General features: G+C 50.2%; 40 protein-coding genes across 40 annotated transcripts; 18 read left to right on the top strand and 22 right to left on the bottom strand.

Moving 5' to 3' along the window:
* Positions 1-9009: 9009 nt before the first annotated feature.
* On the top strand, positions 9010-9330 carry TGAM01_v201559 (hypothetical protein; the record flags this gene model as incomplete). The annotated part of the gene is made up of 1 exon (XM_024548791.1): positions 9010-9330. A coding segment is annotated over one exon (321 nt), but the record flags the coding sequence as incomplete, so codon positions are not given.
* Positions 9331-10312: 982 nt separating this feature from the next.
* Positions 10313-13160, bottom strand: TGAM01_v201558 (beta-glucosidase; the record flags this gene model as incomplete). The annotated part of the gene is made up of 8 exons (XM_018806352.1): positions 10313-11666; positions 11717-11883; positions 11978-12107; positions 12170-12273; positions 12338-12560; positions 12627-12790; positions 12871-12953; positions 13034-13160. 8 exons carry the CDS (start codon positions 13158-13160, stop codon positions 10313-10315), a joined length of 2352 nt encoding a protein of 783 aa, XP_018660383.1.
* A 2272-nt stretch (positions 13161-15432) lies between these two features.
* On the bottom strand, positions 15433-17084 carry TGAM01_v201557 (guanine nucleotide-binding protein alpha-2 subunit; the record flags this gene model as incomplete). The annotated part of the gene is made up of 5 exons (XM_018806353.1): positions 15433-15777; positions 15839-16097; positions 16240-16397; positions 16582-16766; positions 16967-17084. The coding sequence occupies 5 exons, from the start codon at positions 17082-17084 to the stop codon at positions 15433-15435; spliced, it is 1065 nt and encodes a 354-aa protein (XP_018660384.1).
* Positions 17085-18687: 1603 nt separating this feature from the next.
* On the top strand, positions 18688-19102 carry TGAM01_v201556 (hypothetical protein; the record flags this gene model as incomplete). Its single annotated transcript, XM_024548790.1, has 3 exons — positions 18688-18764; positions 18854-18928; positions 18985-19102. Coding segments are annotated over 3 exons (270 nt in total), but the record flags the coding sequence as incomplete, so codon positions are not given.
* A 6319-nt stretch (positions 19103-25421) lies between these two features.
* On the bottom strand, positions 25422-26431 carry TGAM01_v201555 (hypothetical protein; the record flags this gene model as incomplete). The annotated part of the gene is made up of 2 exons (XM_018806354.2): positions 25422-26063; positions 26129-26431. 2 exons carry the CDS (start codon positions 26429-26431, stop codon positions 25422-25424), a joined length of 945 nt encoding a protein of 314 aa, XP_018660385.2.
* Positions 26432-27904: 1473 nt separating this feature from the next.
* Positions 27905-29521, top strand: TGAM01_v201554 (hypothetical protein; the record flags this gene model as incomplete). Its single annotated transcript, XM_018806355.1, has 2 exons — positions 27905-28703; positions 28980-29521. The coding sequence occupies 2 exons, from the start codon at positions 27905-27907 to the stop codon at positions 29519-29521; spliced, it is 1341 nt and encodes a 446-aa protein (XP_018660386.1).
* A 1573-nt stretch (positions 29522-31094) lies between these two features.
* Positions 31095-33031, top strand: TGAM01_v201553 (spermidine-3; the record flags this gene model as incomplete). Its single annotated transcript, XM_018806356.2, has 3 exons — positions 31095-31422; positions 31829-32410; positions 32754-33031. The coding sequence occupies 3 exons, from the start codon at positions 31095-31097 to the stop codon at positions 33029-33031; spliced, it is 1188 nt and encodes a 395-aa protein (XP_018660387.2).
* A 384-nt stretch (positions 33032-33415) lies between these two features.
* On the bottom strand, positions 33416-34432 carry TGAM01_v201552 (carbon-nitrogen hydrolase; the record flags this gene model as incomplete). Its single annotated transcript, XM_018806357.2, has 1 exon — positions 33416-34432. One exon carries the CDS (start codon positions 34430-34432, stop codon positions 33416-33418), a length of 1017 nt encoding a protein of 338 aa, XP_018660388.2.
* A 1069-nt stretch (positions 34433-35501) lies between these two features.
* Positions 35502-36286, top strand: TGAM01_v201551 (hypothetical protein; the record flags this gene model as incomplete). The annotated part of the gene is made up of 3 exons (XM_018806358.1): positions 35502-35550; positions 35679-36043; positions 36104-36286. The coding sequence occupies 3 exons, from the start codon at positions 35502-35504 to the stop codon at positions 36284-36286; spliced, it is 597 nt and encodes a 198-aa protein (XP_018660389.1).
* A 682-nt stretch (positions 36287-36968) lies between these two features.
* Positions 36969-37898, top strand: TGAM01_v201550 (hypothetical protein; the record flags this gene model as incomplete). Its single annotated transcript, XM_018806359.1, has 1 exon — positions 36969-37898. One exon carries the CDS (start codon positions 36969-36971, stop codon positions 37896-37898), a length of 930 nt encoding a protein of 309 aa, XP_018660390.1.
* Positions 37899-38322: 424 nt separating this feature from the next.
* TGAM01_v201549 (hypothetical protein) lies at positions 38323-39519 on the bottom strand (the record flags this gene model as incomplete). The annotated part of the gene is made up of 1 exon (XM_018806360.1): positions 38323-39519. One exon carries the CDS (start codon positions 39517-39519, stop codon positions 38323-38325), a length of 1197 nt encoding a protein of 398 aa, XP_018660391.1.
* Positions 39520-40159: 640 nt separating this feature from the next.
* TGAM01_v201548 (20S proteasome subunit alpha 1) lies at positions 40160-41223 on the top strand (the record flags this gene model as incomplete). The annotated part of the gene is made up of 5 exons (XM_024548789.1): positions 40160-40166; positions 40239-40298; positions 40376-40503; positions 40560-40772; positions 40837-41223. 5 exons carry the CDS (start codon positions 40160-40162, stop codon positions 41221-41223), a joined length of 795 nt encoding a protein of 264 aa, XP_024406400.1.
* A 1437-nt stretch (positions 41224-42660) lies between these two features.
* Positions 42661-44427, top strand: TGAM01_v201547 (Benomyl resistant; the record flags this gene model as incomplete). The annotated part of the gene is made up of 5 exons (XM_018806362.1): positions 42661-42672; positions 42858-42881; positions 42966-42991; positions 43071-43167; positions 43252-44427. 5 exons carry the CDS (start codon positions 42661-42663, stop codon positions 44425-44427), a joined length of 1335 nt encoding a protein of 444 aa, XP_018660393.1.
* A 5159-nt stretch (positions 44428-49586) lies between these two features.
* TGAM01_v201546 (hypothetical protein) lies at positions 49587-50453 on the top strand (the record flags this gene model as incomplete). Its single annotated transcript, XM_018806363.1, has 3 exons — positions 49587-49852; positions 49954-50119; positions 50322-50453. 3 exons carry the CDS (start codon positions 49587-49589, stop codon positions 50451-50453), a joined length of 564 nt encoding a protein of 187 aa, XP_018660394.1.
* A 619-nt stretch (positions 50454-51072) lies between these two features.
* Positions 51073-51936, bottom strand: TGAM01_v201545 (integral membrane protein; the record flags this gene model as incomplete). Its single annotated transcript, XM_024548788.1, has 3 exons — positions 51073-51137; positions 51215-51250; positions 51621-51936. The coding sequence occupies 3 exons, from the start codon at positions 51934-51936 to the stop codon at positions 51073-51075; spliced, it is 417 nt and encodes a 138-aa protein (XP_024406399.1).
* Positions 51937-54677: 2741 nt separating this feature from the next.
* On the bottom strand, positions 54678-55832 carry TGAM01_v201544 (target-rapamycin complex subunit LST8; the record flags this gene model as incomplete). The annotated part of the gene is made up of 4 exons (XM_018806365.1): positions 54678-55100; positions 55168-55663; positions 55724-55745; positions 55811-55832. The coding sequence occupies 4 exons, from the start codon at positions 55830-55832 to the stop codon at positions 54678-54680; spliced, it is 963 nt and encodes a 320-aa protein (XP_018660396.1).
* A 4675-nt stretch (positions 55833-60507) lies between these two features.
* TGAM01_v201543 (hypothetical protein) lies at positions 60508-62387 on the bottom strand (the record flags this gene model as incomplete). The annotated part of the gene is made up of 5 exons (XM_018806366.1): positions 60508-61358; positions 61427-61773; positions 61838-62022; positions 62085-62293; positions 62360-62387. The coding sequence occupies 5 exons, from the start codon at positions 62385-62387 to the stop codon at positions 60508-60510; spliced, it is 1620 nt and encodes a 539-aa protein (XP_018660397.1).
* A 3156-nt stretch (positions 62388-65543) lies between these two features.
* TGAM01_v201542 (hypothetical protein) lies at positions 65544-66923 on the top strand (the record flags this gene model as incomplete). Its single annotated transcript, XM_018806367.1, has 1 exon — positions 65544-66923. One exon carries the CDS (start codon positions 65544-65546, stop codon positions 66921-66923), a length of 1380 nt encoding a protein of 459 aa, XP_018660398.1.
* Positions 66924-67564: 641 nt separating this feature from the next.
* On the bottom strand, positions 67565-69417 carry TGAM01_v201541 (hypothetical protein; the record flags this gene model as incomplete). The annotated part of the gene is made up of 6 exons (XM_018806368.2): positions 67565-67606; positions 67661-68027; positions 68115-68606; positions 68705-68889; positions 68962-69056; positions 69147-69417. The coding sequence occupies 6 exons, from the start codon at positions 69415-69417 to the stop codon at positions 67565-67567; spliced, it is 1452 nt and encodes a 483-aa protein (XP_018660399.2).
* Positions 69418-70231: 814 nt separating this feature from the next.
* Positions 70232-71535, bottom strand: TGAM01_v201540 (integral membrane protein DUF92; the record flags this gene model as incomplete). The annotated part of the gene is made up of 3 exons (XM_018806369.1): positions 70232-71115; positions 71184-71265; positions 71350-71535. 3 exons carry the CDS (start codon positions 71533-71535, stop codon positions 70232-70234), a joined length of 1152 nt encoding a protein of 383 aa, XP_018660400.1.
* Positions 71536-74376: 2841 nt separating this feature from the next.
* TGAM01_v201539 (transcription factor Cmr1) lies at positions 74377-76442 on the top strand (the record flags this gene model as incomplete). Its single annotated transcript, XM_018806370.1, has 2 exons — positions 74377-75275; positions 75332-76442. The coding sequence occupies 2 exons, from the start codon at positions 74377-74379 to the stop codon at positions 76440-76442; spliced, it is 2010 nt and encodes a 669-aa protein (XP_018660401.1).
* A 357-nt stretch (positions 76443-76799) lies between these two features.
* TGAM01_v201538 (hypothetical protein) lies at positions 76800-79050 on the bottom strand (the record flags this gene model as incomplete). The annotated part of the gene is made up of 2 exons (XM_018806371.1): positions 76800-78803; positions 78868-79050. The coding sequence occupies 2 exons, from the start codon at positions 79048-79050 to the stop codon at positions 76800-76802; spliced, it is 2187 nt and encodes a 728-aa protein (XP_018660402.1).
* A 990-nt stretch (positions 79051-80040) lies between these two features.
* TGAM01_v201537 (hypothetical protein) lies at positions 80041-80979 on the bottom strand (the record flags this gene model as incomplete). The annotated part of the gene is made up of 1 exon (XM_018806372.1): positions 80041-80979. The coding sequence occupies one exon, from the start codon at positions 80977-80979 to the stop codon at positions 80041-80043; it is 939 nt and encodes a 312-aa protein (XP_018660403.1).
* A 667-nt stretch (positions 80980-81646) lies between these two features.
* TGAM01_v201536 (MOSC domain-containing protein) lies at positions 81647-83376 on the bottom strand (the record flags this gene model as incomplete). Its single annotated transcript, XM_018806373.2, has 2 exons — positions 81647-83082; positions 83139-83376. 2 exons carry the CDS (start codon positions 83374-83376, stop codon positions 81647-81649), a joined length of 1674 nt encoding a protein of 557 aa, XP_018660404.2.
* A 1543-nt stretch (positions 83377-84919) lies between these two features.
* Positions 84920-85686, top strand: TGAM01_v201535 (hypothetical protein; the record flags this gene model as incomplete). The annotated part of the gene is made up of 3 exons (XM_024548787.1): positions 84920-85402; positions 85494-85539; positions 85631-85686. 3 exons carry the CDS (start codon positions 84920-84922, stop codon positions 85684-85686), a joined length of 585 nt encoding a protein of 194 aa, XP_024406398.1.
* A 1021-nt stretch (positions 85687-86707) lies between these two features.
* On the bottom strand, positions 86708-87418 carry TGAM01_v201534 (hypothetical protein; the record flags this gene model as incomplete). The annotated part of the gene is made up of 1 exon (XM_018806375.1): positions 86708-87418. The coding sequence occupies one exon, from the start codon at positions 87416-87418 to the stop codon at positions 86708-86710; it is 711 nt and encodes a 236-aa protein (XP_018660406.1).
* Positions 87419-88628: 1210 nt separating this feature from the next.
* TGAM01_v201533 (BUD32 protein kinase) lies at positions 88629-89414 on the top strand (the record flags this gene model as incomplete). The annotated part of the gene is made up of 1 exon (XM_018806376.1): positions 88629-89414. One exon carries the CDS (start codon positions 88629-88631, stop codon positions 89412-89414), a length of 786 nt encoding a protein of 261 aa, XP_018660407.1.
* A 295-nt stretch (positions 89415-89709) lies between these two features.
* Positions 89710-90727, bottom strand: TGAM01_v201532 (hypothetical protein; the record flags this gene model as incomplete). Its single annotated transcript, XM_018806377.1, has 2 exons — positions 89710-90625; positions 90702-90727. 2 exons carry the CDS (start codon positions 90725-90727, stop codon positions 89710-89712), a joined length of 942 nt encoding a protein of 313 aa, XP_018660408.1.
* A 953-nt stretch (positions 90728-91680) lies between these two features.
* On the top strand, positions 91681-95662 carry TGAM01_v201531 (hypothetical protein; the record flags this gene model as incomplete). Its single annotated transcript, XM_018806378.1, has 5 exons — positions 91681-91691; positions 91753-91786; positions 91863-91980; positions 92060-92334; positions 94646-95662. The coding sequence occupies 5 exons, from the start codon at positions 91681-91683 to the stop codon at positions 95660-95662; spliced, it is 1455 nt and encodes a 484-aa protein (XP_018660409.1).
* Positions 95663-97205: 1543 nt separating this feature from the next.
* On the bottom strand, positions 97206-101006 carry TGAM01_v201530 (hypothetical protein; the record flags this gene model as incomplete). Its single annotated transcript, XM_024548786.1, has 2 exons — positions 97206-98582; positions 98688-101006. The coding sequence occupies 2 exons, from the start codon at positions 101004-101006 to the stop codon at positions 97206-97208; spliced, it is 3696 nt and encodes a 1231-aa protein (XP_024406397.1).
* Positions 101007-107335: 6329 nt separating this feature from the next.
* Positions 107336-108774, top strand: TGAM01_v201529 (hypothetical protein; the record flags this gene model as incomplete). The annotated part of the gene is made up of 4 exons (XM_024548785.1): positions 107336-107594; positions 107658-107904; positions 107971-108696; positions 108744-108774. The coding sequence occupies 4 exons, from the start codon at positions 107336-107338 to the stop codon at positions 108772-108774; spliced, it is 1263 nt and encodes a 420-aa protein (XP_024406396.1).
* A 411-nt stretch (positions 108775-109185) lies between these two features.
* Positions 109186-109791, bottom strand: TGAM01_v201528 (hypothetical protein; the record flags this gene model as incomplete). The annotated part of the gene is made up of 2 exons (XM_018806381.1): positions 109186-109428; positions 109489-109791. The coding sequence occupies 2 exons, from the start codon at positions 109789-109791 to the stop codon at positions 109186-109188; spliced, it is 546 nt and encodes a 181-aa protein (XP_018660412.1).
* Positions 109792-110597: 806 nt separating this feature from the next.
* Positions 110598-112460, bottom strand: TGAM01_v201527 (cysteine desulfurase; the record flags this gene model as incomplete). The annotated part of the gene is made up of 3 exons (XM_018806382.1): positions 110598-111020; positions 111284-112107; positions 112193-112460. The coding sequence occupies 3 exons, from the start codon at positions 112458-112460 to the stop codon at positions 110598-110600; spliced, it is 1515 nt and encodes a 504-aa protein (XP_018660413.1).
* A 3311-nt stretch (positions 112461-115771) lies between these two features.
* On the top strand, positions 115772-118197 carry TGAM01_v201526 (Cobalamin-independent synthase; the record flags this gene model as incomplete). The annotated part of the gene is made up of 3 exons (XM_018806383.1): positions 115772-115844; positions 115906-116063; positions 116128-118197. 3 exons carry the CDS (start codon positions 115772-115774, stop codon positions 118195-118197), a joined length of 2301 nt encoding a protein of 766 aa, XP_018660414.1.
* A 1023-nt stretch (positions 118198-119220) lies between these two features.
* Positions 119221-121728, top strand: TGAM01_v201525 (mortality factor 4-like protein 1; the record flags this gene model as incomplete). The annotated part of the gene is made up of 5 exons (XM_024548784.1): positions 119221-119619; positions 120148-120815; positions 121058-121312; positions 121370-121485; positions 121556-121728. 5 exons carry the CDS (start codon positions 119221-119223, stop codon positions 121726-121728), a joined length of 1611 nt encoding a protein of 536 aa, XP_024406395.1.
* Positions 121729-122393: 665 nt separating this feature from the next.
* On the bottom strand, positions 122394-122657 carry TGAM01_v201524 (hypothetical protein; the record flags this gene model as incomplete). The annotated part of the gene is made up of 1 exon (XM_018806385.1): positions 122394-122657. One exon carries the CDS (start codon positions 122655-122657, stop codon positions 122394-122396), a length of 264 nt encoding a protein of 87 aa, XP_018660416.1.
* Positions 122658-122677: 20 nt separating this feature from the next.
* Positions 122678-122860, bottom strand: TGAM01_v201523 (hypothetical protein; the record flags this gene model as incomplete). Its single annotated transcript, XM_024548783.1, has 2 exons — positions 122678-122746; positions 122807-122860. Coding segments are annotated over 2 exons (123 nt in total), but the record flags the coding sequence as incomplete, so codon positions are not given.
* Positions 122861-123360: 500 nt separating this feature from the next.
* On the bottom strand, positions 123361-125419 carry TGAM01_v201522 (ATP-citrate synthase subunit 1; the record flags this gene model as incomplete). The annotated part of the gene is made up of 2 exons (XM_018806386.1): positions 123361-124887; positions 124991-125419. The coding sequence occupies 2 exons, from the start codon at positions 125417-125419 to the stop codon at positions 123361-123363; spliced, it is 1956 nt and encodes a 651-aa protein (XP_018660417.1).
* Positions 125420-128469: 3050 nt separating this feature from the next.
* On the top strand, positions 128470-130405 carry TGAM01_v201521 (ATP-citrate synthase subunit 2; the record flags this gene model as incomplete). The annotated part of the gene is made up of 2 exons (XM_018806387.2): positions 128470-128910; positions 129380-130405. The coding sequence occupies 2 exons, from the start codon at positions 128470-128472 to the stop codon at positions 130403-130405; spliced, it is 1467 nt and encodes a 488-aa protein (XP_018660418.2).
* Positions 130406-134191: 3786 nt separating this feature from the next.
* On the bottom strand, positions 134192-135871 carry TGAM01_v201520 (hypothetical protein; the record flags this gene model as incomplete). The annotated part of the gene is made up of 3 exons (XM_018806388.1): positions 134192-135343; positions 135415-135711; positions 135866-135871. 3 exons carry the CDS (start codon positions 135869-135871, stop codon positions 134192-134194), a joined length of 1455 nt encoding a protein of 484 aa, XP_018660419.1.
* Positions 135872-136153: the final 282 nt, after the last annotated feature.

The following is a 136153-nucleotide window of genomic DNA, read 5'->3' as shown; positions in this document are numbered from 1 at the left end:
CATCCACACCTGTTCCAAGTCCTCATACGTGTTGACTGAGATTATGAAAAATTCAAGCAGCACCTCTCATCAATGGAGCCTCGGCGTTACTACTTTCCGCATTAGCAGCCAGGTAAGCACACGTCTGGAAGTATCAAGAAGGTGACCACGTATAACAGGGTAGAGCTATATATGTATATGTAATCGCCTAGCCTTGTCCATATGAGCTTACTGTACGGGAATACCTACCAGAACAATCAGCTGTATACTGGAAGGCTGAGAAGCGATCGAACTTTGCAGACTGACGTCGGATGACACCCACCCCAGCCTATACAATCCCCTCTCTCGTCTAGCATCAGAATCATTGGGCACGCATACTAATACTGCATGCTCTCTACATACAGGTATAGCCCGATGAGTTGACGGCATAGATACCATTTTCTATAGACTTGCCTTTGGAGTGGAGTGCGATCACTGGCTGCGAAATACTTTATTCACTTTAACTGCTCTGCAAAACTCCTTCTTCCTTTCGTGGAGGTCCTTCGTATACGCATTACCCTGCAACTGTCAATTTGCTCTCACTGAGCTGAATCCATCACATTCAACTAGTGAGTGCTACCTAATCTAACGAGGCGACGCTAGATGCCGCCGCGAGAGGCCTCTAACTCGCTTTTGCAAAACCCTGTTTCAAGACAGCTAGCAGACAAAGTGGTCGTCATGCATAGTTGAAATCTTTTGAATAGATGACAAATGATAGACTGGAGATCTGGACACGGCTGCTAGTACAGATACATTGAGATGCAGCGGGGGTCAAAAAGCTCCCCCAGCCACCCTTCCATACAACTTGGGGTCAAGACTAAGAGCTACGGAGCAGTATACCGTAATACCTCGCAAAATTCGTCTGTGGAGTAATCAGCTAACTGTCCATATACATATATAATTAAGCGAGAGAAGCAAGGAGATCCACAGGCGAATTTGGTGAGGTTATACGGTATAGCAACGAATTTAAAACGCTAAAATTGGACGAAAGCTCGAAAACAAAGGGGGTATTTCTTCTCCCAGGTATTCATAATTCTACACCCCCCTTCGGCAATGGCCGGGTGAGTTGATACCTGCTGCTTGTTCAAGCACGACTCCGAATTCTAGGACGGCGCAACAATCAGGTGAATTTGTCGACCTGTTATATCAGATGTACTCAACCGACGCTGCTGAGTCGTATGCTGCATGCAATACGACAAAATACAGGACGGCATCTGGGTTATCAATGTCAAACTGCAGTATTTGGAAGGGGTGCATAGAATAACCGATCGTCTCATCTGGGAGATCGACCGTTCCAGGATGAAGCATATTTGTTCTCATATGAGCTCGATACTAGGTATACGTATACGTATACCTATTGCACTCCCAACTTCTTGCTCACTTCAAACGCACGTATTAAACACTCGGGTGCAGGCACTGCAGCGTCGGCGTGAGATTTACGCTCCGTGTGACTGATCGTACAGTAGATGGATCAGATGGGCCGATTTCCTGCTGCGAAGGGCCTTGGGAGTGGCTCTAACGATAGACGATGGCCTCCCAAGAAAGACTCTGCTGCTGACCATTCCAGGCTCTTGCATCCTAGGTTGCACATATCAGAGGCCGCACTCTCGAAATAACGTAGCTTTATTTGGTTTAATACCTATATAGTATCTTGTGATGAGGGCCTTTTTTCTTCTTCTTTTTTTTTACTGTACTGTAGGCTGCAGGAGGCATCTTGAGCCTAGATTTCCATGCCGGTCGGGATCGGGGTCGATGAAATGACGGATAATCTGAAAAGCGCTGGGGTTCAAATTCTGGCATGATGATGTCAAAGACCCATGGCCATGGCTCCGCTTCCGGCAAAATAGGCCTGCAAGCAGCCTGCACAAAGGCTGAAGTCGATTGCCCTGCAGGGGCTTCTTATTCACACACCAGCTTGATGGACGATTACTGTTATGGGCTAATGGTAAGTGACCTGGAGTCAAAGAGCTCCATTCATGGTCAATACTCAAGTGTGATAGATCACTAATGGCATCTAGGACCATCATTCATTCAATACCACACAAGTAAGCCAGATGCTGCGTGAGTGGTGGCGGCCGTTTTGTGTACGGGGGATTTATTTTCAGCCATTTGAAAAGCGCGGCTGTGCCCGTCATATGTCAGCCGGACAATGTGTGATCCTACTTGCAGACATGTCATCATCAGAGTTTCCGCTTCTGAGCCAGACTGGGGGCACATATTAGGCCTAGGACGCGTGAGTAGAGGGAATGTGATGTGTAGGAAATGATATGATAAGAATGTGAAAAAAGAAAATTGCAAATACCACCCTGCCACTCCGTTCTCTACGCTTTTTGTACAAGCTGGTTATATTAAAAAGAGATACGGAGATGGCGAGGGGCCCGGAGAAGAAGATCTCTGAGTGGAGGGAATATACTAATACGGTACGATACGATACGATGAGTGTGGATGGATGCGGGTGTGCGGGTACATGTATGTTTTTGTAGCATATACCTACTTGAGGTATATGGATGCAGAGAAGAGGTACTGTAGCATCGCTGCAAGCACAGTTGGGCTGAAGGGTGCCTGGACAAAGGTGCTGCATGACGGCCCAGAAAGAGGGAGAGAGAGAGCCCAAAGGAAGAAGTGTGTGCGACCATTTGGTTCATTTGACGCCGATGACAGGTTGTGTGGTTGTGGTCGTGCCCAAAACAGCCAAAACTCCAAGAAAATCCATTGGCCTACATATCCGGTACTATGGCTTGCACAGAGACGTAAAGTAGGTACTGCTACCAGGCTAGCAATTAACGCATTTAACGCACTATGTACTGCGCCAACAGCATGCATGGGATGGAGGCGGCTTGGCAGAGCATCTGGACGAAATGAATGAGATTGGATTGTTCATGCGTCGCCCCAGCCATTGGCCTCTAGGCCAGGCTCTTTGCAAAAAACTCACGCCACTTTGTTGGGTCTGTTTTATGAGTTCTTTTGTCTCCCATTTCTTGGCTGCCTTGATTTAGACTGAGATCCATTCGAGTTTAGAAGGAAGGGTGTATTTAATATTCTGTTTCCATTGAGGAACCTATATGAGGGGGTGAGATTTTGAATGACTTTGTTCATTGGCTCCCAGTTCCCTTTCTGCTGGGTTTTTCGAATGGGATGCCTCCGATTCATAGGTATCTATGATGCTCTACTCTAAGCGAATTACCTATTCGGCTAGTCATTCATTTACTTTGGGAGCCAGAGATTGGCTATTCTTACGAGAACTGCAAAGATGCAAAAGGATTACTTGTCAAGTTACCAGCGTCTACTGCATGTGTGTAGCCCTTCCCGGTGTAAATGCTACTGGGATGTGGTGGTAGATTCAATGTAGATGCGCGGCAGGCTAGATCGATGGCAGTACCTGTCTAGTACTTGATGTGGCAGCAGCGATATTTTTAGCATGGCCTGGCGCATCTTTATTTGACGTTTTATTTGATGTTGCCTTCGATTTCGGCATGTACAGTACGACTGACTCCAGGTGCCTTTTCGAGGTAGAGCCGTCTTATGTCAGGCAGATCGGTGCGCGCACATTGTGGACAAACTAAGCAGCTGCCATGGGGATGATGGGAAAGTGCAGGAGCAGGGCGCAGCTTCCCTCATCGCCATGCTGTAAGTGGCAGGAAAGCGCGACTGCAGGATACCCTCCAGGCAAACCAGTAGGGAAAGAGGCAGCGTCTGCGCCGGATTTCCCACTCCCACGCCATCGCCGTGATTTTGGTCTTTGATCTTTACTTCTTCCCTCCTTTACCTCCCCCAGCTCGACACCCTCGCCCGCGACCTGCGTCTACCAACCTAGGCGAAGCTCGAATGGCAGTGCCTTTCGCGCGTCGTCGAGCCAATCTTAACTCCTTGCCGCGAAAGAAAACAAGAGCCCAGGCAGCGTCATCCTTGGGCATTGACTGGCTCTGCGGCCACCAATCGCTCCATCGTGGCCTTTTACGAGATGCATGAGTAAGTTTTGCCCTCGGCTTTGCTTACCTTGCCTAGATTCCTTGCCGACGTGACAGGTCTCTTTTTTTTTTTTTTTTTTCCCTTTCCTTTCTTTTCCCTTTTGCCTTTCCCCCCTTCAAAGCTTTAGCCACTTGGTATTCAGGAGGCTCTGTTAACCGTTAGACAAGGGGGCAAGGGGGGCCGCTGATACGACGCCGTTGGTACCTACTCGTCGCGTGGAATAGCCCGGGCCATCGACGCCGTCTCCAAGTTATGGGTCGATCCCCATGTCGATATGCTACGGCAGATTTCCCCCATTGGGACTGGCAGATTTGGAGAGATGCCTCGCTCTCGTGGTATTCGAGCCGTGTTACTTTTGCACGCTCTGTGACTCCGCATACCGACAAGGGGGAAAAGCACAGCTCCTTCCTAAGAAAAGAAAGCAAAGGCGAAAAGGACAATGGGGTTTCTTTGCTAGCGGAACTTCGCAGTCCTCTCAACGGCTCTCCTTTTTGACCGATGAGTAATGGCTTTCTCCTGAAACGATGAACTCGATCAGATCTCGGTGATTTTACACTTTCGCACTCAAGCCAGATACATGCATGGGCACACGAAACACTGCTGTACATGGACGGATAGGTGCTGCGTACAAGTGTGTACTGAAATCACAGCATCATTTGCAAATCGGTACCGACCTGGATCGGCGGGAGGCTATATCGACCCACCTACGCGCTGGCGATGGGCTGTGATAACTTTGCATGCGCAGAGTTGCAGTAGTAACCCTCCCACTCGAATGGCAAACAATGAATGCTGGCAACTCAGGCGCCACTAGAGAAATCGACTGGCACACGGTCGATAGCGTGATTCTCATGCGCCCGGCTTCATGTTTGTAAAGCGCACACCAACCCCCGCTATTTCGAACTAAAGATGCGACGAGGCAAAGATGCATACAAAGCCAGTGGAAGATGACGCCAGGATATCCTGATAGCATCGCGGCAGCTTTCCATTCCCTTGGTGCTGGAAACAGTAGCTCCAGACCGACTACTACCAGTACGAGTAGTGTGCAGAGTACGGGATCTCTACAGCCTCGCTTTGTAAGCCTTCCTCTTCGTCGATAGAGCCCGCGGACCTATTTCTCCTGCTGGCCGCTCAGCCTTACAGCATCAGCACAGCTAAGGAGGCTCGATGCTACGCTCCAGTTTGATGGAGCCGGCGACGACACGAAGACAGCCGGCATTCTCCCATCTCTGATTCGCCATATGCCTGCTAGTACCTATCCTTTGAGAATCATAAAATCTCATCTGAGACCCAATCGGGGCTAGCATCCCGCTTTTCTCGGACTGTCTCCGTCGCTATTCAAGCATAATCAATTTAGGAGTAGTGGCTCGATACGAAATACCACTCATCGGATACTGTAAAGGAGCAAGGAAGTCGGCTTCGACTAGAAATGGTATGTCCCATGTACCATATACGAATTACTACAAGCATCTCGCAGTCTCTCCACACGCTTTAATGGCGTCCCCACTTTACATCTATCGTCATCTGAAATCGTACCATTATTTACGGCGATTTAGGTCGGCCGTACAGTACAGAGCATGATACCCCGGTTCATGGCGGCTGGGACTCGATTCTAGCTGGAATAGCTGGAATATGGGCTCCCTGTCGTGCCTGCAGGCGACAATCATATTGTACAAGTACATTGGACTCGAATGGGATGCCTACTGGGTACTATGAAAGCGCTGCCGATTACGATTGGAGCATAAGAAATAACTGCACCTTCATTCACGACCGCTCCGTGCATGATTGGTCAATTTTAACCACCATAACGCAAAAGGATTTCATGCACGCAGCACTTTACGGGTTGTCTATTGCACAGTCAGAAACAAACAGTATGCTGATACATTCAGCCCAAAACGGGGCAAGCAGACGATATGGAATAGGAGGCTGTACTACTACTACTGGCAATATCATTACACGAAGCTGAAACAGAGGCTGCAATGCTACGCTCGACACAACGCAGGCTCTTTTGATAACACGCTTCGATTTGTTCCTAGATCGCGCACGAGGACTTGAAAGATCTCGCTTCTACTGACAAGGACAAGGGACGGACCGGCATCATCAGCTTTGGGACGCGCTTACTGGGGACGGGAAAAGCCTGATTCTCTGACAACTTCGTCTTGCGGTCGACAGCGGTACTCGTACATACTGCCGCCTCGCAGCGGTCAGATTGGTCGATTCTCGGCCAACCTGAGTCTAGATTGGCCATTAACCGCGTCTGCTCACGAGTTCGCCGACGGGGGGTGCAAGGATCATGCACGTTCTAGTCACTTGCTCCATACCGTGCATGCGCAGCCCCCGAAACCGAGCGCCGACCTTATCGAGACTGCATCTTGACGCTTAGAACGTGCATGTGCGTACCTGTACGTATGTACGTGTGTATGCGCACGCGCGTTTTATATGCAAGCCTTCAGAGGAATCACACAGCCAAAGGCAGCTATTACGCACTGGAAGCTTGCTGGAGCTCAGGAGGCGGAGCCTCTCTTCCTATGCCGTTGTCTCTGTCGGCTATAAGCAAGCAGCTCTTTTCTCTATGAAGCTGCCCAGTGGTTTTGAAAGTATTTCCGGGTTATACACCCCAGTATAGCCTAGGCTTACAGCGTGGATGCAATCGGCTGCCTGGTGCGATGAAGTGACAGCTTTAGTCCAATGCCACGGAGACGGTGACAACAACTGTTTTAGTTTAGCAACTCAAAAGAGAGAGACAAGCAGCCTGTGTGGAATCCCTTGGTCCCCATTGGTCCTCAGCAAATCCCCATTCATCGGCTCATTTTTTGCACATGCGAGTACCAATTAGTCGACAAGCTGACATTAGAGATTGACGGGTATCGGCGACTACCATCTGCGTCGGTGATCTATCCGTGTTTCGCGATTGGGTCTGCCCTAAGCTCCTTCGTCCTCTCCTGGCAGTGCTGAAAGATGATGATCGGGGCTGTTGTGGCCTCAGATTCGCTCCTTTCAGGTGGATTAGAAGATCACACAGTCACTGCCGAAGCAGTGGATGGGCCGTGCCGTGCCGACGCTGCTTCGCTCGCGCTCTGGTACGTGGACGAATAGAACAACTGGTTCAAACTAAAGTGCCTATTCGTATGTATATCCCATGTGACTTCACAAGGTTTCTGCCTAGCCATGCAGCAAGTCCAAGGAAGCGAATCCCATCTTGCTTATAGTTTTACACTACCGGGACGATAAGTCTGGTGCTTCGGGGTTCATCCGCGCAGGTTATCGGCGATGTAAGGGAGAGTGCGAGAAGTATTTGCCAAGCCAAGGTATATGAGAGCTGTCCAAGTACGTACGAATATGGAAAATGGAATCGTGCTGGCTATCTTGAGCCTTGGACCTTGTACGCTTCCTCACGTCTGGACAGCGCTTGAGCGCTTCTTGTTTAACTCCCCGGAGTACGCACCGCGTGGTGGTATTGAGTACTACAGTACGTCTGGGCAACAGCTCCACCTCAATCTTTCTGTCGACATTTCCTCAAGACACCCCTTTCCTAACCCCGGCCTAGGACATAACTGCCGGCCGCTTACGCGCGCAGCTACATCACATCGGAGCACCGAATTAGTCCCATCTGAAAGCATCATGTCACATCTGATAGATTCTAGATATCCTTGCCTCAGAACCTGGTGGCCTGAGCCTGATACAGAGCCACCCTCTGCGGGCCTTTTCTTCTTTTCCTTCCTCTGGCCCCCTACTGTATGCTCGATTTCCGCCTGTTCAAACCCACCTACCCTTGCTCTTCTCTTTGGGCCAAAGATCGCAAAGTACGCAGGCTTGTATTAAGAGGGTAACCCTACCTCCTTGCGAGTCTATTGAGCATCTCACACTGCCTAGACCAGTATGCGCCTAGGAAGGATACTGACAGGCGTGTACGGAGCACCCTGTACAGCTTGATCCTTTCACAAAAGGGCCAGAACGTGGCAATGTTGTCTACCCTGGCGTTCCCTGCCCCTTGTAACTCGTGGGCTCTTCCGAGATGGTACTATATTCAACAGCTTTTGCGAGCGATGGATGGAACAGTTTCAGCATTTGTTGAAGGGAAAGAACCGGCGATAATGCGGGCGTGTCGCGAGGATTCATCCAGATGGTTGGTAAGGTAAGGTATCACCTACAAGCATTACCGCCACCATTACATACGCACGGAGTTGCAAGATGTGAGATCGCCATAGCGTGCTACACCACTAGAGCATGCCTACTGATTTAATTACCAATGAAAATATGGGGTACATGGCAACTGATCTGTGGCCATTGCCATTCCGAGACACGGAATCTAAATGGAGCGGCCCAGATGAACAACCTCCAGCCGCTAGTGTGCGTTGCGAGGGTTCTAATATTACTAGCTGCGAGAAAATCGTACGATTTTTCACCCGGCGTGGGGAAAACGACATGTTTGTCCGAGAATGTCTTTGAAACCTTTGGTCGTCCTTTTTCCCTCGCCAGTGCTATACAGTACAAGCAGCTCCTCCGGACACCGGCAGCCCTCGTCATTCCCCGAAGGAGTGTCGTGTCTGCCGGAAGCCGCTCTCTTACAAGTACTACTTGTATATGCAGCACTCTACTGTACCAGCGATATCTCGGCTTTGGTAAAGGGGCGTCTTCGAAATCGGCTTTGCCGAAAAGGTTCTGCTTGGGGACAAGGATGCTGGCCGACTTTTGAGATCAGTAGTCGAGGGCCCCCTAGCAGAATCTTTTACCAGCATGGAGGCGTTGGAAAAATCCCAAGGGTGGGCCTCGGTGGTGCTGCCCGCTGTCAATGATGCCGATCGCTTAAATCTAGCCGCACTGTTGCTCGTTACAAGAAGATTGACTAGCTTGGGTGGACTGAGGACGGAGTTCAGTCCGGGAGAAAAGAATAGGGAAGGGGACAGCCTGAAGTGGCCAAGCAATTTGCGACGGGTAGCCACTTTTTCTGTTTCGAGCAGTAAACAGTTCATGCGATCGTCGATCGTGTGACTTGTCCGCGCCCGACGCCGGGGGGAAGGGGAGTCCCTTTTTTATTTTCTCCTTCTCTGGAAGCGAAGCGATCTCTATTCGCAATTTAGAGCGCGCCCACTCCTCCCATTACTACTCGATCATCTATCTAAAGCAGCCGGTCTCGCCCCATATCGGGGCAAGCGACGATGCCAAGGGAGAGAGGCAGAAAACGGTTTACGCGACCCAGGCTTTTGGCCATGCATTAAGCGTAATCTCGTCCGCGACATTTGGACAATGGAGGACCCATATCGAGACCACGATGGGGGACTATGTAGTCTATGGGGAAGAGAAAAGAAGAACGAAGAGAAAAGGATGACAAAACTCCCATATTAGGGCATAGGTAAGTACTAATTAGTGTGTGTTGCCTTGTTGAAGTGCGTATACCTAGTAAATTCTCCATATACTGACAGCCAAGAGGCGTGCAATTGCCGGCATTTCTTCCGACCCTCCCTCCTCTCTGGCAGCGGAGTTTAAACAAGCGTGCGTCGCATTGGAGATGATATAGGCAGTACGGAGTATGTGATAATGCTCTATGACATCAAAGTTGCTTTTCTCTGTTTTGTTTTGTTTTCCCCTCCCCCCCCCCCTTTTTTTTTTCATTTTCCACTGCTTTGCAGCCTACCTATTTGGAAATAGAATGGAGATTACACTGAAACTGCCGTGCAGAGAGAGAGAGAGAGAGAGAGAAAAAAAGGCTGCCAAGATGGCTTGCGTATACGAGAAGGAGGAGCAAGTATACAATGTACGACTCATGGCTGAACTCGCAATGGGGTCGCGGGAGCTCCGGGGCGCAGTTGAATCATCATGACCAGGCATAAACTCGGCCGATTTGCTGATATAAGAGACCAGAAAAAAATAAAGGCCGGTTGTACAAACGCGTGCTGTCTGATGGGTAGGCAAGTACAGTAAGCATGCAGTAGCCAACAATAAACCTAGGCGGTGAGACGTAGTCTGGCATGCCTACCTGATTGCACGAATTACGGTTCACAGGCGGCCGTCAGCTCAAAAGGCAGGTTGCCCAATGAAGCGACTAGAGTACCTCAAAAGTGGTGAATACGATCGGTCCAATGGCAGTAGTAGTACACTTTTTGATCTTCCTTTTAAGCTTTCTCCTTATTAGATGGCTTATTTGGAAGAAACAAAGATCTAATATGCTGTAAAATGTGAAGTAGTAGTGGCTGCATATACATCATGCAATCTTCGCAAATGCTTTATGTAGCTTACTGTACGCTTTTATGACACGTTGATGGACATTGTCATACTTGATCTGAATCTAAGATCCCATTTTCAAGTAATCATGATGGTAGTATTGCTTTTACAAGTGCATCGTCCCGTTCAGGGGTAGCCGTCTGCTGCTGCTCCCCACGTAAAACTTGTACGTGCCCTGCTGTAGTTGCCACTTCTGTCTCTCAACGCTCCAAACGCTCAAGTCCCTTCTCGTGAGATGGAAAGTTACTGCTTCTGACTGGTTAGGCTGTAAGAAGGGCTTTTCAAACCCACGAAGCTGCTTCGTTGGGGCTCCCGGAATGCCAACATAGAGCTGCGCCACTTCTGCGCCGGCAACGCTGCCTGTGTTCTTGACATTTACGCTGACAGTGGCGATTGCATCCCAGAGATCGGTTTGCCCGCCGCTTACGATGGGGCCTCCCGGCCAGGGATATGTATTTGCCCCCTCGATGTAGTTGATCGATATGTTGGAATATGCAAAAGTGGTGTAACCAAGTCCAAACCCGAACTCGTACCGAGGTTCGATGCCCTTTTTGTCAAAGTAGCGATAGTCGAGATATATTCCTTCGTTGAAATCGGCCTGGGGGAAGTTTGCGAACTCGCCTTTCGGCTGTGCCGGATCAAGCACATCGCCGTAGTCGGATTCATTTTTCGCAACTGTGTATGGGAGTTTACCAGAGGGACTTGTGTCTCCATAGAGGAGGGAAACGAGCGCAGGGCCGCTCTCTTGACCTGGTAAATGGGCAAAGATGACTGCTGTAACGTTTGGATGATCAACAAAGCCGTCAACTAGTCGAGGTCCTGCATTATGGAAGATGACAACCGTCTTGTTACACTGATCCGCCACCGATTTGATTAGTGAATCTGAATAGTCATCCCGAATCGCGGGACGATCAGATCCTTCAGAGGCCCACGCATTACCAAAAACGATGCAGGCGTCAGAGCTAGGCTCAACAGATGGCCGATCGGAGATGAAATCGTTGAACACCGCCGTGCCATCTTGGTATGCCCTCATTTTCAATGCTTCGAATGGAGAGATGGCGAGGGCCGGCGTGATGGCGCCAGAACCACCACCGCCAAACATGGTACCATTTTCACCGAATGCGGGCCCTCCATTCTCTGAAACATAGTTAGAATTAACCGCCTCCTGACCTGTAATCCAATTTTGACTGAGTAATGAGTTTGAAGATGGGTTAAAGCCGTCTGGAGTCTTGGCTGAGTAGCCAAAGAGGGAAAGCATGCGAGGTGACTTCAAGGGCAGAGTATCCTTTGTATTTTTGACAAGAACGTGCCCTTCAATGGCTCCATTAAGGAGAACTGGGGCGGCAGCTGGATCTCGCCCATCCACAATCTCATGAGGATCAAGGACATTGGAAGGCATGCCGATTCCGGGCTTTGGAAATGCTTGGTCTTGATTGAATTGATACCAAGAAGCAATGACTCTAGATGTGTGTTAGCGTCTGTGGACTTCAACAGTCGGCACTATCATTACCTCATTGCCATATCTGTCACTCGAGACTCGGGCAGTGAACCATTCTTGACAGCTTCAGTGAGATGATCGCCCCAGAAACCACCATTCGAAGGCATGGCTACATCGAGGCCAGCTTTTGCAGTAGCAACTCCTGCGTGCTGTGCACCCCAATCAGAAACAACGAATCCCTGGATTCGAATGTCTGGTTAGTATTGCCGTAATGGTAGCGAAAGGTCGTGGTGAAGTGAGAAATAGGAGACTTTGAGTGAGAATTTTACGTACCTGGAATCCAAGTTCAGACTTGAGAAGACCATTCAACGTCTTACTATTAGAGCATCCATACGAATTGTTGACCCGTTGATAAGAGCACATGATGTTTCCGCTACCGGCTCTTACAGCGTCCTGGAAAGGCCTGTCGAAGATGGGCAGTTAGTGTTTGGTTCTAGGTGGCTTTTAGTAGGTGGCAATGCTTACCATAGATATACTTCATGAATAGTTTTATCATCAATGTTGGAAGATACAGCAGATATATTTCCTTCTGGATTCCTGTTGGTTTCTTGCTCGTTGCCGATGTAATGCTGCAAAACACTTGGGATCAATATTGATCGTTTCAATTCTCCTAGTTGCGCAAAGAATGCTTACCTTGGTACTGGTGATAACACCCTGCCCCTGTATGCCAGAGACAGTCTGAGCGACCAATTGTCCAGACAACCATGGGTCGACAGAGAAGCCTTCCCAGTTTCTGCCTCCACGTACGATACGCCAAGCAGGGCCAACAACGGGACCAAGCAGGACATTGACGCCTTTCGTCTTGAACTCACCGCCCATGGTAGTGCCACGCCGGAAAGCCAAGTCCCTGCTCCAACTATAGCATGGTTAACCCGGCAATGTTCCCAGTAGAATATTGAGCTTTAAGACGGGGAAGCCTCACCTAGCACCAACATGGATACCACTTGGAAAACCGCTGACAAAGTCTGTGTTGCGAAGACCATTACCGGCGTCGCTGAGGCACATGCCCGGAAAGTGTAGACGCTCAATGGCAGGAATATTGCCAGAACATGTAGAGTCTTTTGTGACGCCTGCCGTCAGATTGACCTAGCAAACAGGGAGTTAGAAGGAGAGTTAAGAATTAATTACGATGGCATGTTAGATTCCGCCGCGTCTCTTGGCCTCACCTTTTCTTCCAAAGTCATCTTGCCCACCAGCAGTTTCGCCTTTTGAAATGCTGCCTCCCACTCGTTGCCGCCCACCATTTCGGCTGGTTGAGCGAACGATAGGATTAGCATAGTATTGAAAGACACCATATTCCCTCCACAGGCCCTGTTTTATGCAACCTACGTGATGGGTAAACCGGCGGTGACTGGCCATAAAAGTGAGAGTCGTCCGTGATGGCATCTTGGGCCGCGCTTATGCTTATCAACTGCGCCAGGCCCGCAAGCAGGGCAGCCCGTCTGATAGCAACCATGAGTTCTGTCCAAAGGCAAAACAAGAAGAAGTGTCAATCACTGGAGGTGAGAAATATGAAGCTATAACCGGCAATGCGTGTTGTACAATGCAGAGTAACTGAAATCGGGGAAAGAAACACTCGCTCGCTTGCAAGCTTTAAAAAACCAATATCGGGATAGGTATTTGCTTTCACTATCGCGAATTCCAACTCTGCAAGAAATAAAGCAGTGCCATGTCACGCAGCAACGACAGCGAAACTAAAATGACGAGGATGGAGAAGGGAAAGAAGTGCAAGAGACGCGACAAGGGGCAGGGGAAAGACGTTGGTCGATTGTTCATGCTAGCAGTAGTAGTTTCGTCCGAATATCCAAGACATGCATGTATGACCAAAAAGCTCCCTTCAATACGGGCCGCTTCAGTCTCCGCATCCCACGCAGCTCGGGTCACCTCCTCATCCATTCACTGACAAATTGGGCAGCGGCTGTTTAGCAGCGGTTTAGCAGCTGTTGTAGGTACTCGGCCAGCTCACGGTACCCGCTAGATGCAAGAGAGGGGAAAGAGAGCGAGAAAGAAACCTGTATTAATGAACTAGCTGCTACGGAGTAACATCCGAGTCGAATGCAACCGCAACCGGCAGTTTGTTGCCATGCAACCGCGCTATTGTTGCTGTTTATGGGCTTTTGGCTTCTTTCGATCAACATGGTGGTTGCTGCTTTCATTTCCCCGCAAAATGAATGCGGGAAGGAAGACGCATCATTAGCCCGATTGGCGAGGGGGGCCGGGCCAATAGGAATTCAGGTTGGCGGTTTACCCGTGTTGTGGGGACCGTTATGACGATTGGAGTGTCGATGACGCAAGGAAAAAAGGCCTTGAAGATTGCTTCGTTTTTGTGCGGCCGTGGTGATCTATTTACGGAGCAAACACGAGATACTACCTATTGCCCGCTGGTAATTAGAAGAGGGAAAAAGGGAAGGGAAAATGAAGCATATATAAGGGGTGTATAGGTTTTGAAAACACAAACTTGGTATTGTGAGTGGATTTGACTCGAGAAAAAAAAATATGAGCAAGTAGCAATTGCACGTTTCGATCGTGCGACCTCCGGGTTATGAGCCCGGCGCGCTTCCACTGCGCCAAATTGCTTTGTGACTTGCTTGGGTTAGAGCGGGCCGTAATTGGGTCAAGAAGGTACAACCAATTCGAGCAAAGTACCTACCTAACTGAGCCTTGGGATATAGCAACACCACTCAGACTCAATCCCAAAAGGCAGAGGAAAAAGATGTAAACCAATATTTTTCTTTTAGTTTTCAATGCAAATTTAAAGCAATAGATTAAATCCGATAGCTAATATGTGCATGTCAGTGTTTCAAGATAGATCGTACAAGGGCAGTGCAATTTCCTCGGTATTCATTAGCTAGGTAGGCTTCAAACAGCACTTGTTGCCTATCAATCTACCACGTGCTATAAGCCGCTAGCACCATCTTCACATCAACCAAAAAAAAAGAGGACAGCAATAGGCGCTCTTCTCTGTACATGCCCACGTAATATTGAAGACATATAAATTCAAAGAGCGAAAGAGAGAAAATTTTAAAGAAAAAAAAAGGTTAGGTATCACTGAAAGGTTCAAAAAATAATAATAACAAAATCCACCAATATCTTTCTCTTATCCAAAAAAAGATGCCCTGGTTTCCTTTTTCTCCTCCCCATTCCATTCCACTTCAGATCCTTCCCCCATTCACTTCACTTCCAGTCTTAATAGCGTGTAGTAACAAAAACAGACGTCTTGCTGCCTTTCCGTCCATCCTGCAATAATCTTCTTCCCTTCCCCCCCCACCCCCCGTAAATGGCCATGACTACAATAATAATAAAGGAAAATAATAAATAACAGTAAAATAAAGGGTAACAAATACGGAAGAGTGTGACATATTCCCCGCTAATGTATATATGTTAAGACAAAACAACGCAAATAGCAGCCGAGAGCTCTCACTGCCGATGAATAATGAAGGTGAAAGCCGTAAGATGCCATAATCATGCATGAAAAGGTGCCCGAGTCGAGTTTGGGCAGCCTAAACCGAAGGAGTCAACTTGTATGTGTTTCTGTCGTTGAATCAAAGATCGACACCCCGGCAGATAATAATGAGAAGAAGAAAAAAAGAGGTAAGGCGACAATGATAATAATCAGTACTTTGGCAAATTGAAGGCCGCTTCAAATAAGTAACCTGAAAAGAAGAGTTGGCAAAAAGGTTCTCAGCGCGGTGCAAAACGAATTAAACAAAGACGATGAACTGGGGTGTTTATAGTATTAACTTTTTGAGGTTTCTCTGAATAATCATGTCCTGCACGGAACCCATTGTGATTTTCAGCAAGTTTGTGTCAGTGGCGTTGGTGAAGTGGCCGTAAATCTCCTTCTCGGGGTTTCTGCTTAGCGCGCGGAACTTGTCGAGGAAGTATTTGCTGGCCGCCTTGTAGTCGTCTTCAGGTCCGTGGTAGTCGGTGAAGCCGTACTTGGAGATCGGGCTCTTGGGCAGCTTCTCCTTGAAGAGATCCATCTTGTTGAGGAAGAGGATCAACGACGTCATGGCGAACCAATGTGAGTTGGAGATGGACTCCCACAGCATCAGAGCTTCGTTCATTTGGTTCTGCAGCCGCCTGCGTTAGTTTGTGTATCCTATCATCGTAAATATCAATTTGGGCACTTACGCCGTCCTTATCCTCAACAAGGCACTGGTCATAACCGCTGATGGCGACGAGGAAGAGCAAGCAGTTGACATTCTCGAAGCAATGGATCCACTTCTTTCGTTCTGACCTCTGGCCACCGACGTCAAACATGCGGTATGTCAACTGACCTAGATCAAAGACAGTTTCTATGATACCTGTTGTTCTCAATCGAGAGCGGAGTAAGTCTTGGTCATTTGGTACATAACCGTCGGCCCATATCCGGTCGATATCGGTCACGAAGCTGAGCTGGGGTTAGTCATTGCCATACATGTTACTTAGAGAGAGATGATAACGAAATGAAAAAAGAAAAAAAAAAAAGAAAAAAGAAAAAAACCTCGCAGTAGCTACTGGAGCGTTAAAAGGAAAGCAGAATTAGAACTGACTATGTGAGATTGTCGTGCAGAGCGTATTCGTTGCCCTTGGCAATTGCGGCCATTACACCACTGTCTTGCCATAGCAATTTGATAGGCTCTAGGTAATCCTCGGGCATCTTGCTGTCTGGGCTGATTTCGGCATCGACCAAAATGTGCGCCATGTGTTTCTATAAATAACATTTTGTGTTAGCCATGTTTCATTGCCATGAACCGTGTAGCACGCCGTCGTTCCTCCTCAGGCTACATCTTGCATCCGTGAACGACGTAACACAAGAATAAGCTTGTAAATGAACGCATATGCATATCATAATAATATGCCTGGGCGCCACACCAAGAGGCAAAGATACTAACCTCGTTATCTGGGCTGTCGTATTCGAATCCCATCTCGGCCATTGCCTCGGAGATGGTCTTGAATGACTGTACAATGTTGTTGAAGATGACCGGCTTGAAGTCCAGCCTCTCGTTTTTGTTGAAGCCTTGAGCATATATGAGCTTCATCTGCTTCAGGATGGTAGATTTTCCTGATTCTCCAGCACCTATTAAGACAAATCGCGTTAGCACATACGATATAACGACGCCATTAGCGGTACGTATAACCCCATTTCATTTCTCTCCCAGTATGTTCTTCCCAATATATATCTCTTATTTTTCCCCCTCTTTCTTTTTTCTCTCCTTGTTTGGCGTGATTGGCTGAGATTGACCAAGGGAAAGCGAACATGTCGCAATCAAGACTTACCCAACAGCAGCAGCTTCACCTCCTTTGCCATGCGCTTCTCATCTTGGCGCAGGACCTTATCCAGCTCCCGAGAATGAGCCTCGCCATCCTCGTTCTTATTCCGAGCCCCGAAGCACATCGTCGTGGTGTGTGGCCACAGATTGGCCGTCGTGGTGAGCAAATGCCGGAAAGAGGATGCAAAAGCCGAATTGCCGTGGAGTCGCGTTCACGGAAGTAGCGCTTTGCGGAAAGTCTTGAGCCAACGAGCAGCAGACTTTTCCTTTTTCCTTTCGATGTCGTTTTTTTTTATTATGCGCAAACGTGAACGTCCGGGACGTCACGATGAGAATTGCAAAAGAAGAAAAAGTCGTCGCTTAGCAACAAAGGTTGCCGCCGTGCTGCAACAAGCGAAGGTATGGCAACGAAAAGCGGTGCTTCCAAGGCTGCCTCTCTCGCTTTCGGCCCCCTATGTTTCGCGATCGTGGTCAATATGCTGCGCAAGAAGCCCCTGTCAATCTCCAAGGTCCCTGTCGACCCGTCGCTCTTGCACGAGTGATGTCCGTCAATCGTCGCTGTTCGTCGTCGATCGGGCGCGGAAGGGGATTAGAGAGATCAGAGCACAGATGGAGAAGAGAAGAAAGGCAGCACGGAAGAGCAATTCCACCGAGCAAGGCCACAGCCAAGATCAAGCCTTTGCCAGCAACTACGTACTGTACTGTACTAATAAGATAAGCAACGGCGGAAAAGTGGCGACCAACGGCTAAGGTTCAGACGAGGAGGAAGAGGAAGAAGAAGAGGAGGAAAAACGAGACGCGAAGATGCGGCAGAATCGGGATTCGCTCGTCCCCATCCGCAGCCGGGGATGGCCAAATGCAACAGCAGCCTGTTTCTGCCTCCGGGGGATGGATTTCTTACAGGAGTCGAACGAACCTGTATTGAGCAAGCTGCCGCTGAAGCATCCAAGGATGGCATTTGGCATGGGGGTCCCGGCTCAGTGAACCAGCCCCAGCCTGCAGCGACCAGGGCCCGTTCTAGTGGCTGCTGCAGCCGAGCCTGCCATTGAGCTTCTGTTCGAGACACCAAGACGCTCTAGCGGCCTTCGATGGCGCTCTGCTGGGGGGGCAAATAAGGGGCTCTTGGTGGACTCGGCAGGGCGGTACTTACGCGCTACTCGGCCGAAAGCCAGCCGGTACCTTGAATCGGCGCGAAATTGGAGGCGTCGGCAGCGTGCATTGACAGCATTGAGACGGTACCGCTCTAGCTGGATATGCGTAGCGCTCAGGTTCTGCAGCGCAGGTCAAGCGCAGAGTAGACGGTACTGTCAGTCATGCAAGTGGGCTCTCATCTGGGAAGTACCAGCTACGCACTCATGACGTGCCATTTGCAGCGCAGCGCAGTCTGCGGGAGGGGCGGAACAGAGAGGCCCGAGGTCGCCAGTACCGGGCGGGCCAGATGCGTTGCCACGGCCCAGGTACTCGCTACCTGCGGCTGCGCACTCCGCACGGCTATTGACCTACCACCTGAGAGCTCTTCATTCTTCAACTCCATATTAGTGGTCCCTGCATGCAGCGCACACGTTTTTGCACACCAACTTGGCGAGACACGGTGGTGACTACCGGAATGGCGGATCGAGACGACTCGTGGCACGGGCGTGGCATGACATGAAGAGGTCTGGCTATCCCTGCATTGGGCCATGCGGAGACTTGTGGTGATATGATATCACGAGAGAGAAGAAGAAGGGACGAAGAAAAAATTTGCAGCAGTGGAAAGCAAAGTACGTAAAAGTCTGTGGAAGAAGGAAATCAGTTTTGATACCTTGGTAGGTCCAGTCTACAGTACGAGTAAGAGTCACGAAGGTGGTTCTACAGTACGGTACAGGTATATCGCATGCTCACAGCCATAGGATAGGCCATCTCTTTGCGCATCGCTTCATACTGGCTGCACGATTCCTGTTTCTGTGAGCACTTCTTTCTGCAGCCATGTGTATGTACGACGTGAGCAAGAGACGGCTGCAGCCTGCTGACGATTGTGATTCGCAGGATTCATGCGCTACGACTTTGCGCTGCCACCCCAAGAAGACAAACTGCTAATCAATGGGGACGGCAACTCCAGACAAAAAGGCAAGGAAAAAAGAAAGGAAAAAAGCTTCGTGTTTGATATTACGCTACGAGCTTTACAATGCGCTCTCTACCAGTCGGGCACCAAGCAATCAATATACCCATGACAAAAATCCGAGTTTGCACCGCTTGACTCGAAAACGAGTCTACCAAAAAATTATTATAATCGCCCTTGAATTCTTCTCGGGATATAGAGCGGTAGTAGTGATAGTGCGGCTAGTTTAGGTAGTGCTGGCTTGGTGCGGGTAAGCATGAAGATATCGGCTGCGTTATGTAGGGAGACGCCTAGCCAGTGCCTCTTTGTTTCGATTCGGGGGGTTGAAGATAAAAAGTGACATCTGATGACGAAGGATGCAAATCAATGCCCATGACGCCAGCGTTCCACTAACCAACCTCGCCCGTCTCAGCCACTGCAAATTCGAAACCGCGTGGCTTTTCTGTTTTTATAAAAATACCATCTTAGATCATTTCAAGTATAGCATGCATAAACACCTCTCCCGGAAACAGAAAATTCTGTTCTTCTCTTTTTTTGTAGTGAAGATGCTACTTGACGCGGCCGTGGCAAAAGGCGGCCCGTGCCAGGGGGAGGCTCTCCGCCTTCGCGTGCTGAGTGGAGTTGTGTGTGTGTACATTGAATGGAACACAGCATGTAATGGAGATGCGGTAGATGCGGTAGTTCGGATCAACTTTTTATAAGAGCCTGCTGATGATGGGTACATGTATGCTAGCGAGGGGGGAAAAAAAGAGACCGGCCGGTTAATGTCGTCTTTAGTGGCCTCCTCTAATCACAATTAGCCTGGGTTCTTTTTGCATACGAGAAGCCATAGCATTGATGCGTATATATAGCTCCTATCTACTGGTATTGCTTATTATATAACTGCCATTAGGTTGTCATAGTGCGCGGCATGCTAAATAGCAGTACCTGCTAGGCACGTAGCGGCGATGATCCCTTCTGCATCGTGAGTGAGGCCCGAGATAACATGGACTCCATCTTCTCAACGGCGCAGCGCAGTGCCCGCCCAATCGCCATTCGCAGTTCCAGTCGGTGGAGGCATCGGCCGCAAACGGAGATTTAAGGTTAGGTTTCCATTTGTCTCGCATCCATCCTCCGCCGGCCTCGTGGCTTCCAAGACACTTGGGGCTGCAGCGTGGGCTCGGCACTTTGAGTGGCCGTGGAGGAGGTGGCAGGAGAGGAGTCGTCGAGGTGGCATTGCTGCGACCTCACTTGGGAGACGGGCCTTGCTCGTGCAGCAGTGGCATTTCACACCAAGTTGAGGAGCGAAGTAGACAGATACAGTGTAGATACATGAAAACGGATGCGAGTAAGTATCCGTGCAAGTTATGGTGCAGACTCCACTTACTACGAGGTAAAATGTCACGAGTAGAGAAGCGTATGTACATAGTTGAAAACCAAACTCACAAATGCTCGTCTAGTTTCATGGGTATGCAAGTGATTTGCAGCATTCTTTGCATCTCATGCCTAGTACTTAGACCTATATCCATGGATGCTAGCAGGACGATCTCTTGGGCAACTTTCTCCTGGCGAGCGTGCAATTACAGGTGCATTTTGCCAGGGCCGGCCTAGTCAATGACATTTAGTCTGAAAAATGCCTCGTTGGGGTAAGTGCAGTACAAAATGCTGGCAATAATGGAGAACTCTGTCGTATTGGGCTCCAGTGTCTGGTATATTGCTGAAGCCGCTAGCCAGTAGTACATATTGCCTCGAGCACAACAATGGACTCGGTTGTAGTCCGTAGGTCGCAAGCCGGATGGTTTCCCGCTGCTGCTGCTCATGGCTCAGCCCGGACCTTTGAGTCCAGTCCAACAACTGTGCAGCAGTAGCGTGTAGGTATGTACAAGTATGTGCAGTATGGGCAAACTGGCAAACAAATGACAAACAAGAGCAGCAAAAGCAAACCAACCTCCTTCTGGGTTCGTGCAACCCTCCCTGACGCACGTTTTGGCTCACTTGGTGTGCTGCTGCCAACTCCCAGGCCTTGTCACCTGTCAGCTTTTTTTGCTTTTGCCTTCTCTTCTTCCCGCCCCCAGCCCTCGACTCGAGGCCTCATTTGGTTGACGGCACCAGGAAAACCGCGTGGCAATTTCGCAACGTGCTCTTGGCCTGACTGGCCTAGTTTGTGACATGTCAAAGCCTGGGCGAGAGAAAAAAGATTAGTGCGCCGATGGCGGGCCATGTTTGATTTGAAACATCGGCGCCATGGCCAGGATAGAGTAGCGTTGGTAGTTATGCCGGGGGCCTCATCCCTGCCGGACTAGATTCGAAAGGGTGCCTCTTGACTGCTACGAGTAAGACTAGCTTGAACAGGGGACGGGGAATCGCCCTTGGCTTGCCAACTTGCTTGGGCATTGTCTGTTGCGTCTGTGGTTTGAATCGTTGAAATCCGCTGGGACGTCTGCTCGTGTACCCTAGAAGATGCAGTTTCTCATCTCCGCAATGGTCAGATTTTGGGCGATTCAGTTGATAACGCCATCATAGATGCTTTGTAATGCTAGATTTCTGATAAATGCTACTCCGTACGACAGTCTTCCGCTCCGCATTTACTGATACGTCATATAATATGGTTCACTGCTTGCAGGTGTTCATCAGATCGCGTAGCCTTGCAATGTCTTAGATATTCTTGGAGCTTGATGGTTGACATGTACAGTCATCGAAATGGCTGGATGTGGTCTTTCGTTTATTTATCTATTAAAATGTAATAGTAAAAAGCATAAGTCATTTTTCACTTCACGCTCACTACTGTAGGGTAGCATCAAGTTACTAACCACGACTGTCAATGTCTTAACCCCCTGAGTCTATCACTCATTTCCATCGTGGTTGCCACTAGGAATGAGTGACATGCCAAAATACCACAAGGAAAAGAGACATGATGTATAAGAACTCGACGAGACATCTAACAAAATCTACTCGCACAGTAGTGTTATTCTACCGATCTGTCAGCTCGTTGTGTGGAGTTGATGCCCATGTACAAGTAGGTTGGAGCACCCTTGAGATATAACTAACACTGCTGCAACCAACGGACAGCAAAATCCCAGCCATTTAGCCGCCCCTTATCTCTGATGCTATCTATATACTGAAAGGAGGCAACACACTGTCTTCCCCCTTTACTAAATCAAGTCAACGGCTTCCATACTGGATAATGATCAAGGATCGCGAACATCTCATAGAATTGTTGCTCACTCGTTACACCCATGCCACTCTGAGCTGACCATTCTTACATCGGGCATTGAACCAAAAGCAGCTGCAATGCGACCTTGGCATCTTACAAGTATAACAATGACCGAATATGGGTGTTGGCCGCTAAGAAATTCCAGAAAAAGAAGCCTTTTCTTTTTATCCCAGATTACATGGTGTGCCTTATAAGCACTGTGCCCTTTGCGAACAACTTCTCTTTATGATCGCCGCTTGGAGCCAACCGCAGTAGCATGCAGAATTGCCCCAAAGGGAAAGAAACCAATCCTATGTCATCTAGATCGTCGTAGGCTATCTGACCTGCCGTAAAGGCATGCTGACCCAACGGTGATCTGGTCTGGTTCTAGATTGTCGTGCCGTAAGGAGTAGCCATCCAAAATCCTGACGGTAGCTATATCTGTGTTGCCTCAGTTAGCTTTCTATCTTCTACCGTTTCGCGTGCAAAAAGGGACTTTTTTTTTTAAATTGGATAATACAGTTCCGCATTAGATGGCCGTTGACTTCATCCGATCAAGCACACTTATGTGTACTAGACGGGCAGGTAGCGTATACCAAAAAATTGCCTCTGATAATCTATTCTCATTCTCTTACAATAGCTTTATGAAACGAGTAGGCTCTCGTCAGGTATCTGAACTTTTCTGACAACGTATGCATTCGCTGCTGTGTATATTTGATTGCCATAGATGATGGCCATTGCGAATTATATAATAAACAGTAGGGGAGATGTCGAATATTTTGCTGCTGAAGCCCAAGAGTCCCGATCCAGAATCTTCTGTCCACACTGGAAACATATGCAATGAGATGGCAAAGCAATCGCAGGATATTTCATCTGGACTGCGAGTGTCGTCACAGCCAGTCGGGCAAACCAGCTCCCATAGACAAGCACAGTGCCAAACTCCCCGACCATTAAATTCTCTTGGCATAAGAGCAGTTCCTCCCATGATGTTATCACTTTGAGCTGATTGCCGAACTTGTCGGCGAGAAGCTGACAAAGAGTTTTATCATCAACATCGTCACGCACGCAAGTGCAGTCGAAGAAACGAGTCAAGTCTTCGCTCTGTAGTGCACGTATGATGTCTAAATCAGCGACCCATTTTGATCCATTGTACACTGATATCAGAGCTTCGCGCATCACTATGTCGGCATCAACAGCGCCTCGAGCGTTAGCCAACGGAATTTTGAAGTCGGTAAGCTTCAGATGTAAGGATGTCTGGGTGAAAGAATCTTTGGGTTGTCCATCAAAGCTAGCGGCCTGAACAAATCTTCCTCGCATCGAGTTGGCTTGCAGTACCCGAGGCACTGGGGGTGGGATGAGCATGACAACGCCAGGATAGCCCAAGTTACCGTGGATGCGTCGAATTCCTTTGAATCCCGGTTTGCCTGAAAGGTCTTGTATGGCCGGGTCTTGAAGCAGGGCTTCTGAAGTATAGATAGAATTCCCGGTCGCCATGGCCATGACGTGCTCAACTTGGTCCGGGTGCAGGTCGCATCCACCGGATTCAAGCATTGCCAGACATGAAAACTTGATGGCTCTGCAGAAGTTTTCTTCTTTGAGTTCAGTCTGATCAAAAGCATTAACAGCCCAGAATGCACGTCCTATGGGTTGCTTGGTAATGCCAATTGACATCGTCGCTCCCGGCCAATCGCTGTATAAGTCTGATATAGCAGATGTGGCTCTCAAAGATCTAAAAAATAGAGCGCTTCTTTGATGCTTGCTATGTAAGGAAGCTGAAAATTCCATTATGCCTGTTTCTGGAAGTGCTTCGAGGTATTTCCTCAAGAGACTGGGATCCAGGGCACTGGAGCGAAGGACAGTTGCCAATTTGGGAAGCGTATACGCAGGAACATCGACCATAGCGGAATCTCTGAGAAGCAACGTGGCGATTCCATTCGCCTCCACGGACTGGAATAGAACTTCACTCTCCCTTGCATTATTCGAATGAAAATGCTCGTAAGGGTTTTCTAGCGCATCCAAGGAATATATAGGATAACAGTACTGTTCGTCTGTGAGATCGCAGTCCTGAGCGTATTCCGTAGGAGGGTCAACCCATCGGAATTGCCTTCCGCGAGAAGAAAATATTTCATCATCATCAATAAACATAAAACTTCTTGCGGAGAGCCAGTAGCAATCTTCATCTACATACCCTGAGGCGGACTGGCAGCTTCGAACATTTGTGCATTGTAGAATTTTCTCCGTGCCCGCAAAAGTTGATAGGCATAAACACAATGAAGTGCAATGGAGCCCTTGCTTTGCACATGGGCAAGAGGTGCGACAAGACCCTTCGTCATCTTCGGCACAAACGCACCTTTGAGATCGCTTAACGGCAGTCTCATTCGGTAGCCAGTGAAACCAACCGGAGCTCTGCTGGTATGGGAGACATGGTTCAGTAGCAGTATCGTAAGAAATATTGTATCTTTGCAATTGAGGGTCTTTAGTACGGTCGATATGAACCCATCGAGAATACCGTTGTCTAACTTGGGGCTCTCCATCGTAAGCCCGTTTCCTGCTTTATCGTGCTATGGGTATGGCAGAAGCAAGTTCCCAATTACTTTCGTTGTGAATAAAAGCGTTCTGGGCTATCTCGTCAACTTGGCGCCCTAAATCGGGTTTAGTAATAATTATACAATCAGTGCTATGCAAATTCATGTCTTGAGCGAGGCGTCGAAGTATTGAGATAGATCCTTCCATGTCATGACGCTGAGCAAAAAAATCTGGCGAAAGTCTGAATAGAAGATATTGATTAAGCAGCCCAAACATGGGGGCAGTATTGAGAAATTCATCGTCCAGGAAATTTCGGCCCCTCCGTCGGCCGAATTCAACGAAGTAGAGCGCCGCCTCTCTTTCCTTTCCAACAGCAGATAGGAAACTATTTGCTGTGTCAATGAGAGGGGTGATCCAGCCTAGGGAGTCATCATGGCCTTTCTCGTCGGTTGGATTGACGTAGAGTCCAAGGGCGTCCCCCAGGGCGGAAAAGCATTCTGCTGCTTCCTCAATATCAGTTAATGCTGGCTGAGTCCACCCTCCAAGGACACATCCAAAAGTGATGTAGCGGAGCTCTTCAACTGTGACCCGGTCACTGTCCTCATCAAATCGTTTTTCAATAACAACCGGATCTCCATAAAAACGCAAGTGAGAAAGCGACACTGATCAGCTAACTCCAGAGCAATTCTTCTCTTTTGCCTCCAGCCCAAGTGTGATGACTCCCCCAGGCTTAACAAGCCGGTCATTAAACTTAACATCTCGGTTCGGAGAGAAGACGTTCAAGTCTGGATAGATGTGCCATGACATGAGTCCCAATATTACGGAACCATTTGTTACATCCTGTGGTACGCCCTGGATCAGATCCTGGGTCGTCTTCATCGCCAAAATCCAGTTCTCCACCACGTTCGAGTAGGTTGTACCGGAGCTGTGTATCGATGGAATATTCTTGACAATGAGTTTCAGTTGTGTATCCTCGCGCTTCTTCACTTCGTTCGCGGTCTGCAACCACGCTCGTGCGCTGGCGTCCCAGCTCGCCAGATCGTCTCGCAAGATCTGACGACCTTGGTCCACCGCATATAAAGCTGCAAGACCCTGTATTTGAGAAGTCTCGGAAACCTTTTCAAGATTTTTCAGCCGACCGTCAACGAGCTGCATCCAGATGGCCGTGGCCTCAACATTGGAAAACATCCGAGCCAGCATACAAGCAAGCAGATGTAGTGCGATTATACTTGGTCCAGAAGATGCTGCTGCGTAGATAGAAGTGCCGTCCACTCCCACATGCCCAGAAAATGGACCGTGATCAGCGTTCTTGAAAAGATTTCTCAGAATCAACACATTCGAGTACAATATGGAAGTCGGTGAGTTCTACATACCTTCAGATCGAATATAGGCGAAGTCGCAATTTCCGAGGCTCTCTCCCCATATGCAGCAGTAAGAATGTCGATGTTCGGAATGATCTGCTCGAACAAGGCCCCGAGCCTGCGAGCTATTCTATGCTGTGGTCCGGACTCGGCATTTTGTCGACGGTGCTGCGAGAGCGCGTTACCCAATCCTTCGAATTGCTTAGGAACTTCCACTCTGACAAGAGCAAAGTCCACGTTTGCATTCGCAAGCGAGAAGCTATTCTCATTTCTTGCAGACAGTATGGAAGCAATGAATTGCGAATTGAGCGCCATTATTGATTCGTCCGTTCTACTTTCTGGCTAATACCTAGAAGGTAGATTTCCATTTTTTTTTTAATAGCAGAAAAGCTGACTTTGTAGCACAAAGAGTACTAGAAGCAGCCCGGCGGGGTTGGGCATATACACCAGGCATCTGTCCCACAATGACCACAGCGAGGCTGAGTCGCCACAGATGGTCCATTCAGATGATAGCACATGTGTAATCCGTTACTCCTGTAGTAATCGGATGTTATTCTCCGGATTCTATACTTCGTACCTTGACGCGGTAGTAAGGCAGCTGTTTCCTATGGAGCAGTTTTTTGTAGCTTTCAATCTATATCTTTTTTATATCTCATTACTTTAAGAGGTATTTTGCTAAGCCTAACTGTATAGAGCGTCAAATAATATTTCATAGCTGGAGATTCCTATATTGACTGTTAATATCTAAGTGCCATCTCTCTGTGTATTATCGCTTCAGGAGCCCCCTTCTTAGCAATTCTAGATGTACCTAATGCGTGCTATACACACGTGTAAACTATATGTAGCGGCCCGAAAAGTCAGCTGCATTAGTGTCTCCATAGAACAAGTACCTGTAAGAAGATTACAAGTACAGGCGTGTACTTCGTATCGTGATTCCTAGAACATTGCCTCTAAATGACATTGCCTACTACCCTACGACATGTTCGCTGAGCATTTCAAGCCACCTTCAAGCGCAATACTCACAAGTCACTCTGGTAAACGGCCACGGTAAGGCTTTCGTCATCGCCAACGCAGACGGAACCGTGACAGCACAACCTTTGAGAGAAGATGGATGCACATTAGTGGCTGTGCTACATTGAGCAAGAAAACTCTACACCCTAGACTTACTTACCATCGATGCGAACAAAAGATCAACTTCAAGTGAGAATAGACAGTGTTCGAGATAGTTGCTGGCGGATGTAAGATAGTTTCAAGAGGAAACTAACTTTTATGATACTCTATACCGCAAATGCAAGGCCATGAAAGGATGTATAACGGCATATCACTCTCTGTGACTACCACCAAAAAGATTTCCAAAAGCGATATGCCAGGTTGGTAAACATAGAACAAGATTGCCTCAGAACACTATGGGCCAGAGCTCATGGCCATATAGTAATAACCTAATGCCTATCTTTTTTCTTTCCAATATACTCCCAAGTACATGTGTTGATAGCTGCATGTATAGGTAGGCACCCCCATATTATACATGCCCAAGCCACGTTGTAATCCGGCCGACTGCGAGCTTTTAAACTTTTGAGAACTGTTGAAGTTTGACTAAAATATCCACTGGTGGACAATATTGCAAAGCTTGAATAAGAGTCACGATCTGGCCAACCCACAATCCCTCCCCATATAAACCCAGCCTTTGTCGTTGTTTACTTTTCCCTGCCTTTCCGAAATCTACTCTCCTTTTCTATCTTGGTATCAATACAATCACCACTTACCACAGCAACAGCAACAGCTAGCAAGATGTCTTGGCACCGGTTTCCTCTGGAAATCAAGTATGAGATACTCCAAAAACTGATAGAAGATGGTGGCAAGTTGGCCAAATTTGCTACAGTATCGCGTGAATGGCAAGAGAAGATCCAGCAACACACCTTTGCGCGAATCAGGTTGACGCCTTCACGTCTCGTCGACTTTGATGCAATGACATCTCGCAACCGATCTCTGGTACGCTACTTGTGGCTCTGCCTCGAACTGGACAAATACTGTTGCCTTGATTGCGCACAACGATGCACGTTTGATACGGATGATGATGAAAATGCAACCATCATGACAACACTGCAGAAGCTTTTCTCAGTCCTCAACCACTGGGGATCGCATAGCAACTTAACACTTGACATCTCGGTCTATTCGCCTAGCGACTCGGAGCATTGGTTCCCACATCTTACCTTTGAGCCTGATATTCCATGGAGCACGGGAGGTCATAACCAAGTAGTTGAGCAAGCGGGCCGGGCCATAGCGGCCGATAATCAACATGGCTCTAACAACGTGACTGGGGCCGCCATTAACAGAGTCTTCGGCGAGATTATGAATCCGGATCATGTTATTTTTCTTCCATTCGCCAATGACGAGCAAGAGGATGAATGGTGGCAGCGACTGCCCTTGGTCCCAGCGGTTACCAGCGTGTTATTACGTCAACAAAGTCGACGGCGTTGGAAGCCTCGGGCGCTTGCTCAGATGCTCTCTCGGTTGCCAATGCTTCGAGAGCTCCATTATGAGCCATGGAGGGAATGGTGTAATGAAGTACAGGATTCTAGAGACGAATGTAAGCAATTTTTGATTCTTACTGACAAGGACAGTATACTGCGTGTATTGTATTATACTGTCTGGCGGTGTTGCTGTTACCGACGTTTACCTTTGGTATAGCCCATCTCAAACTTCTCGAGTACCTTTCCTTTACAGGATTAAAACACCTGACAGTCTTCGAAAACTTCAACGAGAAGTATGCAGAAACCTGATACGTTCAAGATCAACCGGACGCCAAGCACAGCCCTTGGTCGATCCCTTTCGAAAGCCAGTCTCAATTTTGAATCTCTAACAGGGTCATTCATGGTGGACGCTTGCGACTTCTTCAACGCTCATGATCAATCTTCGCAGGAGTGGCCCAACCTGACGCTGTTGGTTCTCACTTCGCAACTGTTGACGCCTCAACAGAGCCCCACAGACATCATGGATATGCTTCAACGAGCAGGATTGGCGGCTACTCGTATGCCAAAGCTCAGGACTATGGAAATATGGAACGGTCGAGATAAACTCGCAGCTCTTTTCAGATATGAGCTGCTTCAAGAACAACGATGTGCTGTTATCACATGGAAAGGTACTTGGGACCTCATCTTGCAGCCTTCAGTCGTCGAGACCTGGGGAGCTGTCACTACTAGGCGTGGAGGCTTTAGGCTTGATGTTGTATACGAAATGCTTGACAGCGATACTATTCGGTCTCACGGCGACGCAATGGTTGAATTGAAGGTTTCAGAGCGAGTAGTCCGGCCCATTTCATTGGAGCAGATACGGATAGATTGCGATGCTCCTTGGAGGCGAACCCGACCATACCTCGAGAATGGGCTTTGGATGAACTTCAACTGATTGTATGCCATTCAAAATCTTTGCAGTATCTCTAGATAGGACCAGTAATAAATAAAAGAAGTTTTGGACATCATGCTTCCCGTAATGATATTCTGTGCTAATGTATACATGTAGGCGGTCGTCTTCATTTGCGATAGAAGGCGTACAGAGCGCAGAAACGAGTTGTCTCCCGCCTTTGTGGAACATTATTAGGCGAGACATTCGATTCGTTCTCATAGCATGTAGGAAAAGAGAATACATCTAAGCAATATTCGAAGCGTTTGGCAGGTATCTTATGGGCGGAACGGACGTTCGGACTGTTAGCGATCTGTGTGGCGCCTTGGAACAAACCATCATTAGCTGTTTATTCAACCTGTCCATCCAACAATTAGCCTGCCCGGCTAGCTCAATCGGTAGAGCGTGAGACTCTTATGAGTTACACATTCTGTATACAATCTCAAGGTTGCGGGTTCGACCCCCGCGTTGGGCTTTTCCTATATTTCCAAAAATGATTGGTTTCTTTTTTTGCTTTCCTTCAAACTTTGTTTTAAGAGGACAACTCTATCCTTTGTTCTTTTTGCAACATGGCTGATTCATATATGTGTTCACTTGGGACATGAAATCCGTTGATCTACAGCTATAAATAGAGATGATACGGTTATAGGATAGAAGACTACTGATGCAGACATTGAAGATATAGTACAAGATAGTAATTACGAGTTTGCATGGGAGAAGAGAGAAAAATATGAAGGCTGATAAGATTTAGGGTAGGTGAATCCTGGGGATAGATGGTTTTCACTCTGAGGGGTGGAAAAGGAATTCCAGGCAGCAGATAAAAAAGCTAAATTGCCGAAGATCTCTATCTACAATACATTTCCAAAATCAACATGACATATGAGTAGAACTCATAAAGTATATTCGGTTATACCAAGTCATACCATGTCATGTACAAAGTTGCAGTCTCACTGAATATTTCGCCCACCATCTGGTAGACTCCAAGCAAATGCTTCTAGGCTTGCCAACCCACAAGGCCTAATAGCTGCAAGAACTGCGATGAAATGCTCATAAGAGTGATAGTCTGTTATAAGTGATATTGATAGCGTGATGAATTGCCTGATGCGGGAATTTCCCGAGAAATTCTAGGCCCGGTGGGTTCGTATTTGCAGCAAGCGGAACTTGGTAGCCAGTCATGAGATGCTCCAGCATGAAGCTTCTTCCGCATCACCCACTAACTTTTTTTCTCCCCTGCGGCCCCAGGTACCTGTGACGGCCTAGTCAAAGGAAAAAAAAAACTTATAAGGTTATCATTTCGAGCTTAGAGCTGTCTGCTGGGCCAATCAGCAGACCGTGTGGGAGCCCAATGGAGGGCTTGGAGTGCAATGACTGGTCTCGGTTAGCCTGGAGCTTCCCGACGTCATGTTTCTCAAAACGGTACCGGCCAGGTACAGGCAGCTGCAAGCACTCTGCAAGGTGTAAAGTACCTATCATCAGGTACCAAATCTCACAAGTTTCTGCTGATACTGTTAGAATAAACGTCTCTTCCGGCATACTGTAGGTAAAGAAACAAATCAGATATCCCCATGGCTTCGTCCAAATGATTGCTGCCTCCCGCCTACGGCTGCTGTCCGTCGCGCAGCGCCAGAGCCGGAATCAGATCCAGAACCACATTCTTGGGCTCAAGTCGGTGAAAAGTGCGCCAAAAATTTTCACCCCACCAGACTCAAGCCCAGCTACGGCTTGTCGCGAGTTAGGCGCTCGGCTCCCTGCGTCTGGGCTCCCTAACTTTTCTCGCCCGCCGTCACTCTCTTTTCTTTCTTCTCCTTTCTCTTCTTCTCCTTCATTGATACCCCGTGTTTTATCCTCACGAGTCCTTCACACCACAGCCAAAATGTCCAACGAAATTGTCCACCCCACCATCCAAGGTAGGTTTGCTGCCGAAGCCCATCCTCACCTTGTGTGCTTATACCCCGCTGCTCTGGAAATTTTTTTGTTCCAATTGCCCCTCCATGGCCGTGTTCATGGATGGCGGGGCATGACGTTGAAAGCATCGGCACATGCTTCTGCAACTCCATTGAATACTGTTATTTGATGTATAAGAGGAGCAGAAGCTGTGACATGCTGGATGTGCCTTGAGACAGCTAGGGGAGACTGTTTTGTTGATTCTAGATGCTGCGATAAGAAATCGTGATAAGAAAAAAAAAGTCAGCGTGGATTCTCCAATTGAGCTGGAGGGGAAACGCCAATATGAAAAGCCAGCCTCGATCAAGCTGTGTTTTTGATATTGCACTCATTGATCATTACTACCGTTGCGCATATACATGCTAACAGCTCCAACACTAGATGGCTGGTTCCGCGAAATCTCCAACATGTGGCCCGGCCAGGCCATGACCCTCAAGGTCGAAAAGGTCCTGCACCACGAGAAGAGCCAGTACCAGGACGTGCTCATCTTCAAGTCCACCGACTACGGCAACGTCCTCGTCCTCGACAACGTCATCCAGGCCACCGAGCGCGACGAGTTCTCCTACCAGGAGATGATTACCCACCTCGCCATGAACTCCCACCCCAACCCCAAGAAGGTCCTCGTCATCGGCGGCGGTGACGGCGGCGTCCTCCGCGAGGTTGTCAAGCACGACTGCGTCGAGGAGGCTATCCTCTGCGACATTGACGAGGCCGTCATCCGCCTGTCCAAGCAGTTCCTCCCCCACATGTCCGTCGGCTTCGACCACCCCAAGTCCAAGACCCACGTCGGCGACGGCTTCAAGTTCCTGGACGACTACAAGAACACCTTCGACGTCATCATCACCGACTCTTCTGACCCCGAGGGTCCCGCCGAGAGCCTCTTCAAGAAGCCCTACTTCCAGCTTCTCCACGACGCCCTCCGCGAGGGCGGTGTCATCACTACCCAAGGTTGTATGTCTCTTTTTTCTTCGAGAAGGCGTGTAGCCCCTGTAGGGTTTTGGCCGGCATGCTAGAGCGACCCGTTCTGGTTTCCTGCATTTTGCAATTTTTCCTTTTGCATTTTGGAACCAGCTTTGGTGACTGCATCCATACTCCGACTCCCTAGGGGCTGCCAGAGCTAGTGCTGCTTTCTCACGAGGGCCGCTCGGTAGTTCCGAGTACAGCCGCTTATTATGAAAGATCATAGGGCAGAACATTCATTGTTCCGCTAGAGCGTCAGCTCCCTATGCATTTTGCTTTTTTTTTCCATCGTTATTACACCCAGTCGATAACTAACTCGTGTAATTCCGTACAGCTGAGAACCAATGGCTCCACCTTCCTCTCATCACCCAGCTGAAGAAGGACTGCAAGGAGATCTTCCCCGTCGCCGAGTACGCCTACACCACCATCCCCACCTACCCCTCCGGCCAGATCGGCTTCATGGTCTGCTGCAAGGACGCCAACCGCAACGTCCGCGTTCCCCTGCGCAGCTGGACCCCCGAGGAGGAGGAGCAGAAGTGCCGCTACTACAACGCCGAGATCCACAAGGCCAGCTTCATCCTGCCCACCTTTGCTAAGAAGGCTCTGGAGTAAGGGAAGTTGACATGGACGAGATAAAGAGTGTTGGAAAAGAAAATGAAACATGAAGGAATATTCATTTGATGAGCAATGGCATTAGCGCAGAAGGATAAAAAAAGTTGGACTCAAAAGGACGTGAAAAGGAATAAGGGATTCATAGAGTAATGTGCTCTAACCGTAGAGAGAAGATGAAAATAAAGATCTAATAGATCGCTTTTCTCATGATAACAAACGTCTTGTTAGTTTAGCTACAGTGCATGAACATCGTGACAACTGGCTTTGTAATTGAATCATCATGTCTTGAATGAATAAATCGACGCACAGTCTTTGGCTCAATTGTATTATCATAAATTTTTGTCTTGTTCTATCTTGATTTACTTTTTATGCTTATTGATGCCTTTACAGCTTATCAAACGAAATCTGTCCCTGACTAACATCAGGATACACGTCAAATCTCCGCTGAGTATTCAACGGGATATTCTTCCGCGCCTCAGCGATATCCTCGCCCACCAGCTCTGCCTGGACAGTAGTCTCATTCTCATCCGCCTCAACCAAAATCTTAGCCATGGGGTTCACAATCAAGCTGTGTCCCCAAGCGTTATAGCTGGCGCTCATGTCTCTAGCGGGACTGCAAAAGGCCACATAGATCTGGTTATCCACAGCACGGCCCTGAGCCAGCAGACGCCAGTGCAAGTTGCCAGTGGTGAGGTTGAAAGCTCCGGGATAAATAAGGGCGAAAGCACCGCGGCGGGCAGCAATGGTGGCCAGTTCGGGGAAGCGCACGTCGTAGCAGATGGCGATGCCAATCTTGCCGTACTCGGGCAGGTCGACGAGTGTCACCTTGTTGCCAGCACTGAGAACCTCGGACTCCTTAAAGGTGATCTTGCCGGGGATGTCAATGTCAAAGAGGTGCGTCTTGCGGTGGGTGGCCAGCAGCTTGCCGTCAGGCCCAAAGGTCAAGCTCGTGTTGTAGTACTTTTTGGTCTCGGGCTCGAGCTCGGGGATGGAGCCGCCGACGAGGTAGATGCTGTTCTCGGCGGCCATGGCGGACAATGCGTGGAACGAAGGCGACTGTTCCTTTGTGGGCGGCGAGGGGAGCAACGTCTCGGCGTAGTTGGGGAAGTAGTTGGTTCCGTAGGGAGAGTTGAAGCATTCGGGCAGGACAACGAGCTTGGAGCCGGACTGGGCGGCCTCGGCTACCTTTTCGGCGGCATGCTTGAGGTTGGCGTCCTTGTCAGCGCCAGAGGCCAGCTGGATGCAGGAGATTTTGATGGGCTTTTTGAGCACTGAAGCTGGAGCTGAGGACGACATTTTACGAAAGGCTGTAGAGCGAAGGAGGGGTGCGAGGGCTGTAGTTGGCTTGGACAGGTATCTGGCGCTTTGCAAGAGTGAGATTGACTTGAAAAGCATTCGCATGGCGGAGAAGCATGTGTAGTGAGCGGGGAGAGAAGGACGAAAATTGGCTTATATGAGGTAAGATACTAAGAGCTTCCGGTTGACGCCCGATGGCGATGCCGGCGCTTCGGAGCTGCTGCTGCTACTTTGAGCCTAGATGTTTGCGGAGAGCTGAGGAGCCACATACTGTAAGTCTAGTATACTTTTGTTTTACCGGCGCCATGCGGACATGAGCGTGTTCTTGTACATGCATCATGCACGTCATTTGGAGAGCGTACGGCCTAGAACAAAGAACGAAAACACTGCAAAAAACGAATATAGAGAAGAGAACAGACTGCACAGCGATTTCGTCACAAAAAAAGAGCAAAAAAAGAAAAGAACCAATTTAGCAATTGCACGTTTCGATCGTGCGACCTCCGGGTTATGAGCCCGGCGCGCTTCCACTGCGCCAAATTGCTTTTTCTTGGTGATATTGCGTCGTGGTATGACTCATTATATAGCCCTTTCTCATGATGAAGTGGATACGCCTGCGAATGTTAAATGGTGATTGTCCTTATCGCGTAGAGTGAGACGAGTGAGACCCCGAGCGTCTTATCAGCATGTGCTTGAGTCGGAGGATATGAGTGAGTGACAAATAAGACAGAGAGCAGTGGGCTAATCGGCTGGTGGTTGCCTCAAGCTGTGCGGTCATTGGAGGCGATGCAAGGGCGAAGCGTCATGCAGAGCGGTGATGTGGTTTGCGATGAGATGTCGCATTCGTCATGCAAAATGGTTAGAAGGAGAGGCCACCTATAAAGGTAGCTGAGACTTTTTGATAGTCGGTGGCTAACAGAGATACTTGGTAAATAGCGCTGCTGATGTTAAGCGACTAGCTTGCGGAACGTTCCCTCTTTGCGCTGCCTTGCTTTCCCACCAGGGATCGAGTACCTTGCGATCGGCCACAGCCTCAATCTGGCCAGGCAGCGCTGGTTGGTTCTTCATCTCCTTTCACCTCATTGCTCATTCCCCATCTCAACACCTGTTCTTTTTGGTTCCTGAGGAAATAGTCTGCGATACGGATTTTTCTTTTTCTTTTTGAGTGTGCTCAGCCATGACTCGGGTCTACGTCTACACAACTGGCCTGGTGGCCTTTATTGCCGGTACGTCATCGAAATCAACATTGCGCCCCAAACAATTGCAGCTACCACCACCGCATACCACGAGCTTTGGGGTTGCGATGGATTTATGCCAAGCGCAAAGAAAAATGGAACTAACTGTGCCGGTATAGCCACGGCCATGATTGTCGCCTCCATCACAGAGCCCAATTGGGTTTCGTACTCTGTGACCACGACCGCTGGCGAGACGCTCGAGAAGCACATCGGCCTGCACAAGAGCTGCTCCAGCCTCGACGATCCGCACTGTCGCGATTTCCCCTCCAAAGAGCTCTGTCAGTATGGCGAGCGGTACTTTTGCTCCATGTGGCGGACCGTCGGCTTCATGGCCTCGTTTACGATTATCCTGTGTCTCGCTAGCTTGATCGCCTTTGCGCTCGTCATGAACGGTGGAAAGTACAGGCGCGAGACGGGCTGGCCTTTTGTCTCTGCCCTGTTGACGCTGGTTTCTGCTGTCGAGTTCATCATCATCTCCATAGTGGTAGGTCTAATCTCAGAAACTGACAGAGATAAGCTTTCAAGACTGACTGGTGTTGCACAGGCGTACTTGTATGACCACGACGACCAGTTTACCGTTCCGGGATGGAATCTCGATGTTTCGTGGTACCTTGGCACTGTTAGTGCTGGCATCTCCTTGGTCATCGCGGCTGGTCTTGCGGCGTCTGCCTACTTACTCCCGCCTGAAGAGGGCTACGAATTTCTCGATGATCCGCTTAATGCTTGATTCTTTCCGCAGTGCTTTTGAAAGCGATGCAAAGGCTATGCTTTACGACTTCTTAGCTGTGTCCACCTGGCGCGTTTGATTCTTCTCATGACTTTCGATTCTCTTTTTCCAATTTTTTTTAGTGAAACTGCGCATTTGGTATATTGTCTGGCGTTCTGGGAGTTTGTACACAGTTGTCAGTGTATACATAAACGACTTGTTTTTGGAAGCTATACGCAAATGGCGCTATTCATATGTCAAGCCATCGACTTTTGTTTCCAGGCTTGCTGTACGCGATGTACAGCCATATCATAGTCAATTCTTCATATATATCATGAAATGACGAAACCACCAATTCTCGATGCTTATAAGTACTTTTAATACACACAAAAAAAAAACGTGATTTGTACCGAGTGAAATCGTCCTAGGCCGTCGGCGGAGTCCGACTTTCAGGGAGCGAACCGATTGACACGAGGCGGCTGGTGGCGGGGTTGATGGCAAAACATGGAGTAAGACCAAGATCACCCCACTTAGAGAAGAGAGAAGGCTACATTCATTATCAAAAGTTCGCCGATAGGCCGTAAGACGCACCTGAACTAGTTTCCCCAGATTTCAATGTAATTCTCTAATCTCTAATCTCTAATCTCTCATCCCTTCTTATTTCATATTGTCTTCGTTCAAGAAACAAGCTCCAGCCTTCACCATGGCCGAATCAGTAGCTCCCGGCCTCACTCCCGAGCAGCTCTCATCCTTCAACAAGGACGGCTACCTCATCATCCAAAATGCCCTCCGCCCCGAAACCGTCACCTCTCTCCTAACAGAGACTCACAGCCTGCTGGAGAACTTCTCCCTCAAGGACCACCCCCTCACGCGCTTCTCCACCATCGACAAGTCCGACCATGTCGGCGACGACTACTTCCTCTCGTCGGGGGACAAGGTCCGCTTCTTCTTCGAGGAGGACGCCTTTGACGAGGCGGGCAACCTGACGAAGCCAAAGGAGCGCGCCGTCAACAAGATTGGACATTACCTGCACGCTCTATCACCGCCGTTTGCTCGTCTTATTGATTCAAAGGCCACTAGTAGCTCAGGCGAGGTCAGCCCTGCGGCGGTGGCGAGGGACCTCGGCTTCAAGGACGCCAGATGTCTGCAGAGCATGGTCATCTGCAAGCAGCCCGAGATTGGCGGTGCCGTGCCGCCGCACCAGGACTCGACTTTCTTGTACACCAGCGCGCCGTCAGCCGTGGGTTTCTGGTACGCGCTGGAGGATGCCACGCTGGAGAATGGGTGCTTGAGCTTTTTGCCCGGGTCGCATCGCTGGGCGCCGATTGAGAAGAGGCTGGTGCGCAAGGCGGGCGGCGCGGGGACGGAGGTTGTGGACAATGATGGGCTGAAGTTTCCTCCGGGGGAGGAGTATGGAAGTGATGACAAGGGCGGGGAGTATGTCCCTGGGGAAGTGAAGGCGGGAGATTTGGTGCTGATTCATGGCAACACGCTGCATAAGAGCGGGAGGAATACGAGCCAGAAGGGGAGAATCATTTATACGTTTCATGTTATTGAGGGAGAGGGCAGGGAGTATGATGAGAGGAATTGGCTGCAGCCGCCGAGGGAAGGGTTCACCAAATTGTTTGTCTAAGTCTACTGGTCAAGGGCAGGAAGAATGTTCAAAGGGAAAAGTTCGTATGAATAAGAGGTCACTACTTTTCTTTCATCTCCTCCTCATGTCTTCAGGAAATCTATCCGTCGCTCATGCGCTCTAATGGTATAGTACATACATGTATATACAGGTCCTCCAAAAGAAATGAAGAATAAATGGTCATCCCCTTCTATATATACTTGGGAAAAAAAAGCCCTCCAAAACTTGGGAATCTCCGCAGGTATCATACAATATCTCCCCACGTGGCGACTACATATAGTAGTCTACGTATGATGACCGATTTAATAAAACAAACAACAAAAAAAAAATCGTAACGGTGGATGATAGAAAATACGAACTCCTGACGGCTCGCAAGCCCAAGGAGAACAGCACGAGATTAGGAGAGAGTAGATCGTGGCTCTTCTTACTCTTCATCTGAGCTCTCATCGTCCGAGTCAGACTCGCCTTCTGATGAAGACGAAGACGAAGAGGATGATGATTCGCTGCTGGAAGACTCGTTGCCCTTATCAGCCTCCTTGCCATCATCAGAGTCTGAATCAGAATCAGAGTCGTCTGAAGAGCTGCTGCTGCTGTCGTCCGAGTCGCTCTCTGATTCCGAGGAGCTGCTGTCGTCCACAGTGGTACGCAGCTTTCTCTTGCGCTTGCTGGGCCCCTCCTTTATTTTCACCTGGTTATCACCCTCGGTAGCCTTGGTCGTGTTGCTTTCGGCAATGCTCACTCCGGAAGAGGTTGTTGCCGTGGTGGTATGGCTGGCATCCGACTCCTCGCCCTCGGACAAATGGTCCAGAACCAGCTCTGCGCGCATTCGCTTGATCACACGCCTGATTACATCGTCGACATCCTCTGACGACGTCCGGTATTCGGCCTCATGGAAGGTCTTCCTCTTCTGCCCCGCCTGTGAATGAAGCAATTGCGCGAGCAGCTGGTCGTATCTTAACTGCTTCTCCGGGAGGTTCACTGAGCCTTCCGGGAAGCCTGCGGCTCCTTCTGTGCTGTCCTTGGTTCGGATTTCCATTGCGGTTTCTTGTAGTCTCGTGCGAACAAAGCCCTTGAGGTCGCGGATATATAGATAAAAGGTATCAATATTGGCCGAAGGGAAGAGGACGGGGTCGAATGCGTGCTTGATGAGGATGGTCTGGTAGTTCTTGTTAAACTTCCACGAGGCCCGAGCAGACTTCCACTGGCTCAAATACTCGAGCGCAGGCTTGATATCCGAAGGGGCAGCAGCATTGGGATTAGTCTTCTTCTTGCCAGGGATTTTTGCTTTCTTGGGAGGTGGTTTGTCGACGGGCCCCTTGGCATCGATTCCACTTTTTGTGGGCGTCTCCCCAAACGAAACCGACTTTCTCTTCTTCAGCTGAGGGTTAGAAGCTGCAGGATGCGAGTCGTTCCGAGACTTTTTCAATGCCGACAGAGGTTCGCCCGCCGGCGGGGCTTCGGGCTTCCGCTTGGACGGTGTCTGCTGGGTCCTGCTACTGCTTGGATGCCCAACCTGCAGGGTTTCATTTGCTGGTTCGGCTGCGGAAGACTGCTTGAGCTTCAGGCCCAATCTCTTCCAGGCTGGCGCACGAGCCGACGCTCCGTCGCCCGAAGAAATCATGCTGCGTGGAATGTGGTAGAAACCCCCCTATTGTGGTGATTCGAAGCTGGTAGAACGAGAGGCGCAAACAATCGTCGATTGGGCTCTGATCGCGTGTGGTTGTAGAGCCGCGCTCTTTGTAATAGAGAAGACTTCACAGAAGACGGTGGTCTCGGGAGGTTGAAGGGACAACTCAGAAGAAAAACGAGCCAATGCAGGTCCCCAGTTGATTGCCGCAAATCATCAATTGAAAGCTAATTGATATCCTCAAAAAATTGTTTGCGCGAATGATCTCTTATTTAATTCTGCTGGGCGCTCGCTGATAAGATGCCCCGCCAGTTTTTTTTTCTAAAGCTCCACTGCATATCGGTGACCGCGTGCAGGGTGGATGCTCCAGCGTTTCTCTCGAATGGCGCCTCAGGCTCCGAGATTACGTAACGCTGCACCTTCAGCCTTTCCAGCTAAGCTGCCAGTGACTTGTGCTCTAGGCAAGCTGTGCTAACGCGTACGGCTCTGATGAAGCTACCGGCAGCCCATATTGACAATCGACTTTGACATTCGTAATTCCCACCCTTCGGACCCAGACAATAGCAGGCTCGAGCAGCTGCCGTGAATATATCGTTTTGAGACTGCCCTCGATAGGGCCAACATTGCCGTCACCATGTCTGGTAAGCTAGGCTACATCATAGCTATCCCCGCCATCATCGTCCCTCCCGCATACTGACTTGCAACGCCCTTAGCCAGCGCATACGACCGACATATCACCATCTTCGCCGACAATGGTCGCCTGTACCAAGTCGGTAAGTTCATAGCCTCGAATAAGGAGACCGATTCGAACGCTGGAGTCGAGAGCCACCGCCTGCATCTTCTCGCCCAGCCCGAGCCGACCAAGCTGACCTCTCCTACCCAGAATATGCCTTCAAGGCAATCACAGCCGCAAACATCATGTCTGTAGGCCTGCGAGGCAAGGACTGCGCCGTCGTCTTGTCACAGAAGAAAGTTCCCGTGGGTATTGGCATTGCCGAAATGCTGCCTAACATTGACTGATCTCTCGGGCGCAGGATAAGCTCATCGACCCCTCATCTGTCTCTCACATCTTCCAAATTTCCCCCTCCGTCGGATGCGTCATCACAGGCTCTATTGCCGACGCCAGAGCCTTCTCCCAGCGTGCCCAGGGAGAAGCTGCAGAGTTCCGGTACAAATATGGCTACGAGATGCCAGCTGATGTCCTGGCCAAGCGACTGGCCAACATCAGCCAAGTGTACACCCAGCGTGTAAGGACATCCTGTCTCTATGAGATGGAGTTTTGGATCCATGTAACTGATTCCGTTGTACTAGGCTTACATGCGACCTTACGGTGTTGCTACCACCATTATCAGCCTGGACGACGAGCGGGGACCCCAACTCTTCAAGTGTGATCCGGCTGGGTACTTTATTGGTTACAAGGGCACTGCCGCAGGCCCCAAACAACAGGAGGCTATGAACCATCTGGAAAAGAAGCTGCGGAACAAGGAGCACGCTGAAGGATCATGGGAAGAGGTTGTTGAGCTGGCCATCACAACACTGAGCACGGTTCTCAGCATGGACTTCAAGAAGGGAGAGATTGAGATTGGCATTGTTGGCGGCCCTCGAACGGACGGCAAAGAGGGTACGGACCCGGGTTTTAGAAAGCTCACCGAGGACGAGATTGACGAGAGATTACAAGCCATTGCCGAGAAGGACTAGTAAACGTATAGATGGGTTAATGAAGCAACGTTAGAGACGTCATTGTCTACCGAATGACTTGGAGCATTGAGTAGCCTCTTGAAGGCCATGTCGCTGGAGCCTTGATTGGAATCTTACCTGTAGCAGTAATGTCAATGCTCTCTAAGAGCCGGCGACTCATATTGTTATCTTACTTTACAGTGAGTGCCCAGGCAGTCCTTAGATTCATTGAAAGGTTGCCTATGAAGGCAGAAGGCAGACCTGAGGCAGCGGTTGATCTTCATAGCATAGAATGAACGATTGGTGCGGCTTACTCCTAGGATAAGGATGCTCTATTCGTACATAGTACTTGTGCCGCGAAGTAAAGCAGTACCGGTGAAGAGCCCATAAGCTATGCAGTCTACATCATACTAATCAAGGATAGTGGAATCCAGGCAGCCGGTAAAGGAGAAGCTCAGGTGACGGGCGCTTGAGCCCACATGCTGACAATTAAACAGTTAAGCCATCTGGGGAAGTGCTTTGTACTTGTACTCCATACCTTGGAAAACCATTGCCATATTGATTCTGTAAGGGAGGATTATGAAAAGTGGGCAATTTCTCCGTAGCCTCTACTTCCAGGGGCTGTCATTAGCTGGTGGACGTTGAAAAGGGAAGATGAGGTTGTCATTTTGGATTTGACAAGGCCCCGCAGGTGGATGCATGGGTGAACAGGGGCGTTTGGTTATCGAGGACTTTAGGCGCCAACCAATTCGTCGGATCGAGGAGCATTGATGGCATTTTATGTGCTAAAACCGTTAGGCAGCTAAGAATTGGACTAGAAATGTCTGGTAAAGTAGGTGCCTGCCGGGTGCCTGTAGATTAATCACCACCGCTCCATAACGGCTAAGTGTATGCATCTTTGGGCGAGACTTAGCGGTGCCTGAGCCGCACAGGGTTTGCACAGAAAAACTACATAAACAGCTGCAAATACGAGGCACAGAAGAGCAGCAGAGACAAAAATAAGACAGAGATCGCACCTCAGAGCAGAGATTACCCCTAATTACAAGACCACAGCCCCTAAACCAGGTAGCACAGCTGGCCACAGAATTTCCCCTTGGAAATTGTCTTGCGGTCGAGCTGGGGACGGCACAATTTGGCAGCTCCCAGTCAGGACTAGCGCCATAGCCCTCTGCAACTTGCAGAGCTAGACCGGATCATCCCGCCGCAGCCTTTGCCCGAAGCGGTACTAATATTTCTTATTTTTTCATTGTTGATTTTGCGCCTGCCTGCCGCGCCGACTGTCCACCTCATCCAGCCGGTTTTTTTTTCTTATTACCAACTCGCCCTCCCTTCTTTCTTTTCCCTCTCTACACCTTTCACCTCCTACATTTCCTCGCATTCGAAGTTACGGCACACTCGATTCTTCCTATTTCCTTTTAATACAAATCTTTTGTTTAGCTTCATCCGTCAGTCTGCAAAATGCGTGAGATTGTGAGTTTGTTTTGACGCCTCTCCTCCCCCCCCACTATCAGAGCTGTGGAAGCTTTCCTCACGCGCGCCCGCTGCTCGTCAGTTGCTGCAGAGCTCCCAACTCGGCAGTCTGCATGGACGATCAATATGGCCATACCTTTTTGATGTGAATACAAACTGACATATGATTTTTCTTCGACGCGCAGGTTCACCTCCAGACCGGTCAGTGTGTAAGTACTCTGCTCTTTTGCCCCTCCTTGAGGCGCTACCTCCCCGCACAAAACGCGACATCGCGATGCTAACAATTTGCGCAGGGTAACCAAGTTGGTTCTGCCTTCTGGTATGTTTTCCTTCGAAAAACAGCAAAAATCCTCGGCTCCACGCGTTTTGGCGAATCGCATACTCATTTATACTTCTAGGCAGACCATCTCTGGCGAGCACGGCCTTGACTCCAGCGGTGTTTATGGTGGTACTTCCGACCAGCAGCTCGACCGTTTGAACGTCTACTTCAACGAGGTGTGTAGTTTTTACTTACCAGCGCCCTGCTTGACTACGATTTCAGCCTAGACTGTGGAATCTAATGTCTTTTGTTTATCATAGGCCTCCAACAACAAATATGTTCCCCGTGCTGTTCTCGTCGATCTCGAGCCCGGTACCATGGATGCCGTTCGCTCTGGCCCCTTTGGCCAGCTGTTCCGCCCCGATAACTTTGTCTTTGGCCAGTCCGGTGCTGGTAACAACTGGGCAAAGGGTCACTATACTGAGGGTGCTGAGCTGGTTGACCAAGTTCTCGATGTCGTCCGTCGCGAGGCTGAGAACTGTGAGTGTCTTCAGGGCTTCCAGATTACGCACTCCCTGGGTGGTGGTACCGGTTCCGGTATGGGTACCTTATTGATCTCCAAGATTCGTGAGGAGTTCCCCGATCGTATGATGGCCACATTTTCCGTCGTTCCTTCGCCCAAGGTCTCCGATACCGTCGTCGAGCCTTACAACGCCACCCTGTCTATGCACCAGCTGGTTGAAAACTCCGACGAGACGTTCTGTATCGACAACGAAGCCCTGTACGATATCTGCATGAGGACCCTTAAGCTGTCTAACCCGTCATACGGCGATCTGAACCATCTGGTTTCTGCTGTCATGTCTGGTGTCTCTACATCTCTCCGATTCCCTGGCCAGCTGAACTCCGACCTTCGTAAGCTCGCCGTCAACATGGTGCCGTTCCCTCGTCTGCATTTCTTCATGGTCGGCTTTGCGCCCCTGACTAGCCCTGGCGCCCATTCTTTCCGCGCCGTTACTGTTCCCGAATTGACCCAGCAGATGCTGGATCCCAAGAACATGATGGCTGCCTCCGATTTCCGCAACGGCCGTTATCTGACCTGCTCCACCATCTTCCGTGGCAAGGTTGCCATGAAGGAGGTCGAGGACCAGATGCGCACCGTCCAGAACAAGAACTCTGCCTACTTTGTGGAGTGGATTCCCAACAACATCCAAACCGCCCTGTGCTCTATCCCCCCTAAGGGCCTCAAGATTTCTTCCACCTTTGTCGGTAACTCTACCGCTATTCAGGAAATTTTCCGTCGTGTTGGTGAACAATTCTCTGCCATGTTCCGCCGCAAGGCTTTCTTGCATTGGTACACTAGTGAGGGTATGGACGAGATGGAATTCACTGAGGCTGAGTCCAACATGAACGATCTTGTCTCCGAGTACCAGCAGTACCAGGATGCCTCAGCCGACGATGGCGAGGAGTACGAGGAGGATGCTCCTATGGAGGAGTAAATGTCTTGACATTGATATTGCTTACACCTTTGGTGATTGGGGATGGAAAAATTCTTTGACTTCACTGGGGTTAATTGTTAGATGCAAGCCCCCTTTTTTTACGATCAAGCTATACTGTTTTAAATAGGCTCTTCAATAATACCTCTGGGCTCAAATCATGAGTAACCGTGACTTTTGGTTTGTGTATATCTCATAGACATAAATTTTTGCAGATCTGGCCACTTGTGACTCTAGTTGTTGTTCAGCATTTTAATTCTAAGAACTGCGTTTCGCAGCCAGCATGGAGTAAATTGTGCGGAACTCAGAGGTGAAAAAAAAAAAAAAAATATGTTCTCTAACTGCTGACAATATGAGGATAGTTAGTCTGCTAGACGTTGAAGCTGGAACGAATGCTGACCTTTGCCTTTCATGAAGAAGCGTATAATCTCTATTAGTAACCTTGAAGCAAGGTTGACCATATTGGCCCCAACCACTATATAAATATGACCGTGTTACTACAAGAAACTATATTGAATTGAGATATTGCAAACTAGAGTACATCTACTTGTGCAATTGTAGTGATTTTATTCAATCTCGATTGACTTCTGATTGACGAGCGATAGCACTGATCTTCCGCTTGATGACTCTCTCAAGTCCACAGATAGTTGGAGCATGTTCGAAAGGTGGGTAGCTAGCGACAGCATATCGCGAGGAAACGGTTGAGACTGCAGTGAGCCGAGTACGCACGTATGTAGGCACTCTGGGCGGGTAATGTGTACATCGGATTATGAATGTCGATCAACCATACTCAGCAAAGTAATTATAGATTGGAGCACTTGAAGCACTTGGAATATTGCCATGCGGCACTTCCATGTGCGGTGGGAATAAAATTGAGCTAAAAGGGAGTTGAGACTGTGGATGTGCCAATTTTTTTTTTGAATGCAGTACATTATCCTAAAATCAGGGAGCAAGGAGTGTACATGTGTATGTGCGACGAAAATGATGAACAGAGGACAACCTTTTGTACAACATTTGGCTTACAAGTGTCGCAAAACACCTCGCGGTTCAGAAGCAACAAGTACCCAGCCAGGGCAATACCGAACTCGAGCTGTTCCCATGGCATCCAGAGTCATAATATAAGTAAGGATATGTGTTGTATAGGTATTTATTGGTAAGAGACAGGAGGAGAAAGAGTGTTGCTTTGTAGGCGGCTACTACATGGGGTATGACTTCTCAAGTCACGACTGAGAACAACACTTGGCGATTTCTTCATAATGCCATCGTCTTCGCCCTTCTTTGCTTCGGCTTGCGCGGCCCGTGGATCTGCGTTAAGCGCCCTGAAGAGAGATAGGATAGCGACGGCATTTCTTTTTCTTACCGTTGATGTCATTACCCTTTCGAACCTGTTTGAGCTGGGAACGGCTGGCAATTTATATCGTGTAATAGCGTAGGATGGACATATATATGAATGTTTTTCTTTGGTGTGGCGTTGGAAAATTGAGCAAGGTGACCAGCGCCATAACTGAGACAGTCAGTTATTTCTCACAGGGGGGAGGGGTATAAGGCAACCGGTTGTTTTCTTTTGGGGGGCGTATTCGCCTAATACCGTTGTTTTCCACTCTTCTGCAGTCAGCCATGGGTTCGCCATTGTGCAAGATCCGAGCTGTGTGGGGGAAGAAAACAAGGCAGTCGCCCTGTGAAGTGTTTGTGGCATGTGATGAGGGCTGTTATGGAGTGTCATTGGCCAGAGCTGGGGGTTTCCATCACGGTGGCGTTTATACGAGGGCGTATTGCTGGTCCTAATATGGCATAGGTAGGTGGAAAGCGCCGAGCAGGAGACAGAGACGTGTGATGCTAGACAAAGCAGTAGTTCGTTGGTATGATAGTGTAGGGCTGTGAGGCAAAGAGTCATCATGCCGGATAGAGGGAAGAGAGCGAGGCAAGAGTTCTCTGATGTCGGCACATTTGCTGGATTGCTTCGGCCCTACGCTGTCATTCGGTATGCCAGCCAGCTCTTGGGTCTAGATTCGGTGACGCTGCTGAGGACGTGATCTGAGCTAGAGACGAAGACGGTATGAAGATTCGTCAGATTGGCGACATTTGGTGGCCAAGATTCCTAAATCTCCACGGCTCGGCATCCGACGCTGTCTGCGAAATGCTGACTTGGTTGCATCCTCTTGACATGGGAGCCTGTCGTGCTGAAGTCGAGGGTATAATGGCCATTATTAATTATTCCTCCTTCCAATGTCTTCTCCTTAGGAAGAGCCTCACGATGTCTACGGCAGACGATTGGTCCTTTAGCAATAGCCTCATGCGGACGAATCGTATCATTGTCATCGTTGAGGCCTCTTCAGTATAGCTGAAATGTTCCCGGCATGACACACGTACGAGATACCAATACTCATTACGAAGCCGTAAGCAGGGCATCAAGGTTGATTCATCGGGCTGCACATATGTTCAGCTGCAATGGCATCGATACCAGCAGGCTTACGAGGATGAGGCAGTCAAATCATCGTTACAGAACAGCATGTTTGATCGTGAAAAGGGTCAAATCTGCATCTGCACGGTCCCCTTGGTGAATTATGTTTCGGGTGCTAGGCAGCAGCCTCATTTCCCTTTCCGGGCCTATACGCTCCAATCAGAGCGTAGAGCTGGATACGTTCCCTTGGGTTTGGGTTTGGTTTGATGCTGGTCAAGTCGGGTATCAGTGGGAACACAAGACAAGAAGTGTTGATGGATCCATTGCACAAGGGGATATGAGACGAACGGGACCCCTTGTCGTGGATCATCGGGGCGGGAATGGATAGGTTTCAAAAAACTTTCAGCAGGCGATGGGGCCAGTAAGGCGCAGCGCCCCGGGACCTGCAGTTGAAGGTGGATATGCGAGCAGCCAAACCATGTTTGTGTGTGACGTGGCTCTGGATGACATGCGAGTCACAGTCTGTGGCGACAGAATAATGTTTATTTAAAATTTATTTATTTTTGGCACGTCGTCAAGATGCTACTGCATGTACTGAATAGGCAGTTGTACATTGTGTGTTTGGTAGAGATGGTTGCGTGTAAGAGTTGGTATTCAGGTGAAGAGAGAAAGGAAGAAAAAGGACCGACGTATATCAACAGCACAGCCGTTGATAAAAATAAATAAGGCTAAAATAAGAATGATGTGGTCATGTATTGCTGCAAAATAAATTAATAATTCGATAAATAAAGCCGGAAGCCACTCCAAAAACAGTCTAAGTCAATATTGTGACCAAAAGGAAAGTGACAGGGCGCAGCGACTGCCCGTCACTTTCTTCGCATGGCAGGAGGCAGTCAGTGCCTGCAGCAACGAGAACAGACTTGACGCAACGCATCTCGTGCAACTGCCATCAATCCGTCATCCACCATCCTGCATCCACCATCGACTCCCCAAGCCGAGATGCCACCCTCCCACCCTTGCAATATTTGCAGGCCACGCCGCGCTGCCATTGGCCACGCCAACCATCCCTGGCGCACGCAGCTCATGCAGGGCCCGTCGCTCTGGCTTCGTTCGGCAAGGCTGCGCGTGGTAGCGTCGCTGGGCCGGAGCTGAGGCGTCGAAAACTGCACGCCATAGGTCCGATGCTGTCCCCGCCGACAGGGGTTTTCAGGCGAGACGTGCAGCCAGCGGCGCCTCTCACCAACCGCACAGCGATGGATGCGATGGCATTCCATGCATTGCTCTCTTTTACTTGCCTGCTTGTCCTTGTACTCACTCGTGCAGACCGGGGCACGCGGCTGTTTGTGGGCTCCGTCGCTTTGGGAATCACAGACGCCGGGACGCTGGGCTAGTGCTGGCTGGGACCAAACGGCGCGTCCGGGGCTCGACTCCATGCCGCAGGCACCATGCGTGTATGGCCGACTCGTATGTATGGCGCCGTGCTGTACCTGCGCTGCCAATGGACCGACCCACGAAACGGGGACGTCAGGGCCCTGGGCCTCGCCCGCAAGGCTTTCCTCTGGCTCGCGACTCGTTAGCCTTGCCTGCTCTGCCTAGCCGGCGTGCTGCTGAGATCGACAGTCACAGTCGCCGCATGCCCGAATCTCCTAGCCTGTCTCCTGTCCACGCCTCGGCGCCCAGGCTGGCTGGCCTCGACGCCATCAAGGGGCTAGGATAGGGCTGACCACGCCTCCGGTTGGACGGCTGCTGCCCGATTGCCAGCTCGTCCGGGATTCTTCAGGTCTGAGCTTGCAAAGAGCCACCGGGGGTGGGGGACCCGGGCAGACCTCTCGTTGGTGTTTGCAACTCGGCTTCGTGATAGCTGATGGTTCAGCCTGGTCACCCTCTCTTGGACCCTCAGACGTTCAACCCAAGCATCAAGTCCACCGTAGCTTTGTAAGGCGGAGATGGCCAGCAAGCCCGTCGACACTTGCTGGATCCTCCCGCAAACACCGGACGGGGTTGATGATGGAGAAATTATACAAAAGGAATGGAGCATCTCGCTCGGGTCCAAGTTGAAGGCAAATCGAGCAAGCCCGCAAACCTCTTTTGGACCTCGCCACTTCAATAGCGAGCTTTTTTTCAGCTTCACTTGCTAGACTACGAACGCCTCCCGTCTCCACGAAGCCGACGAAGCCAACTTGCTTGGGTGTCCTCTCTGCATCGCCTGTTGAGATTCAGCATCACCGACTATCCATTCTTTTTGCCACCACTTTTCTTCGTTTCGTTCTCCAGTTACATCAGAATCACTGCGCGTCACCGTTGCAGAAGGGCTATCATCGGCATCATCGGCATCATCAGCCATTGTCTTTGTTCACACGGCGGTTATATCGATCTCTTCACCTATTTCCATCTACGGAAAGTCGCTAGGCTTCTTTGGCCCCCCTTTTTGCGCCTGGCCCCCAAAAAGTCTGGTTCGGCATCTTTCCTTAGGAAGCCATGGACGGATGTAGGTCACTAGTTCCAGCTCCAGCAAATAGTTTTTCCCTCTTATTGTCCCGCTATTCCTGCCTTTCCCCATGCCCAAGTAAAAGCTACGACAGGCAGGCTACGCCGTTTCCCCCTTAGCCCTTGAGACTCTGCATATGCACTCGACGCGTAGTAGGAATCCACCTGTTCATACTAGAACTACCTCCTACACGCAACTCACCGAGAAGCTCCATGCGTAAAGATGACCCTCACCAGCCTCCAACTACCTCCTTTCGATTCCTTGGCGAGAGCAATGACTGATAAAGATACACCACGAAAAGTGAACGAGTGCCGCACCGCCCGAGTTGCTGAGGTCCTCGCCGACTTCCGAGCACTCCAATACTACATCTCAGCTGGGCCTGTCGAGCCAGAAAACGAGGAGGACTACTACACTGAGGGATGGGCCGCCCTGCGCCAATGCACAATCGACGGACAGTACATTCTGGACGTTGCTGCTGATACCAGGGTGCCTGCAGCGCAAGGTGGAGAGGAGGAACAGACCAGAGCCGAACTGCAACAGTATGTTTTGTCAACATGTGAAGTAACCCATCTGGCTTCATATCTCCTTATCCACTCAATACACTCAAGTTTGAAGATGGCTAACTTTCCTTTCTCTAAAGGATCTTGCTTGATGCGTATGCGCGCCGGCACGAGGGGCAGAAAATCCTCCTGAGACAGGCGGCTGCACAGCGATGGATCGAATACCGAGATCAAATACTACAGGGCCAAAGACCGCATCCGGGGAACCATGCCCAGCTGCAGGCTATTGATAACCAACTTCGAGCAGTAAGCTTACACCCAGCCGTTTTTTCTTCCTTGTCCAGCTGGACCAGGCTCTATTTTTTTCTGACTCCAAGTACCGAGTGGGAGGTTGACCACACAGCCTCGGTCCCCACCCGGTACTTGTCGGGAAAATCCTGTCTTACAGACATATGCACGGACAAAGTAGTGGAGTTCAAGACTGTCGTACTAACTTATGTGTGCTCAGGAGATGGCTGCCATCAGTGACGAATATGTGTACAGCGAGCTGTTGACGGCGGACCAATCACAGGGACGCTGGACCATGGAAGATCCCAGCCTGCACAGAATCCAGCGCTGGCTTCAATCCCGACGACGATGATATGCTTCATGTTAAAGACAGAACTAAAGGCGACGACGAATCAGAAGCTATCTATTTACGACACCGTCGCGCCAGGACCAACAGCAGATTTTCTCCATGGTATTCAGCTCCTGGGGGGCCGCCATCATCACTGGATACCAACATTTCTTAATTATTTCTGGAGCGAGCTTCATTGCAGCGATTGTTCCAAGGCCTTTTCTCTTTGCATGGACTCTTTCTTCTTCTTCTTTTCTTGGATGTATGATTTGGGCGTATGGGCAAGGATGACAGGCAGCAGCAAAGCACAAGGACGAGGGATACCTATTATTTTTCTTGGTTATTTTTCTTACTTTTTTGGGCGTCCTTTTGACATTTGGCAGGTATAGCGTGCTGCTGCAGACTGAGTGATGAAAAGCAAACATTTCAAGGGCACAATTGGAGGATACTATATGGGCCATAGACATCTTTTTCTTCTTCTTCTTCTCTATTCTTTTCTTCAGAGCTGCCTGGAGCAGGCTCCCAGTTTTTTGTTAAACTTTGTTTTTCCATGAATACAATCTTATTCATCCTCATGCATGGTTCTATATCATTGCTATATCATTGAAACGGCATTTCTTTCTCAGATGCTTCGAACTAACTCTTAGTTCTTGCTTTGAACACACAGGGCTATTCCGGCCAATGACAAAACCATTCCAATACCAGTTTCTTTGCTCCCATTATTAGCTCTTGATCATCGACCCGGATCACCGACGATACCCGTCATCGGGTGGAACGTGACATACCTCTGCTGATGACTTTGCCCTCAACTAACCACTCTCCTAAAACGGTAAACAGGAAAGCCATGGCATTCACAATCGGGACGGTAAGGCTCAACTCTAGTGGGTGGCAAAAATACAAAACGCGTTAATAATTAAATTGGGGTCAGATCTCAATAATTTGGTTTATACAATGCAGAAAAGAGTAAATGAAGGCTGCCTGTTTTGCTGTGCTGGCTAGCCCGGTAGGGCGGTTTTGGTGTGGATGAGAGGGTTGGTGGGGGGGAGGAGGGATCTAAGACATGGGAGGCCTGCAGGGGATTGAATGGATGCAACTTGCAAAAAATAAAACGGACAGATGGGATAAATTTTCTTTTTTCTTTAAGATTTGTGGAGCTGGTAGGAAGAGATCTATTTGAACTGTGACACATACCGGCCTTGCCAATGAGGAGAAAGAACCAGATGCTGCCGGTGAGGTTGAGCACCAGCGGCACGGCATAGCGCGGGTTGCGCAGCAAGTCGACGACACCAAAGAAGGCGCCATAGAGGGTGCGCCGGAGCCAGCTCGCCTGGACGGCCGGGCGGTCGAGGATGGCGGCGTGGGACGGGTCTGGCTTGTGGGCGCGGGCGGCGCGGCGGATGAAGGGCGTGGTGAGGCCCCAGGCGAGGCCGACGAGGAGGAAGCTGAGGATGTAGTTTATGGCTGGGGGGCGGTGGTCTGGGTCTGTGTCTGTGTCTGTGTCTGGCATTGTTGCTGTTTGAGCGTAGAGAGAAAGTGTGTGTGTGACGTGTTGGCAGGGCTGAAGCTGTGAAATTGGTGACGATGATGTGTGTTTTGGTGGTGAGTTTTTGGGGGAATTGAGGTTTAGCGCTTTAGAAGTGCATAGCCTCGTGGCTTTTGCGGTCTAGTCTACTTCCGTAGGTAGTTTTAGTTTGGGGCAGGGGTGTCGTGTCGAGTCAACTATTTTACGGGGACGAGAGATCTCTAAATGACTCCCATTTTGAGGGCAGTGATTGGGCGAGCTTTGGAGCTGTGACCACCTCGATTTTTAGAAGCCATCTCAAACTGCTACTGTACTGTACTGTACTGTACTGTACGTAGTTGCAATGGACTTGATGCTATGTTCTTAGCGCCATCTATGACGAACGGTAGTTGGTGAGTTGGTGATTTGTACAAGCGTTTTGCTGTGAAGACGCTAAAACGAGCCACGCGGGCTTCAATGGCACGGCACGGCGCACAGCCCGCCAAGGCTTGTAGTCCGTAGGTGTGGCTTGCGAGCCGAGGCTGGGCGGGATGTCAATATTGACTGGACCTAAGTAGTAGTAAATTGAATGCCGTGAGTGAGTGAGTAACACTTGGGCATTTCCAATCAAAAGTCTCTTGCGCATGGCATGGCATACATGGTTCGGAGAAAGCGACGTGGGACGCGTTGCCGGAAAGGGAATATTTGGACTGCAGTCTAGCTGGTGGCGAAAATGTCATGTTTCTATCTTGGGAGGGTTGGATGGAGAGATGGGATGGAGGGGGGGGCATCGGCACCTGCTGCACGGCCGATTGTTTCTCAGTTTTTTCTGTAACGTGTGCTACTAGTTAGAGCGTTTCATGGCCCATCATTCTAGTGTTTCCAACTGCTGGGTCTGACAGAAATGCGTACCCGCTTCTTAGGTGTGGTTCTTGATAGCATTGATTTTAACTGTGTTGGATGTTGTTGGCTGCAGACACTAAAGCAAGGTACACGTTGCTGCCCCAAGGCCCTACTGTAAAGTACTAAACTAATGGTTTCTACTAGTACGAGTAGTATCAAACAGCCAATATCCCACTTTTGTCTTGTATTGTCTTGCAATCCAGTTTTCCTTCGTGTGTTGTTTTCTTGTTCGGCCCGCAGGCGGTGCCCAGGCCGAGCAAAGAGGCAGCCCATAGCGCCCAGACCCAGCACTTTGTCCGTATACGCGCAAAGCTTCACCGCAAAAGCTATCCATGGCTTTCTTCTTTCTTCTTCTTTTCACTGCCTGTATAGCTGTACATTGCTTCCTTGTCATCACGTCATAATTCACAAAATTTGCAGCTCATCTACGATTTCCAATAGTCATCAATATCACAAAAAAATCCATCAGCACACGCCCCCTCCCTCATGAATTACAAGTACAGCGTTCGCAGGGCTGTCAAAAAATTGCCCAGGGGTCCCCCCCCCCCACCCCAGTCAAGTTTTAGCGTACCCGTCAAAGATCCTTGTCCAGCTGGAAGACACCAGCGCCGTCAAAATTAATCAATCTTTGCCAATGCCGTCGCCGAGCCAGTTGTTTTGTCCCGACGAGCCGGGGACCAACCAAGGAGGCCCCATTGGGGGAGAATGGAGACTAGCTCTCGGACCGTTTCACCAGGCCAGGATCTCCATCACCATGCGAGAACCGACAAGGGAATCATCGTTCCCTGGGACGGCCTTGGGTATCATCAACGTTGGAAGATCAAGTAGGGATCTGCTTGATACGGACAGATGGATGGCCTCTTCCTTCCCGCTGTCAAGGGCACCCGTAGCCAGTCGGCTTTTGACGATGAGCAGAAGCAGGGAGATATTGGAGGGTGCCTAATATACGAGTCTTTGGTTATGCTTCGCTCTGGGCCCAGTCCCTGCTCGGAGCCGAGATTTAGGTTGCGATTTTGCTTCTCCCGGGGCCGAGACTCTGTTTTGCTTTGGGGGGTTTTTTTTTTAATATATTCCGCCGCATGATACTGCTACCATGGTTGTAAAGGGAGCTGGTTGAGCCGCGAATGGCCATAAGATGCGAGATGTCCTGGTGATGTTATCATTTGTCATGACTCTTCTTCCGAAGCGACTTCTTCAGCTATCATCGTACAACGCAAAGACTTGGCAGAAAAAGATAGCTCATTCAAGTCTTAACGCTTTGACTAGTTTGCATCCATGCCTGGACATATTGTCTTGTATACCCATCAAAGGCGTGGACAAGCTAACAAAACATCTCCCGTGTGTATTAAAACACATCATACCTATGAAGCCCAACTATCACATGGACTATACAAGCTGCTGCCCAATTATCCGTAGACTGAGGGGGTGAAACGGTTTGAACAGTTTATATGGCATATGAAAAAGCTGCCGAGACAAGGGCAAGATAATAATGAACGCAAAAAAAAAAAAAAGATTAAACAGGAAATATACCCCAACGCCACGCCATCATATCCCGAACATAACCTCTTCCGCACCCGTATTCACTTCACCCGTATCATCCACCCTGCGAGGAAGATCCCAGCGCGTCTCCAAGTTGTTACGCAGACAGCTCCTATTTGATGGCCGTTGTACTGGTGTATGGTCTGTTTGTCGTGCAGCTCCCGCAGCACATCATCCGCCCCTGGAGCAAGATCTTAGCGCGTCTCCGCGTATTCACGCAGACAGCTCCTCAGTGGTGGCCGTTGTACTGGCATATAACATGTTGACTGTACAGCTCCCGTATCATACACCACTCGAACAAGGTCCTAGCGCGTCTCCGAGTAGTCATTGAGTGCTACACAGACAGCTCCTCTGTGGTGGCCGTTGTATTGGCGTATAATTTGTTGGCTGTGCAGCTCCCATAGCCGGGCATAGTGATCAGAGCATGCCGTCACCAGATATGCAGAGTCTGCGCTGAACGCGCAGTCCCATACCCACCGTTGATGCCCAGTCAGCGTGGCCTCGAGAGGCAGCGGTCTCGGTTCGTCCGTCTTGCCATCTATTCGCGGCTTTACATCTTTAATCTCCCAGATCTTGGCTGTGTGGTCCGCGCTGCATGTTGCCAGCTTCTTCACGTCGGGAGAAAGCAGAATTCGCGTAATGTACTCTTTGTGAGCGTTAAAATGCGTCACCGGGAGCAGCTCTGTCTGTTCGTAGTTTTGGCGAAGATGCCATATGAATACATTGCCCTGAGAGAATGTCAGTTAATTTGAAGGGGTCGATAGCTTGGCATTGCAGCTTCTGCACTGGACGTACTGCTGTATTCGCAGCGCATAACAGGGATCCGTCGCTGGCAACCGTTACGCTCGATACCGACACGTCTTCTTCAGGAATAAGCTCGTGTGCGCAAGTATTCTCAGCCAGATCCCATATCCTCACGCTACCCGACCTATCGCAGCTTATAATTTCGCCTTGATTTGGGTGAATGACGACGTCGTTGGCAGGGGAACCGTGGTTGTAGCTCCTCTGTACTGAGCCCGTCCGGGTTTCCCAGATCTTGACGCAGCCATCCTCGGAGCTCGTTACCATCCATTTACCTTCGCAGTGAAAGGCTACTCCAGTGATATTCCCCGTATGTCCCTCAAATGTAAGAAGCGGATTAGGATTCGTAGATTTGATATCGTACAGCTTCACTGTATGGTGGCCGGCCGCGGCGAGGTACCTCTTGTCGGGAGAGATACATAGACGGTTGACCTGGGAGTCTGGGTGTTGAATCGTGCGGGAGCATATCCCCGATAAAGCCTCCCAAAATCTGCATTGCGTCAGTTAGCATCGGGCGTAAAGGAAGTTGCTTTGCCGTGGGTTTGCGAACCGGATCGTGTGGTCGTAACCCGCTGTCGAACATTGTTAGCTCCCAAGTTCGCGACAACTGGTGGGGGAGAGGGGGTTTAGGACTGACCTGTGCATAGAATTACAGACATGGCGGCCGCTAGTAACGATGATACGCGCACTTGGTCGCCAGATGAGATATTATGTAGTTGTGAAGTAGAGTTGAAGTGCTCGAGGTCCGTTTGGCGAGGCTGTGGACGAGTCTTGTTCCGAAGAGAGCCCGGCCCGCAGCTGCCTCACACTACTAGACCAGCGACCATTTACACCGCCGAGGCATGAGCAGCTTCCAACATCAACAACAAATGCAAGAAAATTTGGCTGAGAATGCACTCAATCACCCGCCGTGATGAAAATTCATTGCAATAGGATGCATTCTTGCAGCTTGTGCTCCTTCGCCAGCTGTTTCAGATGAAAACACGTGACGAACCGCAGATGCGTCTGCCCGTCGGCTCCAGGATGGCATCGGCTCAAGCTGTCACTTCACAAGGCACTATTCTCAATATCGACCTCGTTTCTTGTCTGTCTTCACTCCCACGACGGGGTCTTACTCGGTCCCGAGCTTGATATACAATTTAGCCGAGTGGCTACCTAGGGAACTGAATTAAGGACGCGGCACTCCCTTGCTGGCTGCTCCATTACCTGCTCGGATGATGTGTCAATCGTCTTTTGGCATTGGCGTGGGACAAGAAGCCAAGAACAGCATTCAATGTGAATGAGTTTCGTCCAGACCCTTTTGCCGCTGACTATTCCTCCCTTGATTTACGTATGCATATGTCCATTTGTGACGCTACTATTCACTGGTTCAACCTACTTTCAGCTGGGCTGGGGAAAACGCCTTTGAGATCTATCGATTCGTATACATTGATCTATCTTTGTGATATAGCCTTTCCTATTTTTGCAAGTTACGCCTCCCCTTGAAAATTCCACCGGTTAACAGCCAGCCGCCCAATTTGAGTGGTCAAGTTCGACCATCCTGCAAGCATCTCAAGTGAGAGCTTTCTACATCATATATAAGAATGAACTCCACCTTTCCCCCCCATGTAACCACACCCAAAGGCTACAAGGCCTCTCCGTTTTGAGCAAAAAAGAAGACAAAAGAAAGAAAGAGGGATATACGAAGGGAATCAAATCCGAAAGTATTCGTGTGGATGCGTGGCACCTGAAAGTTCTATCCAACGCAGCCTATCTGCGTTTTGAACAGACGCCTGCAGGCCTGTGACCTGAGCCTGAACTTGGCCGATTATCTTGTCCTGTTGATGGCCTGCCGCTCTGGCAGGCAAAAGGCGAAGTCGATGCTGATGACAGATCTTGATAGTTGGACGGAACAAATCTGACAAGCGACCCCCCACAGTACTCGCAGCTGGGTCTTCATCTCCTGTCTCAGCGATCACATCAATTGAAGTATATGGAGATGATCAACACTCACTGTCTAATACTGCACATGTCGCAGGTGATTGGCACCAGGTCTGGTTTCATGCCAACGGCGAATTGAGACGACATGGCTATCAAGCTAACGGCAGTCTTATTCCAAGCGGAGACTCAAGTGGTTGAGAGATGGCTGTTGAAGACCAGCTATTGTGTTATTTTACAGTTTTGATTCTTGCTGGGAATATATGCGGCGGAAGCGCTGCTTAAATACTAACATGTACGCTACCAAAGACATAGGGAGCTACGCAATAGTCGACGTTGCGTATTTGCCTCTAAGCTTTCCGAATGACCAAGAATCCTTTGACCGCCTCGATCATCTTCGGCAATAGAGGAGGCCAGCTCAACTGCTGCAAGAAACCTCACCGATGTCTCTGTTCCAGCTTGTGTGGTTGCCTCGACATATAGTTGAGGCAACTAGGCCAAAGCAACGTGATACCGACCCGCCCAGCTGGACATGAGTTCTATCTAGAATCATCTGCTTGAGCTGATATCAGGCTGTGGGCTTCTATGCGCCACCGTCACAGACAGAGCTCTCGACAGCGTTGACCAAGTTTTACCGCCTCGTCAAGTACCTCCTTGCTCCTTCAATCCATCGTTCTCGCCGAATAAAAGGCTTGGTAGCCACGACTTTACCATACAATGGACCGACGTGAGCGCCCAATTGTGACAACAGGCTCACACGCTGTCCTCTCTCAACCGGTCCGCTCTGTTTTGTGTGAAGATAATGGCGCTGAGATGATGCAGCCACCCGCGATGGTGATCGGAACCCAGCCCTCTCATTTGCCCGTAGCCGGACCGGTGAAGCCTCTGAGGATGCTCTATCGAATCATACCACTTCGCTAGCTGGGCTTTACCGTCTCATTGCCGAGGGTGCTGGAGTTTCAGCCGCAAAGCGGGCGTCTGCAAGATGACGATTTGTCCAATTTGGCAGCCATGGCATCCTTCCTCTTTATATCGCTGAACGGAAGAGGCGGCTATTGCACTCCTATCGCCCACTGCAACGGCTAACCATTGGGCGCGTTATCCGTCCCTGGCTGTCTCGATAGTGATGGATCCGACGTAGCGGCTGGTGTACCGGAACACAAACCGCATGCAGGCTTTCCCTGGTGGCATGTTCTCCGCCGAAAGGGCATTTGGCTGGGCAAGGCGCGACTTTCAATGCCAGTCACCAGGCCTATATCGGCAACCCTCTTGGCTCCCTCCCCTACCGATATGGACCAAACAATACGAGCCACGAGTCGAAATCCGTTTTGTGTACCCTCCCGTTTCTCTGGAGTCAGGCAGCCAGTAGCATTCAGCTGGCATTTCTCAGAACGAACCCCCCATCTAGCCTCGTTCCCTGATCCTCTTGCACCTTTACAGAGTACCATGAAGCTATGTCATGCCAATCCCGCTGCTGAAGAGCAAGGACGCTTTCAATGATCGACTCAAGGAAAGCTGCATTAGGAATCAACCGATGCAGATAGCCATCCCGAAACCTTTTCATCGGCCCGCCACGTGGGGACCCGTTGCCGTTCTCCGCCAAATCAAATCTCTTGCCTTCCATCCTGACCCTGTCGCAGCACAGCTCTTCGGCTGCTCACCGGTTTTTCCTCATTTAACTTGTGCGCCCATCATGTGGCGTGGAAAGACGCCATTCTCGGATCTAGGTCTCCGACACGCGGCTTCTTGCTTCGCGTAGGAAATCAACTATATCGAAGGAAAGGGGTAGTAGAGAAAGACGGAAAGCGGCCTGGCTTGAGGGCATTTAATGTTCTCTGCAAGGAAGTATAAGGTAAAAAAAACGGTTTACGCAAACAGCTGAGGCCTCAAAAGAAGGAAGCCACTAGGTTCCTTCACCTGTGTAACACGAAGCTATCCGACGATACACTCCTTTCCCTCGCCCAACTTTTTTTGCTCTCATTATTCTAGACAAGCGGTGACTCAAGCTCCCGTCCCGTTTGACAGCCGCGAAATTAACAATCTGCGGGTAAGCGTCGTCGGAAAATGTGTAACAAGTACACATATAATGTATACGATGGGAGAGTGACTATATTGAGCCACTCGATTTGTTGGAACTTGCCCGAGAACTCGTCCACATCAATCAGGCTCTTTTTATACTCATCTGGTAACGAAGCCCTGTTGATTTTGAGAATTGGGGGGAGAAAAAGGGAGGGGGGGCTCATCGCCATGGCTTGCTTATCAATCTGCTAAAGTTATTTGATCCTCATGAGAGCGGAAGATATCTCTACTACTACCTCTTTTGTAGATACTCTACACGTGCAATATGACAATGCTGCATTTACTACGCAGTTAAAGCCGCTTCAGAAGAATGTGAAGCGAAAATATATATATGTTGTTTTCACTTGCAAATTACTCAAAAATATTTACCTCCGTTCAATCAGCCAGAGACAAGAGATATCAATAGCACAAGGTGTACCAAGTAAATAGCCAAGCCTTCTTGGCAAACAGAGGAGAGACAAGGACTCGTGATTAAAGACTGTAACGCCCAAAAGCCCCCTTGGACGTACCACTGGTATTACGGCGCTGACGAAAACATCCCCGTAGCGAGGACGTGATTGGCCATGAGGCGTTGAGCCTGTGAAGCATTCGGGGTTTAGGCTGCTTTCTCTTCTTTGCGGTCAGTAGCACCTTGGTACTGTGGCTGCATCTAAGCAAGGGGGCCCAAGCGAGGCGAAAGTATTGAGTGATACAGTTTGGTAGACGAAGTTATAAAAAGGTCGGTAAAAACAATTTAGGCTCACATCACACGAATAACGTCACAACAAGAAAAGAACCTAGACCAAGTAACGGATATGTAGAACAATTGATTTCAATTTATTGGCTTCCCTTCCTGGGTAAAGATATATTTTCTCTTTACAGCCCTATTACAAAGGAAATAATCAGAGACCCCCTAACGAGACGACAAATTAAGAAATTCGTAACCATAGAGTTTCAGGTAGATAAAGAACAGCAAGTACATGAAATATAAACCGTCAAAGAGCCGTCACAATGGAGAGAGTCGCATCATTAGAGATCGATGACCAGAGCTGAGAATCAGTATCTGACGCCGATAACCAATGATGGCTGCCAATCGCAAGCGGCTCGCAAATTTGTGAAATACCGAGGCGCCAACAGTAAAAGACTGGGAAGCAAAGTCCTGACAACGGAATCTCTTCGTATAGTAGGGGGGTAAAAGGGGAAAATAATCGTTTAAGACAAAGAAAGAAAAGAAAGAAAGAAGAAGAGGGAAGGATAGAAAGAAATAAGAAAAGTGATCAAAATCGACCAACAATAAATCGACAGCTGTACACACAAGAGCCTCCTCGAGAAGAATCTTTGAAATAGAGCCCGCGATATCTATAGAGTTGGAGCGGTTGCAATCAGAGCAGACATAACAGCAACTCCTCCAATCGCCGCATATCCAAAGATTTCTACAGCTCTACGCAGGCGCTTTACGTGTGGCTCGCCATGTCCAGGGTGATGGTCGTCAATGTCCATTGCAGAGTCATCACGAGTCTGAGGGTCAAGTGGAGATGGATCTCGTTCAGCAAAAGAAATTTCCTCGGCGGTCAGTTCTGATATCTCTTCGGCTTTGCGCTTGCCATTGGAGGATTTCTCTTGCTGATCTAAGGGCTGGCCAGCGCCCGTCTCCGGAGCAGTAGCCAAAGCTTGTTGCTGCTGCTGTTGGGCAATTGCAGTTTTCGTTACTTCAAACTGATAAGCAGAAGTCTCGTCGAGGTCTAGAGGAGGGGTGGCATTCTGTTGCCCAGGATGCTCTTTGAGAGGTGAATTGAGAAAATCAGCACCCGAATCTAGGAGAAGACTGGATGCGGTTGCTCGGTTGAGAGCAACGTCCTCTGGCCAAAATTTAGGCTCAACGAACCCAAGAGCCGGCGGAGAGTGAACGTCTGACGGAAGCTCAACTGAAGCCGCATCATTGTTGATGTCGGTGGCTGCATTGTTGTGATTCACAGAAACTTCCTGGGACCGGAAAGTATCGTTGAATGAGGGCAGGTGCACGCCTACCGCAGGATCATCCGGTGCCGCGGCTGCGTTTGATGCTGAGAGGATGGGTGGAAGACAGTCATTTTCGAATCTATCCACAATTTCGGCCTCGTGGACTACAGTGCCCTCGACGTGAGCTGCGGTGTGGTCGTCGCCTAAGAAACTGCGTCTTAGGGTTTGATCAAGAGAGCAAGTCGAACGATCTTGGAAAGCGCTTCGTTAGCTGTGCTGCACTCTGTAGAATTTGGGAAGGCGGCATGAGAAGGCTTACCATCGTTGTCTTCCGACATATAACTTTCTTCGTAATCGTCTCCGTAGAAAAGAGCGTCTTCGTCTGGAGTAGGCGCCGATTCTAGAATTTTCAGCCTCATTTGATCTTGGATAGCCCTGGGAGATAAAGGACCATCTTCATGTTCGAGTTCGGGCTCAGATGAATCCATCTCATGGTCAGATTCAATGGTGATGACAGCATTGTCCGAGACCATAAAGTTGGGATCTGGGCGTATACCATGATCGTGCAGTATTTTGGAGGAGCTCCGAATGGCATTATCTTCATCGGAGTAAGCCTCATCATCACTATCGTCTGGTACTCGAAAAACGGTCGGGCCCTGAAGGGAGCTACTGGCACATTAGAAGAGGTAGTTGAAGAGAGTGGGAATACGAATATAGGCTGGTTACATACCTGGGTGGGCCAAACTGAATTCCGGCTCGCATGACGCAGGCTTGGTTAGTTTCCGATCCCCGATCTATGGGAATGCCAAACTGAATGAGATCTCCGTCCTTGATCACTTGAGCTTGGTGCTTTTTCAAGCGGGTGTTGTTGAAGAATGTGCCGTGGAGAGAGCCGATATCCTTGATGAAGACGCTCTGCATATGTATTAGCTGGGAACATCTTCGCGGTCTAAAAAGGGCAAGAGAAAGTAGCCTACGTGGGACTGCGGATCGAAGATAAGCTTGGCATGATCTCTGGACATGACGGCGGAGTCGATCCAGCCATTATCCTCTCGGGCGGCGTATACGCCATTCTTTTTACTCATGCGCCCCAGTGGGATTGTGGTATTTGACTTTGTGAGTAACAGGCTGCGTGTTGGAAACGCAAAATCAGGGCTTGGGTTGACAACCGTTAAGCGAACCAGAGCTGCATCCAAGTTAGACTTTGAAAGGATGGAGCGCTGCGGCGCATCCAAGGGATGGCGTGACGTACCTTCGTCACGATAGACTGATTGTGCCATGATGGTCGAGGTCCAGATTGGCGTAGGCTTCTGCGATGTATGCTGAGGTGGGCGAATTCGGTCCGAATCAAGAGATATATTCGACGTGGTTACGATTTCCGATCGATCTGGACGTTTGGCTTCCTGAACTGGCCCAAGCTATCGATATCCGTACAAATGGTGATTTCCGGCCTGCTTCTGCTCCCTTTGGCGGATGGGCACATCCAACCAGACGGAAGAAGAAAGAAGAAGCAAGTACTAGAGGTTCCAGCCAGCGGAAAAGAAGAAGGCGAAGACACAAGATAAGAGAGAAGAGAAGACGGAAAATAGAACGTGGGTGGCTGAGTGAAGTTATTTGCACAGAGGGGAGGCAGTTCGAAGTGAAGGACAAGGTGGGGCTCGGGTCACTACGGGAGTTTAATGCTAGTAGGTACAGCGAGTCGTGCCAAAGGCTGAGGGTAACTGGAGCCGGTACCCAGCAGGTACAGGCTGTCTTGCTCTGCGTACCTCGACCGGTTGTATCTGCAGCGGGTTGGCAGCTGTTTGGGTGCCGAGTGGAAGGGAATCCAGGGAGACATTTGTCTGCTCGTCCGTCTGACGCTCTGCAGCTTCCCAAGGGAGACATAAGCAGTACCAGACCGGCCGATGCAGCATACATGTAAGGTACCTGTGGTTTGACACCAGGTCCGCCGCGGCCGCTACCAGCCAGTGCCCATAACCCACAACAGGGGACGGGAGCAGCTGCATAGCGCCTGGCAGCAGTGGTGTTTCAGCGCCTGAGTGGTCCAGCCCCAGGCAGCCTAGGCAGCCCCAGGCAGAAGCGGGCAGCGATAAGCCCCGCGGTGGATGGCTTATCGGAGCTTGGGTGGGGCGCGAGTATGTCACTGCCGTCGTACATTTGCACGTCGACGAGTATTTGCGACGTAGCCGCCGTCACCGAAGCAGCAGAGCAAAGGGGCACCCATATACGACGAGCACGAGCCGCAAGTGCAGCATCACCGACGGCACAGATGGAGTTGTTGAAGAGTTGCACGATGGGCTCCAAGTGAGATTTGTCGAAGCAGCCTGCGGGCCCAGCAGGCGTATGCGCGGCTTGCCAGGTGGACGAGTGGCGTTGCGCCCAGCACCACCAACAGAGCATGTACAAGAGCTGCGAAGTGGTGCGTCGGGACTCTAACAAAGGGTTTTAATACATAGTCCCTGTGTTGGTTCGATGAATGCGGCCAGCCCTGCTGCTGCTCTGCTTGACTCTTGGCGCTAGGCTCTGTCAATACAAACGTGACTCTATTGTAATGGTTCTGCATCGATATACGGGAGGTCCTAAGCCAACAAGGGTCCTCGGCCAGGGTCCACGGTCCACGGTCCACAGTACTACTGGCTCTATTAATATTATCTGTACCAGCAGCATCTGACTTGTTTGCTAGGTTCCGCTTGCCGCGGTGGCCCCCAGGCCGTAGAATGCTGTTTCCTGAGCAGTTCATCGCAACAAGCAGCATGGCTAAATTGGCGAATATCGTTTTTCCCAGGCTGAGGTAGTGCTGCAGCGTAAGGGGCAGAGTGGATGTGCTTCTTGCATACCAGACGGAGCAAACCCGCCGCCACCGTCACTCGAGGCTCTGCGGCTCTTCTGCAACACTAAAAAATCCCTCGCCATCTGCCCGTTCATTAATAAAGCGTTCAAGTTTCAACACCAGCTCTGCTGACCCGATGCCCAAAGTCGCGAGACATGCCCCACCACCCTTGCATCCCGCCTAGCGCATGTACCTTTGCGCAGCTTCAAGCTTCAACCGTCACAAATCAGCACTGCAGCACGTGGAATAGGCCGAGTAGGTGTGTGGTGTAAGCCAAAGCAGATGAAGTACTCTTCCGGGAGTATTCACCGAATCAAGCGACAGCGAAATACAGGCACTGGTAATATGCGCAGTCCAGTACATATTCAAAGTCAAGTCGGCCAGTACCGATCATGGAGTTGGCACTGAGAAACCGGCTTTGTGGAAGCCCGTCCTGGCGCGTAAAGTGGCTACAGCATATGACGCATGACCAGCAGGGATGTTGCGTCTTTTGCGGAGTACCTAGGTAGCTCAAGATGCCGCCGGGACGTGCACAGAGGTACAGAGATTCCTCCAAACCATCAATTTGTCGTCACTGTGTTGCCCGCCCAATATCGAGGCTTGCCTTTGTTTGCATTATCGCAGGTTGAGGCGAAAGCGAGCCCAAAGTAGTCCTAGAGAGCAGAGCCAAAAGCGAAATATCCAACAAACAATATTTTGTCCTTTCCCGGAAAGCCTATTCGATTGCAGCTCTCGGTACCGATGGACTGTAGCACCTTGAAGTCCACATCCAAGGCACCGGAGATAAAGTGCCCAGTAGAGTTATACATGTTGTCTATAATTTCTAATACACGATACCAAGGTCTCGTCCCACTCTGGCCAGCTCCTGCAGCTCTCACATGTCTGCCGATCAAGGGCCATCTGGTCATTGCCCTAAGCATGTACCGGCTACATGCCCCGAACAGCCTAGCGCGCAGCATCTCACCCACGTTCCAGGTAGCGGCGACATAGAGCTCTCGCGGGACGGTCATCCGGGCAGGCGCGCACAAACTGACGCCACCGAGCCACTCAGCTCTTCTTAAATCTTCCCTGTTTCTCTCCCTCGCCCTCTTCGCCTCACCTGAGCTATTCTCGTCCCTTAACATCATTTCACGCCTCGTATTTAAGTCTTGCTCTCGCTGTTCTGCTCCCAACTTGCTCTGCATCTCGACGCTTGCCCAGGATTCCCATGGACGGTCTACTTCACGATACCCTCACCAGACTAGCATCCGAAGCACTCGCAAGCAACCTGCGACCCTACAGAAGCAAGCGCAAATTGACGTGACGCCGCCCGAGCCTTCACTAATCTGACCGAAGCGAAGGGGAGAGCAAAAGGCTGGTTATCAAAGGCTACAGAAGTGGAACAGTGGGGCGTTGGATTCCATACGTTCTCCCTACTCCATTCCTACCGACTTGAAGATTCGGCGCAGCCTCATCAATTCTATATCCAAACTCAAAATTTCCACAGCCAGTTTTTACAACCATCTAGCAAACTCTCTCTCTCTCTCTCTCTCTCTCTCTCTTTCATTACTCCTCATACAATACTACTCACAGCTACTCTTCTCCAGCCAGCGAGCGAGTTCTCAAGATGATGAACCACGCTCGAGTCAAGGCCCTCAAGGGCAATGGAAAGACCGTCTCCAAAAAGGCCATCAAATCCGGTCGTGCGTCAGGAAGCCAAACGCCGCGAAGCTCTCCTCTTCCATCGCTGTTAACGTCGCCCACCCATTCCGCGGCGCACAGCCGCGTCACTTCCGATGTCAGCGATGATGACGGCGATTTTGAATTAGACGACATGGCATCGAGTGTCTACTCCGGGGAGTCTATCGACGAAAATGAAGACGAGCCGCATGCTCCAGTTTTCGATACAAGAGCTCTTATTGACGGCCTCCGAGATCGAAAACGCAATAACAGCGAGATGCGAGATTATTTCCTGAGTGCCTACATCAAGGCAGTTCGCAACAATTATACCGCCGAAACTCATCTTTGGCTAGACGATGCCGCAAATGAGCTAGCAGAACTTTTCCTTCACGACTCAAATCGTGCGGCCACAGCCAAGGAACGCCTCTTAAGTCTGCATGCTTTTGCTCTCACGGTCGGGACGGTCGGAACGCTAGAGATCTTCGATGGAGCTCAGAGGATACTCAAGCAAGTAATGATGGATGACGACGATGATGACTGCCGCATCTTTGCAATTTACGCGCTCTGCATGACAGTCTTATACGGCGGTGGTCTAGAAGAGGCCGCCCTAGAGGTGATGGAGTTTTTTGTTGAGATTGTGCGAACCGATGGAGAGTCAATCGAGGCTCATGACAATGTTGAGGTTGTTGCAGCCGCTCTTCAAGGCTGGTGCTTCGTTGCCGGCCATGTGGCTGACTTGTCCGATTATGCCGATGCCGCCATGGATGCGTTTGTGGATCAACTGGACAGTGATGACGTTGATATTCTGTCCAATGCTGGTGGTTGCATTGCCCTCGTCTTCGAGGCATCACGGCACCACATTGAAGAGACTGGCGAGCCGTTTCAGCTCCAGTACGACCCGCAAAGGCTGGCCGGTCGTCTGAGCGAACTGGCTAAACTGAGTGCTAAATCAGTATCGAGAAAGCACCGCCGGAGCTTACGAGAGAACCTGCTTAGTGTGGTAACCTCTCTCGAGAGGGGCGTTGGCCCTTTCTACTCTACTGCTATATACGTTCCCGAAAAGGGCGAACATGTACCCGTCGCGCAACGCACCGATGATGGCCAGGCAGAGTACGGTTATCGGTGCAAGCTGAGGCTTGGCAATCACGTTGCCAAGATCGACACTTGGTCTCTCTATTTCAGAACAAACCTCATGAGAGTCATTTTCAAGGCTGGGCTCCAGCATCACGTCTTTATCAACCCGGTTGTCACCGAATGCTTGGAGGACGCACATTTTATACAAGACTACTCGCCCCCTCCAAGAGGTACAAAGGGTAGAAAGAAGTAGCCAGGCGCGTTACCCACTACATAGGCAATTCACCCGGTTATTGCTATCTTATCTTCTTTGACTCTTATCAGTTCCAATATGCAGCACCTGGCAAATATGCTGTGCTATTGAGGAGCTGTTCCTCATCTTTTCTTCTTAACATCTCTTCTTTTTGCTCTTTTCGAGTTTGGAATACGGAGCGGATTACTTGTTAGAATTGTAATTATCAACACCATTTTGACTTTATCTTGTCAAAGTCTCTATACTATTGTTTGTTTGGTGGTGTCAAGTTTGGCGAGATGAGACGGGCTAGGCTTTCGTGTGCGACTTTTCAAGACTGTAAAGTAACCTATATAAGCTTGCAATCATTCTATATTTTGTATTTCCACACGACTTTGGGTACAACAGTAGCGGAATCATGTCAGTAAGAGTAGTTTGTAGTTGTCAGTAGTAATTGTTCTAATAACCAGTAATGAGTGTTAACTATTTAACTTGGATATATTTTCGTCCTTTACATCTTTCTCGTCTTATATACCAAGCCCAATTCGGTATTTTTATCCTCATTTTCTCTCCAGCATCTACTTATCAAAGAAGATAAAATTAATGCGCCGAATCCTATGCAGTCTAACGCTTTTACCATGTAATCCTCATATACCCAAAGTCTAAGAGTCGATTACGGCCAAAAACAAATATTGCATGTAGGTCTAACAAAACTTAGGTAAAGTCGTTTCAGCCCATCATTGAACATCAGAACACACCCCCTTCCGTAGAGGCTGCAGCCAAAGGCGCAGTCCAAAGACCATCAGCGCTCCCAAAAGAGTAAGGGACGCCGAGAAGGTTTGGACAGAGACCCAGGTGGTGGTCACGTCTTTTATGGCGCCGCTGGCCGGTCCGCCGGATAAAGCGCTGAAGGAAGCAAAAGCCATCATGAAGCCGATGCGGAGGCCGATGTGGCCCATGTCTGGTGTGGTTTGCGCGACGCAGGCGGATCCGAGAGGGATGAGGCCGCCGGAGAATAGTCCGAATAAGAGGGTGAAAGCAATCATCGAGCTCAAAGTCGTCATGGCGACCCAGCAAAAGGTGATTCCGGCGGTTAAGACGCCCATTACAAATAAAACATTGAATCTGAAAAGAAATGTCAGCGAATCACATACAAGCGAGTTGAATCGGCCTGTCGTCCCCCGTCCCGGGAGCAAAGTGGGGAAAACTTACCGGCCGAAGCGGTCCGCGATCCAGCCGCTCCCCACACGGCCGACGAAAGAGCCCGCGTATCCAATCGCGAGGAGGCTGTTGGCCATGTCGGATCCCACGCCGTGCTGGATGGCAAACAGAGGGATGAAGTAAAAGGGAATGAGCATGCCGCCGTAGATGAAGAAGAGGGACAGGCAGAGAGCGAAGAAGCGCCACTCAAAGACGGCGTGGCGTATGCTCCCCTCAGAGGAGGACTTTGTCTGGCGGCCCTTGGTGTCGTGGCCGGCGGCGTCGGTGCGCTCCCTGACGAGGAAGCAGGCGATTAGGAGCATGGGGACGGAGATGAGGGCGATAATGCGGTGGACCCAGGGGGCGGGTAGGACGGTAAAGAGCTTGTTGATGATGAGAGGCCAGAAGATGCCGCCGATGGAGGAGCCGGAGAGGGCGATGCCGAGGGCGAGGCCTCGTTTGTGGTTGAACCATTCGGAGATGGCTCCGGTTGCAGGATAGAAACTGGAGAGGTGGAGAGAAGAGGTTAGTGATGATTCTAACGTGTTTGACTCCATTGGTGTTGCTGTTACTAAGATGTTATTAAGAAGAAGAAATCTTACAGCAAAGCGTTGCCGATGCCGAGCAGAATGCCTTGAGACAGCAGATATTGATAGTAGTGAGTAGCAAAGCTGCAGCAAATACAAGAGAGGAGGCACACTGCGGTGCCGGACAACATGAGAGCTCGAGAACCGTATTTATCAAAGATGGGGCCGACGACGGCACCACCGAGGAAGAGAATGAAAAGCTATTGTGGAAAATGGCAACCAGTTAGTACATAATGGGCTATCTCAGTCGTAATTTTGTTGTTGTTGCATACCTGAACACTGCCAATCCAAGTGATGGTGGATGTGGAAAGCCAAGTCCATTGAGTTTCGTAGCGAGCCTGGAAAGTGCCAAAAGAGTTTACAAGTCCTAAGTATGTAACAGGCAGAGATTAGCCCCAATGTGCAATAAAAGAGAGGCGATGTATTATGAAGAAAGAAATATTAGCAGTTAACTTACCGAAAGCAATAGCAAAGTCCAAGAATCCGCCCACCACAACAAGCCAAGCTCGGAAACCACCATCCGGAAGATTGCTGCTACTGCTATGATCGGCAACAATGGGTTCCTCAAGGACTTTGGTCTCTTCACTGCCAGCGAAAGAAGTAGCTGGAGACTCAAGGCCGCCGGGAATAGCCGCTTGAGCGGGCGGGAGGTCGATGATGTAGACTCCCGATGCGATGTCGCGAGCAAATTGAGCGTCTTCCATTGAGATGGAGAGAGAACGAGACATTATCTGATCCAAGAATTAACAAAATTATTAGAAGCTTTTTTTGACTTTTTTTTGTTTTCTTTTGGACCAAAAAGGAGAGTCTGTTCGTCGACGGAAATGTTCCGTTGACAGTTTGCTTGAGCTCAAAAAAGGAGGGAAAAGGAAAAATTGTTGAGATGGAAGCAAAAAGGAGTGGCAGAAGAATGAAGAAGAAAAACGTGGCATAAAAAAATTTTTCTTCTTTCTTCTATTGAAATTCATCCAAAAAGTGCAAACGGATTCAAGGCCATGCATGTTGGGGTTCGGCGGGCGAGGGTAAGGGGCAAGCCAGCGCCTCGCCAGCTGGCAGATTGACGTGGAGGGCTGGGCGCAAGTGATTTCGACGAACGATTCAAATGAGCGATTGATCACGATCTTGCAGCTGATAGCGATACACATTGTCACTTTGGGGATACTTGTTGATATACGGAATATGATAGAGTTGATGGATAGGAGAGAGGTTGCTTTGGAGGCTCATCTTTGAAGTTGAAGTAGAACTTTTCTTCATCTCAAACGGGAAAACGAGTAGGTAGCTTGCCGATATTTAAAAGCTGTATATGGGCATAGAATGTCACAATTCACATTATTATACATCATTCACATTGCGTTCTCTGCTCTTGGAGGCAAGAGGTGGTATTTCTTGAACATTCGTAAAGTCTGATGATAGTACAATTCATATGGGGCAACGAGATATCGTGATTTTTCACAATATCAAGAGCTTGTCTACTACTTAGAGATATCCATTTCTTTTCCATCGCCTATTTTACCTAATGGCAAAGTAATTAACGCCTCCAATTTAAGGAGTTAGCATGCTTTGCCAAGGAACTCCCCAGTACCAACTCGCGGCCCCCATCGCACTAATGCTCATGGTGACAGCCATGAGGAAATTGACGTCGTTGTTATCAAGCAGATCCCAGCCATTTTCAACGATGCGAGAAGGCTTCTCATCACCAAAGCTAGGCTTCCTGTGCTTATTCTTAGGATCGAACTTGTCGACAAACTCATCAGACTCATCAACAGCTGCCGAACCTGTCTTCTCTGTAGCCTTACTACCCTCACCGTGCAGTAAAGAGGCTTTGATATCGGCTCGCTTATCTGAGCCATCGGCCTCGCCAGATACCAAGACGCGGACACCGCCGTCACCTTCGACAATCTTTCCAGAGCGCACATCCCTGACCGAGCGCTGGAATATGGCACCGAGATAGCTGTCCAAGACGCTACCAAGAAGGCCCCACACGACCAGAAAGCCCATTAGCAGCCGTCTATTTTCCGTTGTCCAAGGAATACCACCACCGCGAGTCCAGGCAGCAGATTCTTCGTTGCACATTGGTAGGAATAGCATAGAAGACGTGACGATGATGATAGATCCCAACAGGCCAGCTCCCAAACCCAACAACGTCACACCGCCGTTTGTGCCGCGGGGCACCTTTCGCAGCGTAAGGGATGTGATGAGGCGGGGCTCACTCTTGGACAAAATGCCCAGCTCCGAACTGAACGTGTCGGCCGCAACCGCAGCATAGTTGGCGATGATGCCGATGACAAGGAGATCGCCTCCCCATGAGAAGCACATTGATCCGCTGGGTTCCGGGCCACCTGGAGTTTTGAGGGCCGCAGCTCGAGCGTAGAGCTGGTTGGCATGGAGAACAGACAAGACAGATGCCACGAGCGAATTGGCAAAGACTTGACGATGGGTTAGCTTTTGTTGAGACAGCTAGAGCTTCGACCGTGAGTGACTGCCGTCAACATACCTTGAACATGCGTGCGAGGGCCTTCGCCGCCGGAGGCTCCCTTTGCACTCAGCGTGAGCGTGGCTTTGACATTTTCCTTGACCTGATGCCATCGTTAGCCTCTGTTCTTTTCTGTTTCTTTTGTATACCTAGCTGTAGCGATCAATCGCCATGTTCTTCAACTCACGTGCGTGACTCGCGTGCCCGCCAAAAAGAAGACGACCAGAAGCACAAATGGAAGATTCCACGGGTGGTAGGCATGCGCAATCGCGGTGGCCGTAGCGGCAGCGATGCCTGCTGGCGTCAGCGACTTCTTGCTCCACGCCCTGTACACAAGGGCCGCAACCGCCGGCACGGCAATGACGGGCTTCATGATGCAACGAGGCTGCGCTTTTTCGTCCTACGGGGAGGATTTTTGTCTGTTGATGTTCAGGAGTGAGGCTGTGATGTGAGAGACCGACGGAGGCCGGATGTGGCTAGGCGGCTGCCAGGTCAGCTGTGAGCTTATCGCATCAGCGTCGTATTCTGGAGCTGCCCGCTTGTCAGCTGCTGCCGTCGAGGTTACATGTACCCTCCGAATTCTCGCCTTATTATTACCAGGGTCGCCCAATATAGGCCACGTCCATGTGCCTGGAAATGATAATCATTGACATAGAAAAAAGACATATTTGCTCTATATAGAAACATTTATACGTGGCCATGGCAGAATGAAGCTTATAGATTTGGTTAATCGACACTGGAACGCCTAGGAGATAGCAGTGGGGACTTTCTGGACGCTCAAGTGCTGCACTTTCCGATCGAGTAATTCTGAGTTACCACGTGCTTGCCGCTATCTTAACAAAGAAATTGAAAATTTCGTCTTCTTCATATTCGCTTACATCTCTCGCAGCCTTTTGCAATCATGACGATAAACAATTCCACGCCTCATGGCCCAGTTTCCGCATCACCGACAGCCTCTAGTTGAGGCCCGGAGTCCAATCATCTGCGAGTCTGCTTCTCCTGCTTTCTGTACAACATGGAGAACTCAAAAACCATGTAATGCATCTTCCGTCTTCAGCGTTTCCCTCTGTGCTAACCTTCAACGATCCTACAGTTTTTTCCCTTTGTGAGACTGCGTGAGGGCTCGGATCTTTGGATAGCTCACCCGTTCCATCTCGACCTGTGCGTCACACAACTTACAGATGCTTGTAACACCCAATTCCATCATGGGATCAGCCTGTGATAAAGCGTCTCAAGCATGTTTTTTAACATACAGACTTCATTTATGCTTGAGCTTTCCAAGACAAAAGCATTTATTGCCAAGCTGGGCTTAAACTTCGAGCTGGAGCAATACAGCGCCCATCGTTCTCCACTGGTGCGATCATGACTATATATCAAAGCCAAAACTTCGTTGCGTGCTTTGTGTAACAAAAGATCAACGCCTCCACGTTCGAGCACGCAGCTCAACAACCGGGCTCACCACTGCGCCCACCGCTTCCAAAGCCAGGCGAATCGCGAGCCGCAGGACACTCGACCAAAATGCTACACCAGGGACTAGCCAGCCGCTAGGTCAACGATCCGCGTGGTCTTATATACTCAGCTCCAATTTCGCACCACACGTCAGCCAGGACACGTATAACACACTGTTACACAGTTTCACAGCGGTAACCACTCAACTATACGGGATATATATGTGAGACAGTCGTTGAAGGCTAAAGCAACTACCTCGTGTATTGCGCTTGAGACTGCAGCATTAGCAAACGAGAGCCCTCAAAAGATCAAACTTAGCTGTGTGGCTTGCATGAGGGCACCCTCCTCATAATAGCTGATGTAACATATTTCGCACAAGCCAAACGGTATTCAATATCACGATAGAGAGTATTTGGTTTTCGCCAAGACATCACCAAAAAGAAGATATTGAGAACGAACTGGCCAGAAACAAGGCGGCATGACATGGAAACTAGCATCATTAAAAGGGATAATGAAAGAGAATCCGGTTTCAGTCTTGCTTCAGCGTATCCTATGAGTTCCGCTGTCCCAAACTAGCGGTCAATCATAGAGAACCTATTCCAAAGGAAAGGCTGCCGAGAGTATCAGCAGAAAGCCAATACTCATTTCCATTTCCTCTCCCCGGCTTCTTGCAGATGCAAGCTCGCACTTTTGATGAACATGGCACCTGTATGGGGGATTCTAAACTGCGTTCAAAGTTATCAGTGGAGACTTGTCGCTGTATCTCATCTCAACCAACTGTACAAGCAAAAGAACATTGAACAGTACCTCCTAGGCTTTACCCCTAACCAAAGCGAGCAACGCAGTGAGCGATGTGATGACGCAGCTAATGTGCATCAAGTTAAAGCCTCGCCACCAGTACCAATGACAACTCGTTTCGCCAACATCTTTACCTCTTCTTCCTTAAGCCTCAGGGGACGATACTCTTGGCAGTTCTGATCGACTTTGGAATTCTTGTAGCTAACAAGTCTGATCTTGATTTGGAGGAGACGCAACTGCTGCGGCTGTTTGTAAGCTCCAACGTTTTTCATAATTGCCTTTATAGCCGATGCTTACTTTGTCTGTATGAAAGATAAGGCAACGGAATGTTCAGGCTATCGCGATCCAGCAGTCTTCCAACAGCTTGGGAACACGCTCTTTGATTATGCCAATCCATTCCACACACTATTTCAAAAGACATGCTTTTGGCGGTTTCATGTCGACCTGATGTCTTTACCGAATCTTCTCTAGCCAATTATCAAACTTTTTTCACAGAATGAGTAGCGCACCTATGGCAAGGACGTATGCGCAACACAAGTGAAGCTCGTTGTCCACAAAAAGCATCCTTCTTTTATTAATAGCTGCTTACAGCAGCGGCTTCCTCGCGGCACCTTCTTTAATCGGTTTAACAAGACTCTTGGCTACTATCAGCGTTCCTGGCGAGTCACTTGGGCGATGTCGCTGTCGTGAACCAGTAAACTCTTCAAACAATTGGGCATCTCGATATCATCATCCAAGCTTCATAAACAGGCATCAGAATCCTTTACTCTATATCCGTGTTTCGTCGTGCCCTACTCACCCAATACTAAGACAAATCAACAAGACCGACTTACAAGACATTTGCTGTCTAGTATTATAATATCATCGCTGCCGTCAGCGCTACCATAGACCAGCCAGAAGCTATTTTCGACGAGCTACTACGTCATCTTCCATTCTACCGCTCTTGAACTAAACCACCAACCATATAATGAAGCTTCACAAATCGAAAGGTCACGTCGAGCCTCCTTCTGGGCCTTTCAGCCACCCTTGTATATCTGGACGATCGCTCATCGCTTGCCAAAACTGCGCGAGTGCCAAAACTGGCTGTGATAAAAGGTATCCATGCTCGAGATGTCTCGAAAAGAATCTCTCATGCATCACACGATACGCCCGCCGAGCATCCAAGGTTGCTATGCGAGCAGCAGCACAAGCAGCGTCGTCCTTACCAACAAATAGCCTTCTCACACCGACCGTTGAAAGTAGCTCTGAAAACGTTCTCCTCCAAAGTCCGATACAGCACCTCCATGGAGGCCCCGATCAGTATGACGACCATTTCCAAAACGCATTCATTAACCCTCTTTCGCCTTTGTCAGGATACTCTGCCACCGCTACATCTTTGGGTAGTTCATCATACTCAGATGTAAACGTCTTCGAACTTGGACAAAATTCACCTACACATGTCGGAATTTCCGACTTTCCTACAAAGATGGAGCTCATTGACAACGATATGTCGATAGGCCTACCCAACAACTTTCAATGTTGTCCAGAGAATACAGATAGTTGCTCCTGCAAATTAGCTCCGTTCCCGGGATTATTTCCCTTCAAAGAGCCAAAGAATTATGGAGGCTTTACCGACATACCACAAGACGTTGGCAAACATACAGCCAACTTTCAAGGAGGCTTTTACAATCCTTTTCTCGATGCCAGCAGTACCCTCAACCCAATATATTTATCAGAAATCCCAGGTCTACATTTGGCAAGAATTTGGATAAGAAGGTTGAAGCGCAAGGGCCTATTCGACGGCCACGCTCCGAACGTTCATGTAGATGAATCAATACAAATACATCAGCAGTTGCATCTGGATGGTCAACATCTTAGTCATGATAGGTATGTCTTCTTTGGACACAGCTTTGTAATGTTTTCTAAGATATGTTTTTATACAGTTTAGCATATAGCTGGGCCATATTGGATCAAGAACTAAGCTTGTTCCACGACGTTGAACAGACACTTTCGCTTTCCAATCTGGCACCACCTCTCCCTGATCCCAAACTTCCGTGGTATTCAAGAACAATTATCCAAGCTACTTGTTCATATTTGATGGGCGGGACTTACTCAAATATCATCAACCCAGAGGAGTCGCCAAGCTTTGAGTTCCGTCAAACATTGAAGCAACTGTTCCAAAACTTTATCCAAGGCACGCTATCAGAGAGAGTGCCTCCACGGCATCTTCAGCTTCTCCTCCACCCGCTGCAAGCCTTAGCCTACCACTCTAGAGGCCTGCTTTTGTGTGCAAAGAGCACTCCTTCTGAAGCATTAGGTAGAATTGCCACCTCCAGCGTTCTGGAAACGGAGAGACTTCTGCAATCATGGTATATGCTTGCCACAGAACCTCATGGCGAGGAGGATACATGTTCAAATGATATTAGGCTTGGTCTAATCCTTTACCATTTCATATCCCTCAACCTAGCAGCCAACCTAGTGGGCATCGAGCAACTCACCGACCCAGGGACCAGCACCCTCGATATTGGCTGCTGGCAGCACTTTCTCCAAAACCAAGAATGCTTCCGCAGCCACCGAAATGCCATATTCCACTGCGGCCAAGCATTGCGACACTTACGCGCCGTGGGCGTCGACGTAGCACGCCCTTGGTGGTGGCCAACAGCCATACAAAGGGCAATTCTGACGTTATGGACCGCTTCTCATCTTGCGCCCATCAGTTCGTGCCCAACCATCCCAGAGGCATCATCCGTGTTCCCAATGGAAGATTTGTGGCAGCAGAGCTCCTCCATGGACATGGTACCAGAAACCTCTGAGCTCTGCATTGTCGCTATTGATGGTGCTGCCCCTGAGGATGTCTGTTTCCGCGACGTCAACTGGAGCGAGAAATATATACCGGTTTTGACACGTTTGGATGAGGGAGTAGTGGTTCTGACCGACGCGATGGGCATTCTGGAATATGGAATCTCGCTCATCAATGCGTTCCCTGGCTCTCCGGAAGGGGAGGCAGTAGTTTCGTTGCTCAAGGGCCTTGGGCAAGTTTGGGAAGGCAAGTAACAACAGTCATTGAATTCGGCTTGTTTTCTTCTTGTTATGGCGAGATAATTTTCAAGGGTAGGATAGCTGGCACAGATAATGCTTTTCAATAGTTTCGGAAGGCCAAGGTCATATTCATATTCATTTGACTTGCAAAGTATCATACTAATCGATCAGTCTTCATGATATATCCCGTCGTGAGTAAATAGCAATATCTTGTAACGCCCAAACGCCAAGCAAAAATGCTCCTCTCCGCTCAAAGACACTAGTCTGAAGAAGTGTTATCCAAATAAAGCCGTCATAGTTGCAGTATCATAAATCCCAAAGCCATGCCATCATCCAATCTTCTCAACGCCCGCGTCCATGTCCACCACATCCTCATTCAACATTGCCAGATATCAAGCCCTGTAGTTCAAAGGGACTAAGCGTGCTCCTCCGCCTCGACGAAACTTTGGCCACCCGAATATCCCTCTTGCGTTTCTCGGGTTTCTGTACTTCTTGCTGTGCAACTTCTCGCTTTATCGGACTAGCACTCCTGGGCCGACCGGCTACCGAAGCCTGTATTCTTGCCGCCGCCGAAGGTCTCGACAGCTCCGTGGCAGAGGCCACTGCAGGTCTTTGAGCAGTCTTTGCAGCTCGCAGGGTTTGGAGTTTTGCGCGCGCAGCATCAGCTTGCTTTTCCGAGGCGGCGAGCTTGGCGGCAATGGCAGCTTTGGATGGCGAGCTACCAAGCTGTGGCCGCGAAACCCTGTTTGCCTGTGTTGGTGCCAGACGGACAGGCATACGACGTGGGTTGGATCGTATGCCCCCTGGGTTGGAACTGGCACCAGCCGCAGGGCCGCTTCGAGAGGCTGGAGGTTCTTCTGCTCGGTTGTTTGACAGTAGAGCTTCATCTAGAGATGACGTTGATGCAACAAGCGGCGGCTCTTCGGGCCTAGTTGTCTTTGTACCATCAAGCCGCTGCCTCTGGGAAGTCCCTAGTGCCTTTACAACTCGATTAGATGTAAATTTGGGGGCCTCGGCGCTGTTAACTGCAGCCGTCTGCTGCATGATAGAGCCACTGGGCTTTTGTCGATGTCTACTTTGCAAAGGACCGCGGTTGCCAGCTGAAGAAGAATTCTGAAGCGGAACCAAGTGAGGAGGCGGTATGGGAGGTTGATCTGACTCTATATCATCAGCCGCCCCCGAATCTTCCATCCCGGGGACATGGTTGTTTGGTGGTTCTTCGTCAATTTCCATAACATCGTCGTCGTCATTTCTGTCGTTGTCGTCGTTGCCGCCGTCACCTTCGTCGTTGTTGTCAGGACCGCCTGACTCATCGTTACTATAACCATAGATGTCCTCTTCGAGATCGTCCTCTTCTTCGTCTTCCTCTGCGACATCAGCCATCCCCTGGTACGATCCTTTAGGAGGACAGGGCGATTGTTTCGACTCGTCATCTTCCTCTTCTTCTTCGCTTTCTTCTGCCACGACTGGTAGGCCGGGTTCTCGTCCGGTCCTTGTTTCCTCAACATTGGAGACGCGGACCGGGCTCAAATGCAATCCCATCTTGAGATCCTCCTCCCCAATAGGTTTCCCAGTTTTATTCATTCTCTTCCGCCAGCCATCCATCAGATGAACAGCGTCTTCCCATCGGCTCTCCATCTTGATCCAGCCAGCTTTAAGACGATCGATTTCTTCCTCTCGCACCATAACCTCTTCGATTGGCACAAAGGATGGGTTCGTCAAGATTGTTCTCAGGTGTTCCATCACAGCGCCAAGCTCCGATGCCATCTCCTGCCAGCCTTGCGGCTTGACAACCTCAGATTCCTCTTTGACTTCGCTATTCCATCCACTCATCTCGCACAGCCGATCTTTTGCCTGTCGCACGACGTTCAAGAGAGTCTCGTTCTCTTCGCTCAAGTTCTGCGCCAAGCTAGCAAGAAAAGAGTTTGTCTCGGTACGCAAGGAATAATCTTCGTCTTCAATGTTTCCTCCACGTGTGAGCGATCTCCTGCTTTCATTGCCCACATCTCCTGTCACGGTAATCGACACGACTCCAGAGCTGGTTCTTGTTCCTCTCGCGCGACCCGCCTCGCCGACCTGCTTCTTGAGACTTTCGATTTGTCGATCACGCCTCCGTACTTCGGTCGCGCATGCGGTTCGTACTTGTCCCACTAATCCTTTTGTGCGTGCCAGCTCATCTTTGAGTCCTCGCACAGTCGACTCTGCTGACTTGAGCTGGGTCTTGAGCGAAGCTTCGGATGCCGTGGCGATGTCGCTTCTGCGCTGGGCCTCGGCAGCCTTCTCTGATAGTCGCGCAATGTCGCTTGTGTATTTTAAGTTCTCCGCTCGAAGACCGCGCAGCGCTACCGAGAGGGACTCGCGTTGTTCTGCATCTCGCTGGTGGTGTATTAGCTTGAATGGTTCTTCTTGTTATTCTAGTAAGAGTGTCTCAGAAACGTACATCTCGTCGGATAATGAGATCATTCAAGATGCTTATGATGCGGCCTGCAGTCTCTGCGGTGCTGTATTCGTCTTCTCCCAGGCTTGTGAAGTCGATGTCGCGGCCATCGCGGAGAAGTCCTCTCGACAGCAGCTGGTTGTTGATGTACTGCGAAGCTGTCCACAGATTCTCCGCATCAATCATGTTGACCAGATGCAGCAACTCAGGCAAAAGACGGTGAGATAAATCAGGCGATCAGTCAGTCTCTTGTTTACCATGCCTCAACACAAACTCGAGCTGTTGATCGCAGGTAAACTGAGCTCGGTATCGGCTCTATGCGACCGCAAGGTTTTGGTTGCCATGTGGAGGAAGTAAACAACGCCTGATAAGCTTTGCATGACTAAGCATGGATGCGTCCAACAAACTACACGCAACGCGAAGTGATGAAACCATAGCCATTTATGACAATAATTTTTCCAATTTTTTGGGAAACTAGCTGAAAGAAACAAGCACGCCTTTTGCATATAGTAAAACTCTTCCTCGAACCTAGTTTGTGGATACGTCCATCACTTTTAAACAAGGCACAGACATGATGGGCACGTAGATACAAATAAGTAACTAAAGTCATATTTGCTGAGAATATATATATGCTCGTGATATTTATATACAGTGGTGGTATCATTATATGACCACATCCTCGTGGCGCGATATCCTTATTGTTGAGTTTTCTAACGGCTTCGGTAGTAGGTAGCGTTCAACTTGGGTCATAGATTTCTGATGACTCGCTGCAACGAAATCGGTAGGGTTGGCGAACGAGTACTGGAAGGTGATATCGAGACTGTGCGTCTGCTTCATATAGACATCGTTTCTATTCGAATACTCAAAGCCCTCATCGAACCGACAAGTCCAGTGTTCCTAGATACGGCGTTAATACCATTTTCACCGCATGCTATGTGAGAAAAAAGCGTCTCGTCTGTTCGTCCAAGCCTCAGAAGAGTTGAGAAGATTGTTGTTACGCGGTTGTTTTCGACATCAGCCGGAATAGAGCCCAGGCGAGCCTGGATTCTCTTCTAGCCTCTCGATGGCCCCGCGTGCGTCATCATGCTTGCATTTCGTACAAAGCAAAAGCCCCCAAGTAAATGAAAATCTCAACTTACTTCACTTCATTGACCATACGAAAGAGGTTCTTCTGCATCATGTCTCCGGCTTGAACTTCCCCCTCTTTTCTTTCATCGCATTGACCTTCTTCTTGTCCTCTTCGAAGCGTTTCAGCAGTTCCGCCTGCTCTTGCTTCCGTCGTTCTCGCAGCTGGAAGCGGTAAAAGTCCGTCAACTCAGACTTCTTCTTATCGGCCTTTTCGACCATCTTGCGTCTAGCCTCTTCAGCTTCGAACTGGTTCGCCGGGTTGATCTTTCCACCACGAGTAACAGTAACGAAGCCATCTTCATCAGGCTCATTGCGCAGGCGCTTGCTGAGCTCGGCAGCTTCCTTCTCTTTCCTGTTGAATACGTTGAAGAATGCATGTGTGGCATTTTGTATTTCTTTCTTATTGGCACGGCAGAGCCGTAAATGGGAAGAGATCCATGGTGAGCCTAGTGGCTGGACGTCACCAGAGATGCTCTGGCCCCATACGGGATATTTCTTGGTCTTTTGAAGTTTCGCAATCGCCTTGAGAACGAGTTGCACGCTCTTGTCATCAGCGAGCAGTACAACAGCCGTGCTACTGCTTCTATGCAGTTGGCGTGTCCAAATATCTGGTAATCGTGCAGCCTCTTCTTCCGCCCTCTCTTCATCCTCGACGTCTCCCCTCTTCCGTTTACGCGCATATCCAGCAACCTTGAGCGCTCGGGCAGGATCGATTGCAACAGCAGCTTTGTTGTCGTCTTCGAAGGCTATGGTCTCGAATCGTCCGGCGCCGACAAGATCGGTGAATATTGCCCGGAAATGAGGCTCTGTGCTATCTGCAGGAATGTTTTTCAGGAAGAGGCTGCGAGAATCATTCGCCGTTGGGATCTTGGGCGCATTTCTTCGTATCCGCACTTCGTGAATGGCTGTCTCTGGAAATGAAGCGACCGGAGGCATCTGAATGGGGAGAATGGCGAACTGATCGCCAGTCGCATCTAAAGGAGCCATTTTGGCGAGATATTTGGGAGATGGCAGCTCTGCGTCTCTTGCGTAGGAACGAAGATTTGCTCGCGCTTGATGCTCCAAGGTCTTGAGAAAAAATTGGCCCCACTATCCGTATCGATATGGAAGGGCTCTTCAGTTGTGTTAGCATCAATCAATGCCGCAGGCTCTAAGTATTTAAATTCTCCCTGCGCAAGCAGAAACAGAATATTACTGCCATATACCAAGAATTACTGCTATTTTAGAGGAGAAGACGAGAAAGGAAAAAAAGGAAAAAGATCGTTCACTACAGGTAAAATTCCTGGCTACCGGTATTCAGAGCAGCAAAAAATGACGAGAGTGGGACTCGAACCCACGCGGATTGCTCCACCAGGAATTGCTGTTAAGGTAGCCTTAACCTGACGCCATAACCAACTCGGCCATCTCGCCGTTAGATGCTATACAGGGGCCAAAATTATACTAAGAACCCTTGCACAGCCGTTTCGGATATTCTGCATCAATAACTCTTAGGTTACTCATGCGATGGATGCAGTACAGAATATATTGAAGGTAGTCTTTACGAGCTGATAGTGCAAGAGCAGTATAACTGATACAAGAAGATATCGTATATATCGCATAAATGAATCACAGCCATCTACAAACACAAGAAAGTCATCTTGCTCGCATATAGCATCTACACTTCAATGGCAATCCTTCCCACGCCACGACTCACACATGCCAACATGGAAACAGCCTTTTCATCCGGCATAAGCGCGGAGCCTCGATGAATGATCTCCCCGTTTTTGACAGTAACTTTGCATGTGCCGCAATTGCCCACTTCGCAGCTCGAGGGAATGTCGTCGAATTCCCGCTTCAAGACCTCCAATAAACTCTCCTCTTCTCCGACTTGAACAACTTTATTCTTTCTGTTGGTGATGATTGCTTCGAAAGGATCTCCAGAAGTGTCGGCAGAAAAGGCCTCAAAATGTATCTCTTGCGGCGAAATGCCGGCCTCGTCGGCGGTAACCTTGGCTACTTCCATCATACGGATAGGCCCGCAAACATATGTAAAACTGTTCCAGGGGAGGGTCTTCATGATGTTGCTCAAGTCCATCCTTTGGCCTTTTGACTTGTCGTATATAATCACTCTATCTCCATATGATTCCAACCGATCTTGGAAAGGGATGTCGTCGGAAGACCGCACAGCATAGTGGAGTTGAAAGCTCCAGTTGATATTGTCGTATCTGTCCATCATATGCAGGAATGCGGTAATGCCAATGCCTCCAGCTATGAAAACGTGGTGACTTGCTGCTCCTACCGGTCCGTTAACATCGCTCGTAACATTAGCCACCTGGATGGCATCCCCCTCTTTGAGAGATTTATGCATATATCGCGAGCCGCCTCGACTGTTATCGTCAAGAGAAATACCAAACTCCAATCTTCTGACGTCTTCAGCTTCGCCTCCGCTACTTGACACAACAGAATATGTTCTGACAAGGCCATTTCCCAGCTTGAGCTTTGCGTGGGCTCCAATGGGGTACTTCTCAGAGTGAGCCTTTGGAGGAGCCTCAATCACCAGCGAAACGGTTCTCGGTGTTTCAACTTTGCGGCTGACCACCTTGAAGCTTTCCCAATCGTCTTCTTTCTTATGCAATTTCCGCCTTTGAGCCTTGGCTACGCGTCTCTGAAACTGGTTGCGGGCCTCGTTGCCGAGAGCCTCAACTTCAGCCAGCTTCTCATTCATCTCGTCATTGTCAGTCACGCGATGGAGATACTCCTGGACCCGTTCAATCGTCCACGCTGGCCATTTTCTCTCAACGAGCTTCAGTTCGTCGCCGGAGTTTACGGTACCCTCGCGGAGGACACGGTAATACCATCCGGTGCGGCTTGTCTTGTAAGTCTCAGGGGCGAAATTCTTCAACGAGAAGCGATGGTTGAGTTTGAAACATGGCTGCCGTGGAAGGGATACTTGGAGGATGACTTCTGAACCAACAGAGATAACGTCACCAATACAGACATTCCGTTCATTCATGTGCGCCGTGACAAAGTTTTCTCCAAAACCGCCTGGGACGAACTTGTCGAGTCGGTCGGGATAAGATTCTTGCCACGACGGATAATGAGAAGAGCAATCTATGAAGCGGTTTGTTAGTCTGAAGCCGTTAATAGAACTCAAGGAAGTTGTTTACATCCAAGAATAGCCTTATCTGGGCCGCCATGAAACGTAGGATCGTGCTCATCTCCTTCAAGCCCCAACTTATCAATCTTCATAGAAACAGTGCGAAGCTGCTTGTCAATTCCTGACATGACATTCAAGCCTGGCATTTGTTTCATTCCAGAGGTGCGGATTTCGATGAGGCGGTCGGCCTCAAAGGGCGCCACAAGATTGTCTAGATATGAGCTTCTCATTGTACTGGTCAATGTCATGGAAAAGGCAACGACGAGAAGTGTGGAGATGAGAGATCCTGAGGTGTAAGTGCAAGTCATTAGAGACTACAGTGCGAGTACTGTATCTCGCTCGGACTTACTCTAAAGAGAAAGCACCAACGAACTTCGGCCGTCCGAGCACTTTGCAGCTTTTATTTGTGTGTTATACGGTCGTCAAAATGACGAATATAACTAGGCAAAAGTTATTTCAGCATCCCAATTCTGTTATTCATAGAAAATTAATGGCTTTGCCGTTCCTAGCTTACAGGCTTCACAGGCTGATTCCCAATACTGCCACTCCAAGCTTTTTTTGCCTGCCGACCTTTTGACTCTTCGGCCGGCGCACTGTATCGGACTCTTACGGTTAGATTACCGAGTGGCCTTTATCGTCAATGCATGGAGTATCGAGCATTGTACAAATTGAGCTAAGACTGGGAAAAATGTCGGGTTATATTCACATCTTATCTTTAGATAACGGCCCAACTGAATTGAAATTACTAGAGACTCTTTTGATAAAGTTTTTCCGTTCCAATTACAAACTCAGTATCAAACAAAAGAAGAGCAGTCGAGCTATCAGGAACCCACAGCGGCTTGACGACACAAAAAATTCCCTTGACCCTATACTAATGCATTAAATCTGAGAAAAACCCAATTTTTTTCTAGTGCAATGTTTTCTCGCAATGTTTTCTCGCTGTCCTGTTTCAACATTTCCGCGGCATGGGGAAAGCTACCCTGCAACCAGAAAATTTTCAGTATAATAGCAAACTCCAGCAATCATGTATAATGCAAGATACGACGATTTTCGACCAATTCCCAATAGGGTTCTGTGGTCTAATGGTTAGGACTTTGGATTTTGATGAAGAATCAATTCCAGCAGCGAGGGTTCGATTCCCTCCAGAACCTTTTTTTGCTGTTTTTTGTTAGCTAGGGACTGGGGCTAGTTTGGCTTGTGCCGAGCGCCATTTCCTCTCTCAATGGGGCAAGAGGCTCGATGTTCAAGTTGTGTGCCCTTACTCCATATATGTTTGACGTTGAAGAATATCCTTTGTTTCATATTACAAGCTCAACAAGTGTATAGCATTAACCGTTCTTTTTTGTAAAGCCACGTAATGAATGACACATCAGCATGAGCTGAGCAATAGTGACTAGCCCTCAGATTGTCTTTTGCCAAACTGTCGATTAACACAGCTTAGCTGTATGCTCTTCCGCAGTGACTGCCCTGTTTCAAGTGTACCAATCCCAAGTAAAGAAATAAATACTCCAGAGATCTGCTGTATTACCCAATGGCTAAACGACTTGATAGCCTATTTCGCCGAGGTTAGTCATATCATTGGCCGGATTCTTTGCTTCCAGCAGGGGGATAATACAATTGCCGGTTTTCGGCCCCGATGTGGAGATGTGACTCCGGATACCCCGCGCCGGGGTGTGTAAGTACACGATCTATATAAGATAGACAGCTCTACTGTCAATGTAGGAGAAAACGAAAAGCCGCATCTCATACTTTCTGTCGGGTTATCAAATCTAAATAGACATTATACACACCATGCGTCTCCCCTACGTCGCCGATCCTCCTCCAGTTCAAACCACCGAAGATGCCGCCATCGTGCAGCGCATCCGTGAGCGCCGCGCTCCACGGCCTCTCCAAGCACTGGACCTGACGCTCCTCCATTCACCCCCCGTAGCAGACGGCTGGAACTCATTCCTCGGCGCCGTCCGCACCAAGACTTCTCTCGCCGACGACGTGCGAGAGCTAGCCATCTCACGCGTTGCCGTGTGCAACAAGGCGTGGTATGAATGGGGGCATCATGCGCCACTGGCCATCCAGGGCGGCGTGAGCGTGAATGCCATGGAGGCTGTGAAGAGCGATGTCTTGGGAGAGAGGCCAGAGGGGCTGTTGAGCGAGAAGCAGTGGGCTGTGCTGGTGTATACGGATGAGATGACGAGAAACGTGCAGGTCAAGGATGAGACGTTTGCGGCGTTGAAGAGTCATTTCAGTGATCAGGAGGTTGTGGAGATTACGGCAACGGTGAGTCGATTACTTGACCATCTCGCATATGAGATATAGATCAAGATTGCGACATTTGTTTTCTCGAGGTGCTGATTTATCTATCTTATAGGTCGCTGCATACAACTGCGTGAGTAGGTTTTTGGTGGCTTTGAATGGTACGTTCAAGCTATGAATTATCTTTCATTTATTGCTCATTCATCATGTTTTCCCATGTGGCTGTCCATTACTAACATTGCACATTTATAGTGGGTGAAAAGAATGGCACTGTCCCCGGGCCTGTTTCTGAATTGGCTCCTCATTGATAGTACATTGTTGCAAATACTTTACAACTGTAGCTGGTATAAAAAAAAGTGCTAGAGAAACTAGAATGATGAAAAGAACTTATCTGATGATAATGAACGTGAAGGAATCTTGGAAACAGGAAGAGGTAATCCACCAATCACGAACCGTAATAGAAAGCAATAATGCTGCGAAGGAGAAGCTTGTGTATGCGCTTTTTGTGATATAGTCTTGCTTTGTCAATTCTATGAGCCTGTCGTTGTAATTCGAGTTGTGATAGGGACTGCATGTATTGGGTTAGCTTCGAGTACAACGTAAAGACAGGTCTTCTTCCGGCAATGCAGGAAGGAAAAATGTATGATTGATACAAGGCGTGTGACGCACTGGTTGTCTGCCCGCCTTCTTCAGGCGTGCCTGTTATAGCAACATGCATGGCCTCTCATAGTTAGAAGGGCAATGCCACCTTTTATCAAGACTAAATCACTCCTGCTCCTACTTTGGAAGATGAGCAGAAAGCCATTTTCAGCACAAGGCCGAGGTACCAAACGAGCATTGATACAGGTCAGGCAGCTAAATGAAGATATTCGCTATCATCACTCAGTGAGTCTAACGCAGCTCGACACTGTCATAAAATATTGCTCACTTTCTCCATTTTTTCCTGGATTAGATGATTATAAATCAAAGGGTATACTATCTAAAGAGTGCTTGTGTGTAATAATCCAAGTAATAAAAAGTGGTAAAATAGTCCAAATACCCAAAGCCCAAAGTCCAAAGCCCGCCATCCACATCTTTATAACCGCGTGCGCCATGGCACGAAATTCCGTTGCCCTATCAGTTAGGTCTCTTTTCTTCTCGTATATATCGTTAATAAATCTTGCTTGCGAACATCTGTTTTGGCTTGTCATGTCACCCTTTCTGGCTGATCTCGTTGTTGGTATTGCTCGTGCAAGATCCGTAAGGAAAGTCGTCATCATGTCGTCGGAAATTCTAGTTCGCATGCCATTGAAAGCGTGTGTAAGTTTGTTTGCTTGCGTGCAAATCTCCTCACTGTGTCGGACTTTCCATGAGCTTTTCGATAGAAGCATGTCGTGCTCGCATCCGCGGCGACATTTGCAGCTCCTGGACGACTCCGGCCCAGCCACTCCGCTGGGGGGTTTCGACATGCTCATGGTGACCGATGGCCTGGGTAGTCAGTCTCCGGCTAGGCGTGCGCTTTGGCAGATCATCAAGCGACTTCTTTGCCGAGAGTCTGGTGGGCGTTGTGTAAGCGGCCGTCTTCTCGGGCAGTGGTGGCGGAGGGGGAGGCTGTTTCTCTGCAATGGAGGTGATGATGCCCAGGTAAGCCATCATGAAACGCATGCGAAGCGAGTCCAATCGTTTCATCCTCTCCTCAATCTGCGCGCGCTTCGACGCCCACATGATCCTCGAGCTGGTCCGCAGCGTGGTTGCGCTCTCTTCGCGGACCAAGTGGTTCAGATCGTCGCGCAAGTCATCGCCAATCCTCTGGATTTCCCGCAGCAGACGATTGAGGCGGATCTTGTCTTCCAGACGCTGGACCTTGGAGACGTCACGGTCGTAGCCCTCGTTTTCCTCAATGGAAAAGTCGAGCGTGTCGATGAAGCTGGCCACCTCCTGCGGCGCAACCCTGTACGCCGTCCAGTACGAATTCGCAGTCTGTGCGATCATCACGATAGTCATGCCAGTGGCGGAACCGGCCAATATGTAGGCCCACTGGAGCCAGCCTGAGTCGGCCATTATGCAGCGGAGGGCAGCAAAGCACAAGTCGTGATGCCGTCCCAGAAGGGCAGAGGCATGGCCTGCGGCGAGGAGGCGGGAGCTTTGTCTTTTAGTTGATTTACAGGCTAGATGGAGGAAGAAAGGAAGAGTGAAGAAAGGAACAAAGAAATTGAGAAAAAGAAAGCAAAATGACTAACAGACAAGGTGGAATGGATGACGAGTTGCGTAGCGGAGGAGAAGAGGGAGCCCTGATCCCAGCCCTGATTGGGTGAGTGTGGCAGCATAGAGTGCATGTATGTAATAGTAATTCACTCTTACAGCTGGAGAGCAAGTTGTTGGGATCGTGGGCCGCGAGCTGAGGGAGAGCAGAAGAGACACAAAGGCAGAATCGCAGTGCCACAAGCGGAGAAGCAAATACTGCGCTGTGTGTGCCAGACTTTGATGATGCTGTTTGGTTCCTGCAAGTGCCTGGAAGCGATATTGTAACGCTCATCCCGGATTCCGTGGCACTCTGCAGGACCGCAGCGAGAGACTCCATGTACCTACATTTAGCTATGATGAACGGCGAAAAAAGATGTTGGGGAGGGTGTCTATGCTAGCAGTAGATGCATGTATTAGACCAGAGCTGCCCTTTGGACCAGTCACAAGGGCACACACCAGTGTTTGCATGACACAGGATTCCATGGAAGCCAAAAAAACTCAGCTGTGGTTGCATGCTTGAGGATTGCTTTAGGTGGTAAACCAGGTACCTGACAGCATACTGCTTGGGTGTTAAAGCAATTATATCATTCAACAGAGTTTCTACAGTATTCGCATCTTTATCGACATGGATTATTCTCTAGATAGACTGACATCTGATGGAAGCTTCTGCAGCCCTTGCAGCGATCCCCCAATCCAGCCCACAAATGGCAGGCTGTCCAGCGAGCTTCCACTGTCCTGCATATTGGCAGCTCTGCGCTGTCCCGCTGTAGCCAATAGCACTGCTGCCATGTCAACCCCACTATAGCGCGCAACTTTCAAGCGACGAAAAAAAGGCCATGACTGCGTTTGATCTTATCAGAAATGACTTGCAGAGTGCATCGCAGCGACCCAGGCCCGAAATAGAAGCCGAATTGTTACTTGTACCTTTCGGAGAAAATCTTTGACCCAAGCTTGTGACTAAACCAATTCGCTCTCCTCACAGCCTTTCAACTCGTCCTCTTTTCCACCAGATCGCTCCCCAGTAGCCATGGCGGCCGCTGTATCAGACGCCGCAGCGCCGGCGCATGAATTTCCGCTGCCCAAGATTCTCACCAACCCCGCGTCAACCCCGCCAACACTCATCACACAAGGCGCCGAAGGCCGCCTCTACAAGACGACATACCTGCTGCCCGACACCGCCTGCGCCCTGAAGTACCGTCCGCCGAAGCCGTGGCGCCATCCCGTCCTCGACCAGCGCCTGACCAGACACCGCATCCTGTCCGAGGCGCGCATCCTCGCCAAGTGCCGCCGCAATGGGCTCCGCGTGCCCTCCGTGTATGCCCTGGACGAGAGCGCGGGCTGGCTGATGCTGGAGTGGATCGAGGGCACGCCCGTGCGCGTCAACATCAATAATAGGCTGGGGAACAGAACCGAGGGCATCGAGGATGACGAGCAGCTCAAGGATTTGATGCGGAAGATTGGCACAGCGGTGGGCAAGATGCACAGCATTGGCATTATACACGGCGACTTGACGACGAGCAACATGATGCTGAAGCCCCCTTCGGCAAGCAATCAGTCTGATGGCGCGACCGGCCTCGAGGGAGAGATTGTCATTATAGATCTTGGGCTTGCCAGTGGAGGTGTACATGACGAGGACAGGGCGGTCGATCTGTATGTCCTCGAGCGTGCTTTTGGTAGCACGCATCCCCGTGCCGAATGCATCTTCAACGAGGTCCTGGAGGCATACAAAAAGTCATTCAAGCAGGCCGGCGTGGCCCTCAAGAAGCTGGAAGAAGTAAGGATGAGGGGCCGGAAGAGAAGTATGCTCGGCTAGAACGTGATTGTATGACGGGAAAACCCCGAAGGAGGACAATGTTCAAAAAAAGGAAATCTTTTTTCATTTTCTTCGATTACTTCCTTGCCAGCCAGAGAGGAGGAAGGAGAAGGAAATTTACGACATATATAGAGTATAGTTCCATGTAATGATGCCCGCTGTTATGATATCCAAAATGAATAAATCAACATAAGAATGCAAAACAAAAACACCGCTTTTAGTAACAGTTAAAAAAGGAAGATTCATGATATATCCAAGTGGGAAAAAGGGGGGCCTTGGCGGAGGCTACTCTCTTCTACTGAAGCGCAGCCCCCGCGAAGTAGCCCTTGTTCTCAATCACTCCACGATCCTTGACATATGCAACGTATCGAGCAACCCATTGCGGGAAGAGCTCGCCTTCAAGGCCGGCGCCGCCATTAGCAGCATCGGCCAGCACTCCTGCACCCTGGGGTCCATGGCCGAGGAGCTCTCGCAAGGTGCCGCGAGGAAGGATATCGGTGCAATCGGTGTGGACATGCAGCTCCACGCTCTCTTCTTCCGCCAGCTTTAACAGGGGCTCGGGGACGTTGCAGCAGTCCTGCAGGTTGACCTGATCGACGGTCGGGCGGATCGCTGTCTGCTGAAGAAAAGCCCGGAGCTTCTCGCTGCCAAACTCAGCAACGCCGAGGCGCTTGGCCAGGCCTTGGCTGTGCAGGTCCTCAAAGACTTTCCAGGACGCGAGCTCTTCCTCTAGATTTCCCTGCTGGGCGTTGATGCGCTCGGCTTGCTTTTCGCACGTGCCCTCAAATGACATTCCGGGGAAGGAGACGATCAAAAGGTCAATGGCCTGGATGCCGAGCTCCTTGCGCACAAGGTCCAGCGCCTCGCGCGCATACTGCTCGCGGTCCTGGACCGTCGTGCCGGGCAGCAGGAACAGCTTGACGGTGATTTCGTAGTCGCTTGCCTCCTCGCGCAGACCGGCCGCCTGCCAGTTGATCCTGGGAATGTACAGCGTCTTCTCGTCTCGCTCCGTCCACAATTCGACCGGCGTCTGGGGCGGCGAGGGCAGGGTGTTGGCGCCGTTGGCTGCCGTTGGTGATGCGGCGAGCGCATAGTCTAGCCGTGTCGCGACGAAGTTGTCCCGGAGAGAATTGACGAGCTCTTGGTTCGATCTTGGTCTTTTGCCGCCGTTGATTTTGCGGATGATGGATGGGCTGCCGGACATGACATTGCTATTGGATCGCACAGCGATTAGGAAAAGGCTCGGGCATTTTTTTTTTACACAAGCAGCAAGGGGAGAAAACGAACCCCGTAGAGAGAATGATTTTCGTCATTGCGATGGTGGTAAGTAAATTTAGAGAGTCCTAGATGTTTGATAGATACTCAATGCGACTTTGGTAGGTTGTGGTTCGATGAGAGCGAAAGTGCAAAAAGAAGTTTTTGGAAACAGCGCCCTATAAGTCAAAAGCGCCCAAGACCCATTCTCGGCATATGCGAGTAACAGTAGCTTTTTTTTTTTTCTTTCGTCGCAACGAACTAAATCGCGTATTTACCTACTCCAGATGGGCGGGAGGCAGACGCCGTATTACTAATGAGCCGGGTGGATATTGAAAGGATGATCGGAGAAGGAGAGTTTTAATTCTGCAAAGGTTACAGTCTCTGTTTATTTGGCTTTTGCGGCTGCTAGGAATATTGAACTATTGCCTTGAGGTGAGGGTGTGCGGCCTACCTAGGGTATTTAAATATGAGGTTCTTAAAGTGTGCCAATTACTGTTCTAGTGACGTCTAAGAAACTGATAGTCCCCCACGCAATGTTGAGTTCATCTGGTCTTATACGTATAAGATTCGGAGCACGGCTAGGTACAATTGACTTTCGGAGCTTTTAGCGAAGACCCTTGGGAACCGCCTAGTAAAGTGCAACGCGGGGTTTGAGTTCAATGTGTCGGACTATTACTTACCGTAGGTCTTCATAGAATTCAAGGCTGCGGTGTTAGTTTTGGCGCTGCGGCCATTTGTCAAAGCCGCTGGAGGGTTCATGCCGACAAGAGGGGCAGCGGCACAAAGTACATGTGAGAAGTACAGGCTGGGCCTAGGAGAAATTGGGGGCACGGAACAAGGTACAGGCAGAACCCGAAGCACGCGCTACTGCCTCGTCACCGACCTGGCCAATTCATCCAAGAGTACGCCAGCTCAAGTCTATTCAAACCGCATCTCGTCCCGCTTCGACCTTGTCACTGCGCCTCGACCGTCATCGTGTCCCTCTCGGTGATGTGAGAGAGCCGTCGTAATGGCGATTCAGTACGTTGCGTCGCCTGCTTCTGCTCTTGCGACCAGATGAAGCTGACTTGCATCTCTCTAGCTATCTTATTCTGCTGTCCCGTCAGGGGAAGGTGGTGCGTAGCTCCCCTTGTTGCTGATAACGAGAGCTTCCAGCAAGCATGAGACGAACTCTACTGACTTTTCTTCCAGCGGCTTGCAAAGTGGTTCACGACGCTGTCCCCCAAGGACAAGGCCAAGATCGTCAAGGACGTATCACAGCTCGTCCTCGCTCGAAGAACACGCATGTGCAACTTTTTGGAGTACAAGGGTTAGTAAACGACTGCTCTCATATGCGCCCCCTTTTTGCCGCTTGAAGAAGGTGACTGACTGTGTCATTCATTGCCTAGAAACCAAAATTGTCTATCGGCGATACGCCTCGCTCTTCTTCATCACAGGATGCTCCTCCGAGGACAACGAGCTGATTACACTCGAAATCATCCATCGATACGTCGAACAGATGGACAAGTACTACGGCAACGTATGCGAGCTTGATATCATCTTCTCTTTCACAAAGGCCTACTACATCCTCGACGAGCTGCTTCTTGCAGGAGAACTGCAGGAGAGCAGTAAGAAGAATGTGCTGCGCTGCATTGGACAGCAAGATTCATTGGAAGATATGGAGGTGAGTTCTGTGTAGAGTTTAACCCGGCTGCATCGCACCGATCCTGGCTCTTTCCCATACTATGATGCGCCATCGCCATCTTTTTATACTTTTCCGGGTTACGGCAACGCGACTTGACAGCTGACAACGGATTTCCAAACGCAAAGGTCGAAGACGAGGTCACCAAACTCATGTAAAATACGTGCGAACGAAGTCGGGACCTGTGCGCAACATTTGGTCAAAAGGGTTGTTGCCTATCGCCTTGACCGACGCCCATTCGCCATCAAGGTTACCGCCACGGAGTACCACCGGCATATATGATATACGATCGAGGCCCCTTACTGTCCCACCGGCTATTTGGAGTCATCGCACGATCCGAAAGGATTTGACTATTAACATTTGGCGTTGCAGGTCGAGAGCACTTTAGAGAAGCTTCGCACGGTGGGAATTCTTTGATTACAAAAGTCTCAGGCAACTGAGCATCTCTTCGATGAGAAGAGAGGGCACACTGGGAAGAATGAATGGAGCGGGTAATGATTGGAGAGAGGATATGGCCATGTTTTTTCTTTGTGTGTATAGATCTTGGAGGATGGAAAACCATCCTCTACCATATCAAGAGAAGAAAGGAAGGGAAAGACGAAGAGGAACCCCAAGCGTCGCACTGATGTTCCGTCTCACGGACTAGTAGTCCCCAGAGTCTGGGACATATCGGCTGGCGCTTGAGGCCTGAATCTAATACTATACCAGGAGACAAAGGAAAGCAAGCAAGCAAGAAAGAAAGCGCAAAGCCAATTCATGATCTTTTTCATTTTCCACGTCATTGAGCTTAATCCAGCCAACCAACTGCACAGTCGTTTTCATTTGGGCACATGCTGCCATTGGTGACAGGCCGTTGGCTGCTGCGCTTCGTCTTGTCGATGCCGCGCGTGGCAGCTCCATGAGTCTCTATTCGTTGCAACTAATCGGCTCACCAGAAATTGCCCCCCTCTTTTGGGCGGAGGTGCCGCCATGAGTCCGAGCAGTCTGCTGCTACTGCCACTGCTGCTAGTACTAAAGAATTGCTGCTGCTATTCGTGTCTGCCGGGCGCAGCCGACAGCGGGCGATCGGGCCAGGACTGGAGCTTTAGGGGGCAGAAGCCACGTACCCGCACACCGACTACCGGCACTCGCCAACCAACTCGGCGCTGCGTGAGAACGTGGGCGATGCGCGAAACGGCGATGGCCATGCAAACACTCTGGCTGTGGACGATCTGGTCCAATGCGCAATGCGACCGACTGGCGTTCTGCTAGCACCTGCGCTGGTGAGGTACACAGTTCTGCCGGCCTGAAGCACAGCGCTGGCCACTGGCCGAAACTCCCTATCCTCCCCCTAACAGCCCAACCAGCCCGCCTCCGCCTCCGCGCTCCACCGCTGCAGCACGCAACAGCCCCTCCATCTGCCAGCTGATGTCACTGCAGCGCTGCACTGAGCGCCGGCCAGTTGAGGCCTTCAGCGACTCCCACCTGCGTGTCACCCGATCCGGCTTCTGGCCGTGCACTAACGAGACGATAACAGGACAGGAGACGCCAGCTGCACGACTTGCATCCATCTCGCTCTCTCCCCTTTACTCCAAACGCTTCCAACCAACCAGCTAATCTTCCACCCACCCGTCTTTTGTCCAATTCAACCTCTGCCAACCTGCTTTGAGTTGCGAGCAGCTGTTCTTCTGTGACCGTGAATGACGGCACTGCTCGGCTCTCGACGCTGCTAGTTGCCGCATCGTCGCTCTCTTCGCATTACCAAGACAAGACCGCCTCCTCGAACCCCTACCGGCTTCCATCGACAAAGATCTCGAGCTGAGCGAATCGCTTCCACTCCCTGCTGCAGTCTCGATCCACCAACCCCGTGCAGATCCGCGGACTCAAAGCAGACAACACCGGCGAGCGTCACTGCAACTGCGCAGTCCATACCACATACCAATCCACCAAGCCATCGCAGCCCAATTCCGTCCTCGGCTTGGGTGCCTTTATTGCGCAGCACGCACGCCTGATTAAACCCAAAACCACCCACCAGTAGCTGTTGTTCCAGCCGATACTTGGCGATACTTTGAATTTTCGCCTCCAAAGCTTGTTCATAATACATATACACTCGCCCTCCACCCGCCAGCTTCTGTCTTTAGCGCAACCTCCCGATACGCGCGGCACATTCTATCTTCGCCTGCCACCATTCAGATATTCATGCAGAGATACGAACTCGTGAATAGTAGCCACCATGAAGGTAGGTGATCAAAATGATTGAGCGGGCGCCAGCCTGAGACAAGCCAAATCTGACGAGACATTCCTCGCGACTCAGTACCTCCCAGTCCAAGAGTTCGAGACCGTAACCGGCGCTCTCAACTTCAACACCCCTGATTGCAATGTCACTGGCGGATGCGATCTCTACACCACCAAATCTACCGGGTCCGACAAGAAATTATACAAGAGTATCGACAAAGATCTCAGTTCACAGCATGCCGCACTGCTCAAGCTGGGCGCCAGCCTGTCACCGCCCGACCGACAACACATGCTCGCCACGTCGCGCAGCATGCAGCTATTCTCGCACTCGAGCGCATTCGGTCCTCTGTCTGAGCTTGCTAGCCGACGAACGTTTGCCTATTTGATTGCGACGCTCAATGCGAGCCATCCTCACTACGACTTTTCCCACGTCTTGCGGCCCGGCGATTTCAAGCGTGAGAGGAACTTGAGGCGTGTCATTGCCAACTTGGATTCAATATTGCAAAACGTACGGCCCGGCTTCGAAGGCTCATCGTACGACTCATCCGCTGGTAGCGACGCGAACGCACAATGGGGCCCACAGTGCTGGTCCTTGATTAACAAGGAGATGCGTCTTAATGAGTGCACCGTCTTTAGCTATCACCCAGAAGTCGACCCCTTTGAAGAAGATGAAAGCGCCATTTGGGCCGTCCACTACTTCTTTTTTAACAGAATGCTGAAGAGGGTCGCTTACCTCTATGTCAGAGTCGTTCCCGTCATCTCCTCACAGAGCCCAACTTTGAGACCGGCCAAGGGTGGTCTGCACAAGCGACATACCGCAACCGAGTCAGAGGGCACCAAGAAACGAACCAAGTACTGGTTTGGTGACCAAGACGCTGAGTTGGTACCGCCATTTGAAGACGACGAAGAGCCGGTGGATGACGGTCTCTACTGGAATCGCGGAGAGGATGGCGATATCGTACAGTTTTCGGATGATGATATGGCTGAAGATGAACCATTTGATGAGGATGACGACTATGATGAAGATGACGACATGACAAGTACAAGGCGAGAGAGGCTTATGAGCGAGGATGTTGCAGGACGAATGGAGATTTAAGCTGAGGCTATATTCTTCAAGCCACGCTTATTTCTGCGGCGAAACGGAGGCAGCAACAGTCCTAGCCTTGTCTGCACCAAGATGACGAGGGATTTTGTATCTTTTCAACAAGGATATGCCCTCTCATTTCAAATCTGCTTGGATGGACTTTTATTTATCTTACCATGAACATATCACTCGCACTCGACTTACCAAGGGCAGAGATGGAATTACAGCTCCCTCCATCTCAAAGCTTCTCTCTCTCTCCCATCCTAATTTATCATTTTTGGGTTTTCGTTTTCTGGACTCGATTTCCAACGATTTCCTATTCAACTACTCTACCGTATCGTTGCTATGATTACGAAATGTCATTTTTTAGCGTGGCGCATGGTCCTGGTTTCTGGTCGGTGAGAGCGACTGGGAACAACGTCGCCCAGAGTTTTCTCTCTGATTTTCATTTGGTTCAATTTCCTATCGTTGCGTCATTTTATCAAGTTTATTCATGTATCTGCCGTTTTTCTACTTCTTTTCTTTTCTTCTTTTCGTTTTGCTGTGTTATTTGAAAATATTTGGTGGCTCTTTTTACCTATTTTCGAAAAAACAAAGGCTGGTTTTGTTGTTTCTATTGTTATTGCTTATTTCTTTCCCTACTCTTCTCTTTCTTTGTAGTTTTCGTTTTTAATCTGGGAACGAGGTGGGCTACCTATATAACAACGTATATATATACAGATCACGCAGTAATGTTATGAAATTTGGCTTGGTCTCGCTGGGAACGAGACTTTTGCTGGCTACTTTTATATAGTTTACGCAAATTAGCAGTATATGGATTTACTCCTAGTCTATCATCAAAGCTTCAATACTTGTATCTTCAATCATTGATCTGATAACAGAAGCGATAACTGAATAAACGCAAATTCTTACATAGAGGCATATATGTGAAGTTATTGCTGGGTACAAAGCACAATATAATCTACCTAGCATACAAAAAAGGTCCACATATCTTCATACTGCCCGAGACACAAACATAAGATGATTCACGCTTAGAGAAAAGAGCAATGACGCAGCACGAGGTATCCATTGATCTAAATAACACAAAGCTAACGAAGAGAATTTGAAAAAAAAAAAAAAAAAGTAGAAGCGTGTGCAGCTAGAGAAACAAACAAACAAGTAACCGAATTCCCCTTGCCCCTTTTCCTTGTCCGCCTATCCTAGCAAATGGCCAAATCAGTATCAGCCGCCATTTATTATCGACGACCGGTATTTTTCAAGACCACTTCCCACGCAAAATATCTTTTAGTGTTTAATAATTAGTCTCGGGTATCAAGTATTTCCAGATATAAAAGCGCGCATAAGATGAATGTAAAAGAGCATGCTATTATCGGGTGCTCCCCCTTCGAACCAATCTCTGTTTGATTGGACCGTGTATTTATACTCTGTTTGGTGTATGAATATGTATCGTCGAGTAGAATTGAATTAAATGCAAGAATTCTTAGAACCGAGCAATGCCATCGAGGAGCGCAATGAAGCAAAATGCCGATATACTGGCGTGTAGAAACTTCGGCGCTTAGACAGCGGACGCCTTCCTTCGTCGCCCAAAGAATCTCGCGAATCCGCTGGGCTCTTCCTCCTGGACTGGAACTGGAGCGGGAGTAAAGTCTGGCGGCGGCTCAGAATCGCGCAAGAACTTGGCTAGATCTCCTGTCTGTCCTAGGTATGCAGGCTCTCGCGGCTCAAATTTCTTCATTGGGACTCTGTTCATGGGGGCTCTCTCCGTTGGGGCTCTCTCCACCGGAGCTCTGTTTACTGGTGGGTCAGCATGGACAGGCCCATATGCGTCGTATCCTGGAGGCATCTGAATCGGAACGTGTCTGCGAACAGTTGACGGGCGGGCTTCGTTGGCGAGGCCCACAGCGCCGGGGCGTGATTGAGACTCAGTAAGAGTATTGACCTCTTTGGAGTTGTTACGACCAAATCGTCCCATAAGACCAGGTGTGCTCGACTTCCTCCTTGGCTGCTGCTTCGTAGGCGGAGACGGAGGCTCTGGCGGAGGCTCACAGTTGAGTAAGAATTCTGCCAGACTTTCTTCCTTCTTGGGGGGCGGTCTAGGAGCCATATCGAAATCATCATCTTCTTCTTCATCGCTGAAATCAATTGCGTATGGATCGCGAACGCGGCGAGTTTTCCGAACGGGCATCGGCATGCCCATATCATCGTCGTCCTCTCCAAACATCGCGTTTGCCTTGGACATGCCCTTGTTCTTGAGAAGTGCAGAGTTGGAGTTGACAGAGGAGTGCATCGAGTAGTCCGTCACGCTGGTAGATGCTTGGCTGTGTCGCATATCCGGAAGCACCGGATCGACCGCCCTGCCTCCAGCCGCACCATACATCATCTCTGAATCTCCTGGGTTACGGAAAGGCGCCACGTGTCGAGGAATGGGATTTTGACCATTGGCTGGACCCTGTCGTATAAAGTCAATCAAATCTGAGGTCTCGCTTCTGCTGTTGGCAGCAGGCTCTCGAGCCTGGTATCGGTTTCGATTGCTGCTGCTGCGACTGCTTATGGTGGTAAGTGGTTGAGACTCTGGAATGGTCTTGGGTGGGTTGACAGGGACGTGAACATTGCGCAGAGCTGCCGGGCCTCTGTCGCCAGCTGGGCCTGTAGACTTGATAAACTCGGCAAAATCCGCCAAAGACTCGCCAGGTGCACGAGCATCTCGAGCTTGGGCCCCACCATTACGGCCAGACGCGCCGAAGGCTCCAGCCGGAGCGCGGGGGATCGGTCCAGAAAGTTTGGGCGTGCTTTCAGAGGAGGCCTGGGCATTGGCTGGCTGCGCCCGCGGAATTGATGGAGATGCATTTGAGCTAACAGGCGAGGATCGCATAAGGTCTTCGCTCTTACGGGAGACCTTGGTCACAACAGGGCTGTCGGCAGATTTATTGACCTGGAAGATGACTTAGCAAACAAAACGAACTCCTTAATGTGTGAGGTAGAGGGAAAAAAAAAAAGAAAGGACGATGCTCGAGGTTAGAGTGAGACTGGAACGTACATCCATATCACGCATATTCTCCGGTGTCAATGTGTAAGTGATGGTTTGATTGCTCTGAATGAGCTCTTCAAAGTTGCGCGCCATGCTTTCAGCACGGTTTGATGCGTCGTCTGAAAGAGTTCTAACAGCCTTGAATCGGCTGGCGCCAGAAGATGCGGACGAACCAGAAGTGTGGATTTGCCGAGGAGGAGCAATGGAATCCAGAGACGGAGTTGATTCCTTGTCATCTTGCTCAGCAGTGGGCCGTCCCTTCTGTCGATTGGATTGCCCCCCAGCGGATCGGTAAGGAACATCTGGAAATTGAACATCTGTGGCACTTTGAGCGGTTTTAAGAGACGAGCTCCTGGTACTTGAATAAGGCTGGTCGCTTTGAGGGGAAGCCGAGATTCTATCAGCAGCTCTGATATTTGTTTGCAAGCCATGCGGGAGTCGGCCCAGCTGGTCTCGACTTCGAGAAGCTGGTGCAGGCTTGACAATCGGATTCACCTGATCAGCGTCTTCCTCAGACTCTGAGATGGTGGCAGCATTTGGGATGGGTGGCCTCATCCTCTCGACTGGAGACCTCACTGCCGAGAGAGGCACGCCTGTTCGTGAGCTAGTGTCAATGGCCTTGACTTTCCGCATCTCGTCGGGACGTGATAGAGGGCTTGCTCCAGACACAGTGCTTGCCCGTGGCCGCTCGGCTGATTCCATGGAACGCGGCCGACTAGTGGCTGGACTACGGGGCGGAACGTCTATGATGCGTGCAGAGTGCACACTAGAAGATCTGCTCAGATGAATGGCCTTACCCGTATCTGAGACAGAGCGAGATGAAGTGCTGGAGACGGAGACTCTGGACGAAGTCAAGATCTCGGCCTTTTCGTATATCACTTCATCAAACTCATCCGATCCGCTTTCATCAGAGTCGCGGCTTTTCGGTTTCGCCTCCACCTCCACCTCCACAACAGAGAGTCTCGTAAGCTCTTGGAGCTCAGGAATTCCTGTTGCATCGGCAGTTTTTGACCTTGGTCGCGCAGTCGCATAGAAGACGGACCTTTTGGGGGTTGGCAGTGAGGTGGATCTTCTGTGAAGGCCGAGTAAGGTGGCATACTGCTCTGAATCTGGAGATGATTGGGATTCTTTGAGTAAAGATAACGCCCCGGCGAAAGATTGAACGCGGCGCTTGTCGAAATCCTTTTCTTCCTCCTCGCTTCCATCTTCCTCATCATCGCTATAATGGGCCAAGCCTGGCACCTCAATCTCCGCAATGTCATTGTCGCCCATGGGTAGTGGGATATTCATGGGGTGAATGTCTTCCTCTGCAGCATCCTTTGTGTCATCTTGCACCTCGGCAGAGTCAGTTCCACGCTCACTGATGGAACTCTTACGATCGTACAGAGAACTAGCGTGGCTGACTGAAAGAGATCGACTGGAGGCATATTCGCCTAGTGGCGCACGCATTCTCTTTTTCCACCCTCGCCATAAGCGGCCCAAAGTTCGATCAAGCGCAACGCGTTCCATGTCAATATCCTCCACCACAATTCTCTCAGCAACAGCGGCCGGGCTGCGCGCTCCATCCTTGAGCTCTTTTTCAATTCTGGAGCGCAACCTTTGGCTAGCCGCCTGCCCAGCCACAGAAAGCGTGAGTTCACCCATATATTCCAAGACTGAGGTAAGGAAGATGGCCACGGCAGGCGAGATGATGTCGGAAGTTCTTTCATGTTCGCCAATCTCGAGATTTTCCTGCGTCATGTACTTGTCCTCGTCCTCTTCTTCCAAGTCTCCGAGAGAGGAGTAGACCATACACCGCAATCTAGCTCTCTTCCAGGCTAATTCAACATCCCAGTCTCGTGCATGGGGGCTCTGGGGCTCGGTGTACTCTTCTTCCTCGGAGCCCCCTAGGTACTCCCTCAGTTCTTCATCAGCATTGCTTATGGTTTCTTTGGCCAACTTTGGCTTGAGGACGTCGGAGACGGCAGGTCGCAGGGCCGAGAGAGAGGTAGATTTGGCGACTTGCAAAAAGTTTAGTAACAACTGATCCAGGAAGCTGTTGACTAGCAGCAAGGCAGCAGGGGATATGGCAGCGGCCTCTCCAGACGGCTCGACGCCATTCTGGTCGTACCAGGTGCTTTCGTGGCCGTCGTGGTTGTTTGTTACAATCTGTGAGGCTGCAGTTGACGCAATGAAGGCGGCCTCTGGAGATACCGACTGTGGAAGAGCAAGAAACGTGTGGCTCGCGATCGAAGGTCTGTCGCTGGAGATGCTCTGGGTTCGCGGTCGCACATCGCGCGGCGAGCCAACGCTGCTCGTCGGGCGCGACTCGACGGCGGAGCCAGCCATGGTTGAAGCTGGTTTTCTACCGAATGTAGCTGTACTTAATGTATGATCTTGAGTTGTTCTCCGACTTAGTCACTGCTCTCGAAAACAATGACTGTATAGTTGTATGAAGTCCACGTAGGAAAAAAGAAGAGTGCAGTCGAGATCGGTGCTCGTGTCGAGGTTTCGCAACTCGTCGACAGTCAAGGCGAATAAGCGACGGTCCCTAGCTATTCGTGGAATATGGGGCCGCGAAAAGGTAATCAATGCTTAAGACGGAGGACCCCCTGGTCGCAAATTAGTTCATGAATCGGGACACAATCGAATGACTGGATTGGCAGGCCCGCTAACACATGGCTCTGGGGACTGGGATGGTGAGATGAGACACAGGAGGGCAAAGGCGGGTTTAAGTGACTCCAGTCTGCGACGAAAAAGAAACGAGAGTGAGCGGTGGGTGTCACAATGAAGGAGCAAGCCAGGCTGGTTGATTGATTGATTGATTGATTGATTGATGGCTGGTGTTGGCACTAGCAACCAGATGGCGCTGAATCCACGGGGGATGACAGGCAAACGATGGTTGTGGCATCAACCAGAGGCCGACAGGATGCAGTTCAGCTGCGTGAGGGAACAAACTGGGAGGCCATGAAGCAGAGAAAAAGAGGGAGGGCATCAAGGGGGCCGAGCTGTTGGACCACGAGGAGTCGGTGCTGGAGGTGCCTTGACAGCAGCCACTATGGGGAAGCGGTATGTGGTACTTTGTGCAGCGCAGGGACAGTGCTGGGGCGGCAGGTACTCGAGTAACGGCGCTGGTACCGGTACAGAGCGCAGCTGGTACTTACATGTACTCCTGGAGCGAGCGCCTTACACGAGGACGAATCGTGGGCGCCGTCGAGATGTCTGTGCGCTGGCGAGTCAATGCTGCAGAAGCACAGCCCGTGACGTGCCCGTTGTTGGGAAGAAGGAGAAAGAGTTGCAAGGCGAAAAGAGGAGAAGGTTGCGAAGATTCATCCACAGTGGCCAGTTGGACCATCAAGGCGGCGAAATGGAGATTTGCATGATAAACGGGATCTGTTCTTTTCTTTTTTTTTTTTCTCCGGCTGCTTTGAGATTGATGTCGACCCCCTTTCTATAGCAGCAGTGCTAGTGCAGGCCCGACGACTTAGACGGCAGTAGTGGGCGGTACTGTAGCATCGATTCAGCGCAAAGGTGTCCATAGACTCACAGAGTTGAGGTCAGTCTAGTCAACGTGAGACCCGGTGTTGCTGCTAAATGGGAAGCCTCTTGGAGGATCGACGGGCCGTGGAATGCTCTCTTGCATCAGCGCAGGCCGCAGGTCGTGGGTCAATTGATGCTTGAATCACACAGCCTGCTGGTTAAGGTAGGTAGCCGGTAATTGCGTGCAAAGCACCATCCCATCCACATCGCCCTACAGTTTTTCATTTCCATCCCTCCCATTTATTTGCTTCATTGTCTCTCGTCTCACCGCACCTTCTTTCATATATATTTATTTTATTACATTATATTTTCAGTTTTTCACTCTTTTAAATTAAGCTTCTTGCTTCTCCTCATTGCACTCCTTCTTTTCGGCAGACTCTCTACTCGCTCGCCCATTTTCCAATCCCTCCTGCAAAGTCCCGCCTCCACTCCCTGGCGAGACTGGCCCTGGCTTGCCTCAACTTGGGTGGCCCCAAAGCGGCCTGGCATGGAGACCCTAGCGTCATCTTTAGTGCCTTAGCGAAGGGCCCCACCGGCGCTAGAAGCAGCAGCTTTCAGGGGTTGCCTCAACGTCGACGCTGGATTAATAAGGCCGATGGCGGGACACGATTTTGAGGCCGCTTGGCTTGGAGCATATCGAAACAACAAGAATAACGTTGAGCGCCTCATTTTTTTTTTCTGACGCCCGCGTGTTTCTCACATGTTTGGTGCAACTCAGACAGCAGTAGTTCTGCTTTTGTTCCTACTCCTCTGATCCTCCATCATCCCGCAAGGGGCTAACACTGTGTTGGCTGGCTGATCACAGATGGCTCACAGTATTGCCTGTTTGGTCAATACATAAATGTACATTGTCAACACTCCTTCACGTCACGCCTCCACTCCATTCGCATCCGCACTCCTGCACGGAGCTCGGAGTATTCTATAAATAATGACTGATGTGCAGAACTTTACTAGGAAAGAAGCACACCGGAAAATCGCATCAATCGGCCGAGCCAAGGCTGCCCAAAGTGGCAACCCTGATATCGGGAACTGGCGCTATCAACGCTATGCGGAGACGCGGCGCTGGATGGCGACGATGTCTAATACAGATTACATACTTACAAACTGCGTGGAAGATAAGAAAAGAAAAGAAAATCTCTTTAGCTGGAGTTGAATGGAGTTTGCAGCTCGGGGTAATTATACTTGCAAGTCGCTAACACGGCCGTTGAGGAGAACCTGACTCAAGGCACAGGGCTGTTAATCTCTGGAAGCAACGTGAGAGACACGAGACAAAACTGCTAGCCTCGCAGACTAGTAGCATATGCGGCGCTCATTTGCTCCACGCGCCAGGGATCAGGGCACAACGACAATCTAGGCGCATCAGGGTCTTTTGCCATGTCTAATAACAGTCGTCGTCTCAAGTTAGATTTCGGTTTTTGCCTCCCAAGAAAAGTAGCTTTTTGATGGAAACGGAACGACGCGTCCGATGCTCTGCATAATGAACTGGCGTCGAACAGTAGAAAGCCCGCCACAGCTCACACTGGCGGCTATCTCATCGGCGCGTGCTGCCGCACCGACCAGCAGCCACCCGCTGCAAAGTATGGCGCCTTCGAGGTTTCAATGTCTTAATTGAACCGTGCTTTTGTCGTTGCTTTGGGGCTGACTGTTAATCCAACCTCAGCTATGGCGGTTTAGCACCGCTGTGTCGCCCCGGCGGTGATCCTTTAAGGCGGGCGACTGATCCCAAGGCAAGCCAATGCTTGTAAGTCGAGCAAAGGCTTCTCCATGCACGTGGTTTTATTATAATTGCACGCATAAGGCTTGCAACGCACCCATTCCTTGATCAATTGCTGTGATTGACCACGTCTCGGATTCGCAGATCCACAGCTCGCTAACCCAAGTCCCGAGCCGGGATGGCCTCCAGCCCCGGCCCCTCGTGGCGTTTTCCACGGCTCTGCAGGCAGCTGGAGCCAAGAGGGGACTTGTTACAGAAGGTTGACTTTTGTTTCGTTTCAATCCGATGACTGGCTTGCGCTAATAGTAATAGTACCTACTGCCCGCTGTTGCCACCAACTCCAACCACTGCTGGTATCATGTGCTGCTGTAGAATCCTAGTCCCGCCTCGCTTCTTCAACACAATAGCCTACTACTCCGCATTCTTCGTGCAGAAGCGCCTTGTAGGCAGCAAGCGAAAGAGCGCGGTCTCTCATGCGGCCCTTGTGGCGAGCAGAAACCAGCCACTGACGAAGCTGAAGCTCAGCACTGGTGAAGGCGTTGCTCTTTGTCGCTTATCTCAATCGCTTGGCCCTTGTATTGTCATCGTTTGGCATCGGCAGGCGGCTTAGGCCAGTTGGTGAAGATGGCGCTGCATTAGCCGATTTGCTTGCATTGCTTGACCGTTGATTCGGGGAAAGTCGAGTAGACGTAAAGATTTACTGCATGTACTGTACCTACCTACTGGCCATAAAGCGGCTTGCGACACAGTATCTCGCACCCGCCTCTTTGGTATCTCACAACGGAGATGTGCGAGAGCACAGGGTGCCTATTTGAGCAGCCTATTTGAGCATGTACAGAGACACAATGCATGATAGTCACATTTTCTTTTTCATAGCAGTGTTACGCTACAGGGCTTGGGTGCCTCTATCTTGTCTATCTACCTGCCTGAAGAGCTCATGCTGACTGCATAGTCCCTCCCAGAGCTAACTCTCGAGTTGCACTCCTGCAACCGCATCAACACCCTGATATAAACCTACCAATGGGAGATGCAAATGCCGCGGAGTTTATTTGGCCATTCTGTAGTATTCTCAATAAGGCGCCGGCCCGCAGCTGTATGCCAGGGGAGCTCCGACTGTTGCGTTAGCTATAAGCAGGGACAGCGGCAGTTGAGCGATACATGGACTACATCTCCCGGCAGTGTCAGATGATTGATACGCATAGTAGGTGATGGACACGCCCAAGCTTTCCATCAAAGATGCACAAAGGCTCACCGATAAGGGTATACAACAACAACAACAACAACGAGAGCTACAGTATTATACCATAGGTATGGCCATCCCGCATCTCACCGCGTACAGAATACCCTCGAAAGGATCTCATCCTCTTGCGCCCAACTCAAAGGACCCCAACCACCAAGATCGACGGCACGGACAGCTAGCGGATGACTCCGCGTCGGGATGCAACAGGACCGGTAACGTGCAGTTCCCCATACTATACCGGCTTACCTCGATTAGTAGCATCACTATCCTTCCGCAAACAGGGAGGCCTAGAGAGGATCGTGACGTGTGGTGAGACGAGCGCAAAGTTGCTCCCCGACGCATCGCGCAATGATCGTTTTGGGGCTGTCAGCTCGGCGATTCCCGTTACGGCGCTGTTCCGCGGATGCTCGGCGATCAATTTGCATTGGTTAGTGACCGAATCCTACGGCATGGCAATGGCCTGCTGAAGGCTCCGATGTGGACACATATCTTTCCGAAGGGCTGCTTGCCCTGTGACACATTTAGTTGTAGGTGGTATTGCAAGGGGTGAGGCCTGTAGTGATGAGATGTTGGGTGGTAGGTGCATGTAGATATACGCCTCAGTCAGAGCCGCCCTTGTGGTTTTTACTGCCTCGGTGGTCCAGAAAATGTATCAGGCATACTGATAATTGATTTGATGCCTTACGAGTGAAATTATAGTATAAGAACACTGATAATCTGTTAATGAACTCATATTATGGCAGAGTATTCTGAACAACTGTTGCATCTATGAGATTGAATCTCTTGCATCAGTTGACGCTCGACTTTTTAATACTCTCCATGTAGATGAAATGATTTTTTCGTAGAACAGTACATAGTACATCAACAGAAAACTACCATCTTGCTACTATCCAAGACTTGATAAGTCATAAGTAGTCTATTACTCGTATTTGACGACGAAAGATGCTCGTCAGAGTCGGATGCCGTAATCTCCTCTTAAAATACTACAACGGCGTCGAGGGAAAAGTTAACCAATGGTCCCGTTTCATACTGACATTGTCAGTAAAGAACTTGAAACATCACTGAAAAGAAAACAAGGCTCCAGTCTGTTCGATAAGAACGAGGTTGGAAAGCTCGGAAATAACTTTGCACAATTCTGCAGCTGGTCGTTGCAGATATCACAACACGGCCAGCAAAAACTACTGGATGGAGCATACTTCAACATGCCGCTCGCCTTGGACTGGATTGTATGGTGTATGGTCCGATATTTTCTAAGGAATGAGGCAGAAGATTTACTTCTTAGCTTTAAATTCAATTACTAAACCGAAGATCCTTGGCTATACCGACGATAAGTAGAGGGGAGTCTGCTGATACGTATTGGGACTCCCATATGTTAAAGTATTGTCTCTACGTTGATGGGTTGATTGGCTGTAGGTGATATTGTAATACAACTCTAGGCAGCTAATGGGATATTTAATGATGACGTTAATTAAGAAGCTGCTGGGTACTGGTGTTTGCACTTTGTGAGATGTAGTCTACCTCAAGTGCCGGCAAATAGAATACTGCACTACATGTCGTATAATGGGTGATATTTCCATTATTAGAATTTCGTTAGGGTAATAGACTAACACAACAACACCGCAGTCCTTGATACGGTGCGGAAATTGTGTGCATTTTATATGCCTTTGCAGAACGGTAAAGCTGGCACATGAAGCCGTATCACCAACAGCCACAGCCACATTAACGCCCTCAAATTCTGCATCAGTTCCATCTCGTAAAATTCTAGCAATAGATCCTGCATAAGGATTCAAGTGTGAAAATGGGCAAGAGAAAAAGAAAAGTCTAGGTAATTGCCTAATTTGCGTAAATCGCTATACAATAAAAAAAAGCCAAAAGCCCGATTTTGAATAGCTATTGTCTTCGCTCTCTCTCCCTATTGTTCTCTACAGCCAACACTCCACTAAATGCGGTTCTGTACTCTACGCTACAGATACTGTAATATCAATCATCAAACACATTAATTTACATCATCAATTCGTGTTTCTCTTCCGCTTTCTTGTTTTTTATGCATTTGACCGCAAGGGAGAAGTTGTTGCAAAAGTGTAACCAGCTGAGCTCTCTCCTCTTGATACCCTCATTTTCTCATACTTAACCCATTACAACGCCTCTACATCAAAAGCTGCAAAGAGAGCTATCCAAAGAATCATGGCCCTCAAATTCCGCCGCCCAGCTCTACCAATACAATGGCTCATCCCCCTCCTCGTCATCAACCTCTTCATCATCAACCTCGGCCTCTCAATCGCCAGCTACCCGGCCACGAAGCTCATGCAGGACATCATCTGCAAACACCACCTGGGCCTCACATTCGACGACCTCTTACCAGAATCGCAATGCCACGATAGAGCCGTGCAGCGAGAGCTGAATATTGTCGCGATTGGAGCGGCCGTCTCTGCCACAATTGCTGGTATGTCATGCTCCCTGTTTTTCTTCTCCATATATGATGATTTTTTAAACACTGGTAGCATAGGCGCTCTGGTGTCTCTCCCACTCGGTATGCTATCCGACAGGATTGGCCGAGTGCCCATCCTCGCGCTGAGCATTCTCAGCCTCTTCTTATCCGAGAGCTACTCCCTATTCATCTGCTGGAGATGGCGACAGATCCCCCTAAGAGCCATCTGGGGCTCCGGCGCCATCATACTCCTGGGTGGAGGACAGGGAGTTGCAGAAGCCATGGTCTTCACCAGCATCTCAGACGTGATCCCCGAGTCAAAACGGTAATACGTTTCCCCCCCTTACGCCTCTTCATGCATTCGCTAATTCCTCCCTGTTTTGCCATGTAGAGCAACATGCTTCCAATGGGTCGTCGCCGCTGTTCTCTCCGCCAACCTCTTCGGCCCCGTTATCGCCCGCCCTCTTACCGACATCTCCATATGGCGCCCTCTGTGCATCTCGCTCGCCCTCGTTGCCATCGGGGGCATCATACTCGTGACGCTCATGCCAGAAACACTCCACAGCCGTGACTCTCCCGCTCAAATCGGCGAAGATACGCCCATCATCCACAGCAACAACCATCACCACAACGACGACGACGACGACGACGACGATACCGCCTCACAAACACCAGTGGCATCTACCAAATCCACTCTCAAGGCCCTCCTCCGTCGTCCAGCCGTATACCTCCTCCCAGGCGCCATCCTCACCATGCCAGTCGTCTCAACGCAACACGGCATCCTCATGCGCCTCATGCCCATCCAGTTCGACTGGCCTCTTTCCCGAGCCGCGCTGCTCCTCTCTCTAAACGCCGCAGTCACTCTCCTCACACTACTCGCCATCCTGCCTTTAGCATCCTACGCTCTCTATAGGAAAACTTCGATTTCCGCTCTCCAACGAGACCGCATCCTCGCCCGCGCCAGTGTCATTCTCTTTGTTCTCGGTTCTTTTTTCCTCATGATGGTCAGCAAAGCCAGCCTCATCATCATCGGCGTTGTTCTATCTGGCCTTGGATCTGGTGTGCCGACTTTGTGCCGCACGCTGCTCGTGGCTCTTGTAGGCAAGCATAAGACTGGGTCTGTCTTTGGAATAATTGCTGCTGGAGAGGTCTTGGGAATACTAGCATGCGAGCTGATTATTGGTCCGCTCTTTGATATCGGTCTCGGGACATGGCTTGGTCTGCCTTTTTGCCTTGGCCTCTTCATCTCAGCTTTGACATGTTCGTTGACCTGGTTGGTTCGCAAGGCTGACGAGCAATCTTGATTAGCTCCTGATATAAAGGAGGAGCCGAACAAGCATGACAAGACAAATCTTTGATAAACAATCACTTCGGGGGGGGATCATGAGCCATACGCATTAGACATTAACTAGAACAGCAGGCGCATTTCTGTTGTCTGACATCACTTTTTCAATACTAAAACGTTGAAGCAGTCGAGTCAATTGGTGATCAATTAACAATAAAACTAAAAACTAATCATGACAATTTCATAATCATAACTCAGCTAGGGTATCGTTTCGCATTTCTAGGTATCCCCCTCCATCCTCAACATATCTTTGTGTCCACTCTAGTAGTTGGCCTCGGCCTGCTTCTGGATGTCGTGCTCGGCACCACGCTGCTGTGTCTTGCCCTTATCGTGCAGCTCCTCGTAGTGCTCCTGGCCTGACCTGTCTCCAGTAAGACCGGCGACGGCGCTACCAACAGTTCCCTGGACACGTTCTCCCACGCCGTGACCGTAGTCGTGTAGCTGGCCCTTGGCCTCTTGCTGCTGGCCCTCGAGGTTCTGTTGGCGTCCAGACTGCTTCAGTGACTATATCATCCATGTTAGCTATAGCTTAGAGATAGTAGCTGTTGCATAAAGCGATCATACCTCATTGCCAATGAGACCTCCAAGCGTCTCCTTAGCAGAACCAAGGGTCTGGTTCCATGAGCCCTCAGTCCGGTTGGGGTCATCCTTTGCAAAAGCGCCTGTGCTGGAAATAGTGCCACCGGGGAGCTTGACTGCTGCCTGAGAGGCGTCGTACTCGGCCTGAGCCTTGTCCTGGCGAACCTCGCCCTTGGCCTGGTCGCCTGTGTTGCCAGTCAGGTTGCCGAAGGCGTTCTGGACGGCGCCGGTAGCAGAGTCGACGTAGGACTGGAGGGTGGAGGGCTTGTTGTTGGAGTTGTCAGACATGATTGCGGTTGATGTGTGATTGAATAGAAGTTGTAGAGTGATGAAATGTTTTGCTGTTGAGGTGCTTTGTTGTTGTGGTTGTGGTTGTTTGCTTGGCGAAGATGGGAAAGATTAGAGGAGGGCAACCGGGCATTTATAATAGCTGTCAAACGCGTAAACCTTCCATCCAACAGGGAAATCGCAATCACGATCGCGATGACGATAACAGCTTCCCACTATTCACCATGGCATTTCTGACGCGCACCACTGATGTCATTGCGATTCCCTGCGTCGAGCTTGCGAAGCCTCTTGGCAGGCACTCACAGCTGTGGTGGCGCGCTGACGTCATAACACCGTCAACGATGGCAGCGGCGTTGCACGTCTGGAGATCCACGCTGCCACATTGGCTGGCGTAGAGCATGTGAAACAGCTCTATTGCCGGTTTGGGTCACGCAACTGGCGTCGGTTGGACAGCTGGAGCAGAAGGAGCAGGGACAGGAATAGATCGAGGCATGCACATGGAAATATCTCGAACGACGAATTAAACCACCAGCCAGCTCCACGCTTCCAGTGTCGCAATGGTCACGATCTTAGTCAGTGAACTAATTTTTGAATCTTGTTTCTAACAGAATTGTCATTATTCGTGCTCATCAACTAGTGAGAACCAGGTATCTTATACTACAATATGTTGTTTGTTACAGTCATCTGGCCGGCGTGAGTTCTGGCGCCCATGGCCAGCTCTTTTCTGATTACGCCAAAATCCAGACCCAATTGCTAAATCTTCCCTTCCCAAACTTTAAACAGGTACATTTCAAACTTGAGGCGTATTAATGTTGGCTCCACTGGATCGTGTTCAGGTCAATGCCTTCTTGCACAAGTTCCCACAAGGGGCTAAGCTCGCGCAGGAAGGTAACACGCTCCTGAACTGCCTTCAATACATAATCGATCTCTTCCTCTGTGGTAAAGCGGCCGATACCAAACCGGATGCTGCTGTGTGCATTCTCGTCGCTGTTTCCAAGCGCTCGGAGCACGTAGCTGGGTTCAAGTGAGGCCGAAGTACACGCGCTGCCCGAAGACAGAGCAATATCCTTGAGTGCCATCAATAGGGACTCGCCCTCGACGTAAGCAAATGAAACATTGACACAGCCGGGATAGAATGACTTGGCGTCGCCATTCTGGGATGTGTGTTCCATACCCAGCAGTCCGCCTAATAATCGATCTGATAGGTACTTGATCCTCTTTGAGTCATACTATGCAAAGATTCTCGTTAGTCATTGTCAATCTATGAAAGATGAGACTGATAATATCCAAGAGTACACAGGCAGTGAAAGAAAGCGCAAGAATCAGACAGGTTGCTACACTCAACACGAAGAGCCTTGTCACGGGCAATTCAGAAAGCCATGCATGTATAAGCAGATCATCATATGAACGCAGGGGAGAATTTGGATTGGGGAAATGAAAAGTATATAGGGAAAAGAGAGGAAATGAAAGAACGGAAAATGTGATAACGTACCGCCATCTCTTCTTTGGCAACACGGCAGGCCTCGCCAAAGCCAACAACCAATGGTGGTGCCAAGGTACCGCTTCGAAGACCACGCTCTTGTCCACCACCAGTGATGATGGGGTCGAGACGAACCCTGGGTCGTCTCCGCACATAGCATGCGCCAATGCCCTTGGGACCATAGATCTTGTGTGATGAGATGGACATGAGGTCAATGTTCATGGCGTTGACGTCAATCGGGATCTTGCCAACAGCTTGAGCTGCATCTGTATGGAAAAAGACTTTTTTCTCGCGGCAGAGTTTGCCAATTTCTTCAACCGGCTGAATAACTCCAATCTCGTTGTTGACAGTCATGATGCTGACCAGGGCCGTCTCAGGCCGGATAGCAGCTTCAAGATCCGCCATGCTGACCAAGCCATTGCTCTGAACAGGCAGATAGGTGACTTCGAATCCTTCATCCTGCAAATGCCTGCAGCTGTCCAACACGCACTTGTGCTCAGTCTGGGTGGTGACAATGTGCTTCTTCTTGCCGGATCGGCCAAAAAATCGAGCAACGCCCTTGATGCTCATGTTGTTACTCTCCGTGGCGCCGCTGGTGAAGATGATCTCCTTGGGATCGGCGCCAATCAGATTCGCAATATGCTCTCGGGCTTCCTCAACAGCCTTCTCGCTTTCCCAGCCGTAAGCATGCGTTCTTGAGTGGGGGTTGCCAAACTCGCCGACGTAAAACGGCAGCATCGCATCAAGAACACGGGGGTCAACAGGCGTGGTGGCCTGCATATCGAGGTAGATAGGCCTCTGGCCCTCCTCCATCACGGCCGCGGTCTTGAGGACCTCTGCAGATGCGCATTAGCCTCTATGCCTTACATGTGGCTCTTCATTTCGAATTTTCGCAACAAGAGGTAACCAAGGACGACGTACCAGCCATCGGGCTAACCTTCATGTTAGGCGAGGAAGCATCCAGCGACGCAGGAGGGATGTCCACAAAGTCCTTCCTATCCAGCTTGATAGCTGTCTCGACCCGCGCATTATCCCTCTTAGACTCGGTCACGTATCCCCGCCTCCCACTCCTCCTCGTAGCCGCCACCAGGGCAGCTCGCTGAATTCCTCGCAGCGACGCCGCAGCAACCGTTGGGCTGGAGCCCAGGCGGCTCGCCGACCTCAGCGCTGACGATGCAATACTAGCCATGGCTGTGGTGCTGATGGAAAGTTTACATGGGGGCGGAAATTTGCAGCCGGGCAAGAAAATGGGGTTGCTGCAGAGCAGTTTTTAAGGCCGTGGGTTTTCGGTTTCTGGGATTTGTCAATGGTCGGCTCGGTGATAAACTGCACGCCGATTGGCTGGACTTCCTGAGTAGCTCCGGCTGAATCCCGGAAAGCACGCAGCTCATGGGCTTGGCCCGAGTCGCCATCGCTTTCAGTGGGTATACCCCGAAGGCGGCGGCGGCGGCGAACAGCAGCCTCGGACATCGAGGCAAACCACGTCATGTCCCAATTTCGGACTATATGAAGCAACTGGATACACGTTGCGATTGTGAAAAAGCACTCTCTATAAATCTATTGTACAATCACCCAAATTTAATTTTACGAGGCATCTTGTTATACCAAGCGAAGATGATGATTTCATTTGTGGTTTGCACCATGCCGGGCTCATTATAGAAGAGTATGGCGAGGATACTCAATGTACTGTAGTCATCAACTTCTGAAAAACATAGTATCGTCTGTCTGAAGGCATTAACATCACGGTAAATTGAAAGTACATTTTCACTCACAAGGGCCACATTAAATGTTGATAAGTACTAGTAGGAAGCCGCGGTAGCCCGTCTGAAGGCGGTAAAAATGCTGTGAAATTCAGGCCGCAACACTAAAGGTCTTAATAAGGCAGCTAGGAAGAAGTCATAGTGCATGCAGCCAGGCTGAGGGTGCGTTAAAAATGCTGTGAAATCGAGGCTCCATCGCTTTCGGGGGGAAGCGAGCTTTTGCCTTTTGCCTTTTGCCTTTTGCCTAGCCGCATTTTGCTTGGAATGTTCGTTAAAAATATTCGGTTATTGACTCATAGAATTCATCGATTTCTTCCTACCTAGGTACATATACTAATGTAGTAAGTAGCATTGTACTTAGTGGCTTTTGAGGATTCGATTGTCAGGGCTGGGGTGAACTGTATAAACACTTGACAAGGCTTTGAATGGTAAAAGGCATTGAAAGGCGAGATGAAGCGAAGATACTTTACGCTGTTCTTTGGCAGCAAACATTGACTCTTGAATTGAAAACTGTGGTGTTGCCGCACTGTGGCGCGGTTTCTACAGTACCTGCGTAGGTGTATATGTGTTATAAGAGTATAACACTCAAATATGCCCACTGGACGGATTCTGAGGTGAAGATTTTCAGGACTGATATTGAGCTTCTCATTGGTGTATTTGCACATGGTCTACGATAGTCGACTCCAGAATAATAAAACTATCATTCTCTCAGGTAGGTGTATATAGCGGTCGACCGAGCGCATCCAGGGTGAGTCCAAACATCCAAACGTACACCCACACACAAGCATCAGCATCCTGCAGTCCAAGGGATGTGCCAGATAAAGAAAGGCCGTCATACGGGCATGGGATACCGGAACTCACATTGCACCAACCACCAGGTTCACAGAGTAATGCACCCACAGAATGACACCATCGGCAGTGGTAGACTACACGTGGTAGACTAAAATACACGCACTGGGAGTCTTAGAAGGTGGCTCATATGTGAGTTCTTCCAAGGGGCCTCGAAGATGCCATATCTGCAGCGCATATATTCGGCTGGTGTGCTTTTGAATCAACACAGTCGAGGTGGGCATCACATCTGGAAGCTGGGGAATCTTACTCTGGGGTCTGATGCTGACAGGCCGCGCCAAAGCAGAGGATTCCACAGGATTTGCTATTGGCTGCTTATTATGCAAGCGATTCTCACTTGTCTCATCCATGCAGAATAATTAGGGGCCCTCGGGGCCATTCTTGCTCAACGAAGAGTTCTGCCGAGGGTTCTACGATTGCCATTAGTACTACTAGCAGTCGCTACAAAATGAAAAAAGATCGCCAAGTAGTCAACTTCCATAGGCTTCTTTTTCCTTTCGCTGGCCCAACAGCTGCGAGATCGGATCTGATGGAGCTCATTGGTTTTTCTCTACCCAAAGACTAGCGTTATCTGGGAAGACCCTTATTTGCTCTTGGTCGAATTTTCAATGGACCCTATCGACCCATCTATGGTTGAGTTTAAGCTCTCATAGATGCCACCACCATTATTGGACAGCCAGGTATCTGCCTCGTAGACCTCTGGTCAAGAGATACTTCTTATTGCTTACCTGCAGGTCATAGCATTCCATCTGCAGTCTGCTGCTCAGGGTGCATATCACAGAGGTACACGTATGAGAGAGTCAGCATAACAGGTGGTAATACGTTTGCTTATAGCCCCCGTGGCAATCGGATAATAGTTTTGAACCAACTGTTGTAGTAAGACAAAGACATCCTAGGCGTGCTGCAATCCATGCTACCATGGAGGGGTTCATGCCATAGGCCAGTCGAGGCTTGCTGCAGGAACTTGATGGGGTAGAGCTGCAAAAATTTCTGCACTTTGATCGCTAGCAACCAGCCAACAGTAGTACCTCTGATCAGGAGGCAAAAACTGCATGTAATCATTCCATTGCCATCCGCCCACGAGCACGAGTAATAGATACTACTGTTGCCTTTAAATGATATGCTCGTTTCCAAGTAATTCCAAGTAATCTCTTGCCATCGTCCCCACTCTGTGCTCGTTTGTTCAAGTACGGAAAACGAGTACGAGCATCATCCTCAACAGAAGAATGCAAACCAAATCCAATTTTTGGCATGTGTTAACAGCAACCAGCAGTAGCGTGTACCTGTACCAACGCATCAGTATGTGGGATGCGCACAAACTGGTACGAGTACCTCAGCCGTAGCAGCACAGCAACTGAAGCTGCTAGCTCGAGTCCCGCACCCCGCCCATGCGCTAAGAAATTTCAGATAATACGGCGTGGCAGGGATCCATCAGAGCCTGTCATTACGCACAGCAATGAATAAGATTCGTGCTCCTCTGGCAGAATTCACGGGGGAGCCACCTCCGATGGCGCAAATCGCGCAATTTGGTTGACGCCCCTGGCTCTCGCTCCTCGTGCTGCCAATGGCCACCCACGCGGGAGCTGCGCAGCAAAGTGGCCGCGACGCTGCAGCCCGGTCAGCGGTGATAGGCTCCACTGCAAAAAGAAAAGCCCCGATCGCAGCGCCTGGAGCCCAGCAGCACCCGACCGCTTCGTCTTACCCCTCCCCCGCCCGGCGCTTTTCCCCAAACCACTTATTAGGTCGCTGCCCAGCTTTTCTCGCTGTCCTTTTCATCTTCCTTCTTCTCTTTCTTCTCCCCATCCTCCTCAGCGTGTCCTTTTCTTACACTTTGGCAAAGGACTCATCTTCATTCCCTTTTCTTCCGCTGCTATCAAAACCAATCGCAAAGATGGTTCAGTCCGCAGTTCTCGGTTTCCCCCGTATGGGTGTCAACCGTGACCTCAAGAAGGCCACCGAAAACTGTGAGTCTTTCTCTCCGCTCGATGTCACAAAAAATGTTTTCTAACCTGATCAATTGTGTAGACTGGGCTGGAAAGATCTCTCAGGAGGAGCTCCTCACTGAGGCCAAGAGACTTCGTCTGGCTCACTGGAAGATCCAGAAAGATGCCGGCGTCGACATCATCCCCAGCAACGACTTTGCCCTGTACGATCAGGTTCTCTCACACATCCAGGACTTCGGCGTATGTGACAGATTTCTGCCCAATCTCTTCCCTAGAAGAATGAATGCTAACAAAAAACCTACAGGCTGTCCCCGAGCGCTACACCAAGGATGGCCTTGACACTGTTGACCAGTACTTCGCCATGGGCCGTGGCCACCAGAAGGGAGGCGTCGATGTCCCCTCTCTGGAGATGGTTAAGTGGTTTGACTCCAACTACCACTACGTTAAGCCCACTCTCCAGGACAACCAGACCTTTAAGCTGTCTGCTTCCCCCAAGGCTGTTGTTGAGTTCAACGAGGCCAAGGAGGCTGGTATTGTCACCCGCCCCGTCCTTGTTGGCCCTGTGAGCTTCCTGCACCTTGGAAAGGCCGACCGTGGCCAGTCCGTCGAGCCCATTGACCTGCTCGAGAAGCTTCTGCCCGTCTACGAGGAGCTCCTTGTCCAGCTCAAGCAGGCTGGTGCCGAGACCGTCCAGATTGATGAGCCTGTTCTCGTCTTCGACCTGCCCGCCAAGACTAAGGCTGCTTTCAAGCCCGCCTATGAGAAGTTCGCCAGCCTGGGTGACAAGATCCCCAAGCTCGTCTTCACCACCTACTTTGGTGACATCGTCCACAACCTTGACCTCGTCCCCAAGGACATCTACGCTGTTCACATCGACCTTGTCCGCAACCCTGAGCAGCTTGAGACCGTTATCGGTGCTCTTGGCCCCCAGACCGTCCTGTCTGCTGGTGTTGTCGACGGACGAAACATCTGGAAGACCAACCTGAAGCGTGCCATTGAGACTGTTGAGAGCGCTGTCCAGAAGCTTGGCAAGGAGCGTGTCATTGTCGCCACCTCCTCTTCTCTCCTCCACACCCCCCACACCCTGGCCAGCGAGAAGAAGCTGGACGCTGAAATCGCCGACTGGTTCTCTTTCGCCTCTGAGAAGACCGTCGAGGTTGCCGTCATTGCCAAGGCCGTCACTGAGGGCCCTGCTGCCGTCCGTGAGCAGCTCGAGGCCAACGCCAAGTCTATCCAGGCTCGCGCCACCTCTCCCCGCACCAACGACCCCAAGGTCAAGGAGCGCCAGTCCAAGATTGTCGCTGCCGACTACAACCGAAAGTCTGAGTTCCCTGCTCGTATCTCTTCTCAGCAGGCTAAGCTCAAGCTCCCTCTGTTCCCTACCACCACCATCGGTTCTTTCCCCCAGACCAAGGAGATTCGCCTGTCACGAACCAAGCTGACCAAGGGCGAGATCACCGCCCAGGAGTATGACTCCTTCATTGAGAAGGAGATTCGTGACAACGTCAAGATCCAGGAGGAGCTTGGCCTCGATGTCTTCGTTCACGGTGAGCCTGAGCGAAACGACATGGTCCAGTACTTCGGTGAGCGCCTAGATGGCTATGCCTTCACCACCCACGCCTGGGTTCAGAGCTACGGTTCTCGATGCGTCCGACCTCCCATCATTGTCGGTGACATCTCCCGCCCTGCTCCCATGACCGTCAAGGAGTCCAAGTACGCCGTCTCTGTCTCCAGCAAGCCCATGAAGGGTATGCTGACTGGACCCGTCACCTGCCTGCGATGGTCTTTCCCTCGTGATGATGTTCACCAGTCCGTCCAGGCTGAGCAGCTTGCTCTAGCTCTCCGTGATGAGGTTGTTGACCTCGAGGCCGCTGGCATTGACGTCATCCAGGTCGATGAGCCTGCTCTCCGTGAGGGTCTCCCTCTCCGCTCCGGCAAGGAGCGTGACGCCTACCTCAAGTGGGCTGTCCAGGCTTTCCGCCTGTCCACCACTGGTGTCGAGGACTCCACTCAGATCCACTCTCACTTCTGCTACTCTGAGTTCCAGGACTTCTTCCACGCCATTGCTGCCCTCGATGCCGATGTTCTGTCCATCGAGAACAGCAAGTCCGATGCCAAGCTGCTGGGCGTCTTCGTTGACTCTGCCTACCCCCGTCACATCGGACCTGGTGTCTACGACATCCACTCTCCTCGTGTTCCCAGCGAGCAGGAGATCAAGGACCGCATCGAGGAGATGCTCCAGTACCTCAAGCCTGAGCAGTTGTGGATCAACCCTGACTGCGGTCTCAAGACCCGCCAATGGAAGGAGACCAAGGAGGCTTTGGCCAACATGATCGCCGCCACCAAGCACTTCCGTGCCAAGTACACCAAATAAGTACAATAATATCATCATTCTTGCTGCAGCTGCAATGTAGCAAGGCTTGGCTTTGATGGGAGCATGAACTGCTTCCCTTAGCCAGGCACGATTTCAACATCGGCGTTTGGGCATGGATTTAGGTGATGACAACGGGTTATCAACGGTACCCGCACAAAAAAAGGTTCTTTTTAAACATCGCTTGGGATACGGGAAAGGTCGGTTAGGCGAGCATTCAACATATGCATATGTGCGTTGATTCTTCTCATTAAGAAGAGCACTTTGGTGGTTTTTAACATAGTTTATTAAGGATGGTTATCCTAAAAGTCTTCAACAAGGCGTTTATGAGGTGAGATGAAACACAAGGAAATGATGAGATTTTATGAGGATTTGTAGTACTAGATACCCCCGATTCAACCTGGGAAAATAAAGAAAAGAGATTTTAACCTGGTGAAAATATGCCACCGCGGCTGTCTAGTTGTCAATAATTGCGAATGTTATATTGTGAATGGCTATTCTCAATGACCTGTGTTGTCGTAGCTCTGCCCTTTGATGCTGCTGCTGGTGTTAGGAGGCTTCGCGTCGCGTCGTTGCTGTCCAGCAAATTCATCAATGTCTACATTATAAACACACTCTCAACCCTGCAGCCCGGCGTTGGGGACATGCCTGCTGCAGCTACCCACTAAAAATTCAAGCCAATGGTACTTACGGTGCCTGTACCGAGCCATTCCAGGCGGATATCTCCCAAAGCACAGTGCCCTGAGTGCTGGGGCTACAAGGCATTAGTGCCCATCGCTCCCGGAAAGACCAGGGGCACAGCACCGGGTACCACTCTGTGCTCAATTCACTCTCATCTCACGTGTCTCCCTGTACTGGTCCTTTCCATCTCCATCAAAATCTTGATATCTCACTAGAGGCAATCACGAAAGGGCCTTTTCCATTTTACACAAGCCACTACGCATTTGAATCTTACCTTTAAAAACGCCAAAAGTTATTCTCAGTGCAGATTTTTCTCCTAGACTCGCAGCCCACAGATATCTCATCATGGCTCCAGCGCGACAACAGCCGCCTCCGCCATTCAGCAAGGACGAAAAAGTCCTGTGCTTCCACATGGACATGCTTTATGAGGCCAAGATTATGGATGTGCAGCCTGCGGAGAAGCCCAATGAAGGATATCGGTACAAGGTTCACTACAAAGGGTGGAAAAACACGTGGGACGACTGGGTGCTGGTGGACCGCATCCGCCCCTTTGACGACGAGCACAAGGAGCTGGCGGCGCAGCTTCACGCGCAGCTCAAGACTAGCATGCAGAAGACGGCAAAGGTGCCCAAGAAGGTCGTCAAGAGTGGCGGCGAGTCGGCCCGCGGCAGCGAGGAGCGAAGTTCGGCCGTGACCCAGGGAGGTCGGGGCGGTCGAAGAGGCAAGGACTGGGATCTTGAGCAGGTAAGGACTGGTTTTGCCTTTGAGCGCCTGGAAGTTTCTTTATTACGTTCTTTGTCTTTCTCTGCAGCTTGCCTGTCCTTCTGCGATGAAAGTGTGCTGTTTTTACTTTTCTGTTCGGCTCTTTCCCCCTTGTGGCGTTTGCTTCTCAGAGTCTCTTGTTTGGCCGCGTCACCCGTTGTGCTTTTCACTTTCGCCTTTTGAGTCAGAGTAGTTCTCTCTCGGGGCAGTACGAGGACATTATGCTGCTGTGTTGCATGGGAAACGCGCTTAAGCGCGTGTATTTGGCTTTTTTTCTCTAGCCGGAAAGCGGCATATTTGGCTTTGCTACTCAGGGGCAAAGTGAAAGTGATAACTGTCCTAGTGGGCTTTTATATCGCGTTCCGTCTGGCAACTCGACCCTTTGGCGCAGCTTTGGCTTGTTTAAGCCTATTTCTTTCCTATAGTTTGGCGGCTGTCTTATGTTGGGACGTACTTCAAGCCTCAAAGTCTGATTAGGATGTATGTCTTGTTCAAACTTGCATGGGGAAGCGCCCAAAGTTTAGTGGTCTTGTTTTCCTCGTCGTCCTATTCCTTTCTTCCTACAGACGGCTTCTCTCCTTACTTCGACATCCTTCTTCTCAATCATCAACATTCTCATTATTCACTACTTGCGTTTTTGCGACGCCCTTGTACAACACTTCTTTCTCGCTCGAATTCTCCATGAACACCAACCGCCTCCCCTCCGAGCAGACTCTTGCATCCAACTCTCAAGGGCGTATGGAGGACTCTCTTCCTCTTCCTTCTGCCGAGCCTGGCTTTCCACCACGGGCTCGTGCCGGGAGCCCATCACCGGCTCCCGAAGGGCAATCCGATCCGGCTTCGCAGCCCAAGAAGATCCGGATTAAGCTCATCGTCAACAAGGAGGCCCGGATCAAGCCTGTTAACAAAAGGAGGCCCCGGCAAAAGACCATTTCCAAGAGGAAGCCTCCAGTCAAGAAGCCTCCGGTCGAGAAGCCTCTGGTCGACGAAAAGCCTTTGGCTTCGCAGCGCAAGAAGATTCGGATTAACCTCATTGTCAAGAAGGAGCCTCTGCCCGAGGAGCCCTTGGTCGACGAGAAGTCTTTGGTCGACGAGAAGCCTTTACCTGAGGAGCCTCTGGCCCAGATTAGCGGCAACAAGCCCCCAACCAAGATCAAGCTCAAGCTCAATCCCACCCGGTAATATATGTCCAGAACATACTTGTGATCCCGCGGTTGATTTACAGAAGCCAGTAGCTTCTTAATCTTTACTTTTTGTGTTTTGCACCTTTTTCTTCCTAGCTTTTGTTTTTTGTGTCTTCTAGTTCCTGCTTCTTTTGATGTCTCTCTTTCACATAGTCCTTGCCTAACCATCGTCATCAATTGCACCATAAGCTACTGAGAATATTCTAACAATCTCCACAGGAAGACGCCTTCCACAGCAAGCCAATGATCAACATATCCGTTCCTGATCATGTGCAGGCCATGCTAGTTGATGATTGGGAGAACATTACCAAGAATAACCAGCTTGTTCCTCTGCCTCATCCCAAGCCTGTGTCCAAAATCTTTGAGGATTATCTTGCTGTTGAGCGGCCACGCAGAGAAGAGGGTTCTTCGAGTATGGACATTTTGGAGGAGGTAATTGCCGGCTTCAGGGAATATTTCGAGAAGGCTCTTAGCAGAATACTTCTCTACAGGTACGTGATACTTTCGCTTGAGCTTTGCTGAATGTCTGCTAATATTTCGATTTGTAGATTTGAACGCCACCAGTACATGGATGTGCGGAAACTTTGGGATAACGCGGAGGAGAACTCACAGTACAAGAATGTCTGCGATGTATACGGGGCCGAGCATCTTGCCCGCTTAATCGGTTCGTCATTTGCCGCACCACGCTTACAGATCTCGAAAGGGTTTGTTTTTGCTAACAGCATACCACGCAGTCTCCTTACCTGAACTCCTCGCACAGACGAATATGGACCAGCAATCAGTGTCACGCCTCAGAGAAGAGATTGGAAAGTTCACCTCTTGGCTAGGGCGCAACTGTGAAACCTACTTTGTTAACGAGTACGAGACTCCATCCCAAGAGTACATTGACAAAGCGCGGAGCTTTTAGGTTTGTGTCTTGCCTCCTCTCGACCTTTCTTAGACATGAGTGAGCTGCAAGAAAACGGCATGTCGCTTCTCATACATGCCTAGGATCCTGCTAAGATCTCCCTTTGGCTATATTATTTCCTACGTTGTGTTTTTGTTTGTTTAAAAAAGTTGGTATCAAACTAGTGGGTTGAGAATGGCGCCGGCAGCGACTCGCTGGCTCAAAATTGGTTCCCCATTCACCAATCCCCTTGGCTTTATTTTGTAGGATTATCTTTTTTTTTCTTGTTTGTTAACGGATATCGCCGGTAATGGGTACTGGATAGCAAGGTGTTAATTGTGTTGATTATTGTGATTTTCTTCTTTTCAATCACACAGATAGAAGCAGGAGGAAGATGGAGGCGAAGGAGGAGGATGGAAACAGCTACAAAGTAATGCAATTTGTTCGTTTTATGTCTATCTCCTCGGCTGTTTCGTGGCTGCGAACTTTCTCCCTTTCTCAGAATAATTCACAAACTTTCGTCCGCCTTTTGTACATTATTGCCATCACAATATCGTACACTTCGTTTTTCATATCCCCAAGCCATATATACACATACACAATGCTCCCACACCAAATGAGCCTTCCAAACCCCTTTTTAAACGCTTATGACCAAAAAAAAAAAGCAAAAACAATTGCGTAAAATTTTACATCCGTCGCACCGCCCTCTCAACATAAAACCCCTTCTCCGGCGTCCTCTCCGCCTTGACCTCCCCCTTGCTCAGCCTCCTCTCCACCTCCTGCACGCGCACCAGCTCCTTGACCTTCATAATCATTCCCGCAAACTGCGGCTCCGCGGGGTGGAACACGGTCTGCATGCGGCGGCGCAGGCCCAGCGCCTGGAGCACGCCGCGGGTGCGCTCGGGGAGGCCGATGGCGGATCGGTGGAGGGTGATGCGGAAGAAGGACATTGTGTGGGTTTCTGGTGTTTTTATTGTGTTTCTGAGAGGTTCGGTTGTTTAGATGGCGAGGAAAGGAGCTCGCAGATGTTCGGTTGTCGCTGTCGCATGATTAGCAAAAATGATGCACCCCAGCAAGTAAGATGCAGGCCCGTCCGTACAAATTCTCCAAAGCACAAATGTCCAATTCGCCGGCCGCAACACAGTTCAAGTCTTGCAACGATGCAGTTGCTCCAATCCTGCCCTCCGCCTTGTTTTTCTCTAGAGGAGTAATCTGTCGCTTTCAAGGTCGGCCTGTTTCTTCGAGTGGGTTGAGCCCGCGATAAAGTTGCTGGTGGTTGCGCGATAAGATATCAGCTAGCTTCACAAGGGACAGCCTTGTCTGGATCACGTGACATATTCTCGGACGCATCTTATTATATCTCTACTTCCAGAGAGTTGCCCTTGAGAAATACTCTAGTTCATAAATCCTTTGCCTATTGCAAACTAACTCGTAAGGAAAATAGTCACAGTAAATCGTGTATAGTGAATTAATTTTTGTTCTATTTGTCATGAAATCAAAAAATGATTTAAATACTTCATAATATTTCTCCGCAGCGCACTTGTGGCGCTGTTCAAGTCTTTGCAAATCACCATCCCTTCCCAAATCCAGTCAATACCCACAGCTGCTATAAAAGATTTTCTAACGCTCCTCCCATTTCCTCTCGGCTTCAAATTAGATCTGGACCTCCACTCTACCCTCAGTGCCCCGGCCCTCGCTAAGGTTGGGCAGCAGGTAGGTGATATCATCCCAAGGATGACGGTACAGACCAGTGCGCAGTCTCTTCTGATCGAGGTAGTGGGCAATGAGACCAATGCTTCGTCCCAAGACGAACAGACCGTTCAGGACACCCATCTTGAGGTAGTCCTCGGCCTCTTCGGCGGAGAAGGCACCGCAGTTGCGCATCAGGTCAACGAAGCAGACGGCGATACAGCCGTCAACGTTGAGGATCAGGCTGTCCTTCTTGGAGGTTGTGACGGTCTCGACGGCCAGAGCGTAGTCGAGCAGCTTGTGGCTGGGGAACTTGGCGCGGACGTACTCCTTGACAAGCTCAACACGCAGATCGGGGTTGTTCCGTGACTTGATACGGTGACCAATACCGGGAATCAGCTTGTTGGCCTTGCGCATGCTGTCGACGAAGTCACGGGGGCTCATGTTCTTGTCAAAGGCCTTGGTGAATTCCTCAGCAGCACCATCAAGGGCACCACCAAATCGGGAACCAATGGTCAGCAGACCGGCAACGAGGGAGCTGATAAGATCCTTGCCAGCACGAGTGGTGATGATGGTGTTCATGGCACCAGAGACGGCGGGACCGTGATCGGCAGTAAGCATGAGAACCATCTCCAAGAACTTGGAGGCGTAGTCGGGCAGTCTGCGGCGGAACCACAGCAGAGACATGACACCACCGACACCAATCTCCTCCTTGAAGACATCGGAGATGGGCATGCCGGCATACAGAAGCTCTTGGCCACGGTCGTCGGAGATGGTAGAGATGAAAGCAGCGGGCTTTCGGATGAGGCCGAGCTCCTGGGCCCAGGAGTAGTCCATGGGGATCTTGGGGACAACGGGCTCAGATCGGGGAACAATGGTGCCCTGCTTGACGAGCTTCTCGTAGACCTCCTTGACGGTAGCGGGCATGTCCTCAAAGGTGTTGGGGACGTAGAAGCCAGCCTCCTTCATGGCCGCGTTCTTGGCAGTGGCAGTCTCAAGCTGAGAGTTGGCAAAAGAACCGGCGTGGCCGAACTGAACCTCGGTCTTGAACATGCTAGAGCAAGTACCAATGGCCCATGCGACAATGGGCTTGGTGATGATGCCCTGCTTGACGGCATCAATCACCTTGTACTCCTCCACACCACCGACCTCACCGAGCAGAACCAGGATCTTGCACTCAGGATCGGCCTGGTATCGCAGCAGGTGGTCGATGAAAGTGGTACCGGGGTATCTGTCACCACCAATGGCGACACCCTCGTAGACGCCGTCGGTGTTTTGAGAAATGATGTTGTTGAGCTCGTTGGACATACCACCAGACTTGGAGACGTAGCCAACGGAACCCTTGCGGTACAGCTTGGAGGCAACAATGTTGTCCATCATACCACCGGTGTTACCAATCTTGAAGCTGCCGGGCTTGATGCCACCGACGGTGGCGGGGCCAATGATGGTGATGCCCTTCTTCTTGGCGACATGGGCGATCTCACGAGCTCGCTATGGACCGGTGGTTAGCTTAATTGGGCTCCAATTGGGCTGTTTTTTTGCTGTTTCGACAATTTTGTGAGGGGCATGGACATCAAGGTAGAACAAGACTTACTCGCTCGGGAACACCTTCTGCAATGATGGCAATGGTCTTGATCTGAGAATGCTCCATCAATTCCATGGTGGAGCTGTAGACACTTCGGGAGGAAGCAAAGTTGACCACGACATCAACATCGGGGTGCTTGGCAATGGCCTTCTCGACCTGCTGGTAGACGGGCAGCAGAGTCTCGCTAGTGCCCCAGTACATCTTGCTGACGAACTGGCCGCCAAAAGTGTAGATGATGCCGGCAACGGAGGGGGTCTTTCGCTTGCAGATGAAGTCAAAGTCCAGCATGCCCTGGACGGCGCGGGGCTGCAGGCCGTAGACGAAGCATCGCGTCTTCTCCGAGAAGAGAGTGTGCGAGGGCAGAGGGCTGAGGGGCCGGCTGGGGGCAGCAAAGCGCTGGATGTTGTCGTTGGCCGACAGGTTCTTGGAGCCGGACATGATGAATGCGTGAGCTCGTCAAGAGGTCTCTCGAGAGAAGCTGTTTTGGTGGAATTGAGGAGGGGGAAAAGAGAATTGGAGCAGGAGAAAAAAATGGCGGGGTGAGTCCTGTAGAGAGAAAAAAAGCACTGGTTAACAGCTGAGCTTGAACAAAGGACTGGTTGTAGCCGTACTGCGTTGCGCCCACCAAGGCAGAAGAAAACCACGACAGACAGAGATGGAGATGAGGCGAAAGATGGAGAAGAAGGAAGAGAGGAATTGACAAAAAGCAGCTTTCAATGGGGGGGGAGCGAGGCCTAGAAGCGGGAGACCAGCCAGATTTCAGGAGAGCAGTGACAACTGGACCATGCTATGGAGGGCTGCTTAGCTGCCACCAAAAGCTCAGCGGGGCCGAAGCTCAGCGGGTGGTGCCAGGCCTGCGCCGTATCCGCACATGTACTTCGTACCGCCCAGCCAGGTACAAGCACCGACTGCTCCCTGTATTACCCTGTGCGACCGGCGCGCCCTGTACCAGCCCGGAAAAGTCAAGCACGTACTCGGTACGAATTGCTAGCCCGGTGGGGACCTCGCAGGCGCCGGTGGGGCACGGCCAGCGAAGCCGCGCTGCTATCGCACTCGCCTAACGGAACCCAAAAGCGTCGATCGAGGGACCAGCATGTGCCTGTGTGGTGCATATACAGCCCTGTGCGAAAGCGCGAGCAGGAAGGGAGGCCACTGAAAACAAACTGAACAAGCAGAAGCGCTGCTTACCTCGATGCAGGTCGTAGATGGACACACTGAGCTTCCCGAATTCGAAAGATGGTTACGGTGAAACGCAAGTCGCCGATGCTGACGCACTATGAGAGAGAATTATACCGTAGGAATGGGTGTGTCCGGTGATGCGATGTCGTCTCACAGCTCCTTACGGCACAGGCGTCTAATTTTGGCGTCCCTCTTTTTTGGCTCTTATTCTCTCCCCCAGCAGATAAGAGCGATCAATTCCAGTAATGTTATTTTTTTTTTCCAATTCAGGGGGGGGGCCGGAATGGTGGGAGAGTCGGGAGCCAAATCCGCACGGCAACAGCCACAAAAGGAGTTGGGGAAGATTTTTGGGGTAAAAGTCATGAATGTTGAATAGCAGCGCCGTAGGGCTTTGAGACACAATAGCAGCCAAGCTAGGGGACAAAGACCCGGTTGCGGTCCATCAGCCACTGGCCACTAACACGGCTTGGGTCCGGGCATCAGTACATGTACCTCAACAGGCTCCATTGCACGAATGCGGTATCGGATATTCCCTCCAGCAGAGCATTTGCGCCCCTTGCGTGCCATAGACATTTCTGTTTGAATCAAGATAAGAAGATGTTACGCTGCTATAGCCGGACGCGCGTGACTGCCTGCCATTGAAGGGCTGACATGGAAGGCCATCCATGGACGGGTTGATCCAGGGCGGGTTTGGCCGCAGGGAGGCCGTCTTTGCTGGAGGAAATCCGTCCTTAGGGGTCCTGGCGTGGTATGCTTGGTGATCCAGTCCCAAAATTAGGCACCGAATCAATCTGAGAGGCAGCTCGTGCCGCTAGCATCGCCCGGCAGTCGACATGCATTGGAACCAGACAGCGCCAGCCATTGACCTCGAAAATGCTGTGCGCTAGAGAATGGAGGGGCAGCAATGGTGGGGTACACCACTCTATGGTGGCTGACGCTTTGGGCCCTTGTTTACCCAACGCTGATAGACCAGAACGTTTGGGTTAGCGAGCCGGCAGCCAGGTCCCACCGCGTTTGAACGGGTACGAATACGTTGCTGTGCTCGTGCCTGAGCCACCGGTACCAGCGCCGTATGTTCTGAACAGCGCGGAAAGCTGCCCCTCTCAGCCTTGTCCCACTACGGGGTCTGGTACATTAGCATAGAGCTCCCAGGCTTCTTTGCAGCAGAGGCGCCTCTCTGTTGGGCTCTGCTGCAGCCCCCATGCAAACGTTAAACCCCCAGCACTGATCAGTCGATTACCGCGAGGGAGGAACAAGAGGGGTGTCAAGGCTCCGAAAAGTAAGTCATTCGTAGGCCCCGGGCATGGCATAATCCAGATAAGCCCGTGTTATCGGAGGTTCCAGAATCCCACGGAATGCCTTCGGCGCCAGAAATTGCGGTCCCGAGATCCTTGCAAGCCTCTGCTGCGACAGTCGGCGCAGGTGGTAAATTGGAACTCTCCGGCAAGAGACGAAAACGACGCAGGCAGTGAGCGATCCAATTCCGACTGCGAAGAAAAAAATCGAAATCATGGCGATCCACTTGGGTCTTCTCAACAACCTTGGAACGGGGGGGGGACGACTCCTGAAAGTACCGGTACTCGAGCTAGAGCAATGGCAGCGCCCATTGAGTTTCCCTTGCCCCAATGCTTTTTCTTGCTCCCGGCGTGGTGTCAGTTCGCACCCGGCCGCCACCGACTTTGGCACGCACCTCCGACCCTTAGCGGCACCAGGCACCAAGTACCCCCCTGACCGCCCTCGAAAAGTACTGCCCCCCCGAAATCTGTATGCTGAGCTCCATCACCCCTCAAACCCCTCCTGCGAGCTGCCAGCGTGGAGCTGTCGTCTTGTCGCCCAAATTTCTGAAAGGCTGAAAGTCATCCTCCTCCTGCCATCCACCTCTTTGGTCTTCAGGCTCGCTTTTCCTTCTCCTTCCCTTCCTCGTCAGATATCCAGCTCTCCGTGCCGTTTCGCTTTTCGACTTTGCAATTGCACGTCGTAGTCGCCCGAATCCTCTTCTTTGCGGTAAGTGTAGCTGGTTTTGCCCCTCCAATTGTTCGCTCCGGTCTTGAATAGATTGCTGGTTGCCTCATTGTCGTCTTTTGAAGTCAATTGCTTCTCCGGCTGCTCGGTGCCCAAGCTTGCCTTTGCGGTTGAGTGATGCACTCGCGCCTGTGCAGCAGCAATTGATTCTCGTCCTTCTATTCCTCCATCTCCATCTCATCATCGAGTCTCGCAACATCTGCTGACGGCATAAAAGGCTAGACTTTCCTTCACTCATCCCACTTTCGAATTCTCTTTCTTTCTCGTCGTAGACACAGCTCATCACAATGTCTGCCAAGTCGATCTTCGAGGCCGATGGCAAGGCCATTCTCAACTACCACCTGACCCGTGCTCCTGTCATCAAGCCGAGTCCTCTCCCTGCGCCCACCACTCACAACCCTGCTGCCAGACTCGCCTCACTGAGCTTCCCTGAGGATGCTGCCGTCGAGGACGTCCTGAACCAGGCCGAGGTTACCTTCCCCTGGCTTCTCCAGCCCGGTGCCAAGTTTGTTGCAAAGCCCGATCAGCTCATCAAGCGACGAGGCAAGAGCGGTCTGCTGGCCCTCAACAAGACTTGGCCCGAGGCCAAGGCCTGGGTTGCCGAGCGTGCTGGCAAGGAGCAGAAGGTTGAGCACACATCCGGTGTTCTGCGACAGTTCCTGGTAGAGCCCTTTGTGCCTCACCCTCAAGACACAGAGTACTACATCAACATCAACTCAGTCCGTGATGTGAGTAATTTTCCTCTTTTCATTCCATTTCTTTTTCTTGTTGGACTCCCTTTCTTGAAAATTGTCAACAAACGCACCATTTGCAGAAGAACCGCATGCTGGTCATCTGGGTAGAGTCAAGTGACTCTTATTGTGCATGACAAGAAGTGTTGAAGGAGACTCAAAATTGAATGTTGAGAGAAGATGGGCGAGATATAAAGGCTCCGGACGAAAGAAAGGATTTTCTTTATATATACCATGGCGCTTGCACTCGGTGTGAAAATTGTCTCCGTAGCCTGCCGAAACGAGAGGCCGGGCGGACGAACGGATGTCACAATAGGGAGGGTCCTGGACTGGACTTAGTCACACCCCTGCTCGCGCGATTACACACCACATCTCAACTCCATCCTCAGCTCAGCTCCCATAGTATCTTATCATGATGCCATCTATCAAGACATCTTACTGACAACATCTTTTTCAATCGTTTTAGGGAGACTGGATTCTGTTCACCCACGAGGGTGGTGTTGACGTCGGTGATGTCGACGCCAAGGCTGAGAAGCTCCTGATCCCCGTGGATCTCTCAGAGTACCCTTCCAATGAGGAGATTGCAGCTGCTCTTCTCAAGAACATTCCCTCTGGTCTTCACAATGTCCTGGTTGACTTCATCACCCGGCTGTACGCCGTCTACGTGGACTGCCAGTTCACCTACCTCGAGATCAACCCCTTGGTTGTGATCCCCAACGAGGACAAGACTTCTGCCGCCGTCCACTTCCTGGATCTTGCTGCCAAGCTCGATCAGACTGCCGACTTTGAGTGCGGTGTCAAGTGGGCCATTGCCCGATCTCCCGCTGCCCTTGGCCTCACCAACATTGCTCCTGGTGGCGACAAGGTCAGCATCGACGCTGGTCCCCCAATGGAGTTCCCTGCCCCCTTCGGCCGTGAGCTCTCCAAGGAGGAGGCCTTCATCGCTGAGCTGGACGCCAAGACTGGTGCTTCCCTGAAGCTCACCGTTCTCAACCCTACTGGCCGCATCTGGACACTGGTTGCTGGTGGTGGTGCTTCCGTCGTCTATGCCGACGCCATTGCCTCCGCTGGCTTCGCCGACGAGCTGGCCAACTACGGTGAATACTCCGGTGCTCCCACCGAGTCACAAACCTACCACTACGCCCGCACGGTCCTCGACCTGATGCTGCGCGCTCCCATGGCCGACAAGGGCAAGGTCCTGTTCATTGGTGGTGGCATTGCCAACTTCACCAACGTCGCCAGCACCTTCAAGGGTGTCATTCGCGCTCTCCGTGACGTCGCTCCCCAGCTTATTGAGCACAACGTCCAAATCTGGGTGCGTCGTGCCGGCCCCAACTACCAGGAGGGTCTGAAGAACATGAAGTCTGCCACCGCCGAGCTTGGCCTCAACGCCAAGATCTTTGGCCCCGAGATGCACGTCTCTGGTATTGTTCCTCTGGCTCTCATCCCTGGCAAGTGGGAGAGCAGCAACCTGGAGGAGTTCAAGGCTTAAGCGAAGGGAGTGAACCATGGACCCAAAAAGGGGGGTTCCATATTACGGACAACGATATAGCTACTTTTTATCAGCTCAAAGTTAATATTGTTGCGTTCTTGTATTTTGCAATCTAGACGGGATGGTGGGGTTAAGCTTGTTTTGTTATTTCATAGCCTTGGGAAGACTTTCACAGAAGAGGAAAAAAAATATTAGTACGTGTCGAAGGAAGCACAAGGCTGGATAAAGGGAAAGTGGATGTCTGCGGGAGACGATACAAACGACACAAACAAACATGATAATACAAATTCAAAATGATATCTCCATGCCGGTTAGCCGATGTGATGTAGCTGTCAAGTCAAAGCCTCTGCCATCCCATCAAATGACGTAAAGCCAAGAGAAAGAGCAGACACTAATGTGGGTTATACGAGAACTGCATATAGAGGATCAAATGACAAAAGTGCGCTTGTGCAGCACGGATATACCCAAGTATCATTTAGATGATACCTTAGTAGATGTAGTTGGCGCCTTTAGACGCGATGCCTGTCTGAATTGTGCCTAGTCCACACTCCGCGGAACGAATTCCATTGTGGATACGAGATGGGAGATTGTTCGAATCCAAGGAGCAAGATTACGCCCGGCGATATACTATTCCGATCGTCATTGCCAGTCTGTCTTGAGGGTAGACTATCTGCGAGAGTTTCGCAAATGGGTAAAGTACCAATGTAACCCGTTACTTGGGCATAGAGGTACAGTCTGCGCGAGACAGAACCCGGCAATCTTCTGAGCCACATGCCACGTGGCGGGCCCGAGTCGACGAATGTAGCCTTTTTTCCACGCAGGTTTCCCTTGGAGGTGGCCCCCAGAGCCCCAGAGGAGCCATTGCCTCGATCTGTGCCCTCCTGTGGGTGCTCCATAGGCAGTTTCCATTCTCGGGGTTGTCGGTCTTGATTTATCGCGAATTCGTCGCGATAGGCGCCAATGGGGGGCAAAGCACCTCGTTGCGGCCAGCACAATCCCAGACAAGAGGGAAATTGTCCATCTCAGCTATCCTCACCCTTTATGAGGCAGCCCTTCAAAGGAGGCTCAGGAACGGAAAGCTGCTTCAGCGATCAGCCGCTCTTCCTCTTCTTATATCCTCACTCACTCACTCGCTCTCACGCCCTCTCTTCTCATCCACAGCGTTTGCAAATCATATCCCTTTCAGCCCTCTGCAAAGGCCCGGCCGCACCAGTATCTTCTCGATCCCTCTGGTGATGGTGATGTGATATAAGTCAGCTCACGCGCCTGGGATGGCCCGGACCGATGCATGGATTAGAAATAAAAACCACAACCCGGGGCAAGATAGCAGAGATAGGGCGAACTGCTGCTTACAAAAAGGGGGCTGTGGAAGGGCTCTCATTAGACCGAGAGAGGGAAAAGACACCGAGGAGCAGAACAAAGAAGGCTGCTGAAACTGGCTGTGACTAACTGACCGCCCTTCGGCCAGGCTGATGCCCACAGTTTCTGCTCATGATCGGCCGTCCAGGCTGCATGAGGCGACGGATTCAATAAAATATGCAGTGAGACTCTGCCAGACGGTGCTCGCTCGCTCGCTTCCTTTGCAAATGAAATGCATCTGATGATGCTCCTGGGCAGGTCGCAGCGGCTGGGCGCGTGACGCAGCACCTGATGTGACGAGTCAACGGAATCGAGGGGAAACAGCTCCCAGCACTTGCTTCCACTCTTGTCTCTCCTCTCTCTTGCCTCTTTCTCGCTTTCCCTTCTCTTCCATTCCATAGCAGCAGTAACAGCTGGAGCAAGAGCCCCGGGGCAAATCCAGCCAGGCCACAACCGAGAGCCGCTGTTGCCGTTGCCCATCCCGTTATCTGTGTTCCAGCACTCGCCGCCGTTCAACCTCGCCTTGCCGCCCCAATCGAGCCGGGCCGGAGGTGTGACAGTTGCAGCAGTTGCAGCAGTTGCAGTCAGTTGCAGCTTCTCCAACTTTGGGTCACAGCGGCTCTCTGCCTCTTGCTTTTCCCCTCCTTGCAGTCTCCAATCCCCAAAGCTGCCTCGCCTTGGCCGGATAAGGTAACGCTGAAGCTAACCAGGATTCTTCCGTATGAGATTCTGCCCACGATGGCGTCAGTCTCGAATCATCAAAGTGCCTGCCCTAGTGCCCTGTATCTGTATATATAAAACGGCCGGCAGTCGTCCAAGCCTCGCCTCTCCCGTCTTCTCCCGCAAACCTCGTTCGCTCGCTCGTACAGTCCCGCTTGCTGTTGCTAGCATCTCATTTATCTCTCTCTCTCCTTCGCCGTGACTCTTACTTTTTTGACGCGCCCCATACAAACAAGCGCCAACCAAGCCCGCACTTACATGGCAAAGAGCGCCCACACCACCTTTCAGCCATACCCCTAATAAACGACGCCCCGAACCGTGCAATATTCAGGCCCCAGGGGAGAGGGGAAGATATCTTTTTTGCTCCGCACAACCCTTGATCGTATTTTTTAGTTTATCCTCTTGTTGTTTATATATTTGTTCCCTCGTCGCCTGTTGAACCTTTTCTTTTTCTCCTTTAATCCCCTGGAGAAGAGACGAAACAGAGACATTGATCTGCGTCCGATACAAGCTCTAGCCCCCCCACCCCCACTCTCGCTTTTCGCTGCGAACCTGCCAAACGCACGTCATTGCTGCACTTATATAAGCCACCCGCTACCTGGGATCCCAAGCGACTTACCGCCAGAAAGTCAACGGGCAAATACCGAGGAAAACAGAGTAATACGGACCGCAGGCGCAAGACCACACAATAAAGTTCCCAGCAGGAAGTGTGAGAAATCTGTTTTCTGCCTGGCTGAGCTGGCACGTGGGTCCCAATAATCCACTGCCAGTGCGTCAAAAGGTGTGTGGATTCTCTCGTTTTTGTCCTTGTTTACATGGGTGTTTGTGATCATGTGCCCTTTTTTATTCAATTGTTCCGTCGTTCGTGTCGTGTTATGCAAATTGCTTCTAGATCGATGCGCTTTCCTCACTGTTGTTTAACCAGATTCCCTAAGGGGTAGGTGACAACCCCGGGCCAATAGGGAGACAAAGATTACCATCATCTCCAAAACCATTCTTGCACAACCCTCGGTGTGAGAAAAAAGAATGGCTCGCCTAGTCGAACCGTCGCCTCCTGTCGATTATTGCTGCTCTGGGTGCTGCAAGGCCGCCGATTTTGGCACCCACGACTACTGCTTGCCCTGCGAGACCAACCCGGCGTGCACCACCAGCCTGGACAAGACTAAGGACATTAACCAGCCGCCGCGGGATAAGAGCCGCAATGTCTGAAGTGGCTCTTTTAAAGAAAGGTTAGACAGGACTGGACAGGAGGATGACGAAGCTAGGGAATTGAAGGAAAAGAATTGAGAGATAATTTATTAAAGAAAAAAAAAAAAAAAGACCTAGCGGTACGTGCCGTCCAACTCAGATCCAGGGGCTGGTCCCCCACGCGCTACATGTTTGCAAAAGATTCCGGCATTGGGAGTTTGGAGCCATGGATTGTATTGTAATGTACTTTATACGCTCTAAATAAATATTCTAGGTATTTTTTCATGGAAGCATCCTACCTAAGAAGGAGAAGATAAAGAAGTACAATCATCATCATGGCTGCGCTAAATGGGATATCTAAAGGTTCAAAGCAGAATGAGAAAGACATGTATTTACATTAAAGCAACTCCATTAATTTTCTTCTGTATCGCCCCCTTTTTCCTCCCCCCGGAACAATATAGTGACTGAAGATTTTAATTGAACCATCATCGCTCATGCCTCTCTAATCTCCAATCCAGATTAGATGAAGAGCATGGCAACCAAAGGCAGAGCCAGAGCCCAAGAAGCAGGGTGAATCCAGGCGGCGGCGCTGTCCTTGTCATCGCTCTTGTCATCGCTCTTGTCATCGCTGGAGCCGGACTTGCCAGCAGAGGTGGTGGTGGAGTTGGATCCAGTGTCGGCAGAGTTCTTGCCGGCCCAGTTGGACTCGTCGTCGCTGAGGGGAACAACCTTGAGGCCGGTGACGGCGTTGCCCTCGGAATCCTTGACACTCATCTTGACGTTGTAGTTGGAGACCTTGACGATGGAACCGCTGGGCTTGGGGCTGATGCCGTTGTCGATGAGCTTCTGGACGCCGGGAGGGGGGACGGGCAGGGTGAAGTTGCTGTCGAAGCCCTTCTCCTTGATGAGGCTGGAAGCGCACTTGGGAGCGGCGGGGGCCTTTCCGCTGGCCTTTTGGGACTGCACGGTCTTCCAGTCGATCTTGGCGAACTGGGCCTTGAGGCGGTTGTAGTCGCCCATGATGTTCAGGGTGTCACCAGTGATGTTGACCAGGCCGTAGTTGTTGTCCTCCTCGGTGTACTCGTAGACGAAGCCGCCGGAGAAGACGGGGGTCATGTCGGAGCCGTAGATGGCCTGGGCCTCGTTCCAGTAGCGGGGCATGGGGGTGTTGCAGCCGTACTCGCTGAAGAAGACGGGGACAGAGGTGTCCTGGAAGTTCTCGGTCAAGACGTCGTAGGATGAGCTCTTGTAGGTGGCGTCAGGGCCACACCAACTGTACGAGTTGAGGGCGAAGACGTCGGCACGGCTCATGTCGCCATCATCGTTGGGCTCGGAGCACTGCAGGTAGTTCCAGGTATCCCACAGAACATCACGAACATCAGCGGCAGAGTAGCCAACGGGGATCTGGCGCTTGAGGTTCTTCTTGATGTAGTTCTTCAAGTCACGGGTGACGGCGCGCAGGTAAGGGGGCACGAATTTCGCGGTGGGGATGTCGTTGATGACCTCGTTTCCGGAGAAGAAGAGCAAGGTGTTGGGGTAGTTGCCGAAAGCTTCAGCAATCGCAAAAGTGCGGTTGGAATAGGCCTCGTAGTAGCTCGTCCAGGGCTCGGAAGAGGTGATAGACTCGCCGACCAGAGGAGAGTTGACGTCAAGGACCATGTACATGCCAGCCTATACGGAGGTCAATCAGCTGCTGAATTTGATGCCACAGAATCATTAAATAAGAGGGGAAGAAAACTTACAGCATTGAAGATACTGGCGCACTGGTCGTGGTTCAGGTTGGGGTCGAGGTTGTACACGCGAATGGCGTTGACGCCCATGACCTGCAGAAGAGCCGCATCACGCAAGCAGGTATCGGCATCACTGAGAGGGTCCTTGCCCGTCTTGGGGTCGTATCCAGCACTACCGCCGGGCTGGTAGGCAACACCAACAAGCTGGAATTTGTTACCGTCGGAGTCGACAAAGTCGGTTCCCTTGATGGAGAGCGGCTTGACGGCTCCCACGGTGGTGGCGGCGAGGGCCACGAGCGCAGCTTGCATCTACAGCACATTCTGAATTAGCAGCTGCTTAAAGAAAAACGTTGAAAGCAGTATGCAAGTAGACAGACAGATCGCATAGCACGATTGGAGGGGTTGATGCGCAATATCGAAACAACTCTGAGAGCAGCATCCTCATGCAAGGGGCGCCACTTACAAGCATGATTAATATCGTTTGCTAAAGAATACTAGAAATTCTCAAAAATCGAAAGGAATAGAGTATCGACAGGAAAGCAACAGCGATAAAGCTCAGGTTATTATATTGGCGGTTCCCGAAAGCGAAAAGCGAGTGATGATTCTCGAGACAGCGGAAGACACGTCTGAAACGCAAAGGGGGAGGCGAGAGCGCTTTGATCTTTTCCGCGACAGGTCAAAAGAGTGACTGGAAGCCTATAAAATAAGCACTTCCCAAAAGCCCGAGAGGCAGATTCTGCGAGCGAAGCAA

This window comes from Trichoderma gamsii (assembly GCF_001481775.2).
Source record: "Trichoderma gamsii strain T6085 chromosome Unknown Scaffold_4.2, whole genome shotgun sequence".
Lineage (NCBI taxonomy): Eukaryota > Fungi > Ascomycota > Sordariomycetes > Hypocreales > Hypocreaceae > Trichoderma > Trichoderma gamsii.
Note: the sequence above shows the minus strand (reverse complement) of the source record. Positions and strands in the feature narration are given on the sequence as shown.